Below are 143691 nucleotides of genomic sequence, written 5' to 3'. Positions count from 1 at the left end.
GTCCAACCCCCGCTCAAAGCAGGATGAACTTCAAAGTGAAATCCAACCTCAAGTTAGATGAGGTAGTGCAGGGTCATAACCATCTGAGGTGTGAGTATCTCCACAGACTGAGATGCTCTTGGGTTTAGACACCAGGGCATCCCCTGCCCAGCTGAGTACCCTACAAAAGTCATACTTTCTGTTCAGTTTCCTTCCAGCCCTGTGATTCCTGGCTGTGCAAAACTGCAGTTTCTACAGGGACCTACAGGCCAGAGAGAGATGAGGGTACTTGCTTGAAATGTGGGAATGTGGTTTAAAATCCCCTCAGGCAGAGGAAGCCTCAAACCCTTCCTTGAATGGTGGTCCATCTGCTGTGGCCAGAAATGCCGCCGACCACAGGCTTTCTTGTATTATTGATTCAAGTCCTTTATCTGCTGCTAAAAGCATATGGATGCTGCTTCATCCCCTTCCAGCAGCTGTACCCACTCAGGGGAGCACCCCAGCCCTGTCCCAATCCCTGTGTGGGGGCCTGGCAGGCCACTGCTTCCTCTCTCCATAGGCACTGCTTTGCTGGTGGGTCTCCGCAGCAGGCTTGGTCTCATGCAGGCAAGGCAAAAGGCACCCACTCAGATGGGACTGTTCTCCTCTGAGTCAAAAAGGTATTCCTCCTCCTGGTTTTAATCACTGAGAAGAGGGCTCAGCCAGCAGTGGGGATGCTTTGGGACAAAAGGGCTTTATCTGCTAGGTTTGACTTTGGATTTCCCTGCTCACAGCACATTCTGGAGGGAGTGCTACTCTTCAAACAGAGCAGATATCAGGGTTCTGTCATGGCCCTGAGGCAGCTCTGGGACAAGACCAGCAGTGTGAGCCTGGGGAGATCAGATACCTCCTTACAACCCCTTGTCACCATCTGCTTGGAGCAGACCCCACTCTGGGGATAAAACCAGCCAGCAGCTTCCACTGCTGCTCCAGCAGTGGAGTCGGAGCAGCACAGCCAGATCCTCAGCCTCGTGGATTCACACAGCAGCAGGGCTTTACATTAGAGGAGATGAAGCCAGAGTGAGTTTGGTCCTCTCAGCCATACTTCTAATAGGCAACACTTACTGGATCCCAACTTCAAGGGGTCTCTTACATTTGCACAAGTTTTATCATGCTCTGAGCTCTGCTCCCATTATTGCTATACAGTTTGGCTTTCAGCAACTGGTGAGCCCAAATTGTCCCCATCACCCTTGCAGCTAAGCCTAGAACAGCCTTAGCGCCACTGAACAGCCTCATAAGGTGGCCAAGGAGCCTCCCCATCCCTCTTGTCGTGGCTATGAGCAGAAGGTGCTGAACCTTGCACCAGACACTCACAAAAGATCATTATCCTTTGAAATGTTATTACACTGAAAAACACTGTTTAACTGCGAGCTCTTAGAAAGGCTAGCACATTATATCATCTTTACTATTACATGTTGCTTTTCTTAATTTACTACTTGGTTTAGAGAACGAGCCTTTAAAAATAATAATCACAGTAATAACTTTCAAACGGCCCATGAGAAGATGTATCTGTTGCAATGGCACTCTTAAAATGCCTGTTCATATCTTTCACTTGTCACTCAGGATCTCAGGGTCACACTTTTGGTATGAAAACTATTTAGAAACCAGTCGAATTACCACTCATGCATTTTAAAAAGAGTTAGAGGACAGTCAATAGAGAGAACAAATTCACTAAGAGACTTGCAGAATGGGCAGAAAGCAAAATACTTATAATGCACAGCCTTGAACACCTTCAATCCTGTGCCTTACCCAGTTCCCTGATGCTGGTGGCAGCATTTGCTGGACTGACCTTCCCTCTGCAGGCCTGGCAGCAGCTAAGGCTGGAGCACCAACACAAGTCTTTTTTCTCCTACATTTTACCCACATTTTTCACAAGGAGTGGTGGGACCACAGCTGCCCCCACAATGTCTCATATATGCTCAACTGGTATGGACCTCCTCACCTTCATAGCTCCAGCCTCCAAGATGCAAAAGTCAGGCCGTGGCTTGGTCAACCTGACACCTTCCCTTGCAGCTCAGGTTTTGACCTGAGGCATTTAATCAGTGCCCAAGCACAGAGCTCCTCAAAGGCACATCTGGGGCCAGGCCCATGTCCTCCTCGTGTGCAGTCATCCACTTTGGTTGTCAGTATTACTGTGATTGTGGTAGAGAACAAGACTTCAGGTAGGAAGAAACAAAGTAGGTGTTTCCCACAGCTGCTCCCAAGGTCAACAAGCATGACTGAACACCCAGTATGCTCCCTCCAGGGAGAGGGTGGCAAGAGTAATGTTATGGAGGTGTTTTACAAGTGTTAGGTAGTGTTATAGGGGTATACACCATAATATATATTATAATATATGATAATTTGATATGTTATTTCTACGTAAACATGCATTTATATGAATATATGCTTGTATGCATATAAGCTATAATTGTTAAATGGCTAACACTGTGTGGGTATATAATATCATATATATTATTGTGGAGGTGACAGGGACTGAGCCAGGTCTCTCTGAACCTGGCCCATATTCTTATGTCTCAGCCCAGCAGAGCTGTTCAGGCCATGATCCTGCTGTTAGGAGTTGAACTACAGGGTTCACTGTGTAAAGAAAGCACAGCCTTAGCAGAAAGAAACTCTCCTTAGGCATCAAGGAAGCCTTAGTGTGGAGGTGTTGGGATTCCCATGGGAAAGAAATCAGTGAAACAGACTGAGGGGTCTTTTTGTGTATAACTTGTTTTATTTATGCTCTAGCTTCAGCCAGTGGTGGCTGAAATGGCATTGAGGTGGTCCCCACCTTGGGAGTCATGGCTGTGCGAAGCAGTGCTCAGCCCTGGGAAGGCTTGGCTCTGGGGTCTACATTGGAGCACGTAGGGATGAAGGGAGAGAGCAAACCACCCCAGTGCCCTCATCCCACAGAGAAACCCCACAATGACCCTTCAAAATGTGTGCAATGGTCACACGCACACACAAATAGTGTGCACAATAGCACCATCTGGTGACTTTGGCCATCAGATTGTATTTCCATGGCACCATATTACCCAGGGGACAGCTTCCTCTCCAGCACCTGGGCTGCTGTTCTCCATACTCTTTTCAGCCACAAAATCAATGGCTCCGGTTCTTCTGCAGAATGAAAAACAGTAGACATGACAGAATCTTTCAAAACCACTCGTGCCAAACTCCACATTGTTGCTGGTGTGGTCCTGTCTTTTAACACACCTTGAGTTTCAGCAAATTTGGGGTCACATTCCTTTTCTCAGGTATTCATTAGGTATTTGTCTCATAAGGCTTCCCCTACCAAAAGCTAGGAAAGCTCTCACAGCCCAGATATTAAATGAATCATTTTTCTGGCTTTCTTGGAGGTTTGTTTCCTATTCCTTCGAGGTAATTTGTCTCTGCACTAACACACATTTCTTCAGGTCAATGATCACACCCAGCTTCTTCCACTGCCGGTAACAGAGTGTGTCCAAAGAAAATCTCCCACTCAAGAGTAGCCTTTGTGGGAAGTCAACCACATTGCCACCCTTCTTGGCTGGCACCTATGAATGGTTTGAAACAAGCCCAGAGAAAGCAGAAACTCAGAGCAGCATTACCATGAAGCACAGGTGCCCAAAGCGTGTCTTGTTTCCTCTGCCTCACCTTTCTTTTCCTTGTTGCATGAGGAAACAAGCAGTGACAAGAAAGCAGTTTTTCATACTTCTGAGAGGATACCCAGGCTCTTGGTTGGTTTGAGTCAGTGCTGAGGTAAATCATTAACATATGAGCCCAGAAAATCTCCCTTGCTCCATGCATTTCACTGTGACCAAAGAACAAGAGATTGTATCTATGGACTCCTCTTCCAGCTCAGAGAGATGCTTGCTCACAGCTCTCCCCAGGATACCTGCCTCTTCTCAGCTCCCTGCCCATGCCTGCACATCACATCACACCACAACCACAATGGTAATGGAGGTGCCCCATGTGTTCCTTCCACCGTGCACTGCAAACACCTTCTGATGTTTTGTCCTGAAACTGCATGTGGCCACAGAGTTTCAGGAGTCTATGTCAAAATGCACTTTTTCCCCAGCAGTTTAAAGGCAGGACAGCTCCAGATTTCATGCAACCTTGTGGGCTTGGCCAGCTGTCTCTGTGCAGTTGGTCTGTGCCATAGCAGCGAATTCATGGGCACTTCCACTGTGTATTCACTCTGGACAGACCGTGCAAATTTGTTTTACAAGGATGTCAAACATCACAAAGTCATCATTATGATTAAATATATTACTGAGTACTTGCTAGGCTATTCTGAAACACCATCAGGCACAACTGAAATTGCACTGGTTCCTTTATAGATGAATGAAGCACATTTTGAGATCTGTCTTCTCTGATGTTTTTACCATTTCCTTAGTCTGATTCCTAGAGCAGAAGAATTGCAAGGAATCACACAATAATTAATAACCAGGTGCAGAGTTTCCCATCTGATTATACATGTGAGATGCAGTCAAAGAGCAGGGGCATTCGTCATGACCAGTTTGTTGTCTGTGTTTTTGGGATCCCCTGAAGACCTAACTTGCTGTACTCACAGTGCAGATCAGTGCCACTGAGTCAGGGCTACTCTGGCCTCTTGCTGGGAGAAATCCTCAGATATAAATCTGTGGCTTCTTCCCAAAACTGTGATATTGTCCCATTCTGAATCACTCTTGGATGAGCAAACCAAACAACAGCAGAGCTCCAGCAGGGGCACATGGTGGTCTGAATTGGCTGTTGTCAGCACAAGGGCCAGCTGAGGCCCTCACCCTGCCCCAGTCTGGCAGCCTTTCCATGCTGTGACTGTGCTGTGAACAAGGGTAGAATTCACGCAATTTAATGGGTATTTTTAAACTGTGGTGATCTCCATTTTTTAGAGATTCAATTTTGAAACAGTAAGATCTTCACTGGACTTCTTATGGGTAAGAAATATGGACTGCTGAGAGGGCCGAGAAGGAAAACCTGGCTGTGAAATACTATCTTAATATTATCTTTCTACACCTGGAGGACCTCTACAAGCAGACTGCCAATCCCACTCTTACTGTTTGAGTCCTCCATGGCAGGAAGGGAGGGATCTGACACCCCTTCCAGCCCGTGCTGAAGCTCAAGTCCAAGGGCCTCACTAGAAGAGGTCAGTGACCACATAGATGCCTCTGGTAGCAATGGATGAACTACCATATGGCAAATTTCACTGCATGCTGTCATTACCATTGTGCTGGTGCTATGGAAATCAAGACACAGCATGTGCCTGCTAGGGCCACCCATTCACTAGCACTGGAGTTAGTAAAACATTGGTCTAAGGAAGCTAATTCATGACACGATTCAAATAAGAGCTAAACAATCCCTTAAATCTTCTTTGTCAGTATAATGACTCTAAAAGGGTGTTTTTTTCTGTGTATTGTCAGCCCTATTTTGGTCTGCCAGCTTTGCTAGGACTTTGCAGCACTGAGGGGGATGACAGAGGGGTGACACTAATGCCTTGGCCAGGCTAAAGCCCATCCCTGTGCTCACCAGGACTCACTTTGACCATTTCCCAGTTCCCAGCACACCACTGTCCTCCTTTCCAGCCTCCCTTCTCCATGCTGCTTCCTTCCTTTAGTCAGGCCCTGCTTCTCTGTTCTGCCCTTGGGCAACAAACAAAATCGACTGCTGAACATGAATGAGCTGGTGAACCTGTGTCTCACAGAGATGCTGTGATCCTGTTTCGGAGGAAATACAATTTTTGGAGAGTTTTTTTCGCGTATTTGGTGGCATGGCTGTTTCAGAGGAAAGGTCACAGAAGAGTCCATATTTGGCTTCGTGCTCTCTGGTCTGTTTTGTGAGTCTGTGAGAAGGATGATGAACATGTGGCCAACTGGTTCAACATGAGATATGCAACTCTGGAAATACATTCACCTTCATGCATTGCTTTGACCTCTTCCAAGGATTTTGAAAGCCAATAATTTTCTCCCCCCATCCCTGCATGCCAAGAGAGCTGTGGCTCACCTAAAAGCCCAGATGGCAGCTCAGCAGATTCAATCTTGTCTTTACACTTTGCTTTTAAACAAATGAATAAGCACAAGCTTGTTTCACAACAGGAAGCAGCTTCCAGCTCATTTGCTCTTGCTTGCTGTATTGATGTGGGTAAAGTGTTTCAGCCTAATTCCATCTTCTCTCTACCATGCCATACGGGACTGCTGTTCCAAGCACAACCAGAATCCAGGCAGGTCCAAAAAGAGCCCTGGTGGGGTTCTCATCTGATTTAAATGCACACCTCCTCTGGAGCCAAAACGGGCAGATACACAGCCCTTGGGATTTGGACAAGGAGGACATGCTGTGGGTGCTGGGGTAGTGCCATGCAGTGGGCTGGGCTTTGAGGGCAGCCCGATATGCCTGTGGCCTGGGCTGGAGCAAGGGGCTGTCTGCTGCTCTTCAGGTTTGGTTCTGGGTGTGTTCCTGCTGATACCTTGTGGCTGCATTTTTGACATGTTCTAAGGGCTCTGCATAGCTCTGCTTCCTCTTTTTTTTTCTTTTTTTTCTTTTCTTCTCTTTTCTTTCTTTTCCTTTTCTTTCCTTTCCTTTCCTTTTTTCTGTTTTCTTTTTCTTTTCTATTTTCTTTTTTTCTTTTTTCCTTTTCATTTGGAGGGTTCAGAGTACAATTTTTTTCCTTCCCTTCCTCTCCTTTCCCCTTCCTTCCCTTCCCCTCCCCTCCTGACCCCTTCCTTCCCGACCCGTCTTGTCCCTGCGATTCCTGTCCTTTCTTCCCATTCCTTTACTTTCCTTTCCTTTCCTTTCCTTTCCTTTCCTTTCCTTTCCTTTCCTTTCCTTTCCTTTCCTTTCCTTTCCTTTCCTTTCCTTTCCTTTCCTTTCCTTTCCTTTCCTTTCCTTTCCTTTCCTTTCCTTTCCTTTCCTTTCCTTTCCTTTCCTTTCCTTTCCTTTCCTTTCCTTTCCCTTCCCTTCCCTTCCCTTCCCTTCCCTTCCCTTCCCTTCCCTTTTTTGTCTTTTTCATGTATCTAAATATAGGGGGGAAAAAATCCTTTCTTTCAAAAGAAGCTGAAAACTGAAGCAAAGTAATGATGGAAAGGAGAAAGTCTTTTTCATGTATCTAAATATGGGGGGGGAAATCCTGTCTTTCAAAGAAGCTGAAAACTGAAGCAAAGAAATGATGGAAAGGAGAAAGTCCAAAGAAAAATCAAGGCAATAATGTAGACTTGATTGAGTGAGAAACCATGACCACATAAAGGATATTATATTCAAGTTACACCAGTTGCAGACCTGAGTTACCTCCTCAAGAGCACAGGTTTGTCTCAGGGAAGGGGGAAGCGTGGTTTCCCGAGGCAGAAGGCAGTGGCAGTGTGGCTGGGGCAATTCCCTAGTGACAGCAGTTGCAGCAGAGGCAGAGTCACCTCTCCTGGCACTGGATGTCTCCAAAGCCCAGCTTGTGCACCTCAGCAGAACCTCGGGAGACCAGCGAGATGAGAGGTGCCTTTCCCAGGAGCAGAAATACCAGACACAGCCACCCAGGAGGGGCAAAGGGGCAGAGGAGAAAGGCTTGTCCATGAGGAGATAGAGGACACTTTTCCTTACGCTTCTGCCCCTGCAGGAGCACCTAGTGAAAAAAACTGGGTTACACCAAGCACTCACCTTTTCTGTAATAACAACAGAAAAAGAAAATTCCTGGAGTTTGCTTGTAAAACAAAGTGAGCTTTTTTACACTGCACTTCTTTGACAAGTCAGGAAAATGCAGCTTTTATCTGCTGAACGGCCTCTGCCCCCCTTACCCCATGCACTGCACATACTTTCTGAATCCCAGACAGCTCACAGATATCTGTACAAAGATGAAGGTAAAATAGTCATTACCTACATGGCTAGGGGGCATCTGATGTAAAGTGCATTCCCTGAGGTTTGGCTTATGGTTTGTAAAGGAGTGCAGAACACTTTCATCTCCCCTTTCAGCCCATCTGTGGCTTCGTCTGACAGGACAAAATGTGGCACAACAGAGACAGACAATAAACTATTGTACAGTGGAACAGGAAGCAACAGGTAATGTTTAGAGGAATTAAATTATTCTTGGATCTGATACTGATAATCAGTTTAGGCAGGGAGTATCCAGTGCAAATTTATCCAACATTTTTAAAAGACCGGGAGCACTCAAGAAGCAGATAATTTAAAGTGCAGTATAAATGAACCATTCATGAACTCTGAGACTTCCTTGCCCGCATACAAAGCGCATGAGAGCAGACCTTATTGCCTATTATCCTGGATTTTTTTCTATTAACAGTTGTGAGCCATTCTTGTGCAGTATGTGTGATACTGGGGAGAGAGATTTTTGCCTCTCACAGAGGAACAGAGAACATATTAACATGAAATTCCTGGAAATACAGAAAAGTACTGGATATCATTCCATCTTCAAATATCTGAATTTTATCAAATGATAATGTGAAACCTTCACATGAAATTCATCTATTAAAAACTGAAGCACTGGAAGTCAGGCTCATGTGCAGCTATTTAAAACAGCTGCTCCAGCAGTGCTTATTTAATTAATCTAAGCTTTGTGACATCCTAGATGTCTGTGGACTGGTTCTCATCCAAAGTCATGCCACTTTTCAAGAGTGGCCACTGCAGTGATCCAAACAAATATGGGCCAGAGCTCCCATCACCTGTTCTATGCAAAAAATGTTGGGATAACAGCGGTGTCAGTCAGTACAGCTCTCTGCTCTCATGGTGTATGTTTATTTAGGAAATACCCATGTCTGCTGCCCTCTCTGCGGAGCTGCTTGGTAGGACCCCTCCTCTGCAAGGCTGTGCTGGGCACTGTCACCGGCCAGCCAGAGGGGAAGCAGCATTGACACTTCCTTTCCAAGAGGGCAGAGGAGAAGAAAGAAAGCAGGCTCCCCCCGTTATCTGGTAGAAGCAATAAAGTGCTTTCTACAGCTGTCAGGACGACCCAAGGAGATCTACCAGACAGCATCAACTCACCCCTGTTTTCTATCCCAAAGCCAAACAGTTGACACGTCAAAACCTTGCTGCCAATGCCTGCATCAGTCTGGGTCTCCACGGGGGCTGATCCTACAAGGTGCTGAGCTGAAGCTTAGAAACCTTTTTGCCCTGAGAGCAAAATGCATTAGAAAGTATAGTTTGCAGTCAGTCGGACACAAAATGAGCCATTGTTTCATTGCCCCTGTTTTCCGTGTCACTCTGTGGTGTTTGCATTTCATATATGTATATTTTCAAGGGGGGAGTAGGGGGTGGATTAAAAAACATTAACCTGGAACTATGTAACAAGACATTAACTGAATGAGGAGTTACTCCAGCATCTATTCCTTGCATAGCTCCGAACAGCTATTGCAACTAAGGGGAATATTTGTTTGTGTGTTGTTTTCAGCTGATCTGGCTCTAAGATATTATCAGTATATGTATGTAGAGGAAGTTGGCCAGAGCTGAGCTTGTGCTGTTAGGGAACCTGAGAAATGAGGGGAAATCAAGGAGAATTCTTAACAGATGCAGCCTGAAAACAAGGAGTGTGGGGTTTTAAAAGAATGCAGAAAAAAAAGAAATATTTTGTGAGGAGACATTGTGCCATGTCTGGAGACATCCAGATGTAAAACAAAGAGGTTTCATTCTACTTCAAGTAAAAATCTTGACTCAAGCTTTAACATGGAGCTGCTACCAACATCTTCATTTTATAACATGTAAAGCACACATGCAACCACAGAGCTATTAATTTCTATGCACAGAAACTTTTGAAGGCACAACACCAGCTGCTTAAATATGTCTATAATTATTCACGCATTAACACCTACTGAATTAGCAGCATTAGCACCTACTGAATCATCTTGTACACATTTAAATACATTAAGGCTGGGATTTGGTGGCACTGGCCCAGAAGGCTGCTGCTGGGGTTATGGATGCAGTGCTGCTCAACCTGCAAAACAGGTGAAAGATGGTGCAAATGTCCTTTTAAACAGCCCTCTCTAAACGGCAGCAATGGTGCAACCCCACAGATGATGGTGGCTGGCACAGGAATTTATTCTCTCCTGTTCCTTGGGTTTGATTCAAGTGAAGAAGATTCTTGTTGCATTTCCTTTTTTTTTCTGCTGCACTCTTCTCACTAGGCCCCATTAGGAAACTCACATTTCTCCATCTGCCTCAGAGCTTATTTTATGTGGAAATATTTCAAAACTCACGCAGCTCTTGTTCAGCCCCATGCAATTGAAAGAAGTTCAAAGTTGGGCAGGGCACCAAGTCAGCAGACATTAATAACATTACTTGCAACCATTCAAAACCTGTCATTTGTTAAGTCTGTCCCTCTCTCATTCCAGCAGACATAAATCATGTATATAAATGAGCTCCTACCCACAAAGGAGAGCTGATTTTAACATCTAAGGCTGCGCTGTCATCATCAGGAATTCTTTTCTCTTTTTTTTTTTTTTTTTTGTTTCCCTCACTGTTTTTATTTTGGACTCCAAAACCAGAAGGCAGGAGAATCAATGCAAATACACCCCAGGAACATTTCGGGAAAAGGAGATAAGCAACTTCTGGATGAAAACCTCAGCCTTTCCCAACCCATCTGTCTCAGATCCCACATATACATCCAGCGTAGCAGCAGCATTCTCCACATCCCACCATCAGCACCTGCATCAGTTGGGTGGGAAGACAGGCTGCCCAAGGGAGGGCAGCACAAGCGGGTTGTAGATGATCTTACGAGTGCTGTCCTAATCACAGGCTACCTGCCATAAGAAATCACAGTGATTAGGAAATGGTAGCTTTCTGGGACAAACCATTGCAAAGCAGTTCTTTAGAGCCTACAAGCCTTCTATACACCAGTAGGTCTGAATCACTCTGGGTGGCCACTTGAAAGCCACTTCAAACTGCCCTTTTTGTTCCCACACTCAACCATGCATGTGGGGATTTACATTGGATCTCATCTGCAAAAACACCTAAGGAAGATTTTTGCTTCAGCAAGTGTTCTAGACTCTCCTTCCTTAGAGATACTCTTATTTATATCACTGGAGCTAGGCAAGCTGATTCCTCGGGGCTCTAGGTTATGAGTAATTTAAGAAAGTGCTAAAAAACATGTTATCACAGTAAAATCCAGGTGTGACTTTACTATATGACCACTGTGACCTTCAGCATCCTTCTCAGAGCCATAATGTATCTACTGTGGAGTCCTCACTTCTGCTTACAAGTTTCAAACCAGTTATAAGTTTCATTTGGTTACAAGTTGCTTGGGCTCCTTCCTTTTAGTGGAAAATCTCCTGAGGGATATAACAATCAGGTTACCAAGAACCTCAGCAAAGCTTTTGCAGACTAAAAATTATGAACCCGGGCGGCTTACCAAAACAGTGGAGGGGTGTGGGGTGGGAATAATGCTCTGTAGATGCTTCCTTCAACAATTTCCTATCTAAGGCTTGTCCCTTTGTCTTTATGGAAGACTTCCAGACACTGCTTTTGTTTTTTTGTAGAGCCTCCAGCTCATGTTTTATGCCCTCTTAATTCCTCCTTTGACATCGCCATCTGCTTCAAGTCTTAATTCCAACTTCAAAGTTCATAGATCTTGTTGTAGACCTTGTCTGTGATTTCTTCAAGTCTTTTTCTAACTCCAATCAAACCATTTTAATATCTCCATCTTTTTTTTCTTCTCAGTTCCTTGAGATGATCCACTCACAATCCCTTTGCCAGGATTGTTTTTCTGCCTGATTCCAGTGTAGTTCTTCCCAACCCAAGCAGCACTGGGAGTTCTTCTGCTTGCTTGTGTTAAGAAAAGTAGATGGCAGAATCAAGGATTTCACTGATGTGATCACACTCCATAAAAAGAAAACTTGTTCTACAAATACATTTGGACTCAAAGTAGCAAGATACGATTTCTTAGCTATTTCTATCCCCCATGCCCAGGCAGTACTCTACTCCAGCCTCTCTCAGGATCACATTACAAATGTTTCCCTCCGGCTGTCTTTAGCTCAACGCTGCCCTTTTTGCCTACTTTTCTGGTGATCTGGCTTCATTTTTCATGTCATGGTTCTACCACAGGTAACACCCGGTCACTGGTTACCTGCTCCCAGTGAAACCTCTCTGCCTGCACAGCTTCCCTCCCACCTGCCCTGTTTGCTGTCCACTGTTTCATCAATGGATTGTTTTGTTTCACTTGTTCTATAAGTACAACAAGCTTCACCATTTCTTAGATGATTCACATTGGTTTGTGTTATGAGTAAGCTAGGAAGTGTCCATGGGTGAGCATAACCTTGCCATCAAATAGCTGCTACCCAATACACCCTCTTTCCTACCTCATCAAAAAGGGAGAACTGGGGTGGATACTCTTACCCAAAGGTAGCAGTGGTCTCATTGCCTTTTCTCAGATGTCCTGGCAGAGTTTCTACCCCTACTTCCTTTCTGAAGTTTTCAGGTCTCTGAAATGGAAATAAACTGTATCCAGAAGTAACTGAGATGAGGGATGGAGATACAGCAGAGAGGAGGTGTGAAGATGAATTCATGAATCATTGTTTGTGATGTCCATGCCAGCTTTTAAGGAAATCTTGTATCCTGCCATTTGTGGTCACAGGCTGTATTTGGACAGTCTGGGTCCAGTCTATTAGGGGGCACAGCTGGTGGGGAGTGTAATGGGGAGGACACTCACTTCTCAGGGGCAGACTGCCAGGCTACAGGATAACATGGGCACCTTCCATGACAAGCCACTTCTGCCGGGCCACCCTGTACCCACCACGCTCAAGGGTCAGCTAAGGCTTCTCCTCCTGACCTGCAGCAGAGTTTGGGCTTGTTTGGATCTTGCAACCCCTAAGCAAACTCTATCCCTTACCTTGGGCAACAGCACCAGCTCGCAGCTCTTCCCCAAGGCTATGTGCATGCAATTCTGGAGTCTCAAATCAGCCACTGTCCTCCTGATCCTCCTACTACCTTCCACCAAGGTGGGACCCCAAATCCATGTCCTACATTTGTCCCCCTCACTACTCCTAGGCAGAAGCACATCTTCTCACACCATCCTCACTCCTCACCTTCTGACGATTATACTTCTTGCTTTAGCTTCTGAACTCAACCTGTCCTTCTCCTCCACCTGGCACATAAATACCTGCAAATGTCAAGGCGGCAGCACCAGCTCTGGACTCTATTAAGGCACCAGCTTTCACTGGAGATAAAAGGCACCTGCCTCACAGCATCTGTAAGAGCCTGTATCAGAGCCAGCAGCATCCATTGTCCCTAGATTTAGATATACTGCTTTGAAGTGTTCTGGGATCCACTGGGGACCAGTTTCGGACCTGCTGATTCCCAGCAACATATTTGCAAGTCTTTCAAAGACAAACATATTCACATAACCCATGTAAATAGTTGTTACAATGTCTGCATTTTTGTTTTACTCAATACCCTTTTCCTACTATCCCAAAAGATTAAAAGTTAAATGCTACTGTCCTGGGAAACCAGAAGCTGACTTCACACCAGTTAGAACTCAGTTTTTATTTTCTTCTGAGCTGTCAGCAGCAAAGCGTTGAGTTTTGCATGGCTGCAAGAGTACCAGAAAAACAGTATCAGATGCATAAAAATCTTAAACACAGAGGTAGTTCTTTACTGTAAGGGTGGTGAGGCACTGGAATGGGTTGCCCAAGGAAATTGTGAATACTCCATCCCTGGGAGTGTTCAAGGCCAGGTTGGACAAAGCCTTGGGTGACATGGTTTAGTGTGAGGTGTCCCTGCCCATGACAGGGGGGTTGGAACTTGATGATCTTAAGGTCCTTTCCAACCCTAACTATTCTATGATTCTATCATTCTTCCATCCACATAGGCACACACATGCACATCCAGAGCAGAGACCAGGTGGAACAATAAAAAGCTCTGTAGAAATATTTATTTTTAAATAGAAGCTATAGCTCAGCTCTGTACTCACTCATGGGACAGTCGCCTGTGCTGCCTCTCTGCAGGGGCCTGTGAAACTTTGCCTGTAGCGGCCAAGCAGGCTGATAAAACCCTGGCGGCTCCTGCAGGGTTGGAAGGACACAGCACAGTGCTTCTCACAGCCAGCCAACATCACTGCTCTGTATTGACATTGGCAGGGCTGCTCGGGTCTGTCAGAAGGAAACTGGTGACATCATTCAAGCCTTCATCCTTCCACGGTGACCCACATCAAAGGCAATTTAATCACTGCCCAGAGGAATGGACTTTCTGTAACACACAATGAATCACGTTCTGAAGTCCTTGGAGGTCAGACACAGCTCCTGGCAAACCCAGAGGAGGAAGGTGATGTGGATGACAACCCTTTACAGCAGATCCCAGAGAGACTGTAACTTTGATGACGAACTAGCCCCCTCTAAGGTTTAGCCCTTACATACTGTAGTGGCTAGCTAATGCAGGGTTACCAGTAGCTCCGATACACACATCATGGTTATCCCAAGTGTTAACACAGCTCAAGAAGGAAAATCTTTTTGTAAAGATTCTTAGCAAAAAATTATTAGGACAGTTAAATCAGGTGGAGACCCAGGTTGTCTGATTTAGCTGAGCACAGCTTGGTACCACAACAGTGCTCTATGGTACCTTTCCACTTCTATGAATCCAGGTCTCCTGAGCAAAACTGTGCTCCTTCAGACACACTTTCCACCAGCAGCTACGACCCGTTGCTCTCCTTCCTTCACCAGTACTTCTGCACCAGAAAAGGGTGATGGAGGACAGCTACTTGCCCAGCATAATCACACTGCTAAGACGAGACTCTGAATGTTGTATGCTGAAGTTAGTGTATATCTACACTGTTTATCAGCATTTTGTATCAAGCTCACTTGGCAAGACCAGAAGAGTTGGCCTAGTAGCTTTAAAAGAGGTAAGGAGACCAGTGAGTTTGGCCAGATACAGCCACAGAAGAGCTCTAGAACTGTATATTTAATTGTATCTCAAGCCTAACTTGAAGTTATACACAACCATTTAAATACTGTTCATTGTTGACCACTTTACACATATTGATTTTTACTAAAATGTTTACACACATACCTATACAAATAATGTATTATTTATGATTGGATAGCAAAAAACCTACACATTGAAATGTTATGATATTCCCTTGTCTGTCTGGATCCTTAAAGTACTGATTAAAAAACCCTGTAAAATCTCAAAAAGATGCATGGAAATATAGTATCCCTAAAGTTAAGTCTTATTACTCACTGCTAGATAGGCCTGTTCAGAAAACCAGGAGTCTATTTCGTGTGAAACATGAAGGTCGCAAATTTCATTTCTCTGTAGAATGAAATCAAAATACAACCTTCTCCATGAAAGTTGCCATGAGAAAACAGATTCACAAGACATCTGGTGGCCCCACAGAGTGACCTGGACTCTCTAGTTTGGCCAAGGGACTTGATTCTGTGTCTCTGGTATCCCAAGCTCTCTCCAAGGAAAGGTGAAATTCTTTCTGGATGTGATAAATTTACTCAGCAGCTTCATTTAGGTACTGCTGTGTTTTAGCAGAATGTTCCACAATGGTATTTTTTGATGACTCTGTGATTCTGTGAAGCATTTCACATTAAAAGCCTGGTTCAGATGGTTCAGAAAATGCTTTATTCTGGCTAGTTCTTTAGATTAACTCATTGGAGTAATACCTTTTCTATCCATGGGTCCACCACCACTTCAGTACATCTCTTGGAGGAAAGATCATAAATACAGGAGAGATACAATGAGAGTTTCTGGATGTCTGAAATAAACTGGATGTGTGTGGGAACCTCTCAGGATCCAAGCTGATCTGTCTGCCAGTGCAGCTACCCCTCTCAAGTCCAGCCTCTCTAAGGCCAAGGAGATGGTTCATGGCCATGTACTGCCACTGTGGGCCTCCAAGCCCCACCAGCTGAAGGCATTCTGGGTTCTCAGCATCTGACAAAATGCTAACTTGCAGGTACTTCAATGTATTGAACATAGTAAAGAGCGGGACTTTTGTGAACAGCTGCCTGGGGAACAGAGGTGAGTGGAGACCTTTGCTTTTGGGGGGCTTTTTTATGAGTGTATTGCAGCTGCTGGCAGGTCTCTGTCCACAGTTGACAAAGGAGCAGAGGAAAACAGAGATTGTTGCTTACAGAGGGGAGGAGGTGTGTGTCTGCATCTGCAAGGGATTGGGAATCCAGAGATTATTCACCACAGCTGCAAGCTTCATCACGGGCAACTTCAGCAGGAAGAGTTTTCCTACTTGCCAAAAAGATCATCTCAGAGTGTTTAGTTGTCCCTTGCTGTACTGACCGAAGCAGAAATGTCATAATTTCTTTGATCAATGGTTCAAAGGAGTACTCAAAATGCTGAGGTTGTTTGCAGACTCATTTTCAGCTGAACTTAAAGAAGGTAAGGGCAGAGCTTGTTCAGAACTGATAGTTACCATGTGGTGATTCGCTCTCCTAACAAGCTTCCAGACAGAAAAGTGAGGATTTTCTCTAAAACCCTGCCAAGTCACAACTCCTCTAAGTCAAGTGAAAGAGCTGTCATCTGCATAAACCTCTTTGGAAGTCCTTCTATGTGTGAAGAGGGGTTTTTTTTTTGGTGTGAATCTGACCAAATCAGAGCATTGCAACTGCTCAGCAGACTCACTCAAATTCCTCTGGCCATCTTGAAGGCAAAGCTGTTGGTTTGAGAGGGGCTAGGGACAGATTTCCCATTGACATTACTTTCCCGGCTGTGAGAGGAAACCACGATGTCTTTATTGTTCAGGTGTTTAATGCAGTCTGAGCAGTCAGTAATAAAAAATAATGACTCTGTGTATGTATTGCAGACCAAAATCCAGTGATATGCAATTCTGCGCAGCCCTCAGGCTCCCTCCATGTGCTGCTGTCAAAATCGTGCACCTCTGCTGTGCAATTCTTTTTTCTATGAACTATAATTGCCTGTTGCTTTTCCTGAAGCTTGTGAAAAGATTTCTCCTATTTACTGAAGGGTTCACCTCTCTAAGGACCTCCACAGAAAGTGAACGCTGCAAAACAAGAATCCAGGATTATGCTGCCTCCAGGTACTTCAAATCACACCTACCTGCTGCCTTCACTGAAATACGTTCTCAGAGCTCATGTCTTTTACTGCCACTGATAGCAGGAATCCTTCCAGCCTTTCTTCTTTGCTGTGTGATTTAGCCAGCTTTCTTAGAAAGGCAGGTTTGCAAAATGAGGTACTTCTGAGGGACATGCCCACGCCCCTGGTTAGACCTGGACCCAGACCCTAAGACCTGCAGATAGGACTATCCATACTGAATGACTGGATCTACTGTGAGGCTGGTCCCACAGTGTATCTATCACTAACCGTGTTGGCTGTGTGCTAGGCAGCGACCAGTACTGTGCCAGAAAGCCCTCTGCAGTCCTGAAAAACAACCTCAGCTCCCTTTTGGAGATACACTGAGTAGGATATATGCCCACTTTTTGACACAGTAAGTAGGATTTAATTATCTCAGCACTGGTGTTTAAGGCTATTTAAGATGCCCAGCCAGTCTCACCTGGCCCTGAGTAGCTAGAGAGCAGAGACTCCTCTAAACCCTCTCCCCATCAACTACCAGCAGATGTCTTGGTGTGTCAGCACCTCTCAAATGGCACTAGACACCTGAGGCTGGGAAAGTGCACTGAGCTGGTTGGTGCCTTCCCTAGGAGACTCCCAAGGGGGGGTTAGATCACACGTCTAAACACTTAAATAGAGACTTGTGGTTTAAGGCTGGGCTACTCATTTTCTAAAAGGGTTTGGAAGTGATTTTGTTGTCTGACTTAATTTGTAACTGCAGAAAGTAGTGAGTGCATTGGCCTATGTATGTGAATGTATATTTTGTTCTCTGCATGTGTCTCTGTCAGTGAGTGTATTCATAGTGGTCCCAGCACAGATGACACTCAACAAGCATCAAAAGCAGGTGGAGATAGCGCAGGTCTGGCTTGGCTCTAGACCTAGATTTTAATTCCTTCAAAGTCAGGAGGTGTTAGGATCTGGGGTTTTGAAGCAGATAGAGCCCTGCAAACCTCACTTTCACCTGCTCCCTCCTGCTGCCTCCCACTGTGGAGCAGCAGACAAAGGCAGGCAAAGATGACTTTGCCAATTGGGCACAACCATTCATGAGGGGAAAATTCCACTCTGGTCCCTGCAGGGGACTTGGTGCATATGCTGGTGCAAGAGGTCTGCTTCCCTCAATCTATGCTTACCCAGCTCAAAATGTAATTAATTGATATAAAATTATCCAGCCATTTTTCAAGTCCCAACCCATTGTTTGCATCAGTGACCTCCTGTAGTACCAAATTCCACAGGTTGACTACATACTGTGTGAAGTAATATTTTTATCCATTTACTAGCCATTAATTTCTGGCCGTTGGGAAATCTGAAATATGTACGATCATGTGAAGGATTTTGAGCCATTCATAGTTGTGTGTTGTGTGAAACACATTTGCTCCTTTAACCAACTCCCAAGCTCATTTGGCCCTGACTTGAGCACCATGCAAGACAAATCAGCCCAGAAAGCAAGAGGAATAGCAAGAAGCAAGCTGCCAGCTGTTAGATGAGCAAATGGGGAGCTACAGTGATTCCCAGAACCAAATTCTTATCTTATTTATGCTAGCATAAATCTAAAGTAACTGCATTGAATTATTCTGGATTTACCCTTCTGTAAAAGAGATCAGAACCTGACACTCACTTTGGAAACTTTCTTCCTCCAATTTCCATTCTTCCTAGAAGCAGAATGAGACACCATTGTGTCACAGCTTTTTCAAATATTTCTTCACAGAAAAGGATCAAATAACCAACAGTTCTCGGGGGGGGGAAGATCTCTTGCAAAACTTTCAATAATCAAATCTCACAGTTTTACAAACCCAGAGGTCGCAATGCCAAGAGACCTAGCCAGAATTAGAGTTTTAAGTGTCTTTTGTTTCTTCAGCCCCTACAACTATCTGCTGTAAAGTCCAGTTGTGGGTCTCAGTTGATCCTCACTGTGGAGCTGCATTTGACCAGTGGGAAGCACAAAGTGAGAGCAGGAACAGAGATGCTGCAGATGAAAGGAGAAGAGTTGCAGGCAGGTTTGAATGTGCACTATAAATTCAAGTGCTCACTTGTTCTTTGCTTTTTCCCCTCTTTTCATTGTCCCTTACAATCACATCCCAGGGCTGCTACAAGAGAGAGAGAAGTGAAGCGCAAATGTTGCAGCAGAAACACAGAGCAGGCTGTACTGCTGAGTTATGTAATTACATGTTGTTACAAACCAGATTGTCCTGAAAAGAGTATTACTGCTTCCCTCACTTCTAGTAAAGCCTCCAGTTCCATTTTTCTAACACATACTATTTTATTGCCAAGACGGTTTATGCAAGACATACCTGACTTGCAAAAGTAGTTCTGAAAAGTTTCTTAAACGATTACCTTGCAAAACATTCTGGGGCGTTTAATTGAAATGGCATCACCCTGTTTTAAAACATTGTAGTGTTAAATAAACTTGACCTGTAGCACCAAAGCACTCATTTTTCTCCAGCTATGTCATACCCTTGAAATGCACATATACATATATAACACCCTGACTTCTCCAGATGAAAGACAAATGCAAGGACCCAGTTAAAAATAATGACACCCCCATCTTTGCTCTTGCCACGGAGACTAATGGAGGAAGAGACTAAGAAAGAAGTGGCTTGATCTTAATTACCCATGGAAAATGAGACTGAATGAGGCAGTTATCTTATGCATGCACTCGTGCTGTGAGTCCAGATCCCAGCTCTGCAGTTACAGAACTTGCCTGCATGTCAGCTCCACAGTGGGAAGAGGGAGGGCAGGAGTGGAGCAGGCGAGGCGTGCTGACAGCATCCCTGTGCAACAGGGCCATGGGCAGCATGGGTGATGTCTCCTGGCAAGACACCAGGCAAACCAGAAGCACTCACCATTGCGCAGCAAACATGCATGTGGCTTCCACCTCACCCTGTCTCTGACTGGGGCTGCAGAGGTCTCAAGCTGCCTGCCAAGAGCCCTGTTACAGCTATCAAAAAGCTTGGTAGGGCATAGTCCCTCAATCCTCCCCCCTCTCCAGACCCTGCCAGCCATCCCTGCTTTGGCTGCGCTTTTCTGGGGTCAGAATTAAAGAAAAGGAAAGCACGGCTCAGAGCAGTTATCCAAATCGCATAACCGTGTTGTGAAGACCAATAAAACTATTAGCTGCTGGCATCAAGCCAAGAATCCATTAATGACAGACTGGTATCTCTCCAGGAATGTAAAATGTTCTACTAAATAAACATTAAAAGCAGGAAGCATTCAACTTCTGTCACTAGGTAAAACCCCATTGTGATTCTATCCCAAGGAGGGATAGCCAGAGGTGAGCAAGAAAATTTTGCTTCACTGATAAAAAAACTACTTAGTACCAGGAGGAGCTGGTGAGATGTGTTTTATAGTGCCTTACAAAGCATGATGAATGAAGCGTGATGCTTTCATGGGATCAACACACTGGTGATACGAAGGGAGAGGAAAGCAGTGGTCTGTGAAGGCAGAAGGTTCCATCATGCAAGATGATACTCAGAAATAAGCTCACCCAGTTTTGTACCTTTTTCTGGGTATATAAGCAGAACTTAGAATGAATGCAAGTAGAAAGTTTGCTAAAAGCCTGTTAGGTTGTTTTCCCATTTTATCTTCTGGGGATGACTGTAGCGTGCTTGCAATGTTACACCTGGAGATCACAAGGAACAAAATATACAAGTTAACACTCCCTTTCCCCAGCACATGAAATGTCTGGTGCTGGATGGCCCAGGAGATTTCCCACAGAAGCTGAAGTCTGTGATGGCAACACGGATACAGTCTTAGTGCTGGCCCAGGGAGACTCAGCTCCAGGAGTCCCACCAGGTGCTTCATAGCAGGGAGCCTACAGAGCAAAGCTTCTCTTGCCCTGCAGCCTGGGAGACAAGCTGTCTGTTTGACAGCTGGCATCCCAACTGCATGTAGCCTCTTCCGTCCAGGTCTGTCTGGAGAAGAGACTTCTTTAGTGAGTTCAGCACCCCAAACTCTTAGATTCTCAGCCCAAATCTGAAACTACTCCTGTAGCCTCAATAAAGTTTCTCAGGTTTCTGATTCTCATCCTCTGCAGAAGAAACATCTTCTAAATCATCTTTTTACACCAGTCAGGGTCTTGGTCTTCCCATGCAAACCTGGAAATAGAGACTGCACAGAAATTGGTCTGAGGTTGAAACAGGTGGATGTGGTCTTACCAACAGGCTGTGTATGAGAGTCACCTGTGCCACACTGACATACAGCCTCCAAAGCCAGCACAAGACCCTATCTGAGGAGAGTGCTGAAGGCACAAGAAGGCAGACGGAGCTACTCACGTAAAGGGGAATGCAGACTGCCATCCCCAAAGGTAGCTTGCTGCCTTGAGGGTGAAGGGAGCAGCTGCTCTTTGAGCAGAGGTCGAGGAGCAGTGGTTTGGGAGGCGATATGCAAGGGGATGGGGGGGAAAGGACTCAAAAGGGAGAAGCACAAAGACTAGATAAAGTCTTGTGGCTATTGAGGTGGAACCATCCAGAGCTACAAGATGCAGATCACTCTGGTGTACTCTGGTCTAGAGGCAGGGGTTAGTTAGGTGAACACTGACATTCAGTGCTTGAAATTTTACTCCCCCGTTTGCTCTCTGCTGGATTTTACACAGGATGCTCATCTGCACAGACATGTACCAATTGGCTTGGCTACAGCTACATGCAGGAAGAAAATGGTTTCTAGCCAGATCCTCAGCTGCAGTAAATCAAGCAGCTGTGGACTCGGGCCAACAGAGACCATGCGGGAGATCTCCCAGTTTCTCCTCTCAAACTGTTATATTAAACTAAACATAAGATTCAGAAGCTCCCTATCTCTGCCCTGTTTTTGCACTATGGCATTTTGTCTGACTTCACAAGCCAGCCTGAATATAGGAAAGGTGATCACACCAGGGTTGCCTCTAAATCATCAAAGGCTCACCTGCTCAGACAGCTATCTCTGTAAAGGAAATACAGGGATTGTTTTCAACTCTCACTATTTTAGGAAAGCAGAAGCAGAATCCATGCAGTCTTGCATAGAATCACCTCTGGAAGATCTTTGTAATTCTAATCCCAGTGTAAAAGACCTAAGAGCCAGCCCTGCAGGTACAAGGAATCTGCACAGCCCTGTCCATCTCTGTTGAAGAGGTGCTGCTACCCCACAGGACATTGCTCACATGGGACCTCCTGATGCTGAGATGGGAAAACCAAGACCCAGCAGTCGTTCCCATTCTTGGGCTTCTGCAGGACACCACTGCTCTCCATGTCACCTCAAGCCATGTGAAGGCTGCTGTCAGTGGTAATCTTTGCAGAGCTTGGTGGGATCTGTGAGTTGTTGGTAGGAGGCATGTTGCTGCCCTTTCCATGAGCACAATGAAGTGGAAGCGGCTGCTATGTAACTGATTCCAGCAACACAAAAGGATCCCCTGCCAGCACAGGCACCTTCCAACACTCAGGCAAGTCAAATAACAGGTTGCTTTCCATAAGCAGACACAAGTGCCAAGTAGCCTTTGCAGCACTGGAGGTCTCATACCTGGGTATCAGAAAGGAGCCATGAGTGCTCCAGCCCACATCCACAGCCACCCAGTGTGGAAAGCCTCCATCACTTGCTGAGCCCAGGAGGTCACCCCACACCCCAGCCCCTTCCTTTGGGACTAGTTAAACTGGCTTTTATGTCCTTTTGAGAGCTTCTCTGGTATGATCCATGAAAAACACCACCTATATATTAAGCCAGCATCAGATCCCTTGGCTCAGATTCCTTCTGAACTCCTCTTTCAGTGAGGAAAAGGTTGTAGATGAAAAAGAAAATATCTTGGTTTTCTCCCCCAACGGCTTACAAATGGTACAGAAGCATATATTGGCCTTGACTTCCTGGATCCATAGAGGTAAGTCCTGCATACAGCCCATCTAACAAACAGATGAGCAATGGCTCTGGCATCCAAAGGTGATGGGTGGCTTGCTGCTCTGCAGCACTCAGGGGAAGCTCTTTGGTTTTCATATCTGGGCCAAACTATTACTTTTGTGTGACCTTTCAAAATCAGGGGAACTTACTGTGAAATACCCAGGCAGCCACATATTTAGGTCTGCAGAGTTACCATGGGCCATTATTTATTTATCACAAACATGTAGCTCAGGAGAGACAGAGCTGTCCAAATTTCGGCTTGTGTGTCAACTCTTCACATTAATGTACTTTATCTGTCATTAAAAAGCAATACTGTTTTTCTCCAAGAGCTTAGTCAGAGCCCATTTTTTGTAGGAATACCTATCCAGCTCCATCATCCTAAGGTATTGAACAGGGCTTTCCTACAGGATCTACATGCTCTAATTCCACATAGTCTTCTCCCTCTAAAAGCAGCGATTCCCTCTGTTACAACACTACTGAGCACTGTTCTACCATAAGAGTTATGGAAATGAAAGCTTGTGTTTGCTCATTGAGTCAGTAACAGCACATTTTCTCCATGAACAACACTTACTTCCCCACCCAACACAGGTGACATGACCCCCCCACAGAGGGCCATAGAAAGGCTTGCCACCAATTGAGCCTAGCACAGGCCTTCAGACAAGCTTTGTCTGCTGGCCCTCACCACAACCATACGTTTTACCTCCCAGGAGCCATCCTCCAGGTGGAAGGTTTCATCCTTGGTCTTAAAAGGTTAAAATTGTACAAGATGTCTTAACTTCATTAACTCTAAGGAGCAAATCTAATGTCAGTTGTCACTAGCTCATTTCTGGGATGCCAGATGTTCTGAGCATCTGAGCTGCTAAAAAACAACTACTTTTTAAAGTGTATTTCAAGCTGGGAAGTCAGAAGCAGAAGACCCTAAAACTGCTTTTGTTCCTGGCTTCAGTTGCTCAGGGTTGTGCATAGCTGCAAGTGCTCAGAGTTAACCTTTGCTGTGTAGTATACTTTGGACAGCTTCCAGAAGCCATTTTATTCACAGGGTCACTTCATTGCCATGCCAGTGTTAGATGCATACACCACACTTTTGAAAGAGGATTGTTCTTCCTCAGCAGCTGCTTTCCTCACTTTCAAGCAGATGCTGTTTGCAGAGCTCAGACCTACTTTATTCCTCTGGTGCATGAGCCAACATCTCCACATGGTACATCTGCCATCTCAGAGAAGTGGCATTCTTGCTCCCTTGCAGCTTCTCCCTGTCTTGAATGGGCAGCAGAGGTACCCTCTGTAGGGCCAGGAGAGCCACAACCACCTCCTCCAGCTATCCCAAGGCCCCTGTGGAGACAACTGGTGTCCCAATGGCATTGCCCAGGGGCGTATCTGAGCCAAAACACGGAGCAGAGTGCTCATTAATGACAAAAACCCGGTGCCTTTTCTGCTCAGTCAGCATTCATGAGCAGCTCCGTCCCTCACGCACCTCTGAGCACCATCACTGTTTCTTCATTCTGATTTGATCACAAATATCCAGAACCAGGGCTGTGCTGCTGACCCGCTGCTGCCCATATGGTCTTTGACATCTCTCCTCCCAGCACGTATAATAGCAAATCGAAAGAACTCTGCAATTTCCTTTCTACCTGCTTTTTTTAATATTCTTTTAATTTTACATTTAATATTGTTAATAAAATTAACCTTTAAAAGTCCAGTGGGTCTGCCATCTGTGGAAAACTAACTTTGCAGTGCTTGTGCGCAAAGGGGATCAGAATGTAACTGCGCTGAATCTGCTACAAATTGCAACATGAATTGACAGAAAACGTGTTGCAATTTCTATGCTCTCCACACAGGACAATGTCTTTGTTTTGTTGTTTTCATCCCTTATTGCAGCGTGAAAAACCTTTTAGACATATACAGTAAAATTACAGCATTTGTCAGATCTAGATACATTGCAAGCTATCTGCAAGAAGAAAATACTGGGCTGCTCCAGAGGCCTCTGCCACAAGAGCCACCTATGGTTGCTCTCAGGTCACATATATATCCCTCTGCTTCCACCAGCTTTCTAGGAGGAATCTCTCTGAATCTGTGAAAACAAGGGACGGGTTGCACCATGCAAGTTGTGTCAGGTTAGGTCAAGCAGGAGCCATCAGTGCACTTGGAAAAAGCCAGTGTGTGGCCACACATAGCGCTGGGGTTTATTGCTCAGCTGTGCCAGGAAAGTGTGTGCCCAGCATGAGAAGGCACTGTCCCTGCTCCTGGGGCCACCATCACATCCCAGGGTGTCCCACAGTGCACCAGGAACCAGCACATTTACCTGCACCTGGTTGCACCTGTTGAGACCACTGGGTCTCAAAGCATCCCCCCTGCCTCAAGCAGCTCCTGCCGCAGAGAAGAACAACCACTGATTTAAAACCCCTAAAACCAGTCTGGGATGAGGAAGGTTGCCATGCGGCTGAAAATGTCACTTGGTTTATAAAAGCTAACTTGAAGTCTTCATATCTTTGCCTTTTCTTATTTTGTTTGGTGTTTGGTTTTTGAAAAAATGGAGAAGGCAGAGATGAAAAGCCAGAGAAAGTGGTAATTTACCTCCATCCTTGCAAAAGCTTCTTTAATACCAACAAATGAATTCTGTTTTGACTGATATTTTTCCCACATAAGGACCCCTTTCATTCTCCTTAGAAATCTGTCTTTTCCAACTGGAGGGAAGAGCTTTACAGCATAAAAATTGTAGCCAGTAAAAATGAGAAAGCAAAAAAAATGCAAGGGGGAAACCAGATTTTTTTGCACAGTAGAGACAGCCTCTACCTTCACTATTAGCGTTTTGCCAGGCTAGTCTTGGGCTGGGGGGTAAATTGATCTAACAGAATTTCAAGGGTGCAGTGCTCCTGAAGAAAATGCAATATTCTATAGTTATGACAGTGGTGAGGGATGGGATCTGGGAGTAGCATGGGTCACTAATGTGGATAAAGCCACAAGTGGGAGAGGGAGAGACAAGAGGAACAAGCTGATCTCTGAAGGCTGAAGGACTGTGCCCTGAGAAACCACAACATCCAGACTGGTAAGCGGCTGCACAAGGTCTTGAAGGTAAAACTAAGTGCAAAACAAACAGTCTGCAAATGAAAAAGCAGAGGAAAGGGTGTGAGAGGGGAGCGTTGTTAGCCTGAGCAAAGGAGAAGGATGGTTATTTACTAGATGTGCTTGGCTGGCATGGAGCAGGGCGATGTCAGAGCCTGGATGGGTGCAGGGGAGCAGAGTGTATGATCATCAGAGAGGGAACACAGCATTGAAAAGGATGGATCACTCCAGGGCAATGGCCTACACTTGCTTCATTATTTAAAAGTAGGCTGAAGCAAGTAATTACTCATGATTCTGACCACGAGGTATTTAGCAGTTGAACCACAGAAGAAACTGCACGCACAAGCTACCTCTGCCTGGCAGGAGGCATAAGTTGATGATTAATATAGCTTAAGTCATTTACAGCTCACCTCTCCATGGGCCTGTTTTCCTTAAGGAATAGATCTGCCACATACAGCTTAGCTCCTGCCAGCTTAGGGATGCTGTAAAATGATGCCCACACCTCGCAAGGCCACACAGGGGCCAAGCAGAATGGCAGTCCTTCACCCAAAGACATCAATCACTCTCATCCAGCCACTCATTCTGGTGTCCCAGTGAGGCTGAACAAGAGGGTGGGTACTGCACCCTTGGGGATCCCCAGAACCCATGAGTCAGTGGCTGTTGCCTAGAAGAAGTGCTGCACCCTGAGGTAGTGTGGGCTTTGCTTCCCTTAGGGATGGGAAAGGAGAAGGCATGGCCATGCCAGCCCAGAGTCTCAACTCTGCAAAATGGTGCAGCCTATTTGTACGTGTTGGCTTCTCGGCATGCACCTGGGGGTGCAGAGATCAGCAATAACTTCTTTTTCAGATGTACTTTGCCTGTTGTGACAACAAGAGGCTTAGTTTTGAACAACACTATGAAAACAGTGAGATAGATGGAAGTATTAGCTCATACTCAATACCATGAATAACCTGTCTTTCATGTCCTCTCACTGTTCTGGTAAAAGCCTACCAGAATGCAGGACACATGTTTTCCAACTCAATAGCAGGTATACAGCTGGAGAAATGTGTTTCCCTGAGTTATGGCCATATGCTATATATCCCACTTCAACATATCATATCATGTTCCATCTGCACAGAATTTGACACTGCATAAAACAATCTGCTTTGAATTTGAATGCATATACTTCCTTGCACAAAACAAAACTCTCTTGCTAAGCTATGAGCCTAAATGCCCTGGAGTTTCTGGTGAAACTTGTGCCACAAGCAGGAAAGACCTGAACCAAAGTTATAGGAGGAGGAGACATCACTACTGGGCTGTGTCACCTGAAATAAATTCCACATTTGCACCAAAGAGTTTGTCCTTGGTTGCTAAGAGTGGACAGAGCAGAACCTGGAACAAGAGATATAAGCAGACATGCTAGGACTACAAAGCTGTACAAAGCATGATATGTATTAGTACATCATTTGGGCTTTCTCTAGGCTGCCATAGCCCTTTCACATCTTTGATGGTGAAAACACTGAAACAGCTAGAGTAGATGTCTCAGCAATTTCTAATACTATAGCACTGAGAAGTATAGTAAAATACAGAACATTTTCATGCATGTTGAAGACAGCTTCCCCTTGCACAGGACAACTGCTATGACAAGTCAACCAGGCAACACAAAGTGTTTCTTCTGTTTTTTCAAGAAAATGTGAATGCTTTTGAATTGTTTGCCACACTTCTAATGGCCCCAGGGTGAGCCCATCTGCCTCACCCCCTCAGTCATACATCCTCTCCTAAGGAGGCCCATTCCTCCTTAGAAAGAAAGGTGAAGTCAGAAATACTTGTGAATTCCTTAAATGATGAACACTTCTTCTTTATTTCCTCTTTCTCTCTCAAACTTTCTTTCGGACTTGCTGTAGCTGCTTTTCATTTGATGGCTCTGCTGCCTGTTTCATCAATGATGAGTTTGTTTGCACTGCCACCAAGCAGACTAGCCTTTGGCAGAGGTACATCCCAGGTTAAACAGGTTTTTAGACTCTAGTCTAAATGAAACAGAAGGAACCAGCAACTGGCCAGTAGTGAAGGGTATGTACAACCTCAACACCATTAATGAAAAGAGTTTGCTCTTAGGGTATTGACAAAAAGGACCTGAGTACGTTTTACAGAATTCCAGTTCTGGATGGTGGTAGTCATTTATTTGAATTTAACTTAACAGAATAGAGCAACTAGTATTTGGGAGCCTGTGTCATACTGGATGCTGATCTTCTCTGCTAACAAAAGACACATGTGAAGGGGCTGATTACCAGATACACTGTATTTAGTTCACTAAGTACGTGGGCCTGCAGACACATCCCAGAATGATTTTCTCTCAGATTTGCAAGGTTTCTGGTTCAAGATGGAACAGAGCTTTCTATTGCTTGTATCTGGTTGATCACAATAAGAACCAAAACTCCTCTCCAGAGATCCTCATCTGAACCAAAATGAGTAGTAAATGACAAACAGAACAGCAATGGCAGAGTAAAACTCTTGAGGACACAAAACCCAGTCATTGAAAAGTATCTGGGAATCAGCTGCAGGACACAGCAATGCTGGCTGCAGAATATCTGCTGGGAAGTGGTTCAGACAGATTGAGGTTTGGGACTTTGCTGGCCAGCACTGGCATCTACAGATCATGCCTGGTGAATTCACAGAAGCCCATCAAAACTGCACATTGTTGTCATGCCATGAGCCATTGTCTGGTTTATGATGGCAACAAGAGAATCTCATCCAGCACAGGACTCCACTGGAGTGAGAGCAAACAAAGAGTCTCTCTCATTCTGAAGCATTCAGCTGACTGCATTAAACTGAATGCCTTACATAAAGCCTTACATAAAGTTATGGGAGACATTTATTCCACTCTGCTCAGTACTAATGACATCCCAGCAGGATTACTGCCCAGTTTAGGTGCCACAATAGGCATTGCAATAAATCCCCCTTTTCTTATTTTAAGAGCAAAATTCAGGCTTGCATTTCTCAAGGGAGTTAATTGCAGATGAGTGCATAACAGTTTTTAGGAGTACCATGGCATCCAGTTCTTCTCAGTCTCAGGCAGTTTGTGCTGAAAATAACTCATTCACTGTGTGCACCCCATGCAGAGTCTCTGGGAGCTCCACTTCTTCCTCTTTTGATAGCAAGGAAGCAAGCAAGGCCCATCCTGGTAGATGTATTTGAAAATATTTCTCAGATAATAGAGATAAAGAAAACATAGAAGGCCTGGTCTGTGGACCACGAGCTTTCCAGTCTTACATACCTGTCATGCCTAGATATATTTAGGTCTCAGGTCTTGTTAGTCAGTCTGTGATCAGCAGACCACCAATGGTCCAGAAGACATCAGAAAATGATCTGCAAAAATATAATCCCTAAAACCAGACACAGAACTTTGCCTGAGCCCTCATTAAACCAAAGCACCATGGAGTATTTCTGGCATCTAATATCCCACTTGTTATATTCTGAAATATCCTGGGCAACAGCATCATTTATTAAGTCATATTCAGAAATCATTCCAATTTCTTTCTTGCAGAACCATTAATGTAGCCAGATTTACATCTTATGCTTGAGGTTATCCTTCCTCAGGTGTAGTATTTTGCATTTGTTGCTATTACATTTCACTGTACTTATGTCAAGCTGCTCCTTTAAAGTAGCAAGATCATTTGGAAACCCATTTTCTTAAGTGCTTGAGTTACATTTCACTCTTATCAAAGCAGAACATTAGACCATTTGGATATGATTTGTTTTGGATAAATTCACACTGGATCATTTTATCACCTTATCATTCCGCAGTAGCCATTATATGAAGTACTTGAATTTTCTGGAGTAGTTCTCAAAGTATTTAAGATATCTGAGACAGGCTGGCTGAAACATAATTTTGGTGCCTCTTAATTCTTCTGTGTGTTCTTAAATACACTCTTTAATATTTCATAAATAATTTTTCTTTATGTCAGAGCAAATGTCCCCCGGACTTCCTGCAGTATTCAAATGTTCCTTCTTTTCTGGGGCCTGCATTTCAGTTCCTTTGCTGGCTGTAAATGTGTTCAGCCTCTCACATCAGGTGTCCTCTACTTCCAAAGAAGCTGTTTCACACTTCAGCCTGCTCTGTTATTTGTCATTTGTTTACCATCTCTATGAAGTGATAATTCTTTTCTTTCTTCTTTCTCATTTTTCTGGTCCCTTTTGCCTTCTATATACTTCAGCCCTTCTCTTTTACTTTTTCTCATACAGTGTCTTTGTTCACTTTTTGTATGATGGGTTTTTGATAAAAAGTTTAACCAAGTGGCTCCTGACTCAGACCCCCTGATTTCTTCCGATGCTGTCCTCCTTGCCAGCAGGATAGCTTCCTATGGGACCTTTAAATAAGAACTTCTTCCAAACTGCCTATTTCCTTAAGCTCCTTTTGGTTCCTCCCTGCAAACCTTCCCTATTAATTCGCCAACATGAGGAAGTCTGCCTTACAAGAGTCATTTTGTCTTGCTCTCCTCCTCTCAAGCCTCCTTTTCCACAGATGCATGACTTCAAATTGTCTTCTAGCAAGTTTCTCTTTATTAGCTATATCTATCATAGATTATCCAGCCATGTCTCCTGTAACTGCCTCCACTCTTGAAAATAAAAAGTTGTTCCAACACATTCCAAAATCTCAAGGAAGTGTCTGTGCTGTGCTGTTGTTTTGGGGGGGGGGATGTTGGGTTTTGTTTGCTTGTTTGTTTTTCTTACAACAGATACCTGGTTAGATAAAGTCCTTTCACCACTACCTCACATCCTCAGGACACTCCCACTAGTTGCTCAAAAAACATGACATTGGCCTCCTCCTCCTCATTAAGTAATCTTTAGTAGAGCTTTAGAGTACCTCTCAATTTTACCTCAAACAGCTCTGTCTCTCCCCTTTCTGGCCTTCTACACATTCCCAATATACCAGATAATACTCTTCCTTTTTTCCTGCCTGTCCTTCCTACACAAATTATACTCTTTCTGCTAACATTAAAGTGCTGCAATTTATTCCACTGAGTCTTTGTGATACTGATTAAACCATAGCTTTTGTTGTGTCCCAAGACTTCCAATTCTTCCTGTTTATTCTCCATACTCTCAGCATTAGTGCAAAGACATCTCAGATGTTTGGCAGTGTGCCCTTACATTATCCCTTTTGCTCTTCTATGGCCCACCTGCAATTTCCCACTTCCACTGCAGAAATGAGTTGTCAACCAGTCCTTCAGTTTTCTTATTCACCTGAGGTCTTTCCTGCTCACCCAATCGAAAACTGGTGTCCTCGGAGTCTTCTCACTCATTCGTCTCTAGTAATAAAACACTCATGTTCTGAAAAACAATGTTTCTTCAGTGATTAGGCACTGCTTCATAGAAATGATCATAAAGGTCTTTTCCAACACAAATGGTTTGGTGATTCTATGGAGATTCTTCAAAGGGTCTTTATAAAAAATAGTGCAGAAAGTTGTTACTAGGAAAGTGGTCTTGTGGGATAAAAGTCCCCATTCCAATTTCAGGCTTCTTAGTTTCAGAGAGATGGCTGACAGCATTCATGGTTTAAACAAATGCTAGATTTGTCAAAATGCTAGCACATGGGCAAATATGGGATCCAATACTCTGTGTCAGGCTGATGTGCAAAATTAGCTCCGGTTAAAACCTTGGGAGCACCTTTTCTAATTTCCAGCAGTATGATACTCTGAATAGGAATGTATATTAACTACAACAGTGGTACTTTTCAAGGCTGCAGTCATCAAGGAATAGGGAGATGATGAGCACAGCAGGGACAGTATGTTGACTCTCCTCCCTCACAATTATGAACAGCTGGAACATCCTCAGTTTACAACAGGTCTGACACTGCAAAGAAACAAGAACAAATATTTGGAAATCTGATCGTATAATATAGCTCAATGCTGACAAAAGGACCCCACTCAAGGGGAGAATACTCCTTTATAGCACATGGCTCCTATGTGAAAGAACAAATTACATGCTATTGAAATCTGCTGTCCTGCTGCCCAGCATCTGAATGATTGACAAAGGTGAAATTCAGCCATTGGACTTCCTTAAAGCTTCAGATGTGCTTCTGAAGCAAAGAGGTTATGAAGGCAGATGTTTCACACAATGTGATCAACTCTGTCCCTCAGGTGATATTTGAGGTGTTAAAAATAAACATGATAAATTCATACATTTCAGCAAACAGACCAAACTCTCATCTGCATGCAGGTCATAAAGAAGATTGGGTCTACTCTTCATAGGGGAGGTTCCAGCATTTTACCACAAAATTCGTTTTCAGAAATACACCCCTCCCATAAATCAATCAATGTAAGAGGGAGTCTGTGATCCAAAAAGAAGCAGTATTTACAAAGCTAGGGCTTAAGCTCCACACTGTTTTTCCCACTTGCATATTTGGAATTTAATTGTTCCTATGTATATCTATACGTCAAAGAGGAGCCAGTGTTTTTCTTGCATTTGAGCAACACAGCCAATGCGATGGATGAACTGTGTCATGTCTTTTGGTACATACCACACCATGAGCTAGGCAGACTTCAGCTGCCTTCTATCTGTTGGTGTCTATTCCCACTACTTCATAGATTCTGCTCCCTCTTCTGGCCAGCAGCATAACGGAAGAAATCATTTCCCCTTTTAAAATATGATTTTGAGCATGGGGAGTTGAGAAATGGAAAAGAAAATTCATATTACTTTGGCAGGACAGGGAGATCTGAGCTGCGCATCCACAGATTTTCCATATTTGGGTTTCTCTGTAACAAAAGCTTGCAGTATTTGTGGTAAAAGCTGAAAAGAATAATTACTGCTATTTTTCATTCAGTTTACTAGTTAGCTTTTGGGGGCAGGGTGAGAGAAAGAAAAAGAGGTGCAAGAAAGGAAAGACCATCCATCAGTTTTGCTGTATCTTTTCACTTCTCCTTCTCAGCACCGTACCGCTCCTTCTCAGTTTTGTACAAAAGAATACTGCAGACCTAAAAAAGGAAATGAGCGGAGATCTCATCTTTAGGAAGAGCAGGCTTGCCAAAATGGGCTCAGATAATGTAATATTAGCTGTAGCATACAGAGCACACACTAAGAAAGCCAGTGTTCCCTCTCTTTCAGTAAGTAAAATCCAAAAGGTTTGCCTCCAAAGCAGGTAATGCAGATCCTGACTATTTTTGCCTTCTTCAGCTCTCTCACTGCCCTTAAAAAATCAACAAGTACAGATCAAATATTTAGGACAAAGGGCTTTCAAACCTTTTCTGGCTATTAAAAAGGTCACCAAAAAATCAACTAATGTAGGACAAGATACAAACTGCTCTATACTGTACAGCCAAAACAGCAATTTCTTCTCTGATGCCTCTTTGAGGACTTCCTTTTAGGAGAGATTTCTTAGGCCTCCCACAGTTGAACTTTGTCTGATAAAGTTCCCCAAAGCCACATCTGAGTCAGAGCAGAACAAATGGCTCAATGACAGACCAGCTTGCTACCAAGCGTGCAATGTACAGTCGTCTTGCAATAGAAGGGATGCTGGTTTTTACATGGAAAGGAAATTGCATTGAAAATCTCAGTGCATGGTTTTAGCCAAAGCATTTTCTGTACATGTGATAATTCATTTGCTCATCAGGCAGCAAAATAAAAAGATGATTCACTCAATGTTCATTTCCAGTGGATGGTGTCTTATGGATCCTGATTACCATTCCTCAGACAGCATACTGCAGCCTGTTGGGCATCATTTGCCCACTGCTTTCCTTCGTAAAGAGAGAGGGAGCTTCATCCATAGCAGAAGACTGAACCAGTGTGGTCAGAGCAGCAATCAAAGTTCACACCACTCCAAACAGTAAACCCAGCTTTAAAACTAAATCTGTTTTTAAAGCTGTGGTTTCCGAACCTACTATTAGTCATGAACTTGAAACACTAGTAAGTATTAAAAAGAAATATTCCTCTGGCAATTGTACCAGCTCTAAATCTGAAGTCTTCTACAGGTCTCTCAGCTGCTGCTATTCAAACACTCGGACATGATTCTGCAATCCTTTGTTCAAGCACCAGTCCAAGGGGGTGAAAGCTGGCCAGGGAAAAATGTGAACAGATCTTGTGATAAGGTTAAAAAAATGCCACTTTCTATGAAAAGAACCTTGTTTTCAACGCATTCCACAAGGTGAGCATCTCTTTCAGCCCTTCTGCATATAGGATGAGGCACTTTTTTTTCCAAGAGCCCCCACACTGCCTACACCACCTTCTCCACACACATCTCTGCGAGAGGAGGGGAATCCTTCTCTTACTGAAACAGCTACTTATTTAATAGTTCTTCATTATCTAAGAGATAGCCAAGAAATATTTAATAAATATATTACCCATTGCATCAAAATAAATATAATTTATAAAACATTCATTGTCTTTTGCTCATCAACATCATACAGTGTATATAAATGTACCCGGTACAGATGAGATTTACAAAGGTTTGTCTGAATTTTTCCCCTTAATGCATTCTCCCACTTACAGTAATCATTGCATGATATGCAGATAAACATAATGCAGCTCTGAGCCACCAGCATATACCAAAGACGAAACTAAAGATCTTGTGAGAGTACAAAAAGTCTTCAGATAGGTGGAATGGTTTCAGGTATGTCTCAAAGTGGCACTTGCTCCAACTCAACTCTGCAGCATTTGTAGAACTGGAGCTAATGTTTACTTGAGAACTCAGCGTTACTTAACCAAATAATAAAACATATAAAAGCAAGCTGACTTTTTGGAAAAAAAAATGTTTAATAATACAGTAATAGTTGTAGTACCGTCCAGTAAAGGTGTATTGTAAAAATGTTCTGAATATTAATTTACCTCAGATAACTTTAGAATTGTAAATACTTGCATTATAGTGAGGTAGACAGTAAAAAAAAAGTTCTTTCTCCATTATTAGCACAGAATTTAAATCTTGTAATAATATCTTAAGGAAATGATAATGTTAAGTAAGGATGAAATATTTGATTAATGCTTAATTCTGTACAACTCAAATATAAACTTTTAAAAATATTAGAAATTATAACATTTCGAGTGCATATAATGTTTTGTACATTTACAAAAAAGAAATGCATGTTGTTCATCTCCATTTTGCACTTTTCAGTCTGTTTAAATAAACAAATATTTACAACTTTTATATGAACAACAGTGCATCCAAAGCAAAATGTGCATTTTAAATTATTGCTCCTGGTCGAGTCTTTTTATTAGCATTTTATATTATTATTCTCTTCTCTTTTTTTAATTTTTTTTTTCCCACCAGCTCTGCAAAACCAGATAAGACGACTCTAAAACTCAGTGGGGGAAAGCCTGAAACTACGAACATAACAGTTACATTAAGAAAGGGCTAGGCATGCTTCGAAGTGCACTTTCCTCAGGTGAAGCCTCAGCTAAGACCAAGGCGGGAAAGAAACAGGAATCTTACTTAGAACGCCTTTTCCAGCACAACATTCGCGTATAATACTGCTGCAGGTTGCGACGGCTGCCGAGCTAGAGCTACTTAGAGACCGGGCAATGGCATCCTTGCGCTGTTCCTGAAATCCGAGGGAGTTTCCTTTCCATTCACCCAGGTTGTGCTTTCTGTAACACTTCGCTCTTCACAGTTTTTCATTGCTGTCTTAAAATAAAACCTAACTGGTAATTACAATCTTGAGCTTTCTTTCTTTTTTTTTTTAACATTTCTCTTTCTTTTTTTTTCCTTTGGGGGTGGGGGCCGGAGGCTATTTCTGGCTGGTAAGCTTGCAGGAATGTGAAAGAGAGAGGGCAGAAATGAAGCAGCCCTCTTCAGAGCAACTTCAGAGAGAGGGCTCGGTCTGCTCCCTCTCCCTCCCCCGACTCTTTTTGTACTTGTTAAATTGCCTTCACCTTTAGAGGGAAGAGGACAGATCGCCAGATAAACCCCGGGAGAGGGAGGGAGGGAGGGAGGAAGAGAGGGGGGAAGAGGGGAAGGGACCCGGCGGGGCCTGGCCGCCTGCCCTGCCCTCTCTCCCTTCCCCGCACGATAGTCAAGGGCAGGCGCTGCCCGACGCTCGCCGCCACCGCGGGACCCGGCGCCCGCCCCTCCCCTACGCGCCGAGCCCGCTCCGGGCGGGCGCGGGCCGTCCCCGCTCGCCACCGCCGGCGCTTCTCCGCCAGACGCAGCCCCGAGGGGTGTCCCGCCAGCTACCTGCAGCCGCAGGACTCCACCACCATGTCCTCGTACTGCTTGTACACCACGTTGTTGCCCGCGTCGATGTAGAGGATGCTGATGGGAGTCAATTTAGTGGGGACGCAGCAGCTGGGCGGTGTGGAGCTGGGGTCCATGGAGTTCATGAGGGTCTGAATGATGGCGTGGTTCGTGGGCTCCAGGTGGGAGCGCAGTGGGAAGTCGCAGACCCCCTCGCAGTGGTGGGCCTCGTACTCCAGCGGGGCGATAATCCAGTCGTCCCAGCCCAGCTCCTTGAAGTTGACGTGCAGCGGCTTCTTGCTGCAGCGCAGGCGGGACTTCTTGCCGTGCCGCTTCCCGTGCCGGCTGGCGAAGGCGGTGCGCCGCTGGCGCCGGGGCGGCGGCCGGCGGGCAGCAGGCGGCGGCGGCGGCGGTGAGCCCAGCTCGGCTCGCAGCTCCCCAAGCAGGCTCCGCCGCCGGGCGCGGGTGAAGACCACCAGCAGCGCCCGCTCCTGCGGCGGTCGCGGCCGGCGCCCGAAGCCCAGGGCCCGCAGGTCCAGCCAGCGCGGCGGCCCGCGGCCCGCTGAGGCCCGCAGCTCCAGGCACAGCCGCTTCGACGGCCGCTGCTCCCGCAGGCCCTGCCGCACGTCGAAGACCTCCCAGTCGGCTTCCGCGGCCGCCCGCGGGTCCAGGACGCGTGAGTCCAGAGGCCGCGGAGACAGGCAGGGGAAGAGCTGCATGAGTAACGGGGCGGCGGGCGGCGGGCGGGCGCGGGAGGCCCGGCGGAAGAGCCGCAGCTCGGCCCCCACCAGCTCCTCCGTCTCCGAGAGGGTCGATACATCAAACACATACTGCTGCCGCCTCAAGGGAGCGGGCGAGAGATCGTCTGCGAGATAAAAAATAATTACAGTCAGTTGCGCTCAGGGGGGATCTGCCGAGAGGTCTCCGAGGGCAGCTCCTGCCCGCCAACCCCCCGGCCACCCGCCGGGCCCGCTGCAGCCCGGGACCCGGGCCTCCACCGGGAGCCGGGGCTGAGTCGATCCTGGGGGAGGGAGGGGAAAAGGAGAAAGAAGGAAGAGAAGGAGGAATTCGGAAAAAAAGAAGAAGGAGATGGAAGAGTCAAGAGAAAAAAAAATGAGAAGAAGAAAGGAGGAAGAAGAAACTGGAAGAAGGAAGGAGAACAAGAGCACTGAGAACAAGAAGAAAGAAAAAGAGGAAGGAGGGAGGAGAAAAATGAGAAGAGGAATAATGAAGGAGAAGACGAAAAGGAAGATGGAAGAGAGAGGAGATATAGAAGGACCCGCATCAGATGTAAGACCATTCACCCACACCAGAGGCAGCTCCTGCTCCACGCACATCTGCCCATCAGCCCCACCACCAGTGTGGGACCGTCAGTATTTGTATGCTTGTTTACATTACTCACATACACACACATATATATACAGATATATATTCTTGTCCAAGATAAAAACCTGGACTTCTTTTTTGACACATTGGTGTACGCAGTGCAGCGCAGAATGCAAACCAGATTACCCTGAGCTGCTTTCCAATAAAATGTTTACAACCCAGCAAATACAAGAATTCCCAAAGCCCCTGGGTTTCCCCAGAAGCTAGTAAAGCTTGTGTAGATCTCAATAGTAAAAGTGTCACTGGAGCCTCTGTTCAGCAGTCTATGGCCGCTTTTCCAAGCTCAGCCCGCTCCAGGGGTAGAAACGGAGACTAAAACCCTCTGTTATTTATTGATATCAATGGTCATTGCGATTTTAATCACTGTATTGCACAATTTCGTTTCTACCTGACATATCTGGGGGAACCTTCTGCGGGGCAGGAGGAACAGGGGGATGATTTATGCAAACAAAGACCTTCAGACGCGCCACGGCAATGTAAAAATCAGTGCAGATTAATGTGCTTCAGAGCAGATTAGCATGCTCGAAAATCCGCTGCGTTCCCCCACACGCCAAGAGGGAGATGGAGCGTGGAGTGCAGCAGGGCAGGGGGAATTGCTGGGCAAAAGACCTGCCCTGCAGCCAGGCCACAGGACCCAAGGGAGAGCCCGTCCGCCGGCCGAGCACAACCCCCTGCCCGCGCAGCTCCCCCGGACCCTGCCACACCGGGCACCCCCGGCCCGTCGGGTCCCGCACCCTTGCTCTGTCCGCGGGGCGAGGAGGCCGGAGCATGATCGTGGCCCCCGCATCGCCCCGGAGCGTCGGTTCGGAAGAGGAGCCGGAGCCTTTCGGAGGGACCCGGAGTGGTCGGAGCACCCCCTCCGACACCCGGTCCTGAAAATGGGTTAGACCCTCCAGGCATCCCGGGCCTGCATCATCCCGGCCCCCGCCTCCCACCTCTGGATCGGCGATTTCCTTCCCCGGAGAAAAGCGCAGAGCCGGGAGAGAGAGGCAGCCCGCCGGCCGTTCATCCCTGCCGCGGGCGTGCGGAGGGAGTCTGTAAGAAACATACAACCCGAAAGATGTCGTCACAGCCGCAGGTGACGACAGCAGCTGCTCTATCGAGCTGCTGGAAAGAAAAATGAAATCCAGCGAGAGCTGCCCAAAAGAGCTTGACGGTCTCGGCAGCGCTGCAAGGATGAAGCAGGGCTTGGCCCATGGGTCGCTTGTGGATTTGAGGGTGTTTTCCCCCTTGCACATGCTTGGGCCAGTAGGCCGGGGAGCTGGGTTGCAAGAGGTGGATCCGAGAGTTCAGAAGAGCTCTGGAGCCATTGCCTCCTTCGAGGGGGTCCGGGGCAGGACTGAGGGATTCAGAAAGAGGGGATGTGCATCCCTCGGGCAAGAACGTTCGGGTCACCTTCTTCCTTCTCCTCGCCTTTTTTTTTTCTTTGTGCCCAGCGTCTGTAAGATGCCCGGGCATCCGACATGGTGCAGACGGGTCTCTTGGACCCTCGAGTTGCATCCCGCCTTCCTCCAACGGCTCCAGCGACCGTCGAAGAAACAAGATCAGAGTCTATACCCGGCTTTGTAGTGTGGGCAGAGCCGAGCCTGCGCACAGCTCCACTTTTAAGTCATCTCTTTTCTGGAGAGAGACGGGGGGTGTCAGGCTTGGTTTCAAAGAACGATGCTCGCCCGCTTTGGTTCTTTCTGTCGCGATGCGGTGGAGGTGGGCTAGCGCTGCCTCCAGCCCACTGTCCCTCCGGGGCAGACACCACTCCTCCTCTCCTCTCCTCTCCATCCTACTCCCTGCCTGTGCCCCGGCCGTGGGGACCCTGCATTCCTGCCAGGGTGCAGGAGCAGGGTCACTGTCCTGCCGCCCAAGCTTTCGGGGAAAGAAAGGACAGCCCTTTCCGGGGGACAGGGGGACACAGAGGTAGCAGCAAGCTCCCCACCCCCGGGGAACCCCCACACAGGCGGGTGGCTGTGAGGCGGCCCCTTCGGGAGTGACATCTTGGCGTGAGGGTTAGAAGTGAGGGAGGCGGGGAGACGCTGAACTCCCCTGGGTCCCCGCTGCTGAAGCGGTTTATAAAGGATCTGCAGCCCCCTGTCATGCGTCGGAAAGGAAGGCTGGGAGAGGGGGGACGGAAAGAACCAGCTCCAGTCCTGCGGGTGCCAAGGGCTTGCTCAGGGGTTGCGCCTACAACGCGCTCTCGAGCAGCATCCTACGAATCTCCAGCTTGGCGAAGGTTGAAAGATTCGCACGACGACTCCGGCTGGCTCGGTGGCATGGCACGCTGGGGACACAGCAGAATGGCAGAGAAATGTGACCCCGGGCAAGCGGGTCCCCAGGCTGGGTTCAGGCAGCTCGACTCTGCGCTGGAAAACTCCCACTGCAGCTGCCGGCTCCCTCTCCTCTCTCCGAAAAAGGGGCAGGGCTGCCGGTTGTTTCAAATAAGCAGCTTTGAATCCGATCAGATAAAAGCTATTTATTCACTCTTGTAACTTAATAATTCCAGATGAATACATAATCCTAAACCAGTACTGGCTCGCTCCCAGCGCGGTCGAGAGGGTGGGAAAAGCAGCGGAGGGCGGGGAAGGAAAACGGTACCTCCGGAGCTCCGCAAGCCGGAGAAAGCCCGGTCTGGTTTGGGAACCCTTTGTTCCAGCCAAACTGCCGCTCTCCCGGCATACAAAGAACGGCAGCGGCGGCAGCGTGGTGATATCCGGGCTGTTCCCTCCTCTCCGTGAGACGAGCACACATGCATGGGGGCTTGTCCTCTTCAGTTTTGCTTTAGATCCAAGGAGCGGCTGGGGTGAAACCCGGGGCTTATCACAGCCAGTTCGAGATCTGCCTTTCTGTCGGGCCGATTGATGCTGTCATTACAGTTATTTCCGTTACCGAAATACTCAGAGAGCAGCAAAATCATGTCACATCCATCCTGGCTGAGGAAAGGCATATTGCGGGAAATGCACCAGTGAGGTGTGCTTATATTTGTAACGTTAATTTAGATGAACGTTAGTTTCATTTCGACTCTCCGTTGTTTATTTTTTTTCGGGAGAAGCTAAAATACTGGGAGTTGGACGGAGCGGGAGAAGGAGGGGGTATATCTATCTGGAATTTCAGCGTGTGTCAGCGGTGGATGACGAGGGCAGCCCTGCTCCGCTCTGCCCTTCCAAAAGCGTCCGGGTAGCCAGCGAGCCCTGCGCAACCCGGGCAGAGCCGGGCCAAGCCGAGCAGAGGCTCCCCCTTCCTCCGCCTCTCGCCTTCTCCCCCCCGCTTCCCTCCGCTGCGCGGTGGCGGCGGGTTTATCATCTCCACGGTAAATGAATGGCTTGGCTGGTACGTTTCCCTGTGCGAAGCCTCTCCCGCTGCCCGGGCTCGGTTTCTCGCTGGCAGCCGGGGCTTTGAGGCGAGGGGGAGTTAACGAAGGCTACACGAAGTTTCCCTTTTCATGGCAGATCAGGTACTGGGCTCCCTGCCAATTCATCAGGGCTCAGATCTTAACTTTACATCACTGCAAATTATACCCAACCACATTGAAGAAGAATTTTCCCATTCCCAAATTCTTTTTCAAGCCATATTTAAACTCGCAAACCAAAAACACATTTTCAGTTTAAAGACCCTTCGCAGGCGCTCGCTCAACAATAATCTGGAAATTAAAACATATATCCCCGCTAACTGCGAGGGGCTGCCCACACGTTGTCTGCAGAGTCGCAGGGTTGGCAGGTATCTATTTCGGAGCATTACCCGAGCTGTGGAAGCGGGGGACAGACTCTTCATGTGTGGCATTTATCCTTGTTTCAGTTCCGCATCTCCCAGCGCCTGCCTCGCCGCGGTTTTTTATTACACAGAGTGATTAGATTTAAATGTTTCGTTCGCCTCCCTATCGAGTAACCGGGAAAGACCACACCTTCCTCGGACGCCTTCCCAACCCTGCCAAAACCCCAGCGGGCTGGTGGAGGGCTGCTTCCATCATTATTTTCTTTTGCTCTAAATTCTTTTTCCCGACGGAGCGGAGAGGCACCTGACTGCGATACACCTTTGATCACCGCTTCCCCGTCCCTGCGCCGAAGGCTGCCTGCCTTTGTCCCTGTCCCATTGCCTCCTACGGCCGCTTCTTCCCGCCTCTTCCCCGGTACCCCCAAACGACGCTCTGTCCTCGGGTGCAGAGGAACCGTGGCAACACCCCCGGGGAATTCCGTGGGGCTCCGGGCCCCTCATCTGTCCTTATCCCTTCGAGGGGTACGCCGAGGCGGAGAGGGGCTTCCCTAGAGATATTCTACCTGCTTTAGCAGGTATTAACCGAGTCGTCTTCTCTTTCCCCGTTTGCGCGGTTTCACTATCCGAAATATTTCGATACAGGAGAAATCATACCTCCAAAATTATTCTTATTGAGAAAATCGGACTGGATATTCCCAGCCCTCGGAGCTAAGAAATGGAGTGAGGGGACGCTTTGGAGGATATTTCTGAGCGACGTGTGTGGAATACAGCAACATAACACGCAGATCTAGCCACAACTACCAAGGACTGAAACGTCCCCTTTGGCTCATAAACAAGATTTCGTGCACGGAAGAACGCTCAACCTCAGTTCCCACCTGAACCGAAATCGCAAGGAAAGAAGCATTTCTGTGATTAGCTGCTTTTCTTTTTCTATAGGACTAAGAAGCAAGGAGGAGAACACGGACGGAGGAGAATGTCCAGGGCCGGGCTGGCTCAGGGCAGCTGCTTGGCTCCCGGTCGGTATCAGCACAGGCTGCTGCACAGCATCGCCCCAGGGGCGGCTGAAGCTAAACAACTGCTAAGGGGAAAGCTCGGTCCTACCGTCCCAAAACCAAACAACCAAAACCAAAATTAAATACTGCTAATAAAAAATCAAACGCGATATTTCAGCAAGCCCTTCAGAGGGGCTTCTGGATTTAAAAAGTCAAATTAAAAAATCAGGATCGGCTCCCAAAAGAGCCACCGCAATAGCTTAAGAGGCTTTAATGAGTCCTTCCCGTTAGCAGATCGGCTCCGCGCCCGCGCACAGCTCTGCCGAGCTCCGCGGGCTGCGTCTCCCAGCGCTCTGCCTGTTCCTGACCGCCCTCCCCGCTGTGCAACCCCCGCACAAAAGAACCCAAACAAAATAATAACCACACCCCACCCCCTTCCGAAAACCCGGGTATTGAAAGGGGAGAGACGAGGTGCCGCGGCTCCCGTTTCTTCCGCGCTTCTCCGCTCCCTCCCGCAGCTCCCGCAGCGCGGGGAATGAAACCCCAAAGACTCTCAAGGTCCTCCCGGCGCAGCAGCGCGGAGCCACAGCCCACTCTCCCCGCCGCCTGCCCCGCGCTGCCGGCTCCGCGGGCGCGGAAGCTCCGCTGGGCCGGGGAGGGCCACTAGGTCTTTCCCCGGGCGCCTGGCGGGGATGAGAAGCTGCTGCTCGCCGCCGCGCTTCGGCCGTCTGGTCTGCATTAGTGTTTTTATAAGAGGCTCAAACAAATCGAATACAAGGTCACCAAATAATTAACAGTTGTGAATTCCCTCCTTCCCCATTAAAATACTTCCCTGCTTATATTTCATTTTCCTTCTGCCAACGACAACACTGCCTGGGCAAAGGCGCTGCGCAGATTATACTGCATTGCAGCTTTCGGTCCACCCAGAAACTCGCTGTTTTGCATAAATATGTTGTACTAGATGAACTTCAAATGGGATTTACTCTCTTTTCCTCTGACACATGCACAGCCGGGCAGTTCCCAGCTTCTGCACACAGGATCCCTCTTTCGTCCTGCCCTCCTGTCCTCAATCCCTCCAGACCCTAATGGCAAGAGGGAAATAACAGCGGCCGGACCCTTGCCCGTCTGAACCAGCTGCCTCTCGACTGCAACACGAAACGACACAAAGAAAACGGGGAAGGAAAAAGGAGACGGTCTAGACCCATTTCGAATTCCTCATCCCTTGGGTGCGGAGCTTAAAGCTCTGCACACAGGAGCCGGGTGCGGTACCGCGGCGGCGGGCAGCTCCGCAGATGCGGAGGGCAAAGGGCCTTGACGCATCCGCTTCCCACGGGAGATCCTTTTGAAAATCGCGCTCCTCGCACCCAGGCTATTTCTTTTTTAGGTTTTGGTTTGTCACGAGTCGTGCCGTGTTTCTTGTTAGCTGTGGATTTGCTTGTTTATAGGTCCCTTCTCCCGCTCTCTATTTTCTCCCCCCCTGCCTGGTGGAGTCCTTGCAGCTCCTAATTGTCCTGCCTTACTGTGGAGCTCCAATGCTGGGGGTCCTGAGGCCAGCGAGAGCACCATCTGCGTTTTAATGAGTTACTTCATGTGCCAACAGTAATTTTCCTACATTCAGCTAGGTCCTGTCTGATCTTGCGACCGTAACAAGGGGAAGCGAGTGGGGGGCGGGAGGGGGTGCAGAAGTGGGAATCACAAATCCTTTCCCCCTTTCTGCTCCCTTTTTCTACCCATGGGGGGTGTGGGGAAATATATATATATATATATATAACGCGGTAGTGAGGCTTTTCTCCCCCTCGAGCTGCCCTGAAAGCGATCTTCCTAGCTTTAAGCGTGAAGGAAAGCAAGGAGCGGCGGGGAGGAGGGGTGCCTGGCTGGTGCTGGTGCCGGTGCCCGCACGCTCCGCCGCCGAGGGCACTGGGCCAGGCTGTCCCGGGGACATTACGGACAGAAGGCTACACCGCGTTACCTGTCCCGCGGGATGCTCCCACAGACACGCACAGCAGCCCATGCCCTGCGGGAAGGGTATTTCTCGTCAGGCAGGACTAAAAGCTGCTCCGTGCTTCTTTCCCCGAAATCCTGCTCTGAAGGATGCCGTGCGGACAGGGCAGGAGAGAAGTCCACCGCCGCCTCCCCCGGTCCTGCCGCTTAGGTAAAGAGCAGCCCATCTAATTGGGTTAATTTGGTCGGCTATATTGTCTGCAAATTAATTGACAGAAACTCCCCCTCCCCTTTCCCGCTTTCCCTGAGCAAAGACTGTTCATCATCAGCACTACTCCAGCTCGCCAATTAACTGGGCTAGGAGCCCACGGGGAGGTGGGCAGTAAAATAGCTACCACTTCAGAGGAACGGAAGCTCTCTTGAAGTTTTTTGGTGATGTGCCATTGGCTGGTCCGCTTCATTATGGGAGACTAGACAATATTTGATATGTTATGACATGAACACTCAATTAGATCACTGAGTTGAAATACTCCAATCAGTGGCTCGATGCTAAGCAACACTCAGAAGGTCCAGCAGAAGGTCACAGCCTGTGACACATCAAATCAAAATCAATGGGGAAAAGTGAGGCTTTTCCTTAATCAAACCAGGACTTCTGTTAGCAAATCACTTCCCCCGGAGTAGAATCTCCCATGCAGCGAGATGAGCTAAATTTGTTAAATTAACTGTCTTTCTTCTCGTTATCAAGAATAAGATGATCTTGAGCACGGCTCTAGTTCCCCGCGGCTCGCAGAATTAGCACCCCGTTTCCTTTCCGGCGGAGAACGCGGGCCAGCTCCTTCTGACCGCTGAACTTTGCAAACCCTGTTTCTAGAAAGCGAGACCTCTTACCCCACCCCTTCGTTTAACAGCGACGACAAACAACCTCCACACGGCCACAGCGGAAAGCGAACCCCCGTGTCCCCTCTGCTCCCGGGGAGCTCCCGACCGTGAGCACCCACTGCGGGCGCTTCCGCGCATCCTCCCGAGCCCCTAGGGGCGCGACGGGCACCGGGGTGGGGGGGAAGAGAGCCCAGCAGCGCTCCCTCCTCGGCGAGGAGCGGCCCGGGCCGGGAATGGCCGTGGGGCAGTGGGTCCGAAGAGGAGAAAGAAAGCTCTGGATGGGGGGGGGAAGGCGGACGGGGGGGGGTTAGGGTTCGGTTAGGGTAGCGAGCGGCTCCTGGAGTTAGGGGGAGCCGTGAGGTTTTCCCGGCCCTGCGTTTTGCTCTAAAACTGCTGGAAGAGGGGAGGTCGGCGTGCCCAACTCTCTGGGTCCCGGGGGGAAGTCGCTGCTAGCCGCCGGCAGGTACACGTGCAGGGTCTCGCGGGGGGCGGGAGGGGGGGGGGGGGGGCTGGCGGAGGGGTGGGTCTTCAGATTCGGGAGAGGGGGAGAAGAATGCACAGCACGCATTGGGAACCTGTTAATTAGTCTGTCCTTAATGGCTCACAAACCAGGGTAATGAAAAAGAAATAAGAGAAAAACAGGGGAAGGGAAATGTTCCTCTGGATCGCAGAGAAACCTGCACCCGTCACCCCGGTACTAGCGATAAAACAACGAGAGAAAAACAAAGCAGGACTCCGGCAGGGGCTGCAGGTCGCCAGGGGAGTCCCGGGAGCCCCGCGGTACCAGTGCTGCCCGGCGAGAGTGGGGGCAAGGCCTGGGGCCCGGCCTGTCCCGGGCTCCGCCGCCCCCCCTGTCCTCTGCCCCCCTCCGCGGGCCCGGGAGAGCGGCCTCACTGCCGGTCATGGACAGGACTGTTGCGGACCAGCCTCCCCCTGCTCAGCGGATGCAGGATGCAGCCCCCAAGCAGACGGCGGGTCCGGGCTGCCCACAGGAGCCCGAGTCCGGCGTTTACCTGGGCTCCGGGCTGCCTCCCAGCCCCAGTGCTTCCAAAAGGGCTAGTGCTCTTCCAGGTAAACCCGATAAAGCGACCCTAGGCGAGAGCAGCTTTAGGCAGCAAATGTTTGCCCTCGGTCAGTTTGAACTTTCTATTTGCCTTACAGCCGCAGCGATAAGAGCGATCCTTTCTCCGACAGACTCAAAGAAACCAGAAGAGCGATTTTTTTCTTTTCTCCCCCGAGGTTGCATTTACACCCAAAACGCGTCTGCAAAGCTGGGGAGGGTTTCCCACCATCCTGTGACGACTCGGGGAGGAACACGCGTGTTTCTCGCATGCAGCATTTACGGCCGCCGAGGTGCGGGTGTAGCTCTGCGGAACAGTTCGCGGCGCTACACCCGCACCGCGGGTTCGCCCTCAACTAAAACAACGCGATGCTGTGATTTACCGAAAGATCCACTTTTCTGCGATACCGAGGGGGCAGAAAACACCAGTGACCGGTGCAGCACGTTCCCCACCTCCCCAGCGCCAGACTCCGCGGGACGGCAGCCTCGTACTGCAGAACGCTGCGGAAAGGGGCGCACGTAGCCCCGGAGGGACGGTGAGGGGCATGAGGGAGGATAAGGGACAGAACTTACCTAGTCCCTTGTCTACAAAACTAGTGATGGTGTTGGCGGATTTGGACGACTGAAAAAAGCTGGCGTTGATGCCCAGTTTCTCTGCAATGGAGTAAGTCCTGAACAGAGACAGCATGTACTCATGGGGTTCCGCCCGTGGGAATGCCCGGCCCACGGCGTGTCCGCCTTGCCGAGGGCGGTTCTCCCGTGGGGACCGCGGCACCCTGCGGCCCCGTCCGCCTTTGGAAGAGGCGGCGAGCTCCGAGGCGGTGGGGAGGGAAGCCGGGAGGCAGAAAGGTAAATCCCAGAGGAGGCTGGCGAGCAAGGCGGCGGAGAGCAGGGCCCGGCGTGCATTCATAGCGAGAGGCGGCGGCGGTGGGGAGGAAGAGGAGGGCGGCCCGACGTGCGGCTCCGGCGGCCCACGGAGCGGCGCGGGGACTGCGCGGCGGCGCGGCACGGAGCGGGGACTGCACCCGGGCGGGCTCGGCCCGGAGCAGCCCGCCCCGCCCCGTGGGTACCGCCCCGCCGCGGACCGCCCTGTGGGGGCACCCAGCCCGCCCCGCGGGGCGGGACACCCCGCTGACGGGTGCTCGGGGGTCCCTTTACTCCCTCCTCTCTGTGTACTCCGCGTGGGAAGTGGACATGAGGGCCGGGGGCAGATGCTGCGCGTCTTGCTGCAACCCTTCGGGTACCGCTCCTAGTCAACTGGCCGATGCTCTGGCGTGTTCAGGTGTCCCTTGGGTGCTGCAGTGTCTGGTGAGGGTAGACTCACACAATGCTTGAGTCTTGCTGGAGATTTTTCATGTTCCCTCAGCTATGTGAGCAAGAACTTGCCACAAAGCAGGGGTCTTGCAAGAAGGAGAATCTGGTGGAAAGCAGAGGTCTCACCTTGGAATGCGCTAGGACCCAGTTAGTAGGCAGCCTTGGGACAGAGGTGGAGACCATTCTAATTCTCTCAAAATCTGCAAAGCCATCAGGAAGGGACCATTCTGAGAGGAGCACATTCCAGGCTAGGGCCTGGGAAAATGCAGCCCTAGGCAGGCAGTGCTGGCAAGATAAGCAAGATGGGACAGGCAGAAAAGGTCCTCAGAGTGGGGCACATATTTCTTGCATTGGTCATGCAGAAGGCAGCAGTGGAGCAGAAGGATTCACCCACCCCTTTTCATACGGCTTTTCAGAGGTGCATCCTCTCATATAAGACTGGTGTCATAACTCCAAACTGTTTCATCCAACCATCTATCTAGGCTTCACAGCCTAGAGTCCAGAGCATGGTAACAATCTTGCATTACCCTACCTGTCCTGTTCCCTCCGTGCTTCTTCCAGACCTCCTCATCCTCCTTCTCCACTTTCTTCCTTCTGGTCTGTGCTGTTTCCCTCCTCTCCTCATCATCCATTCTCCATATCTTCCTACCTTTCCACTGGTGGATTTTCCTCTCATTCTACCAAGAGATGCTACAGCCTGAGGGTTATGCAGTGAAAGCTCAGTCTGCAGCAAATAATGGGCATCTGGCTTTCAGTCCATGTTGAATTTGACATCTCCTCTATCAACAGCTGTTCTTCATGCATTCATACACTGGACTTTCTTGTCTTTTTCTTTCCCCTTCTCATTTTCCACCAAGAGAGGACAACTTATACCTGGGCTTTTGGCACAACTCCTGGTGCAACACACAAGTTGGTTGATGAGGCAGACACAGCTAGGGCATATGGAGCCAGCATCTAGCCTGGTAGGTCCCAGTTTGCTTATTGGGATCTCAGTCCCACCCTGCTCCCCAGCTCTTGGTGAAAGATGCTGGGGGAGATGAGGAGCACATTCAAAGTAAGTGAGAGACCCAGGTTCCAAGTGACCAAGTCTGCATTGCCACTGCTGTAAGGCGCTTCCCCACAACCCTCCACATATGGCTGTGTTGTGGTTTTGGCCCACATCAGCTAGCACTTTCCCAAACAGTGCCCAGGCCTGTTACAAGTTATGGCTTGTGCCAGGGGCTGTCCCTAGACAGCCATTTGGATGTGACCATGTGGATGTGGGACACATGGTATAGCTTGGATTAGAGAAGAGGCCTACCATTGCCTTAGTTTCTTTTTAGCAGGATAGATGTGCTGTGAGGTGCTGGCAGATGAACTGTGAAGAAACAGGGCTCCAAAAGAGTATCAGTGACGGTGCAGAAATGAGGCAAGTGTTCTGCAAAACCATTCCTATGTTGTTCTATGCTGGTTTTTCACTCTTTTATTTATTGTCCCCTTGGCTTCACAGCTGCCCCCCCCCCCCCCGACCATTCCCTTCCCTTTTCATCATTGTTTTTCACTCTGGGACCTTCCCCCCTTCTCCTGTCCCTTCGGTTTCACTTTTCTGATGCCTCACCTTTGTTACTTCTGCTCCCCTTTCCCACTCCCATCCTTTCTGCTCTGTACTTAGCATTCTGGCTATTTTTTTCTTGCCATGACCCAGTTCCTTCTGGAGCCTTATCATCACTTTTTTTGTTTCCTTCTGCCCCTTTCGTACATTCTTCCCTTATTCCACGCTCCTGTTTGCTATCTCTAATCAGCTGCCCAGCTCCAGTTTCTTCTCCGGCAACTTCTCTGCCAACCCTAGTCCCCCAGGCTCTTTCTTTTCTCCCCTGCTGCATTTCATTGTCCTATTTTCCTTTTCTGATATTGTTTTCACTTGCCACATCCCCTCCTTGTGGTCTTCAGTGCTGCTGCTGCACGGCTGCCCTTTCCCACTCCCACCCTGCTGATTTCCAGGGTCCCCCCACTGCTCCTGGAGTGTCTGTTCCCTTCCTGCCTTTGTCTCTCAGTCTGTCTCTCCTCTTCCCTCTTTGTTCTCAGCTTTTTCCTCCCTTGGCCTCCTCCTCTCCCAAGGGAAGGTGGCTTCATACTAATGCAAAGCTGCAGGGGTCGAGTGGTCTCAAGAGCAACTTCCATCAGCCCGATTTCATTTCTACCTGCTGCTTTTGCACATTTTAACTCATTCTCTGAAAATGACTCAGATGGCTGCTTTCCACTCTTGATTCTCTATTGGGAGCCTGACTTGAAGCCTTCTGCAGTCAACAGGGCTTTCCCCTGGCTCCAATGACCTTTCAGGCAGCACAGAGGCTCGGGAGGCACATACCCAGTTATCACCCTCAAACAGTGATGCGCACCAGATGATAGCTTACACAGGCAGTAGCAACAGCCATAAAATAGGCAGTGCTACTCTCCTGCCTGTCCCTCACAGTGTTAGGCTCCATTGCTCAGGGTGTCCCTTGTCATTTCAGAAGACAATGCCATTGTTCAATACGGATAATTGCCAGGATCATCACTTAAGGGAACAACGAAGTGTAGAGAACTGAGAAGATGTAGCAGTCATGGTGTCTTATGCAGCTACACAGTCACATCACTGCAAGGGACTTGAATACATCAAACCATGTTCAGAAGTTTTGTTTTTGATGGACATTGGGAAAACTGTGTGGAAGCAGACCTGGGAACCACAGGCAGGAGAGGGCACCTCACTAGGCAGCAGGACAAAGAATCAGCGTCTGTGAAACATTTGTGATCCTGGCTTCAGAGCTCAGCAAAGAGCGTAATAATGGCAGCAACAATAAGTAGAGTAAAATAATAGGAGCCACCAGAAAGAGAAGAATAGCATTTTTTAAAATAATTTCCTTTCTGGTTTTCTTAACAATAAAAGCTGGCCAGATTTGTGGTCAGAATTGCATTATGAATATTTTGTAACTTTTTTTTTTTTATTTCAAATGTGTTTCTCCAAACTAAAGCAATTTGGAGGCTGAAAATCTGCAGTTTTAAAACCAGATTAATTCATTTTCTTGCACTAGCACACACAATTTTCACATCCTATGAATTCTTTCCTTTCTGTGAATTTTTTATTCTGGGGAAAAGAAAAATCATCAGAGGCAAGTTTGAAAGCCAAGAGACAACCCAAATCAAATGGATTTCCCCCTCTCTTAGCCCAGAAATTTAACAGAAATTTATCTTTTCATAACCATAAAATGAGCAGCAATCTTGAGGACTAGTGTCAGAGGTTAAAATTCATTCCTGCACAAGTGGTCAAGCCAAGGCCTAAGCACCACTCGTTTCACCTCTGGTTTGTGGAAGACTTACTCTTGTGCATAAGTGGTATTAGTAAAGAGCTGACCAGTTTGTAGACAATCCTTAATATCTTTAATATTTTTACAGCTACGTTGCAGCTTATTTCAACATGAGTGATCAATTGTAGGGTTTTTATTTCTGTGAAACAAAATCGTTCTTTATTAAGTTGAGCAAAAAATGTACCCGCTCAAAATATGAGCTTCTTCCCCTTTTACCACAAAAAGCTGCAAAAAAGGCTGTGGTCACACCATATAATTAGGGGGTAGGAAATCCTACTGGCAGAGCAGTTAGCACAACATTTTCTGAGATGCCCATGCAATCCATATGTGCTGGTTTTCAGCAGAACACCAGCCTCCACAAGCCTTAGATTTGAAAATGTTACTTATCTTTCAAAGGCCCCAGATCTGATGCATTAAACTCCAATCACTTTTAGCTTCAATGGTTTTAACACCTTTGCTTCATTGCTGCAGTACTCCTGAAAAGGTTGGGTTTTGATCCTCCATATGAGCAGGAATATTTGTTTTCAGAAGAGAGTTTTTGACCCAGAAGCTGCTTCCCTTTCCCCAGATGAACTTCCCATGTGGATAATGTTCTAGCCCATCTCCTTGCCTCCTTCCTGGCCGGGATGCCCTGCTCTCAGCTGAGAGCATCCTCAGGAACAAAGCACCAAGATCTCTTCTCTGCTGTCTGCATCCTGGACCATCACCGTGGCCAAATACAGATTTTTTTGTGCTTAATAGAGCAAAACATCATTTCTCAGCATATGTGTTTCATCCTGCCTACTCTCCAAACTGTTAACAGAAACCTCAAAAGCCTAAGAAGACAAAGAATTTTAACTGTTGAAACTGTGGTATGTGAACTAACAGAAGGTGAAGAAGCACACCCAAATAAATAGGGTTGTTCGAGAAGAATCTGAACCAGCTCCCACATTGTGGTCCTCCAAGGAAAGTTCTATTTTGCTTTCCAAGCATCCTGCAAGGGATCTGTGCCTCTCCCCATGCCCCATGGCCCGGGGGGCTCTTCCAGGCGAGTCCCCCTTGCTCCAGCTTGGCTGGGGCTTGTGCAGCCCTACAGCATGGGGACAGGCTTTCCCATTTCTCTTCCTTTTGCTCCTGCTTTTGGCAGCTGGTCTTCTCACAAGAAAAGGCAGGAGAAGTAGCTGGGCTAACTCTACACACCACTGTTGCTTTTACAGTGTTTCATTTCATGACGAACCAGTGGCGATGCTGCTTTTCTGCAAGCTCTCTGCATTTTTGTCACTGTCTTAGATTAGAACCATATTGTCCCTCACTCACAGTTAAAAACTTAATATATGGGCATGAAGAGTGAAGCCACTCCTGCATTCTTGGTGCGTCAAAACACATCCTGACATCAGGGAAAAAGAGTGTGGCATATAGAGCAGGAGAAAGGGAAGGGGTTTGCATGAGCAGTTCTGCTTTCATTCGCTCTGGAGTACAAAATTAAAATGATGTAGGAAATCGTCCTTCCTGTTTAGGATAGATTTGGTTTTGAAAAATTACTGCGAACTTTGTAAACATTAAAATAGAAGCAATAAGGATGTGAAATTTCACACAGGGGATCTACAATGTTTGTATAATTATAAGCATATGGTTACTTTACATGAGGTCTCTGTTATACTTTTATTTACTAGTGCTTGGGGAAAACAGAGGTTCTCAAGTTCAGTGTTTATTTACATGTATAGGGAATGTCACAGTACCCATTAACCTGTCATAATCTGCATTTCTGTCTCAGAGCTCCAGCTAGATAAACTGATCCCCCAGTTATACTATCATTTCTAATTTGTTCAGCTACATTGCTAACTCACACAATTTCTGTCGTTCCTGAATAATGCATATCCTGCTGCCAGCGGCAGGATGGAAACAGCTTACCATCTCGGTGCCGCTCATATCAGCTCCTGGGGGCTGAAAGTGAAAGGCTGTTGCTTCGATGCAGTTTTCTCTCTTCCGAGGAGTCTGGTGGCGTACGAATTTATTGTTTTCTTTTTAGCCTGACTTTTAGTCTGTGAACTCAGGCTCGGAGGGTATCAGCATTTCTGCTTCTTCTATGCATAGTATCCACAATTCCTAATTTCGTAGGACACAAAAGGACCTCAGCCCCAGCCCTCTACACTTGTGGGCTGAATAATACCATTTGTTGTTGTTAATACTTAGTGGCCATATGTTTATGGCTGCTCTTTGCTTCAGCGCAGTGAGTGCAGGAGCCCATATATGCATGGTAACTTCTGATCTTAGAAAAAAATTGTGGAAAAATTTCCAGACCTTTATTGCACTTTTATGTTCTACAGAAGCACACTTACAGTTTTCCTAAGCTTGATATAACTGTAGGGGCTTGGGGGATTTTTTGAGGGGTGAGTACCTCAGCTCAGGTTTTCAGCTTTGGCTTTGCTCAGGCTGGGGCTATGGAACAATGCTCACTGTCATGAATGATCACAAACACAAGTTCTGCTTGGAGATGAGCAGGGACATAGAGCAAATTCCTATTTAAAAAAGATGAGTCTCTACAAAGTGCTGCATCATCACAGTTTGGCCTAACACCACAAAGGAATTTATTTGCATCCTTTTATTTTACAATACCTTTCTCTCTCCCCTCATTTCCCTTGCTTCCCTTTCATCATCCTGCATGGGCATGTTGAGCACAGCAGGTGGGTTTTCTCACAGACCCTGAGATGACTTTAAGGCATCTCAGTTACTGACCTGCTACCTGTGTCAGGATGCAGGTGAATAGCTTACCTGAGACCCCAAAGGTGTGGGTACCAATCTTATCTGTATTCACACTACCCCAGGAATGTCACTCCATCTCTCCTTGATGCTGTCTCTACCTCATTCCTTGTTTCAACTGCAAACACCTCAGGACAGGGGCTGCTTCCCACCATCCCACTGATATTTAACATTTTTCTTAGTAGGGAAAATCTATTTTTTCCTTGTATTTATTAATTTCAAAGCAGACTGCCAGTGCCAGCCCTGCTGAGCCCATGGGTGTTGTTTACTGCCTTCCTAGGCAAGGACCTACAGCTTTTTCCACTAAAGAAACCCCTTTAGGAGTCTTGTTGCATACAGACCCAAACCAGGGGGTACCAATTGAGCAGCCTCTGGCAAAGGAAATCAAATCCTGGGAAGTCCAAAATTCATGTTGGCTCTTGTCAACACTTTGGTGTTGGAAGAAGCCATGCTGCAACATTCCTCAGGCTGGAGACATTCTTTAGTTTATGGAGGTTGTGCCTGAAGACAGTGGTAGGGAAAGAGGAGGCACAGACTGAACTGTGTGATGGTCACAGCTGTTATGTTAGTTTTATTTTTTCCCCCCTGTTCTTTTTTGTTGTTGTTGCTGGATTCATGAAGGAGGGAGTGAAATGCATAGACAGAAAGGGGAGGCAATCAAGGAAGGAGAGGAAAAGGCAAGCTGGCAGTGTTTTCATATCAGAATGTTAGCTGTCAGCTGGACCTTCCTTACTAAACAGAGGGGCACCCTCAGTGTGAATTCAGGTCCATCTCAGAAAACATCCCCACACATTGCCAGTGATCCTTCTCCTTTGCATTCTATTTTTGCATTTTAAAATCTCTGCAGTTCTAAAAAGCCAGTTTCCTACCCCTGGTCCAGCATGAGAGACAAGCACAGCGAGGGGAAGACGCTTCACTTTGCCTGGGGAAACAGTGCAAGTGTTTGTCCCAGGGGCCAGTGCTGCGGCTCACAGCCCCAGACCACAGACAGCTTCCCTGGCACACAGAGCTGTGGTGCCCAGCCCAAGCCAGCCGCGGTGTCCACATCCTTTCTCGGACCCAAATTAACTCCGTTATTTTGCTGAGCAAAAGATGATTAAACAAGCAATAAGATGTTATCGTTAGAGGCTTCCTAGTAAACTGTGACTGTAAATACTGGCACAGGGAGGATAAAGCTTCCTCAAGCTAAGCATGTTAGCAGCTAATGTTTCCTTAAACATTGTCCACAAAATGCATTGGCTGACCAAAATGTTTATCACTGCTACCTCTTAGGAAACCAAACCAGTTTATTTTCAGTTCCTCTGACTGCTTTATATTTAGTTCAGTAATGTGGTTACCTTTTACATAAAACTGCATCATTAAATAGATTTCCCAAACGATTTTCAATACCACAAAGGCAAGAGAGTAACACAAAGGAATGCCAAAGCTGAAAAAGGATTTCACCAGTCAGAGCACAGCAAAGACCTCTCATCCATAGCATATTTTGGGTTGGTTTTCTTTTTTTTTGGGGGGGGGGGGGTGTTGTTTTGTTTCTTTTTTTTTTTACCAGCTTAATCATAATTCTGGATCTCCCTATTTTAAATACCTGTTCTGAGATTAATTAAACCAGCTGGTTTGATCCTAGAGCTACTGATGTGTACACTTATTCTTTCTTAATGTGGGATGTTTTTTTTCTATGTGTGGGAGTTGTGGTAGCGAGCTAGAGCAATGCGAGTGTGCAGTAGCAAACAAAGAGCTCTGCAGCAGAAGTAGATGTCAGCATCACTCCTCCTTGCCAATGCCAACACTGTCCTGGCACAGGGAATCTCACCCCTGTCCCTCCCACCACCACATGTGCAGGGCAGCTGGTGTGGGCAAATGCCAGCAAGGCAGGAGCTAACCATGATCAACAGCAGACTAAATGTGTTGGTGCATTTAGAAGCAGAAAATGTGAGCACTGATTTTGTCCCGGGTATTTTATCTATGCCAATCAAGCAACAGAAAAGTCCTTTAGGAAAGCCAAACTGAAAGTGTACAAACAGTGTAGATAACAACCCCCATGCTCACTGCAGATGAAACAGAGAATGAATGTGCAATATTTCAGGAGGTGCTGGTTTGCCTCTGAATTTCCAAAGTCCAGAGAGATTTATTCATCTTGGGCCTGAGCCCAAAGCCATCTGCAGGCAAGGGGAGTCTTGGCTGGGGCAGAGGGTCGACTTTTTTATGGAAGGGCTGGTCTGTGGTGATCAGAAAAAAAGCTGCTTCCACTCAGCCCATGTTTCCTTTGCACAGGGAAAGATGCAAATGGTGCTCTCACTGATGTTAATGGGAATTATGGTTGCAGTTTCACTTCTGCATGTGTGAAGGTATCCCACAGGTGACAGCCCGGGTGTGTGTATACAAATTAGTTCTTAAAGCTGCACACATTTCTCCTCTTTATAAAAGAAGACCAGGCACTTTGTAACTGCTAAGAACAGGCTGTCTGAAAGGTGTTTTATTAACTGAAGCTGCGGAAGAAAATGAAACTGAAAAGAATACGACTGCATATTAAACTACATGAAGTGCTCGTGACAACTGGGGATCTCAGTATCATAAAATTGTAACAGCTGAATGCAGTCAGCGGGGATTTTACATTTTTCTTTTTTGTTAAGAAAGGAAGAGAGAGAAGGTGGTGCTGGTGATGGGGAGAAGCTTCATTTTCCTTGAGCAAGCTCTTTATCCAGCTCAGTTTTCTTTGTTTAGTATCAGAAGTTGTCTTTACTTCTCTATAAATCTCAGCACTGCCTGTGCTCTGCTGACACCATCCCTTTCTCAGGGCAGGGATTCCACAGCAGGAGGTGTTCAGAATCCCCAAACAGCAGCATGACAAGGAATGGAAACCAGAGAAATGCATATTACAGGGAGACTTCCCCAGCGTGTATACTTATGTACTTATGAAATAATGAATTGACATCAAATGTTGGCTCAAAATTCATCAAGATTCATTAAAATCCCACTGTAGTTCTTCAGCAAAAGGACCAGTTTCCCTGGTAAGTCAATAGGAACACTATTGTTTGGTTGGGCATCTTGTGTTTCACCACATCTAATCAAAGTCCCAACTTTCCTTTATATACATTTCTTTTTCTTTATTCTTGGTAACATCAATGCTTGCTGAAGAAATATTTTACAGAGTAAGCTTTATCAGAGCTATAGAAAATGAGATCATTGGCCAAAAATAACATAATGGGCTTTTTTAAAAACAAAACTCACAAATTAATACATATGTTTAGAAAACAAGTCCAGAATTGTACGTGACTTACTGGAATCATGTTCCTCGATAGCTCCATCAAGGACCACCTTTCTCATTCAGGGAGTAATAGGATATTATTCAGCCTGAGCAAGTTTGATGTCTCTCAGTCTGACTTACATGGCTTTACTCAGGCAGTCTTACAGGAGTGTAGGTTTCCTCCATTTGTTTTTACTTCTGTTTCTGTTTGCATTTTATGCAAACCAGCTCCAAACTTGTGACTTCACCTTCCAGTGCTTACATATGAATGTTTGTTTACTAAATAACTCAATTTTTCATTTACTGATGCCTCATGAAACCTACAACAGCATCCACACATCCAAAGGAAATGCTGCTCTTGCTGCATTTTCAGCCTGTCCAAACCCTACTTATCTCTGAAGTCACAGGTTTCCCAGAGCAGAGGCTGGGTTTTGGATAAACTCCCAAGCAGTTCTGAGAACTGTGGATGGGCTTTGCCTCTCCCACAGGACTTGGTGCTGCACCTTTGTACTGGGGCTCAGAGCAAGGCAGGATGGAGCGCCAAAGCTGCAAAAAGCAGAAGTCACCCTGGGGAATTTTCACCTTCAGTCTTCCAGTTCCTTCAGCAGGTTGCCCTGAATCTTGTTTTCCATGTTTCTCCCACAAAAGTCATTTGGAAACAGCTGTAGGAAGGCCAAAACAAACAGCAGATGCTGACTGTAAAATGTCATGGGCTGCCCTTTGCCCAGGTGCCTGGAAAGAGAGCAGAGCACCCCGCGGGGAGACCTGGCAATGCCCAAAGCAATGAGCTGTGGAGACAAACACTGGTGGGCACTGAAACACTGGCTGGACTCAGAGACTATAGAGAGCTGGGACAGGGATCTGATCTCTGAATTTGGGGGAACTTGTCTGGACTGTGATAGACTTCTGAATTGTGTGCTGGCTGCAGTACCAAATGCCTCTGGACTCAAGTGAGATGTTACTAAATGGTGCTGTGAAGGTGCTGCAATTATCTTGGGCAGAGATGGGAGCTCAGAGCCAACAGCACAGGATGAAATGATCAGGAGGAAAAACCAAGAAGCATGCTGTCTGTAGAAGACCAGTCCATAGTAGGAGCAAACCACAGGGGTTGAACTATGTGATGTATTTTAGAGTCTAGTACGGGGCATGGGCCAGTGAGAAGGCTTTTACTTCCATTCCCAATTGGTACCCCAGGGGGTCCTTGGGAAAATCGCTGTGTTCCTCCATGCATCTCTCAAAAGGAACTCACAGAACCCAAGTGATAAACCCATGCAGGCCCATGTCAATACATCCTCCTGGGGGATGTGCTCTGTTGTAAACAAGGACCATCCACTGTGAGGGTGGTGAGGCACTGGCACAGGGTGCCCGGAGAAGCTGTGGCTGCCCCATCCCTGGCAGTGTTCAGGTCCTGGTTGGATGGGGCTTGGCCCAACCTGGTCTAGTGGAAGGTGTCCCTGCCCATGGTATGGCAGTTGGAACTGGATGAGCTTTAAGGTCCTTTCCAACTCAGACCAGTCTGTGATTCCCTTCCCCTTCCCCTTCCCCTTCCCCTTCCCCTTCCCCTTCCCCTTCCCCTTTCCCAGCCGCCGAGCTCCCGCTCCCTGGCTCCGCATCATTCACACTCCCCAGCTCCCGGGCAGTGGCCTGGGCGATGGCGCCACCTGGCGACAAGAGAGAGCCGCGCCACCACCCAGCTCCTAGTGTGCGGGGGACCAGCGGGAGCCCCGGCCACAGCCCTGCGGATGCTGTGAGCCCGCTTCTGATGCACAGAGACACACACGCTATTCTGAGTGTCTCCTGAATGCCCTGTGGCAGTCACACAGGTCTTTTAGAGGACGGCTTGCTTAGTCTTCATAGAATCACAGAATGGTTTGGGTTGGAAGGGGCCTTAAAGCTCATCCGGTTCCACCCTCCCTGGTACAGGCACGGACACCTACTAGACCAAGTTGCTTAGAGGCACCGTCCAACCTGGCCTTCAGCACTGCCAGGGATGGGGCAGCCACAGCTTCTCAGGGCAACCTGTTCCAGTGTCTCACCACTCTCACAGTGAAGAATTTCTTCATAATATCTAATCTCAATCTTTCCTCTTTCAGTTTAAACCCATTCTCCCTTGTCCTGTCACTACATGCCCTTGTAAAAATTCTCGTTTGTACCTCCTTGGATAGGGCTGTACATGGAGCTGAACTGTTGAAGTGCCCCAACTTCATGAAAATCTCTGACCTCATTTCTGTGTTCATTTGCTCTGTGTGCTCAGAGACTGTTTTTTTCCGTGTGACACTTGCCTTGCATGTTGCAGGGATCAAGCAGGGATGACAGCAGAGATATGAAGCAGCTACTGAGAGCTTCCAAGGTGAGGAAACAAGAAAGTAAATGTTGAAGGCATCCAACCTGGAAATCATGCAAGTCATTCACAGTGCAGGGGAATGCAGGGAGCTCTTCTCTCAACAATGAAGATGAGATATGTAGGGCTATGAAAATTGGAGTTATTTTCCTACACTTGGCATAAATCCTGAAATAGTGAAAAGTCTGGGGAACAGCAGCTCAGTATGTTCTGGTCAATGGGCATCATCAGCCTGATGGGTGCAACAGCTACCCAAGGGGCTTTCTGTGACCTGTCCTGCAGATACTTTTGCAGAGAACACAAACTTTCTGAGTACTCAGCTTATAAACCCTGCAAGAACTCTGCCACATTACAGCCTCACAAAGGTACGCTGCAAAATGATAAAGCCTGCTTCAGGAGCAGCTCTGTAGCACGTACAGACCTGAAACCTATGAGCAATGCTCTCATGAGGCTGTGCTAGAGCCAAAACCTTGTTGTGTGTGTAACTCACCAGTGTCAGAAACACCACCTGTGCTTCCAGATTACTCTTTGTTGAGGGTGTAAAGTGCTAAACACTAAATTGTGGTAGATAGAGTCACTTATATTCAGTTTTGCCATCCCTGCTTAGTAGTAATGACTTTCACCAAACCACCAAGAGGCTTAACATGTCAAACAGGCGTGGTGATGTCTAGTGGAGCCTGTCTGTCCCCAGGAACCATGAGATACACAGGCTTAGCATCTTAACAGTCTGTGGAGCGACACATATGGCCCTGCACCTCTGCTCACATGGCCAGGACTGAGGTGCAGGGGAGGTTCCCCTGTGAAACCCAAGCTCTGCAGGTTCCTGTTTTCCACTCCATGGAAAGATTTCTTCTTGATGTAGAATGGCCTTTTAATGATATTTATTTTCTAATATTCACATGGATTTTCTCCCTGCAGTTCACTGATCAATGTAACAGCCTGCTTTCCACTTCCATAATGTGTTTGCCCATGAACTTAATCTTCTATCAGATGCTGAGAGCTGCAGAGGCACTTGGAAAGCTCTCAGCCCACATTCACTGCCCCAGACCACACCTTCTCCTCGAGGAATTCCCAGGCTTTCAACAGGAGACTGTGATCTCTGTAAACCCTGTCTGTGATGTCTGAATATTTGCAATGCCTCTCATTGTTCAGGGTTTAGCACCGCCCAAGTGCACGGGCGGCTTGCCATTCACTGGCAGAGATGTGCTGGGCTTCCTCCAGCAAACCTTCCTCACCTCCCCCAGCACACACCCGCAGGTTGTCAGGGAGGGCTGGGGGCAGGAAATCATGATCCCCTCAGTGGTCAATGGAAAACTTTCCACCAGCCTTTGCTGAGTCCACGCCATGTTTCCCATGCAAGCACTTCTGCCCCCTGCATTGCTTGGGCAGTATCCCAGCCTGGCACCGGACCTGGACTTTGGCTTCTCCTTATTGTAAGCTGCATCCCGATGTGGCGGATGCTGTGGCCGGGAGGCAAGAGCCAAACTTGGTGCTAGTGTCCTGCTGTGGACCCTGAAGGAGTTTGTGAGGTGGAGCAGAAAGGCATCATGGCTCTGAAACACCCATGAGAAAGATCACTATGAAGTCTTCAAATTGTGTATGGACCACTTGGTGCTCTGTGAGCTTTGGCACAAGAAAGGGGAGAGCCTGGGAGTTCCAGTGAAAGAAAAAAGCCCACAGTACGTAAATAAGATTTAAGACTAATGGAGCTGTAAGAACAGTAATTGCAGAGCTACATGCTGGTAAATTTTTATCACACAATAATACATATGGTACCAGCAGAAAGAGTCTCTGATTTCTTTGCTTAAGCATATAAAGTACCACACATTTATAAAAGCAACCATTCCTATTCTGTTATGCTGTTTGGAATAGTTTTGAAAAGCACATTAAAGTGTGGGGAAGTGTCCAAAAAAGTTGGATTGGTCTGGTTTATGACTGACAGGAAAGGCCAAGCAATTATCTGAACTCCTGATGGGACAATTTTGTTCAGATGTATTTTGGGGTCAGGAGGCAAGGATTTCATCAGAGAGAGTTCTCCAGCTTATGAAACATACAATGTGTCCAAAACAAGGTCTGAAGTTGATTAGACATAAGTATTCAAAAGGAAATGATTTACATGACAGCCCTGGATGTATCGTCCTCTCAGTAAGATCTGACCCAGCAAGGCTGAGATAACTTACTTATGAAATAGGGCTTGTGGACCCAGCTAGGCAATTCTTTTTTTTTTTTCATTATAATGCTTTGCAGAGAATTAGTACATAAATCTTCATGAGCCAGGTGAAAATACAGGAACAGTTCCTCAGCTGGTGTAAATCAGCATAACTACACCAACTGTGCTGGTTTACATTAGCACAAAACCAGGGCCATGGTTTCTAAACGGGCTGAAAGGCTTTGCTGTGTTTGGATGCTATTTGTCAGGTTCCTTGAAAGAGACATTTTGGAGCATTTTTACTCCATTGTTAAATATCTACCATGAACAAATGACAGGTTCATGGATTTTAGGGGAGCTCCTGTAAAATGATGCCAGTGTGACTGTGTTCAGCATTGAGGTTGCTTCCCTGCTGTGCCACATGTGTGCAGCTCTGTCACAGGCTGGATCTGCTCAGGCACAGATGCCAAAGGCAAAAGAGATGGCTCACTTGAAACATGAGGCTTTGCCATGATGAACACACTGGGGTACTTGCACTTTGTACTAGTGGGCAGCAAGAGAAGGAGGTTTTTGTCTGGTGCAGCACTTCTCTATCACCTGAAGCCATACAGTCTGAGTGCATTCATAGGGAAAGGTCACAGAGAGGGTATTAAAAAAGAATTTTCCTGCATTTTCTTCTTTTCTTTTTCCTATTACTTTTTTGTTTTATTTTGTTGGTTGTGGTTTGGTTTTTTTTTGTTTTTTTTTTTTTTTCCTTTCACTAGAAAAAGCATCTGATTTGCAAGTGTTTTGTCCTTGGTGTGCTTGAACGTTGTTGTTTACTTTTGCACCTTTTGCATTCTTGCCTTCAGACTCTCCATGCACATGGCTTGCTGTGAAAGATGGAGAATAGATATTTTAAAACTCAAATAGATTCACTTTTGCAAGCTTTCTTCTTCCAGGTGAGATCCCTTTCTCACACCTTCTTAGAGGGCTTTGCAAAGGTCCCTCATGCTTTTAGCCAGACAGGCTTGATGTCTCTGGAAGATTTATTATGAGTCACAACTTAATCAAGGAACTGGGAAAGATTCATTTTTCATGCAACTTGTACAGCATCATCACCTGGGAGACTCAGCACTAGTAAATCTTGCTGGCATACATTGAAGGGTGATCCCAAATTTTCAGAGACGCCCCAAATGCAAACTGAAGGGATACACTGCTTTATGTCTCCTTCCAAGCCGAAAAGAAATATGTTTGGGAAATAAGCCCTTTAGATGGTAATTTAATTTGGGGCAGATGTGCCCAACAGCTATGACATCATGCTAAAGCAGGTCTTTTCTCCTCCTCCACCTCTCCACCCCCAGCTTTACGGGAAAGATACAGAATGTAAAGGGATTTATCAGGTGTCTTATCATAAATGTGCTTTATATCCTGAAGTGCATCTGTGAGCTGGTTCTCATAGGTAAAACGAGCTGTTAGCTCTGAATCAGGACAAATAAACAGAAAAAAAAAACCCAAACCAGAAAGATTGTGCACAGGAAAGAAAGAATTTCCACCACTGATCATGCATGCTGTGGGAAAGAAGAATAAAATGAAATATATGTATCCTTTGTCTTTAAGCATGTGATTTCTTTTGGTGTCAGAACTGTAGGTGAATTTGCTTTCATCTGAAAGTGAATCCAGCTCTGGACTACACAGGAGGCAGTGCTATTTGCAGGGAACCTGCAGAGACCATCTTCAACTGGTAAAACAGTCTCCATCTGTTTAGTCACTGGCAGATCTGCCCAGCCAGCCAACACAAATGTGAAGTTTCGGATCTCTGAAAACCTCCACCCATCACCAAATTAACATCAAATAACGGTTACCATCATGCCTGGGGAGTGCATGGATGGCAGACGTTAGGTGCCAGGGACCTGGGAAGTGCCCAAAGAATGTAGGTATTTCTCCCAGGAGGAGAAAACACTAAAGACTACATCACAGCCTAGCATCTAGGTGGATTTTGGAGCTTCAAGTCCCAGTTCAGTTGAGTACTAGGTAGCCTAGGTCTTGCCCTCTTTCATACCAGAAGGATTAGAAGGAAGACACATGGGGCTTCAAGATGTAGCAGGCATAAAGGGATTTTGTAGCACGTACATCCTTCTGACAAAAATAAAGAGATCTCATAGCATAGGGTAGCTTGTAAGGAGGAATATGTAAGACACCTCATCACTTCAGGCAGTATTTGTGCCCCACTACACTGAACATGGTCGAATCACATGATGGAACCCCTCTGTTCTTTCACCATTCAAAAGCCACATGTTTTGTTGGGTAAGGGGGAAATGTGTCTAACCCAAAGAGAAGGGCTGCTGGGACAGGAAGTGTTGCTGTGATGCTTGCTGGGAGAACAGAATGGCCATGCTGGTGTTGAGAGGGACAGAGGAAGCTCTTCATGTCCATAAATAATAAATATCTGTTTAAATGAACAAAGAGGAAGGAAAAATGCTAAATGAAATAAATAAATAAATCCGCAAACTGCAGCACTTGGTCTTTTTGCTCTTTAGACATCTGCAGCCAGCAATGCTCACAATGAGGGCCAGGAACACAAAAAGGTTGACAAAGGGTGAGCACCAGCAGCAACAGTCTTTTCACACTTGTTGGTGCTGAATCATACATAACTCCACATAACTCCATATAGTCCCATTTGGGGCTGTATGAGTCATTGCCAAGATAGTGACACCTTTGGGCCAGCATAGACCTATGGAGTATGGAGAGCTGCATTGACCATTCTGAGAGAACTGGAGAGACAGGATTTATCCAAACATGATGGAAATATGCGTATCTGAAAAAAAAAAAGGAAGGGAAAAAAATCCCACCCAGGATAAAATTAATTCTTAGTGCATCCATTCAGATCTTGGCTTTGTGAAAACTGTTTCAAGCCATTGCCTTTCCTCAGATGGGTCAGCAGGGCAAATACAATGATAAATACAAAACTCTGAGATCATTATTCCCTTCTTGGATTTTAACTGATGAAAAGCTCCATTCTGTTTGGCTGGGCTGTGGTCCAAAGCACAGTGACCACCCTGCTGCAGCAAAATGCTGAATTCTTGAAAAACTAAAACATCACTTATGCTTTTCCTGATCAGAAACAGACAAAAGTCCACTGTGTCTCTATCTTTAATTGTTCATGCCCTTGCAATTGTCTTCCTCTAGGCTTGATGAAACCCTCTTGCAGTTGATGGGTGTAGCAGCTGTGGCACTTGGTGCCAGCAGAGATTTTGTGCTGGGATTTCACTGCTTGAAGGTAGAGGAGGAATGGCTGCCAGCTAGGTAGCAGATGGGCAAAGCTGCCCAAAGCCCCTTGGTGGGCTGGGGTTGTGCTGCTGGATGAGCAGCAGCTGGGACACATACCTCTGTGCTTTTTGAACCCAAAATCAGGGTTGAGAGCATCATTTTCACTGGTGTTAGCAACATTGACTGGATCCTAGTTAAAGTAGTGTTTTGCTTCTGCAGGTTTTATTCTGGGTCATGAGTTAGTACACTTCCTAAACTGCCTTAAACACTGATTTCCAGTGGTTCTGTATGCTTAAGCTGAAATATTTTAACATTAAACCCCACCTTACTTCTGATTTTAAGTGAGGATGAGCACTTCAGGACAAAAAGAAACTCAAACCCCTTAAACCTATCCACCTCCACTGCAGTAGGTGAAACTTGCTTTCCACAAGAATTCCCAAGCATATTATGGCAAATTTCCCCAGCCTCTCTGCAGCTGTGCTGGCAGGGGTCCAGCAGACTAAAGGCAGTATCAAATTGAATGTAAAGGTGCAATATACATAGCCCAGAGCTACCAGCACAAAAGGCTCTGCCCTGGATCCTGTGACTGCAGAGGCTGCTGTGGCATCCAGTGCAGACCCAACTGTGGGCAACCAAAATGTGTATTAAAACCTATTTTTAATAGTTTATTAAAAATAGTTTATGATGAATAACAAGTTCCTGTCACTCCTGGAGCAACTCCTTCAACCTTGTCCCTGAGGAGCACAGGCAGCCTTCTCCCATGCTTCCCAAGAGGATGGTTCTCCTCCCTCTGGGGAATGCTCCACTGAAAGAGGCTTCCCTAAGCCTTCCTTCCCTCTAACAGTCAAGTTCTTGGTCTGGGTAAAACAATGTGTTGCCATTTCCCAAACTCACTGTAAGGTCTGCATGGAAATATTAATCCTGTCTTGAATAAAGGAGTGTGCTTTTTAGGTTGAAATGACAACAGGGTGACATCCCTCAGCCTTTCCAGGGCTGTGGTGCTGCTGCTCTCACTGCTGGCTACCAGAGGTTTGGTTTTTGGTTTGGAAGAGACCATGGATGAACCCAGGTGCAGACACACGATGAGAGAAGCAGCCTTCGGACAGGCTGCTGCATGTGTGGGATGCTGTCTTGCTCTCTTCCTTCCCTTCTTAGCTGTTTCCTTGGGTGCTTAGCAGTAGCATTACGTGCTCATGATCACTACAAATTCCAGCATTTATCAGCAGTAAGAAACACCAAATTTAACGATGTTTTTTTTTTTTACAGTTTCAAAATAGCAATTGCCAAAAGCTTTCCTGATCCCAGATAACGCTTTGCAACTGCTTGGGCAGGAGTCCTCCTCTTCCTTGTGGCCTGGCATGGCATCATCAAGGCAAATCTAATTCAGAAGAACAAAGATGTTTCCTCTCTTTTGGTGACAGGCAAGGAGCAACAATATGTACCTTGACTACAGTGGAGCATTTGAATGCATCCCGCATGACGGTCTTACATGGCCAGTTAAGGAAATACAGGCCAGACAAAATCATTCGATGAAATGGTTGAAAAATATGCAGAACTTACCAGTTTGACATCAAACTGAAAATTCATTTCTAATGGGGTCACCCAGGGTCTGTTATGGACCTGTTTCTGTTTGATATTTTCATTAGCAACTCGGATAATGGAGTAAAGTATGCTTATAAAATCAGCCCACGACACTAAGCCAGGAGGATTGCAGGGATTTCGGGGCCCAGGATTAAAATTCAAAATAGCTAAGAAAAATCAGAGAGGTTTTCCAGAATAAACAAATGGAACTGAAGTGAGATGTGCATAGTGCAAGGAGGTCAAAAGGACTTGTGGGTGACCAACCAGACGGCAGAAGGGAGCTGAGAGTAAGCACAGACTGGCCACAGTGACACCTATCAGTGCATGCATGGGGACAGGAAAGACAAAGGCTGGAATTTCTCAGCTCACATGCTGTGTCCAGCACTGGGCATTGTCTTGAATGCAACCATACTGCTTTGTACATCAAACCAATTGTACACCAGTAAATTGTCTTCCTATTTCCTTACCTTTTTTCAGGGTGATACCAAGAGCTGTGTGAATGAAACAGAAAACCTTGAGAGACTGACAAGGGTGTTAAGAGGTTTATAAACCCTGACCTGTGAGGAAAGTTTGAGAGCTTGGGGTTGTTTAGTCTAGTGAAGAGAAGATGGATAGGTCTAGAGGGAGCAGCCTTCAAAGATTACTGTAAAGAGAATGAAAATCTATTGCCTTGATGTCCACAGAGACTGAGACAAGGAATAATAGGTTTAACTGGAAGCAAGGAAGATTTAGATTAGATATTAGGATAAACTTCCAAATTATAGCCAAGAATAAGCTCAGGAGCAACCTACTTTTGTGGGCTGGGCAAGTGCAGTCATTAGAGGTTTTTAAGAACAGATTAGATGAACATCTGTCAGAGACAGTTTATTACAGCTTGTCTCACCTCAGCACCACAGCATAAACCACATGGCCTACCTTGCAGTGATGCTTTATCTTTCCCTGCAGCAATTTGCTGGAGTTTTGCAGGAGCTGAGGGAGTTGTGTCAATAGCTCTTGGTCTGCTGCTTGGGAAACAGAGCAACTCTGGCAGAAGGAAAACGCAAACATTTACCTGGGACGTGAGCAACATGAGCATGTGGTGGCTGGTGCTTACATAGGCATTAGCCACAGCGGCATGTCTTTGCTTATAGAACAAGACATTGCAGCGCTCCACTTAAATTCAAGCTGTCCTTGAGCTTCCTCACTCAGTTGGATCCTTCTTTTACACATCTCCTAAAGCACCTGAAAGCAGCTATGAATTTCTTCTCTGAAACCTCATTCCTGTGTGTTCAAGCAGGCTTGGTACTCAGAGGTGGCTCTTACAAGAACCATGTAACACCACAGTATTGAGGTTATAAACTGAGTCTTTCTGCAAGACACAGTTCCTAACTAAAGAGCTCAAATGTAAAACATCAAAGCTACAAATGGCAAAGGCAAGTGTACTGCTTTGTACATTAAACCAATTGTAGATCAGTAACTCATTGTCTTCCTGTTTCACTACCTTTTTCAATGTGATACAATCTGTGATAAAACATGCTTTAAAAAGCAGATAGTTAAACAAGATGTGCAATCTGCTTACTATTATATCTTCTGCCCCAGGCTGTGAATCAGTGCCTCTGCACTGCGACAGCCCAAGATTATTTGAGCATATAGGTTTGTGTTCTAGGAATCAGTAAGAATTGTCTACTCAATGATAAATAATTGCTTCTTCTTTAGAAAGCACTTGTTATCACCTCTTTGTACTGAATATTTTTAGTACTAGCAAAGTATCTTCTTTTTCGCTCCCTTGAGACATCTGCTCTCCATATGGTGCACTTGCCTCTGCTTCCACAGCCTTTTCTGGGAAGAAGACTCCTGATATGACAAATTGGAATTATTTCCAGGTCTTCAAACACTTCACTAGCTCCTGACTCATGTAATTGAACCTAAAATGTTCTGCACAACTGTACATGTTTTAATCTCTCTTGCCTACCTGATTTTTGTCATATTGCTTCCGCTGTCAGCAAGCTGCCTTTGCAGCATCAGCATGAGGCTGTTAGCAGCAGAGAGCCACTTAGGAGCCAGCACTGGTGCTGAGCTCACCTATGGGACAGCAACCCACTGAGCCACCCTGCTCCTCTGCTCCTCAAAGGAAACCCACTGGAAATCACCTCATCCTGGTTGTGACTGTGGGAATGCTGGCACAGGAATATAGCCCCTTTGAGCACCCGTGCCAGCTCCTTAGCTCTCTGACTCATGCCAGAAAAATGGGGCTATCCTATTGCCATGGACCATCCTGTTTGCTTTCCTTGGTTTCTAAACCTTGTTATGTAGTCACACAGAAAGGGAACAGCATTTTTTCTTCCTCCAGTTTGGCAGCAAATGCCAGAGAATGGATCAAGAGCTAAAAAAATAAGCAGTCATGCTTGTGTGTTGTGTGCATATCTATAGTTACCCTCTTATTCCCCACTGTAGCCTGTGATATGTGTGTACTCTCTGACCTTGCACTATAAAACACATGGACTATTCACATATATTTCCTCATGCCTTACTATAGGAACTGTCAGTCTGAATTCTTCTAGAAGTGTTACAGTACAAAGAGACGTAAAGCTCTGTCAAGTAATTCATCCCACAATAGCGTGATATTGCAAGTAACAGAGAAGGAAAACCACACAGCTGACATTTTAAGGGAAAGAGAGAATAGGTAGACAGCACTGAATACTGGTACCTCTGACTTGCACTTTTTGCTTATTTTAATAACACTCAAAGCACCCATTCTCCTTCTGCACTTACAGAAATTGGGGAAATGCAATACCAACTGTTCTGAAGAAAGCTGCATGCATGGGGAGGAGCAGTAACAGCACCCTGATGAGCTGCAGGGAAGTGGGCAGCACTCCACATCAATGGACCCCCATCATGCTGACCCCCAGCACATTGCTGGTCTTATGTTATACTGAATGAGCTCTGATTTCATCTTGAAAATCTAATGCTTTAAACTATCCACATAGTATTTTTTCCCAAGACCTATAGCTAAAACTCCACAGATATAATATGTGGACATGAGAAATGCATCTATCCATACTATCTTTTCTATGGTAATTAAATCCTTCTTAATGACAAATAAGAGAAGTCACTTGTTTTGGCAGCTGAGTGCCACATACAAGTGAAAGAGACAAAAGTACAAGAGAAAAGAAAAACACTCCAGATCCTACTGAAAATACTGTGGACAAAGTAAAACAGGGTAACCCTGTTGAAAAATAAAACCTGAAAAATAAGCCCCAGTGTTTTTCTTGAATTTTTGGTTACTGAGAAACTAACCTACCAGTCTTTATCCTTTAAGTAAGATATATGGAGCAAAGATTTTGTTTCTTGCAGATCAAAATAATATGTGGACTTGCTCTTTTGAGGTAGCTCAGAAATCTGTGTTTTATGAATATGCAAATAAAGTTTGCATATGAAGAAGCAGATAGGGCACACTCAGCCAGCACATTATCAGTTAGTTTCTGTGTATAAGACAGTTTCCGCAGCTAAACAATATGAAATGTTTTAGTAATTCATTGCATCATTAAGGACCTAAAGGGCAAATACGTGTCAAACTGAGTATGCTGCTTTGTCTCAACTCTTCCTACATCCACAGTTACAGCAGGACGGTTCAGCGGCATGTTCCCAAACACAGAACCACTGCCAACATTTTCTTAATGGGATTAAATTGTGCCTTGTTACTGTACAAAGACACTTTTTAAGTATGCTTGGCTGTTTATTTGATGTATGGTTCTCTTTGGCTGAATTATTATCCTAGATTTGTGAATAGCAAAGTCTTTATTTTATTTCTTGCTGTAATTCTTCTCCTAAAATTTATCTAATTAGTGATAGAGATATTAATAGACTGGAGAAGCAAGATGAGTCACTGCTGTTAGTATCTCTATCAATAATTTAATAAATACTAGAACTACAGCAACTTTATATACATACAATTAAAAAATAATACTATTGACTTGACAAAGAGCTGTCCAGAGGGACTGTGCTGCAATGACACCGTGCCTTGTGGAACCAGGAGGAGCGGTTTACAGATAGCAGCAATACTAACCACAGCTTAAATGAGGCACAGGCTGATTAGGAACAGGGCTTGGAGGCTGGGATGGGGAAGGTACTTGTGCCAAACTGCCTTCTATCTTTCTGCTGCAAGCAAGAGAGCAGCAGGGATCATCACTCCAAACAAAGTCATACTTGGGCCATGATACAGGCGGTAGCCACAGTCAAGGCAGACTAAATATGCTGGAAATATTTCTGGTTGCTGCAAACTCTAAATTAAATTGTAACGAGAAGGCAGTTGTCCCTCCTCTGAAGCTGGCCAGAGAAATGTCTACATGCTCAGGTCTACCAGGTCCTTTCCTGCCAGCTCACCCCTCTCATATGGATGCAGCAGCTCAGCCACCCAGCCTAGTGCACCACAGGCTGGTTTCACAGTGAGCCCAGCACCAGAGTGCTGCACTTGTCTGAGCACAGCAGAAACACATACTCTGCTGCTAAAACTGTTTCCAAGATCTCATATGGAACAGTCTGCTACTTAATCCCCCGTAACAACAGTTTGCAGGCAGAGGGGACTGTTTCCTGCTCTATCACTTTGCTGCAGTAGCTTTGCAATGGTATCTTGTCCTCGGGTCAGGACCAGTGCCTGTCCCAGGCAGAAGTACCCAGCCTGATGCAGGAGAGAGAGAGTCCCTGCTACAGGGCGGTGGGCACTTCAGTCAGGTTGAACAAATCATGGGAGTGCTGCCTGTTACAGAGGTGGGGAGGAAATAACAAAACTGTAATTAGATGCGTTATATGTAGATGACATCTCCAGGCAGCTGACACCAATGAAGGACCCAACCTGCAGTGCTGGAGATCGCTGCGTGCCCACAGCAGGTGGCTTACTAGATAGCAGCAGCATGCTTAAATCTTGCAATAGCTGCAGTCTGTATTAATGTGGACACAAGCTCTTGATGCAGAGTTGTTAATCATTGTAGAGAGTGTTCTACAGTAATTTTTGAGAACTCAGTACTCAGTACAAACATATCATGGCTGGGATCCGAAACTACTTGGTTCCTGCAGTTGTTCAGCAGTTGAAGTCTTTCACTCGCTCACACACTGATTTATTAAAGACTTGATCCTGATCTTATTTTACAACCATGCAATTTTACTGCTATGACGTTATCCCAAATGACTTTCAAATACAATGCATAAATGTGGAAAAAATAGGATTGCCAAAAGGTGCATGGGCAGAACATTCATATATTTGATTTTGATGCTGAAGACCATAAACCTGATTCTCCCCTTATGATGACTGGTGGAAAACAGAACAAGCATATTCATAGAATCATAGAATGGGTAGAGTTGGAAGGGACCTTAAAGATAATACAGCTCCAACTCCCCTGCCATGGGCAGAAACACCTTCCACTAGTTCAGGTTGCTCAAAGCCCCATCCAGCATGGCCTTAAACACTTCCAGTTTACTGCAGTTATGTTGGTAAATATTAAGACAACTACATTTCACAGATCAATGTCTTCTGTCTTTCATTTTCTTCTAAAAACATTTCCATTTGTGTGTATAATCACCAGTGGTGAGCACTGGTGACTAACTGTATTTTTTAATGAAACGTGTTGCTCAGCTCCTTTCTGCAAAGGATCCAAGACAGCACTACCAAGGCCTGCACTGCTAACAAGGACTGAACCACTTCCAGTGCAAAAGCCACCAATGGTAGAATTAGAGCAAATTTATGGCAAAAATTAAAACATTTATATTTTAACATCTCCAGACTTTATTAGGTGTTTTTTATACAGTCATCTGGTATGTTTAAAGAGTGAGCAATCATATAAAAGGAAATATGGTCATAACTGATTGAAGTAATAAAACCCTGAAACTAAATAACATCTCATAACTCATTACACAGCATATATTAGATTTCATTACATCAGTATATGACTTAGTAGTAAAATCTCCTGTTGGTCATAAACCTCTAAAGTGTTGTCATCTTGAAAAATGAAATTAAAAAAGAGAAGAAGACAATACCAGGAGGCTCCGGTTGTGCTCGTACTGCTACAGCACAGCCCCCCCTTGTGTCAGGGTGCGCTGGCCTTTGCGGCGATGCTGGGGTGTGTGACAGGCTTCTCTCTGTTGTTGCCATCATGTCCAGATGAAACCACCCCTTGACATGGGGAACTGGCATTGCCAGGGGCTCAGTTTTGTGTAGCCCACCTGCTGCTGATCTCATTATCTGTGTGTGCTGATGAAGCCACATCTGTTTCCAGCACTGGGTAGCTCCCACCAGGGCAATGGGTGAGCACACCCTCCCAGTGTGCATCCCGCTCCACACTGGGGGTCAGCAGCCCCTCTGGGCTGGTGCTGGGGAGGCAGTTATGTGCCAGTAATAGGAGCCAGAGCCCTGGGCCTGGAGCCGTGTTCCCTCTGCTGCACCACCTGGGAACATTGACTGCTAGAGCTGTCACATGGAGGGGTCACTGCCTAGCCCCATGCCAGAGGCTGTTACTGCAGCAGCATGGCACTGCCTCCAGTTTTCACCTGTGACCATTCACAGCCTGGCACACTGCTGCAAGCTGATGAACATGAGCTGGTAGCTCTGCTGCATGCTGTGGGGAGCTGGATGGACACCACTACTCAGCACCTGGGGAGGCATGGCATGGCTGAAGTCCAGTGGGACTGTAAGTGTTGGAAAGGACCTTGGAGAGGCAGCTCACCAGCCCATGTGACCCCATGGGGGCTTTCCAAAATCCCCTCTCTTTCTGAGGCTGAAGCATCTCTTAGCTCCTTGAGTCCCAACAGCTCTTCAGTGTACTGATGCCTTCCAGTGTCTTTCAAAGGGCTGAGCAGGGGATTGCTGGCCTTCTGAGCACACCCCACAAGGCCAATACCTTGTTCATGCAGGCATAGCACCCACCCTTGCGGAGGAGACACAAGCTCACCAGGACTCTTTCTCCCTGTGTTCACAGCTTCTCTATGCTGTGAGCTGCACAAACCACACCTTTGAGCTGGGGACAGACTCTGGGAAGTGTTTGAGCCACCAGGATGGGCTTGCTCCCTAACTTCTTGTAGCTCCCAAAGTCTTGAACTCCTGTTGTGCTACAGCACAGCACTGACACATAATCTGGAGCTCCCTCCTCCAGCTGCACAGCCCAGATCCAAGCAGGGGATCAGCCATGGGGCCAGGTAAGTTGTTTCCTCCCAGGGCCAGCAAAGCTGCAGCTTTTCCCCAGGTCCCCCTCCCCATTTGAACGTCAGGGCTGTCACCCCCTGTCTCAGGAGCAGACAGGACCTGCTAGTGAGGTGGGCAGCAGATCCCTCGCCACAGGCTGGGAGAGGCTGACAACATGATTTCTCAGCTACTTCTTACTGAGGGGACTTGCCCCATCTACAAAGCATGACCAATCTCAGGCATAAGGTAGGGTCTGAATCATGTCCATCACACCAGCCTGGCAAAGCCAGGCAGCAGTGGAGGCTGTCATGGCTCTGTATGTCAGCTGAGAACAGCAAACCCTCCAAAAGATTTCCTTTTTCAAATGTTTTTTTCCTGTGAGAATTAACCTCTCCTCCTTCATTTGACAGTTTATAATTACCCAGAGCAACCGATCAGCAACTGTGCCATTTTCAACATCTGGGAGATCTTAAAGCAGATCCCAGTCCAAGCTGCACTGATGTAATTGTTTTGCTGGGTGAAGGATGATAACTCCCCACGTGTGTTTATACTCCTTCAAAATAATCCAATGGCTTTTTTTTGAAGCTCACTTATGTCAACACGTGCTTTATTGTGTCTTATGCGTTTTTAAAGTGCTGGCTGGAGAAGTCCTCTTTCAAAGCATACCTCCTCATGCTCTTTTTGAAGAAGGTTGTTGAATCATCATGAAATATCACGGCCTTAATGGCTGTTTTGGAGCTGTTCAGCCACTCCACTGGGTTTGACACACATGTGACAAGCTAAGTACAAGAACTTATACAAGAGATCTCCCAAAGCTCCAGGGGTGCAGGTGACTACATCTCTGCTCTCTATTAGAAACAGCAGGAGCCTGTGATCAGGTGAGAACAAGGCTACATAAAGTCCAGCACCCTGCACTCCAAGCTCTGCACCAAGAACCAGCTCTGGTGAACATCTACACACTTACAAGTTGTTCAGCAGAAGATGCTGCTCCCAGCAGAATTTGCTCTCAAGACCAAAAAAAGATTGGGTGGACAATGATGTTCTTTGGTGTAAGCCAGATGAACCTAGGCTACATGTGCAAAAATTAAACTACAGATCTAAACATCTAACCTGTCATAATTACATCATCTGTTTTAGAATGGGAATATCAGCCTCTCCATAAGACACTTCTGAAGGGAAAAGTGCTTTCTAACACTTTCCCTGGAATGTCTTTTATTCTGTTTGGGTTGGTTTTTGGGTTATTTTTGGTTGGTTGGTTGCAGGGTTTTTTTTTTGTTGTTGTTTTTTAAACTAAAGCATCTCTGGCTACTCCCAGGCAGCCCTAGGTCCTGACTGCTCTGCTACAGCCTAAGTGCTCCTAGGCAGGGACGCCGGTCTTCATGAAAGCTCTGAAATGCTGGTCTCACCCTTTCTCAGTCTTGCAGTGTGCAGAGCAGAGCAGAGCAGAGCTGAGCTGAGCCAAACCTCACCTGGCAGCAGAATACATTTTGCTTTTTCTCAGAGCCACCTCCATGCTGCCGTGACAGCCTTGTGAGCTCCAGCAAGGCAGGCTGGGAGCCGAGCATTGCTGGAGGCAAGCTTATACACCCATGCAAAACTAAAGCAGTTTTCTTCCATCTTCTTCAGGGTGAGAGCCTGTAGCTGAGGAACATGTAGGATTTGGATAGTTTTTGGTTAATTGAAGTAAACCAAACACATCTAGCTGCTTTTATGACTATTTCATAATAGTGTCTTTTTAAGCTAATACTCCACCAGGGAGCACAACTTGCAGACAAAAAAGGCCTCTGAAGTGCCTTGAAGAGATCTGAGCTTTGGATTCTGAACTCAGCTGCTTATAAACAATAATTTCAATCTGCTAGGCCGCAGCGGGAGTATGAGACTTCATAAAAGGGCTAAGGTGTTGTAATACTGAGTGCAGCAGTGCTTAACTCCATGTCTCGCTATCCAGCATTCCCATGCAACCCAGAAGATTTAGACACAAAGAACCAGATCCGCACAGGCCAGTAGGGAACCACTTTAGGAACTGCTGAGGAGAGCACAGCCCAGCTGCACTGAGGTACCTCTTTCTGATCAAGTTTCAAGCCCCAGATCCCTTCCCAGCGCAGGAACTGAAGCAGCACACTCTCATAAAACAGCAATAGCAATTCCAGCACTTGTTCAGGGTTTGGAAGAGAAAGATGCAGCGCTCCTCTTTTGCTGCAGAGATACAAGTACCCCAAACCCAGATCTGCTCTGTAGTTGTCAGTACATCCTCTTGAATTCATGCTGGTTTTCATAGAAAGCACAGATGAGGATGAGCCAGAAGACATGAGCACTCTGGAGGCAGGACAAGGGCAGCTTGGATTCCACTCATGATTCAGTTCAATGAATGATATCTAAAACTTCTTTAGGAAAAACCTAATCCTCAGTGAGTGCCATGAACGTGGGGTTTCCAAGGTTAGGACATACAGGTGTCACCCTCTGCAGTGGCCTGCAAAGCACCTTGGCCTTTGCCAAACCACCACATACCTCTCTTTCCACACCATCCTACTCAGTGGCCCCATTTACCCAAAATGCATTTAACCACTTTTTCTTTTCCCCCACCTTTCTAGTGGCCATCTTTGGTCTGCACATAAATGCCCCAACCTCACCTCATCCTCACTGCACCACACAGCCCCAAAAGCAGGCAAAGGGGACTGAGGTCAACTTATTTTCCCTCTACTTCTTCCAAATCTCTGCACATGGTTTCCTAACCTTGGGTTCACCATAATCCCTCACTCAGTTTGTGTTTCTCCCTCCAGCCCTTAGCTTATTTCCTTGGTCTGGGTGCCAGGGCTTGCTCAGGACTCAGACACTGCAGGAGAAAGCTGAGCATGGAAGAACCCACGACTGAAGGCAGCTGGTGGGCAGTCATTTCCAAAGCAGGCAAGCAGCTCTATGCAGGAGGAGTTAGGCATTGCCCTTATTCTGAAGCAGCCTAGAAAACAGCTCTAACCACCTACTCAAGTCAGTCTCTCCTGGTGCAGTTAATTACATCTTTCAAAAGCAGAACAGAATTAGCCAAAGGGACTAACAGCCCCACTTGCACTCCAGAAAAGACTCCAGAAAAATTAGTTAGAACTAAAGCATTCACAGAGCAAGGAACTGTGAATCCACACCTTTTTGCAAAGAAAAAGAAATTGAGCCCACAGCTTGTTGGCACTAGCTAGCATTAAGTCACCAGTGAGCAGAAGGCATTGAGGGCTACACCTACAGAGATGCCGTAACACCCACCATGCAAGGGAAGCAGAAGTAAGTGCCATTTCTGGTACCCTGGGGCACCAAACCAGCCTGTCACCTAGCTCCAGCACAGGCAGCACTCAGGTTCTGGGCAAGCCAGGAACTGTTTGACACTGAAGGATTTACAAAACTGCCCCAAAGGAGGCTTGCAGCTCTGCATAGCCTGCAAAGGAGTTTGAGGAAACTGAGTTTGGTGATCACAGTTCTTCGAGGATACTTTGATGCTAAACCCAAGTTATTTACAATGGAAAGAGTTGCCTACAGATTCCTCAGGATCTTAAGATTGTGCTGAAAGAGGCTAAGAGGAGTGCAGTCACTTGAGGCATTCAGGTCAGCTGCATAACAGACAGGACACTGAGCTCCAGCCTCAGTCTTCACCCAGGAGCAGCAGTGGCTCAGGTTGCCTCTGCCTGTTCCACACTGCAAAGGAACTTTATTTGGCCTTATCCTGGCCAAAGTTTCAGTCATCAAAAGTGACCGCAAGGGCACAGCAGCACTGTGGGGAAATCCTGAAGATAATCTTTGACCTGTGCTATCTAGAGAGAAAAAAAGCTTCAAGTAGGAATGTGTTTATCATATTAATGCTAAAACAGTTCCATTATAATGACAAGCATGACATTTAATCAAAATTCTTATGAGATTTGTATCTGCTGCAGCTCTCCGTTGGATGGAAGTTGGATTTAAAACAAGCATATGTTTCTTGTTACAGTGCTGCAAAAAAACCCATTGTTTCTGGGTTGACCGATTCAAACTTTAAAGAAATCAGTCTGCCATAACAAACATGATCTTCAGCAATCAAAATGTATTCTTATATTTCACTATGAATTTATTAAAAGAACTTCAAGTGACATGCAGGTTTGCTTATGTGATGAAAGTAGGTTCAACCTAAAACTGTCATCAAACTGCAGGATTAGCAATATCAACTCAGACTCTCTCTTAATTTGACACATGTAATTTAGATGTGCCAGATGTTGTGAACCCAAACCACAAAGAGCCCTCAGTAATTTATGGAATCTGCATAGAATTTATATCCAAAAACTACAGTAATGAAGGTTTCAAAGTCAAATTATTAACTGCAAGATGTACCATTGCCTTGTACATTATATGATATGACCTTAAATTGCAGGTTCACATTTTTCCCAGTAGGAACCCCTCCCTCATTCAGAGAATTATTTTCAATCCCCTTCAGTGCACAGCTCAACCTTGCTTTCTGCACTCTGCACAGGCCACAGATGTCTCAGCTTCTTTGCAAGTACTTACTGTCAGAGGAATAAAGATTGTGAGGTCTTTTTCAGATCTGTGAGATGTCCTGTGAGATTTGCTCCTGGTACCACCACCTGTAGTATCCAGTGTGTATGGATGAATATTGACACTTTCATCCACTATTTTCAGAACAGATCTACTGAACCTAGACATAGATGTGATTACTCCACACTTACGCAGATGTAGCCCCCAGCACCAGATTTTAAGCATTTAGCAAAATACACTGAGTTTCTGTGAACTCACAGTCTTGCACAGCGTTGGAGAAGAACCTGATGACAGCAGCAGAACGAAAACCCAGTCCTCCAAATCAGCATGCCTGGTCCTTCACTATCAGACTATCTTTTCACCTCTGTCAATTTAACCCCCTTTCACTGTTACCAAGCTTTTCCTTAAAGGAAATTTATTTTGTAGATCGCAAGCTCATGGCTGCACAGTCCTGGCTCACTGACAGAGGAGCACGCAGCCTGCACAGGGAATATGGCAGGATCCCATAAAGCACTGCACAAGTGGGATGGAAGCATTAGAAGAAACTGAAGATCTGAAAATACTTAACTTTTGCAAGGCCATTCCCTCCAATCCCAAATATTTTTATGGATAAAGGCAAGGATTAAAAAATGGGAGTAACACTAACTCTACAACTTTTCACTAAAAGGATTCAGATCTTTCACACAAGAAAACTTAATGTTTCTTCCAGATAGAGTGCAGAGGAGACCACCAGAGTATGAAACACAAAATGTCTTCCAAGTTACTCATCTATTAGCCAGTAGCACAAGCATTCAGATCTCACATCATATTCTAGATAAGAGTTTACAGTCTCTAACACTAAGCTGCTACAGCTCCTGGTTCCCAGGCAACAGATACCCTGCTTTTACACTCACCCCTTTCCTCCATGTTTTTCACTGTTTTTAGATTCTCAAAGAATATCACCATCTCTGCCAAAAAAAACCCCAACAAATACAATTTCCTGGCTAATATCATTCTAAGATACAACAGTACTCACTGAATTTTTTCATATACTTCAACAGGAGACTACTGCACATTACACAAACTTAAAAATGATCACTCCAAGTCAGAAGTGTCTGAAAACACGTGTAAATGAAAGCTGCTAAACAACCTCAGCCTTGGTGAGCAGGCAAGCTCTTAACATGGCTTCCTTTTCCTTCCTTCCACTGAACTGCTATAAGGATCACTTGAAAAGACTGTTATTAACTACTTCTACTTGCAACTGACTCTAAAAATGCTAAATTTGAGCGTAAGAAAGGTCAGTGATTTCAGGTTATGTTAAGCCAGGTGTAGTATGGCTGCTTTGCACTCCCCTCAAAGGTAATTTATAAGTATTTATAAGTGCCTGTTGCCAACAAAACCCTTTACTCTAAACCAAGTAATTTTTTACATACTTTTGAACCACACTAATCTTAATTCAAACTTACAGCCTAATAAGCAAATGCTGCATTTCTATAAAATCACAGCTTTTGTAGAATTTTGACCATATATGCCTTTCAAATGCCATTTCCATTAGATAGTTAGGTCTTCTAATATTATTCTAACAGATTAAATAGTTCTAATTCCATTTAAAAAAATCAAGTATTCTAATAATTCCATAATTATTATATAAAATAAGTGTGAAAATTAAGGCCTCTTTTGCCTCTCATAAGAAAATCAGAAAGTTCTCAAAACAAACAAATTACATATGCTTCCATAGTAAGATTTTACTGCAGGAGGTGAAAAAACCCTCACATTCTTAGTAGAATCTCCCCACTGACTTTTAAGGCATATTGGTGATGCACATATTTCGGCAGCATTTTGGTTTACTGCATCATACTGTGATGTTCTGTAATAAATATTTCATACAAGGATCACTGAATTCATCCTACAGATGGGAGCAACTGAAGCAAGAAGATGAAAGTTAGTAATAGAGTGATGAACACAGCTAAAAGACTGTTCCATTCTAACTTCTAACCCAGTATTGTATCATCTGGGCACACCAATTCAAAACTACAGATACAGTTTACTCCATATTATGTAATTTTGCTTTTTCTAAATTGCTGTACCTTTTGGTCACTGGGTTCTTGCATTTGGCAGACAAGCATGCATAACAAAGAAAAAGAAACGCTGGGACTATCACACAAGACATTTCACACAGAGGGCTATATGACAAGCTTTGAATTTTACATATAATTCCAAAAATCTGTTTCAAGTTAACACTGCCATTAAACTGTGGAAGACTAAACTCAAGGTCTTCAGCCAGCAAGAGCCAGCATTTTCTGGATACAATTGAAATCCTTCTGGTTTTTAAGCAGAGCCCAAATTCCATGTGTATCTCTAATGTCATTAAAATGACCACTTAAAATAATTGATACCAATCACTGTGAACAACAGCATGGCTTAAGTGATGAAGAAAATACACGGGAAGTTAATTATGCTGTTGAAAGTACATCAGCATACCACTTTTGCCCTATAAAAGGATAAAAAAATCTCAAGAAACCAAAGTGAGATGATCATTATGATTTATGTGAAAACAGCCTTTTAAGGATTAACAAAGTATCTGGTACAAAAAGCTAATGAAACACTTCCTGATTTTGTGATTAAGGAATCACCTGTATTTTCCATTACTGTGCATCTAAACACATGCATATTACAGAATATTGCATTCTGTTGTCTCATAATGCACTATAACATCCAGCACTGGGCCAGTATTGTCTTCAGGGAGAAGTGATGATGGAAATAAGCAACTCCTTTTTAATTTAGCTGGGCAACTAGCACCAACAGCTTTGTGTGTTTCTTACCTACCCCTACAACTGCAGAGAACAGCTGTACTATGAAAAGAGCAAGAATCAAAAAGCTGGAATGAAGACTGCATACCACTAAGCTAGTATGTAATGTATATGCTCATAGGAAAGATCCGAACATTAGCCTGTTAACATTTGCAAAGAACTCTTCCAAGTAGGTTTTATACTTTGACATGTTTATTTTACTTGGATGAATAGATTCAATGAACAAGCTGAAACAGTACTCCTCAGCCTCATATTTGCCTCCCTGTAGACTTCTATATCCAAATGTTTAAAAATATCAGAAATATGTGGATATTCACATGAAGTAGTTCAACAGTTACTTCTTGTTCCATTCTTCTCTTTCAAGTCGTTCACGGATTACTTCTTTTAGGTATGGTTCAAGATAATGATGATCCTGAAAAAGAAGAAAATACATTTAGACTTACCAGAAGGTCCAGAAACATCTCAAGCCATTCCTATAGACTACTTGTCTCTCATTTGTCCTCTGATTTGACTAAAACCTAACCTAAAAATTAAAATCAAACATTACTTACTCTGATATGGTAAATGTTGTATCTCCCAAGTCTGCTGTGACAAATTCCTTACCACAGCAACCACTAATTCCTAATGTCTCGCCAACATGAACAAGCAATGCATGCTTCCAGCTGTGTCTTTAGAAATGATGTTCTTTTGGCAGATAACAAAATGTACAATATCCATTTTAGTTCGAAGTCCAACCATAATATACTCAAGGAACTAATTCTGAACTTAACTTCAAACAGCACTGTGTGCTTGGATTTGACAGAACATTTCAACAGTGTTTAACACTCACAAAGAAAATGCTGCTACATAACCAGTTATTCAATGCAGCAGTTACCTAAACACCACCAATAGGACCACAAGAAACAGCCCCTGCTTATATAGAGAAACATAATGCCCTTAGGCTATCCTATAGTAAAACATCTAGTGATAAGATTCCTCTCTGCCAGGTAATTTGGAGATGGACAACAATACAAAGTCTCTAAATCACTACAAATCAAAATTTAGTTACATCTGAAAAGGAAAGTGTAGATTGTTTTTCAAATTACAAGATGATGCTTATTTTAATGCAACGTTTCTTTTCAAATTATCATTCCTTGGCATCTTCATGAATAAAAGTTTTGGCTGAGGATTTTCTTAAATTCAGAAATTAATCAGAAAAGCAAGAGATCTTTCATAAGACTTTCCAAGCTAGTTACAGTGTATTCCTCTATCTGGTAGCTTAGAAGAAATGTTTTGTCTGAATACAAACAATGTTCTATGGCTCTGAGCTACAGCTTCAGCTTTTTTACAGAAAAAATCTGTAAAGTTCTGTACACATACCTCTTCATACTTCACCCACTGGTCTTTTGGAAGGATCTGATGTTTCAGGCTTAGATCAAGTGCTCGCTTTATACGAAACATTCTTTCATTGTAAAGATGTTCTGGGAGTCTCCTCACTGCTTCTTTGACATCATCATCTTCATACCATGTGTCATCTCTCATTAATCCTGTACCAAGAAGATTTTAGGGTATCACTGAAAAAATATTCTTACATAGGATTTAGGATTGACACAGATGTTTCCACTTAAGATGGGAAAAATGCTTCCAATGCATGAAACCCAAACCAATGCAGAAGAGAACCACTAGTCACTCCCAGAGAACAAACTCTAAACACTGGCTTTCACATACTTTATTTATTTGTTCTTAATCCTTTTCTGAAGGAGGAATAGGGAAAATGGGTATTTAATTCAATATGTTTCATAAGAGTATATATGCAGAACATATATAGAAACTTATGGGTGAACTTATGCTCATCTAATTTTATATCTGTATTTAAGGTGACTGTCTAGGAAAAGGCTTTAAGAGCTCTCAATCCATTACAGTCAGTCAGCCGCAGATGTGACTAAAGAATAATTCTTCAGCACTGAAGTAAACCTCACTATGTATTAACGACTAGATCTCCATTGACTATATTAAGTTACGGAAACCTGAAGCTAGATGTTTGTGCATGAGTTGGTTCCCTCCCACATTTTCCCAAATCAGAAGCTAAATCAGGGAGAACCACCTAGTTTTCTAAACCGAGAACACCTCCAGTGTCTGTGGAACAAATGATTCCTGAAATTCAACCAACCGTGTTTTAAGTTTCAGTATTAACAACATACAACAAAATGTTACTTCTGTAACATCCCAAGACTGATGCAGATTAAGGGAGTACACCCACTGACTTGTGATTAACAGCTTTGATCTCATGTGACCAAGTTGCAATAGTCTCCCACTAAACCAGAAATTTCTTTTAAGCTACATATTCTTGAATTCAGGTTTGTAATTTATTTCAAAGGCACAGGGAGCATGGCTAATTTAATCACTACACTAAATGTGGTGTTTCTCCTCAGCTTCTAGTCACATTCCTAGAAAAGCAGCAAACAGTATTAACACCATAAAGAACTTTGGGCTTTGAGCAACCTAGTCTAATGGAAGGTGTCCCTGTCCGTAGGGAGCTGGAACCAGATGATCTTTAAGGCCTCTTCCAACCCAAACCATTCCATGATTCTATGAAGAATTTCAGCAGACAGATATAAAAGGAGGGGCTATGCACTGCATCTCCAGAGGAAAGACCTAAGCTTATTCTTCTACAATTTCCTTGCATTTTTTTTTCCTAACTTCCTCAGGGCAGGTATGTGACATTTCTTTAAAATATTTGCTCATATTGTGGTCAGTAGTAAATTAAGGCCTCTGACTATTCAGATCCTCTTGTCACCCAAGGACAGTTCTACCACATAAACAGCTGAAACAAGCTTCGTAACTCTGAACAAACTGAAGTCAGTACTATCAAGGTAACCTCCTCTATTTAAGGGAACACTATTTTTACACCTACTTCACAACTGTGCAGGCCAGAGAGACACCAAGTGAATTTATGGTGATGCAAAGGGCAGAACTAACTAAATCCTTTTTTGCACTTTGGATACGTAGTATAAGTATTGCACACAGACTGACTGTTATCAGTGGGAAAATGTCCACTTTCAAGGGCAGACTTTGGGTTAGAAGATACTGGCCAGTGAAAGTGACTTGGTGGGAAGAGATAATAAAGCTCTCAGGACCACTCTGTGAAAGCTTTTTCAACTGTTCTAGTTTAACCTTAGCTGTTTCTAGTTATTTCACTGAAAAGAAGGGTAAACACACAAATAACAGAAGTCAATGATTCACTACCAGGCACAATCATGATGACTAAAGCTATTACTAACTTCATCCCCACAGAAGTAGCAGCTAAAAGACTTATGTAAGCTGCATGCACATACACCAGTTATGAACCATAACTTGTTTGAAGACTGTCACACTTGCAGAATTTTTAAAGCTCAGTGAAACACTTACCTAGTTTGTTGAATCCAGCTGCATTGTAATACCACTTGCGAAATTTGTCCATGAGGCGACCACCTCCTGCGACTGAAAAGGACCATCATCAGTTGCAGAGCAAGATAAAAATCAACACTTAAACACTACTATGACAGCATACAAGCAGTTGTTGGCCTCCTTCCCATGCATTAATACAACACTGCATCAAGTTTGACTTAGCCTCTCTACTTTTCAGCATCCATTGACTGACCCTGAACAGGTAGAATGAGTGCTTGTTACATACAGTAATTTGACCTCTATTTCACTAAATTTGAATATCATACTACTTTAAAATTTGGATTAATGCTAAAAGTTCAGTGTCAAAGACAGCACCAACACTTTCAGAGTGCGTAACTTTTACTTGAACAAAAAACATGAGGTTCTACATACAGCAAAACCATCATGCTTTCCAAACAGTTTATTAAAGTTCCACATCTCTCACTACAGATTAGTGCAGTTTCAAAGCCAGTGTATTATTATGTTGTTAACCTTCTGCTCTCCTCTCCAGTTACTTAAATACTATTCCAGAGCTTTCTTTTTCAAAAAGCTGATAAAGTCAACTGGAAAGTCAACACTGAACCCTCAAAAACTGCTTTAACACTAAAAAAAATAAAGCACACCACATGCAGAATTTTCACCCCTCCTTAATGGTGATTTTGGATAGTAAAGATGTTTTTACCTATGATCAAACACAATGCAGTACCAAATACCATTCAAGTAACTAAACAAGAGATCTAGAAACTCTGAACTGATGTATCATGGGCCATGAAACTAGGGCAAGCTGTTCTTCATGTCATCTCACTGTGACATCCCATAAAACCAATGCCATGTGTGATACTAGTACATCATTTACACACCCCCTCATTAGGCCTTATTCTTTCGGTTTCTAGGGCTTGAAAAGGAACAACATTAGACCATCTAACCCTGATGCCAGTATCCAGGTAAGACAGCGCTGCCCCCGAACATCTTCTGCCCCCTGATTTCAAAAACTCTCGGTTTCGGATCCAGGCTCCTCCGCTGAGGCCCAGGCCGAGAGGCCACCCCTCGGAAGGGACGACAAGGAAACCCGCCCGCCAGAGCCCTGCCGGCGATACATCAGCTGCGGCGCTGCCCCTGTCAAGGGCACACAGTGCACACCGTCCCTGTGTCCCAGTGCTCACCTCCCTGTCACTGCCCGCCCCACCTCCCACCGCGGGACGGGACGGAACACAGCGAGCCCCACACCACAAACGCAGCAAGCACGGCCCCACACCACCACTCCCCCCCCCCGGAGCCCTCCGCCGCCTCACCCGACGCCCTCGCCGCCATGTTGACCTCGGAGCAGCCTGCTGCCTTCTGGGTAATCCGCAGCGTTCCCGGAGGCGCGTCAGCCCCGCCAATGCCTCCCCGGCTCTGGCGCATGCGCCCCGACAGGGCGGAGGTAACGGGCTGGCCTGTGTCGGGAGGGGGGAGGATTGCAGCCGCGTCTTTACCCGGGCAGGCGGAGCACCCCCAGAGATGGAGGTTCCCTGTCAATCTCCGCCGTGCGGCCCCCCCCAGGCTGGGGAGTCTTGCGAGGCCGTCTGCTGCCGCAGGGCACCGGGCTGCTCTGGGGCACCACCCGCGGGTGCAAAAAGCGGGAGAGAGGAGGCCCTGGTGGACACGGTGAAGCGAATGATTCCTACAGTGGGTTTAAATAGCTGTTTCGATATTGGAGGATCGGTAATTTAAGACAAGATTAGGCAACGCTTGCTCAGAACGAGTGACACAGTCGTCTCCTTACAGTGTGTTTGCACCGCAGTGCCTCTGCAAACGGGTAGCAATGCAAAAACCGACGTGTTATGGCACTAGGCCGAGCGTTGCCTTTGCTAGTGGTGCCTGGTACTCACCTGCATGGCCACTGCTGTAGTGCGTGGAGAGGTGGTGAGAACAAGCACTTGCTTTGGCGTAAGGTAACCCAGCTGTCAATCAGGGCAGCAGAACCGGGTGCTGTGAAGATTCTTTAGACCAACCGTTGTGAAGGTGAGTATCGGCTAAAAATTAGTTCAGAGCACAGTCAGCACAAAGTCAATCACAAAGATGCAGAAACCTCTCTCAGGTATCGCAGCTGCCAGGTGAGGCACTGTTCCTGAGGCACCAATCGCTGCCTCTCCCCAGCAATTCCTTCATAAGCAGACCGCTGCACTCGTAAAGAAATCAGTATATGAAACTATACTAGCACTACTGCTACAGTAGATATTTCACTCAAAAGCACGTAGCTGAATGTGATAGACAAGCAAACGGCACAGCTCAGACCGTGTGTCAGCAGAGCTCAAGCAGCCTTTGCCGTGTTGTACCCATCAAGCCTCAACATGCTCAGTCAAAAGCTGCTAGCCCTTATCAAGAACAGCAGAGTACAGTAAGTTCTGGGCCAAATATTTCTTCTAAACCTCCCCCCCCCTTTTTTTTTTTCTTCTTCATCTTAAAGCCAAGAAGTATGTTGCATGATCCTCAGAAAGTTCTCCTATACTCTTTCCCCTTTCCTTTTAGCACTCCCATAAAATCTTTTGCTTTGTTTCTTCGTGGTATTTCTGGGAAGCAATTTTGGCATAAGCTCATGCATTTAACATTTCAAAAAGCCTGGTTTAGCTCTGGCAGCAATTATTTTTACATTTAAAAATATTAAAGGAATTAAAAACCCAAAGTTGGAGACATTCAAAATATATGCATTATGTAATACAATTTTGTATTATAACAGTTTGCCACATAGTAATACAGATCATGATAAGGACAGCAGAAGATCATGATAAGGACCTGCAAAAGCAAATTCTTTGGCATTATGGATCCACTTTTAATCAATACTTTTAATACAGTCAAAATCTAAATAAGCATATTGAATTAGATATAAAGTGCTCAGCCATCACATTTCAGCCACCAGCTTAGATTAAATTTGTTATGCATCTTTATCAAGAACAATCTACTTAATAGAGGATTTTGAGTGATCTTCCCAGGCCAGTGGGGTGGGAAACAAGAACAGAAGATAAAAGAGGACATCTCAGATACTTTTACAGAAAATAAACTAAGCTTTTTACTGTGCTTAAGTGATGGCCCAGTAAATCATTTTGCACTCTGCTTGTTCTGACAACACTTCTTTACTTGGGTATACTAATTCAAATTATTTTTTTATTTTGGATAAAAGACCCAAGTAATAATCCAGATATCATTACTGTACTCATTCTCTAAATGTCTCTTCTCTTTAACTTTATTTCCCACCTATTAGGGGAATTTAACCTTTTGAAATTTATACTGCTGTCTGCATACAAATTGGTATTTTAAGGTCCAACACTGAGCTTTTAAGACATTGAGGATTATTCATTAAATAAGCTTAAATCCAAATGAAAACATCTGGATTTCAGTTTTCTGAACTGTTTCAACTGAAAGAATGGAAATTTCTGAACAAGGAACTATCAGACATTTTGCATTCGGGTTTACTCCATTTCTTCACTTTACCACAACAAACTGTGAAGCATCTGATAATTTCATATTAACATGACTTGTTTCCTGGTAGGATTAAATACTTTAAATGCTCCTGCAGTTATTAATGTTAGCATTTACTTCACTTGTTAACACTGAACAAGACAATTCTGCCAAGTATATACTACAGCTTCTTTTCATATGGTTACTTGTTTACTAGTCATGCAGATCTCACAAGAATGGGAAAAAAAACTGTTCCCCCTAAACAAGAAGAGACAAGTGACTTAAAATTAGCTCTTCTTAGATTTCAGGGACATTTACAGCTTTATTTTCTTTCTGTAATTTGCCTAGATTCAGTTTGCTGATTTTCTTTGCTATCTCAGATGAAATTTCACTGCACAGCTTTTAGGATATTAACGTCAGCAGCCAGCTTCACAAAGAAGCACCTTTGTAACCTGTTGAAAATGTTTTTTTTTTTATATGAGGGGCTCCACATAATGTAACAGTGTACTTCTTGCTTCCATACAAGGAAAAGAATAACATTGCTAGCTCTTAAGATAATAGCAGGTAAACACGTCACTTCTCTACTGCATTAGCTTGTTATAGTAACTTTTGGGAGGAGGGGGGTGAAGGGGAGAAGACAAAGCGTGAGAGAGGGAATAAGTCACTAGCCAGCTTTTCCATCTCCCAGACCTCTGGAAGTACTGAAAAGAAAAAAAAAAAGAAAAAGAAAGAATCCACTTTAATTTACTTTTCTGTTAGTGTGCTGCATCATTCACTCTGAAGTTAGACATTAATTACAAGGATTGCATCAGTAGCAATCAACATATTCACTCAATCCTTCTGAAAAACATTCTGAAGAATCTTACTGTGAGCCTTTAAATCCTACAAATGTTTCAAAAGTAACAACTCCTTAAATCAGTAATTAAGAAGGGAACAGTTTTATAAAACATGTTTATTTCATAACTTTATTCCTTTTTACATGTGCTACTAATCAAAGTGTTTTTAAGAATTTTTCAAAGTCCTGTATAGAAGCTTTGGCAATCTCTGTACAAAACACCTCATCAGGCAAGGATACTAGCTGGTCCAGAGAGATGTAGCTGGGTTGTGCTGGGTCATACTGGGCTCTTCCCAAGAATGTAAGAAACATATGTCTCTCTTTGATTCGTAATAGTCTTGAGTTGAAAACCTAAGAAACAAAGAAAGGGAAGAATCTTTTAGGTTGTCTAAATTTCAGACTCTGGTATTTCAGAATCTAAAATAAGACCATTATTTTTAACAAACTGAAGATCTAGGAAGCAAAATAATTTGTATCTTCTCATTTATGTCAAACATCAGGTAGGTTACATTCATATATAAATTATTTAAATTCTAAATAAATGCTTCAATACAATACACTGACGTACACACACAAGGGAAATCAGGGAGTGATACAGCTCTCAAGCCAGTTAGGTTTTTTGTTTATATAGGTTAGCTATGTTATTTTTGTGTAATATCAACCAAGCAAATGGAGAGGAGACATTCAGAAACGGGGAGCAGGAACACATAAGTATTTTCCCTATATAATCAGAAGCATTTATTTATACAGACAGATTTGGGTTGCCCAGGGAGGTAGTGAATGCTCCATCCCTGGCAGTATTCAAGACCAGGTTGGATGAAGCCTTGGGTGATATGGTTTAGTGTGAGGTGTCCCTGCCCATGGCAGGGGGGTTGGAACTAGATGATCTTGAGGTCCTTTCCAATCCTAACTATTCTATGATTCTATGATTCAGATAAGCATTATCATAAGGAAGAAATGAGTAGGTGACCACAAAAGAGTGAACCTGCACAGTGGCAACAGAAAAGGAGTGTCTGTGTCACCTGTCATAATGCAACCAAGAGGCACAGCAGTGCCTACCTTTGAAGACACTTGTCACAAAAAGAATTCTAGACAAAGGCAAAAGCAATGGTAAGGGAAACATGAAATAAATCAGTGGGACATCTAGAAGTAGGGAAGACAAGGATACAGTTAAGAAGTCTTAAAAGCAGAGATCTAACTACATTTCTGAGAAGTACAACCGAAGAGAGATGCTGCTTCAGAGAAGATAACGGTGAAAACATGAACAGTAAAGCAATTAAAGCAAGTAGTTTTTACTAAAAAGGAGACACTGCTGAAGGAAGGATGCATGACAATGCAAACTAATTTGAACTAGGACAGAAAGCAAAACTGTCCTCTGCCTTCACTGAATTTTAAGAGGGAGTCAGAAAAAAAAGGAAAAAAATCCTTCATCACCATTTATAGAGCTGGGTGACAGGAAGGATGGTTACAACTACTGCTGAAACATCAGCAAGCATGTGACAAAAAAAATCCTGTATGCCTCTATTTTCAGCATTACTGCTACTCAGGATAGAAGCAATAACAGATGGAAACAAGTATGTGAATTTGTGAATGCACAAATTAACGGCCAGACCATATACAGTTTCATTAGCCATATCCTGAAACTCAGTTTTAGAGGATGGAAGGCAAGAACAGGGAAAAGAAAGGGTGACTGCATCAAGAACAAGGAATAGAGGATACTCTCCCCTTGCTCTTCCAAATAATAGGAAAAAAATGAGGTGAACCACCACAAAAACCAACAATAAGACAACTGAGAAGGAAGTAAGCAAAACTTGGGGTCATTTAGACATCAAGGAAGGCAAAAGTGACACTCTAGTTATAACAAGGATCCTTGTTAAGCAAAAATACATTAAATATCAAGTACTGAAAATCCTGGGGGGTAGTTTGATTTCATCATCTAATTTCAGCTTTTTAGCCAGCTAGATTAGACAGTGAGATTCCCTATGAGTTTTGCTTTAGAAAAAAATTACTGCAGTTCTGAAGATGTAATTTGTGCTTTTTTTTCCTAGCAAGAAGCCAGTGTGACTGCATGTCAGCACTGGGTGAAATGACTAATGCTTTCAACTTTTAATTTGTGAGGAAATAACAGGAAGAGGAGATAGATTAAAACAAAATAGTCATCAAGAAACTAATCTATTCTCACTCCTGTGATTTCTTTTAGCTACTGACACAGCACTAGGAAGGTCAGTAAGTTTCTGGTTGCCTAACAGACAGGACTTCTCTTACCTTAGACTATATTTTCAGAACCTAGGATGTGTAAATTTTTTTTTAAGTAGATAAATCTGAAATAAGTGTAATATATGCATGTTCTGTGTGATCTGTCTTCCCTTGTGATTCTCAGGTGGGATTTCAGGATAAGGAATCCTTAAGCAGGCAGTATGTACTGATCTTGAATGAATCCAGAAAAGATGAGCATGACTGAAGTTTTCTGCTGAAAACTTAAAAATTCACAAGACCAAGGGTGGTGGTGGTGGGGTCACTTGTGCCAGGGGAAGCAGAAGGGCACTTCCACACTGGAATTCTCAATGGTTGCCAAATTGCTAATAAAACTTACCCCAATTAGAGTAAATGCCACAGACATGTGGAATTCGTGTGTGTCCTACATACAGTGAGGCTCCACGTTCAGCACCAAACTAGTGAAGCAGCTGTGCAAAGAGTACCTACAGTTTATTTCCAGATAAACAGCTCACCTGAGGAAAGCGAGTAAGCATATGGTGGGGAATGCCCATTATGTTGTGTAAGTAGTCAAATGTCTGTTTGAGTTTGTTTCTACTTGCAGTTAAAATCTTGGGGGTTTTAAACACAATCTCTTGAATTTCATTCCGTTGAAAACCAAGTTCAAGCTGACAAACCTGAAAAAGAACACAATTTTATCTTCTAAAGTCAGCTACAGCTAACTTAGCTTAATTTAATGTGCCACTGAAATAAACTGATGCAAAATTCTTCTACCCTTTGTCACACAGCAACAAGATGCGACCCACAATAGTATCTGCCACTCATTCCTCTCAAGTCAGTGCAAATTATTTATCACTCAGGATTAAAGTGTAATTTGTTTATGAAGTATCCCTGGAATAAAGATTACTTCTGTGAATGTTATGTATTTTTCACCTTGTCTGAGAGATGAACAAAAAAAGCTGTGTCTCAGTATGCGCAGCCATTAGAAGCATAAGAATTTTCCCCTAAGCATTTTTTATCAGATTCAATACCAAGCTGTCAAAAGAGACTGACTTTCTAGTTGTGGAGCTCTTGAGCTTTGTAAAACACAGCAATCAAGTAGCTAGTGTCTACTTTGGTTAATGTGTTAGTTATTTCACTAATGTATCTGTATCCAAATTATATTTTTATATTAGGGAGCATAATTTCAGTCCTGTCCATCTTCAGCTGAAGTCTGTTGAACCTGAAAGAGATGTGCTGAATCACAGAATCCCAAGGGTTGGAATATACAGTGCATTCAATTTATTTTACAGTTGGTGAATGTCTAAAGTAAGATTTCTTTTTCAGAGACTGCCTTGACTTCAATTATGGTTTCCCAAAAGGAAAACAAAGCACATTTTTTCAATAAAATAATGAGCACTCCTCCCAAAGTGCAGAATGGCAAGCAGTTCATTGAGTTGTTGAGAAAGGAATTCAGTATACAAGGGTGTCTGGTAACTGAGCCATTTCTTCTATCCTCCAGTGACATTTACAAGCAGCTTGTTTTCAGTCACAAAGTGGGTGTGCTTGCCAGTCAACATAACCAGACTTTTAAATCCAACTTAGGTACTTCTTCAGTTGGCAAAAAGGTGGTGCTTTTTGTTTTTCCAGTTTGATGTGACAAGACTGCAGCTCTTTGCCAAAACTGCCTGGCAAATACAAAGGGATGGGTTTAGGATCTGTGTTTTGAAGCTACCTTAGGACTTCCAAATCATTACAGGAATTTTTTTCTAGAGGCAAATAACCAGGTCTTTCAACTCCTCATTCTTCCTTATCTGCTTTATAAATACTTGTGTATCACATGAAATATTACTCAGCTAAGACAGGCATTCACGGATGAAAAGATGTGTTTGCACTTTAGTGATGTCTTCCATAGATCTGAGCTGGAAGGGGTAATTTACTGCATAAACATACAAGAGTTAAGACCTGATGTTAAATAGCTGGCCCCACTGTAGAGGTAATTGTGGCAAGAATCTTAGGTTTTTCTTTTCTACTTTATGAAATGGAACAGCTCTCCTGACATGAGCAGTGAGCTAAAGTGTAAGCGTGAGCTCAAAGTTGCTTTGACTGCACTCAGTTTGACAGCAGACCTTTAAATTCACTAATATTCTAGATCAGATATGCTAATACTTTTACTGTGTGAGCCCCAGCAATATTCAACATACTCTGTATGATTCCCACAACAGGCAGTGGTAATGCAAACTTTCCAGTTTCACACACCAGTGAATCTAATTGTGCTTGATGAAACCTTCAGAGGCTGGGATAAGCCATCTTCCAGTTCATTTAGTCCATGATTGGTATCTTCTGACAACCATGTCAGCTGCAGCAGTTGTTCTAAGTAACAGCAGACTTGAAACAAGGGATACCACCAGATCTCTTCTGAATTATTTATCTGTGATTTCACTTTGAGTACTGCCTGCCCACCACCAGCTTAGGACATACAGGTCTGGACACAGATTCTGAATCTGAGACATCCAACCTCCTGAAAGGCTGGAGCTGCTAAGTATCAGTAGGTTCGAATAGTGGGTGTCTAAAAATCTTTCCTCCCTCTCTAGAATACATTAAAAAAGGATGCTACACCATACACTTTTTGGTAGATAGAGAAGACAGTTGCATAGAACTGAGGATCTTAAAAAAACATTCATTATAATATACTGAATCCCTAGCCTGTGGAAACAATGTTCATTAAAAAGAAAGCACTTTTAATTGGAACAGTCTGCTACTTTCTAGTCTCCTCCCTTACCACACACACACATTTCATATTGCAAGATTTCCAGTGCTTAATAGTTTCAGAGCTGTGAGTCTGGCCAAAAATTATACATTTTAATCCATAGTTATGCATTACAGGATAATGGGATTTCTGAAATCGTTACACTACATCATGCTGCTTGGCCTAGATGGCTTTACAGCCCAATAATCAATACATAGTTACATTTCAAAAGGGAAAGGAGTCCCTATGGTTTGAAGTTATTTACCCAACAGTTGTTAATAACGACCATCTGCTATCAGACAATAAGTGTCAAATGCACGTTTTGGCAGACTAGCTACCTGCCAAGAGGAAAATAATCAACTGCACATTTCTTACTTCTAAAGCTTCATGGACAATCCAAGTTAGCAAAAAACTATAATTAAGGTGAGAGAAGGAAAAAAAAAAAAAAGAGGAAGCAGGCCCTATTTTTCCCACTTATTGCAAAGAAATAGGTAATGATTTGTTTCATCAGATAGCAATTTTGGCAGGAAGAGACTCTAACCTACATCAGAGTAGAGAACAGAATAAGATTCTGCTCCATGTATGCTGTAAGCTCACAAGCTATAAAGGAAAACACATTGTTTAACAAAACCCTCAGTTATTTTATATCCCCACTAAAATGATTTCATTTAATTATTTCTGCACAGGATTCTACAGGAATTTTACCTTCTGACAACCCTTAAACTACATGGATACACAATACACTTCTAATATCTATTAATAAGCTCACCTGAAGATTTTCTTTTACAGGCTCTAGTTTGCCAGTCAGAAGCCTTGGAAGACGGATTACCAAATTCTTTGTCTACAGTCAGGGAAAATTAAAGATTATTACTGAAAGCTTGCTTGTGAATCTGCGAATGAAAGGTAGAGATCTCATACACACCTCCCTCCTGCTCCTCCCAGCTGGAAGAGGATTCACTTTCACATACATTTAATTTTATTTCTACCCCAAAGATGAGTTTGCATTAAGCAGCAGTATATTAAGATGTAAAAATATGTGGGTTTTGGAAACAAAAACTAATACAACTGTTATAAAAGAGTCAGGAAAAGGGAGTAAAAGCATAATAACCCAAAAGCAGAAAGTACACTCAACTGCCCAACCTCTCTCAGTGCTCAAGTTGTTCTTCCCACCTTTATTTTTACTTTTTTTTTTTAAGTAAACAAAACACTACCTAATAGAGGCTATAAAAGAATTTTTTCATCTGCAGTGGAATTTGTTTGTCTCAGGATCAGGTTTAACCTCAGTATTATGGCAACACAAGAAATTACTTCACAAGCCCTAAAATGTGTGATTATTTGTAATCCACCCTGAGTACAAGGCAGTTACTAAACCTGTTTCCAGAGAGATCTCTTACCTCAAGCACATAAAGGCTAGCAACAGGCACTGACAGCTATGTGACTGTTCAGCTAATAGAAGCCAATAGAAGAATACCAGATTCCACTTGGAATTTGACATTCATTGCAATCCCCAGTTAGTGAAGGAAACAACTAATAGTGCCCACTTATTCCCAGAAGATCCCAAAGCATGGTGCTAAACACCTGCTAAGCATGCGATGTGGTAAGCAAAAGTGAACCCAGGGGCTACCCTTGGTGAGATGAGCATGTGATATTTACAGATTAGACTATTTTTTCCACCAATGAGTTAATATGTTACAGTATCTTAAAGAGATAAGAGAACCAATTACTTTTCTAGAAGTTAAAAATGCGGCTTCCTGTTTCTGTAATGGATTTGGTACACCTCAGATAACAAAACTGGACACACACATACTTGGTTGACAATAACGGCAGCAGATCATCTTCAAGAACCTTTGAATGTTAGATACCCATATTGCTTCTTCAGACAGTTAATATGTTATCCTCCCATAACCCTCTGTGTTACCATTGGTAATGTCACCAGTGTTTGTGGATAACCTCCAAACACTTGAAGTATTCATGTTCTAAGGCTTTACAGTTGTCACTGACAAAATATCTGAGGACTTCAGTGTACAGTCTTTACCTTTTTTACACTGAAACCAAGTTCATTTTTGAAGAAACCCAGTCTGTTATCCAGTCTTTCCACTGAAAACAACAGCAAATATGGAGCTCTTGAGACCATCTGAGCAATTTCTGCCTTACCAAATTTTTTTGATTTTAGGTAAGCCACTCTAGAAAGAGAACAAAAACAAAATAAAATCCAGTGATGAAAATTTTATTGCCTACATTTATTCAGTACTTGCTTAAATTCCTCAGCGATATCTTATAAACGGACAGATGTTCTAGCATTAACATGCAACCCTGCCAAAAATAATTAGGGAGAAATCTGCAGTTATCGTAAAAGCAAAATACCATCCCTTCCAATTAATTAGAAGTAAAATAAACCTCAGAGCACCAGAATGTCAATACTGAAGACAGATTTTAATTCCTTCCAGCTGTACTTAAGCAGATAACTATGTTAACCTATGTTTAACTACCAGCCTGTCTTCTGGATTGAAAACACATTAATGGATCATCATAGGGTATGGACAAGAAGATATATACAACCTTTTGCTATTTTAATGAATTCCATTTCTACTTTTGAAAGAACAGAGTACTGTACTCATACACATCCCTGTTTTGCCAATAGAACTAGAGTAGAAATATACAAAAATGCTATCTGTAGAGACATTGTCCAAAAAGACATTTCTAAATCAGCTGAAGTTACTTTTGTTACAATAGGTTCTACTTTCAGTCACTGGTCCAAGGATTTAGTTACAAAACATCTGGTTATCAGAAAGGAAAAGGAGCTGACTAAGGGTTTTATAAAAAACTTCCAAACTTTGTTGAATTCAGTGAAAGTGAAATCCTATTTCAAGTACTACTTGCAGTATATTATTACCATAGCTCCCAGAAAAAGGAAGGGGGGGGGGGGCAGAAGTGCACCACACACAATAAAGAGACTTATTGACCCACATGCCACCTTCTACAAAAAACAAAAGCCAACCAAACTACAATTTGAAGTTTCCTTTGGTTACAGATGAGCATATACAGGAGTATTTGCTGCCAGATGAACTTAGAGCATACAAGGACCAATTTTATCTGGCAGTAATTAAAATACTAAATAGACTGCAGAATATTCTGCAGAAGCAGATATTTGGCAAAAAATGGGCTGCGTGTTAAATCAAGTCTTGTGGAGAGAAAGAAAATAAAAATACCTTCCAGTCACGACAACCTCCCTCTCTCTTCACAAACCCTCAAAAATGAGGTAATTGCAAGCCAAAAACCTCTAGACATAAAATCGAAGAACAAGCTCTGGAGGATCAGTTCCTAACTGAGCAGGCACCCAACACAGAAGGTAGCAGCGTAGGCTCCAGACAGTGCTGATGAACTGGCTGCAGGAACCACAGACAAAATGAGTTTAAGAAGGGGAGAAAGGCAGAACACAACAATAAATAACTGGCCCTTCAAAAATTATCCCATTATGTTTTGAATGCTGCAGCTTGGCTGCACTGTATTTCTTCCATTCATTTTTTCAAGGGCAAAAGTGCCAAGCACTCTAGAAATACAGCGAAGTGAGCAAATTAAAAATAAAACCTTTTGGTTGTCCTATCCCTTTACTTGTTAACAAGTCATGAAGATTCACATCTGAAGCATTTCTTTGCATCCTGGAGAAGCAGGAAGCTTCAAAGAGGGATGGCAAGACTGTAATAACCTGACTCTAGACACTAGTATAGTAAAACAGCACAGTTATCCAACCTGACCAAAGTCTTGAGATAAATTTGCGAGTGTTGGCACCAAGGTTAGCCCTAGTTCTAATTACAAGGGTCAGCAGTTCTATGCAGCACATTAACAGTTTCAAGTCATCATTAACAATACCATAAAACAAAGAATCTGGTGCAGCTGCAGTACAGACACTGATTTGCAACTGTCAGAATTGTTATGAATTATGGAATGTTTTGACTTTTACAGTGTTTATCTGAAGTCAAATGCCAAGTCTATTGAAATTTGTGTTTTGTTTCCTGGCAACATGGAATCCATAGCAATAAAACATTACAGAGTGATGTAACCAATACCATGTCCATCTGCACCAAAGTGTTTATGCAAAGGTGATACTGTCAAAAGCCAGCTATCTGAGACGCATTCAATCCACAGCCTGCCACACACTCTCCACAGCACACTTACTTTGTCGGAAAGCATTCACCAGTGCCAGAGATGAACTTACTGAAAAAATAGGCTGCAGAAAACAAAGAAATTGGAATTACCCTGTTCAGCCTCTACTTCACTAATTAGGCAATGCCACAGGACAATCATCAAAAAGCAGCTGACTTCTGACTTCACAGGAGAGTTAGGATATTTATCATGCCAAAAGTATTCTCTTCAGAAGAGCATTAGCAATCCCTGACATTTAGACTCAAAACTATTCCTGGGAAGATGACACAGATTCTTTTGGGATATTTTTCTGAAAGGAGGACAGAAGAACAGAGGAGAATGAAAGAAAAGTTGGGTCTGTTAGACATGAGTCTGCTAACGTGCCCATTTCCAAAAAAGCCGTATTTTCAGATTTCTGTCTTGGACAGCTACTAAGTGCAAAGATAAGCAGAAAGACATTCTTTTCTGGAATTTTTAAATACCAAGATGTTTTGAGTTCATTACAAAGTGTGTATTATTGCAAGCCAGTCTGGAGTAATTTCAAGAATAAAAGTCCATTTTTATGGCCTGAGAAACACTGTAGGTCCATACAAGTGTGAACACACACACAAGTTAGTTCATTGTAGCCTTGTGCTCAGTTTGAGCTCAATGATGAAAAAAAGGTTACCAAAACCACCTGCTGTAGATGTAAACACAGAAGAGATCTGGTCTGCTTCTTTTATAGCAGAACTTGGAAGGTATGGGTAGACATGTTGTCTAGAAGAGTAGTCTCAATGCATGACTGAAGAAGTCAATACTGTTCCACAACTTCAGATAAAGCGTCAGGGACTGTTTTGGAATCTAAACTGGCACAGGTAAAGCAAATGCCTCAGGATGGCAAGCTGCTTCCTCTGTGCCAGAGAAACAGGGATGAGCAATAAAATTTGTTAAAGGTCCATTTACAGGTGGATCAGGGTGTTGACTCGACTTAAAATATCATCACATGTTAATGCTGACTGATGAGAAGGCACAGGAACATAGCTGGGGATCAAGGGAGAAAGGAAAAGCTGCAATGCAAGTTCAGGCAAGGTTAAGCCAACTGGGAAATCAGATCTTCAAGCCAAAACGCTTAGCACCTTGCTGCTGTTTGAAAGGCTTACCTGGTTTCTAAAGCTTCCAGATCTTCAGCAAGGATGTATGGATTTTTGGTCAGGAATGTTCCCAGCTGATTGTCTTCTACACCCACATCCTTAAGAAACAGAAGTATTTTTTTTATGTCTTTTTCAAAGTCCAAGGTCAGTAAGAGCTGACCTGCTTTTTGACGTTTCTCCACTTGTGATAAGTCAACTCCTACAACAAACAAAATTAGAAATTGTTTTAATTGTATAAAGACCCTACTTCCTATAAATGTTTCATGAAGGCACATTCGAATTCATAGGACTACTCCTTTTATGCTTTAATATAATATACTGAAACTGCTTAACACAGCAAGGTCACAACACCTTGTATACCATGGAAAGATTCCAGGTAAAACAAGCAGTCATTTTAGACACTTTTGCTGAGTTCATATTTTTGAAAGAAGGCATTTGCAGTGAATCCTGCATGTCAGGAATCAAGTACACTAGCTCATGCCCCATGTAGGTACCTACTCATGTTGCACAGAAGCGTATGTACAATGAATTCTCAACTCCTTTATACAAGCGAAAGGGACAATTCTGCAGTGAAATGCCTTTGGATACTGGTTCATGTGTAGAAATGTGTTACTACATGGGCATAGATCTCCCCCTCAAATACCTATTTCTCCAACCTCTTTCTAGTTCTCCTTGCACTTCTGGGGAACAAGGAGGTGGCCAGCAACCTTGAGCTCATCTATCCCTTCACACTCTAAGAGCTTTTAATGAGAAGTACGGTTACTTTCCTTCGTTCTTGCCTCCCCAGTTTACTGTGCCCCACTGGTAAGGTTCTGCACAGAAATTACTCTTCCTTCCTCCCATGGATGGTAAACTGCAATTTCTTTTGCAGCAAATTAAAACATCCTTAATGAATCCAAAAAAAGGACCAATCAAATTACACAAAGTGCTCCACACCTCTGGAAGCTGTGGAATAGTGAGAAATAGCAAGATTTGTCTTCAAGTCATATAGCATTGCTAGGGAGTCATGCAATCCCCTCTCTTTTCTTTCATTTACCCTGGAAACTGCTGCTTTTAGCCATTGGTCACTGCTCCTGTTTTCAAGTTTACAAGGCAACCAGTAAGATCAGAACACAAATTACAGAATCTCCAAAGCTCCAGATGTAGGCAAACCACGCAAACAAAATCATACATACCTAGGTGGACAAGTTTTGCCAAGGTTTCTGAGTGATCAACATAATCTTGGAGCGTGGAAGACTGGAGGGGAAGAAGTGGTTCTGCAATGATCTGCACAGCTTCTTCCTCAGAAATCTCCTCCAAAGCAGATGAAGGTGGGACATCATCCCAGTCTAAGAAACAAATATAGAGGACTCAAATGCATTTTGTGAAAGACAATGCTGCTCCTACTGGATGCTATACAGATCTCTTAATCTATTTCAAAATGCAAGAACACTGTGGATGAGATGAACAGCCAACCTATTATTATTTACCAACATAAGAAAACAGACTCTGCTCCCAAAATCTCAGACAGTTTTGGTCTCCATTCCATGTCCTTGCCAGTGCCCATCAACTCTCGCTCATGTGGTCAAATCTGAGTGTGGCACCCAGCAAGCCTCCCTTCAGTCTGCAGCTTTGATCATTGCAGATGACAAATCACATCACCTTCTTGAAAAAGAATTTCTTTCATGGCTTCATAAACGCATTCTTGCCCTTTTATATCCAGATCAAACGCTACTGCAAAGACCATTTCTCATAATCTGACAAGCCCATTACTTTTGTCCCTCTTCTGAATCTGATGCCTGAACTGCAGTTGTTTTAACTTTCAAGGTATTTCACAGCCAACTGCAACCAAGCTATCATGTCTTATCCATCACAGAATAGTTGCTGACTTCACCACCTCTAATAGCCAAAGAAATAAAGCTCTATTTCCTACTTATCAAGACTTTCCAAGTGAACATCATTATGCTTCTTTCCCCTTCAGTGTTCCATGTCACAGAGCTCTTAAAAAAATAAAAATAATTCTCTAAACTGAAGTATTTTTCCATTGACAGGAGCTCACAGCAGCTGGATCAAGATTACTGTTTGCAGGCTGGCTGCTAGTGTCCACCTCAATTACCAAACCAATTACTGACCAGCAGCCCTAATTGTAAACTCTTCAGGATAAGGATCTTCTGTGTCCTGTGCCTTTGTACAATGACTTCGTAGAAACTAGGGTAACGTTCTTCCATGTCAAGAAAACAATGCCACACCAGAACTACCAAGACAGATTTTAAAGCAAGACGATCCTAATGTTCCAGGAAGAGCTGCATAGACTAGCTCAATAGCTGTTGAAGGTCTTGTTATTTATCTTTCTTAAAGCCTCAGGAACAAAAGCACAGTAAAATATTTTTAGCAAGGTTTACACCTCAAATGGTAATAAGAACTTGCTAGGAGTCTATATGGATACCAAATATTTTCTTTAACTTATTGAGGACTGAACCAATATACACCAAGATCTACTCTGGAAGTACAGATCCCCTTTTTGCCGCTTTAATTTCTTTGGGCCTCCTATGAGAAAACATACCTCAAGTTACCAACAAGAACATAAAAATCAGCAATTATGTTTATTCCATTATACACACTGCCAAATGGGCAAAATGCTCCTCACACACATACACAACAGCAAGCCTGTTGGCAGATAAAAATCTGGCATGCAGATAAACTGCACCACAGGTGCAGACCCATATTAGCTAGCTGACCTGTCAGTTCTGGTGCAGCACTGTTTCCAGAACCAGCTGCACAAACACACAGATCTCAGTTGCGGCTCTGAGCCACCCCGAAAATAAGCTCTACAGGATCCAAGCTGGCAGGGCTCAAAGCAGAATCTGAACATACAAGACTGCTTAGTAATCCAGAGCAAGCTTCCTCAGTGTACCAGAATTATTTTCAGAGGGGGGTATTTTTTGTATCCTCACTTAGATATAAAAATAGAGAAAAGTGAGGCAATTTCCTCGGGGCAACAACACCACAAGGCGACTTTGTATGTAACTCCTTTCCTCAGGAGACAGCTGGACGAGACGGTCTCATCAGGGCAGTGCTTAAGCAGGCTTCACACTGCTGCCTCCTGTTGTTCATCCCTGATGATACAAACGGTTGTTGTGCGAGCTGCTTCAGGGATGGCTTCCCCTGCCCTTACTCAAAAAACACACCTAAACCAAACAAACCCCTTTATTTTGTACCAGCACATCCATGAAAGAAAGACAAATACTCAGCTGCTGCGAGTTATGAAAAGGCCTTCAAGCAGCAGCTCCAGACTGACATTTTTACCTAAATATTTATACTTTTATCTTGGTTTAAAGGTATTCTTTGTATGCTAGAGTGACCACAGGAATTCTGCATTAACTATGGGACTAACATCAAGTGAATGTCATGAACTTCAGATAAATATTTTAGATAAACAGACAGAAAAAAAAAGAACGAGAGCTAATACTGAAAGCATGATACAGAAATTCAGGAGAAATGCTATCCCTCAGGCCTCTTACCTTCATACGGTATTCCTGCATTCAGATCAGGTAATGGTTTTGCTTTTGCTTGTTCTTTTTCTACTGGTGAAGGCAAGTTACTTTCAGGAGAAGAAAAGGATCCATCCTTGGCACTATCAGGCGGAGAACAGCTTCCTACAAATACATGTCTGTACGCTTGCAATCTCCACAGAAGAGTATTATTTCTAGAGGGCCGCAGAGCCAGACATGCCTGAGCAGTAATGCTGCGGCTCCTCAGCCTCCGATTAAACTCAGCAGCACGGGCCGTTTTGAGCAGGCAACACCAGCGGGAGACCTGCCGGACCCCCACAGCCATCTTGCACCTCAGCACAGCACCCTGCTGGGAGAGAAACAGCGGAGGAGTAACGCAAGCGCTGTCTCACCTCGCCCGCAGGGCTGGGAGTGTAAGCGTTAAATCGCTGAGCATTAAAACCAGAAATCGCTCGCTACAAAGCGCTAAGTACCGCTTCGAGGCTTTGAGCGCGGGACAAACAGAGAAGACGTAACTGAGAAGAAGCGGCTCTAAACGCCACCGCCCAACTGCTGTGAATGACAGCAGTTCCGTTGGGAACACAGGGGAAACACAGCCAGGACCTACACGTCTGCAAAGGACGGGGCCCTCCGTGTCAGAGGGCCTCACACCCCGCCACAGGGCGAAGGAAAGGCGGGTGGAAGCCGGGCCGTGGTCGCCGCTCCTTGCAGGCCTCTGCAGGCCGGCAGCATTTGCTCACAGCCGGCACGAGGCCGTGCCGCTCTGCACGCACCGAGCCCAAGGGAGGAAGGGAGAAAAGGAGGAATGGTGAGCACAGCGCCGGCCGCTCGCAAGAACCCCCAAGCACCTCACCTGCCCCTCATACCGCTCCCGCGGGGCCTAGCCCACGTGTGTAGCGCCCAGCCCCACCCTCGACTCGGGTGAAACCATTCGGGAGCAGGGCTGAGGGGTGTAGGGGCGGGCAGAAAAGAGTCCTTCCCACAGTTTGTTCAAAGGGCGGTGTGGCGGGGCTTCGCTTCTCCCCACCTCTATTCCTTTCCTCTCTTTCCCTCCTTCGCCGCGTGGGCGCAGAGCGCCGCCGGAGCGGCAGTGCCAGCTCCGCCCTTCAGCGCTGCGGGAGCGGCGCTTTTCTTCTCGGCGGCGTCTCCTCAGAAGGAGGCGGTGCGGGCGCCCGGCCGGGCTGGTTCGGGTCGCGCCGCGCCGCCAAGGGTAGAGCCAGCGCTGCTCTGAGGCGAGGGGAAAGGGGCGAGATGGCGTCGTGTGTGGGGAGCCGGACCCTGAGCAAGGACGACGTGAACTACCGGCTGCACTTCCGCATGATCAACGAGCAGCAGGTGGAGGACATCACGCTGGAGTTCTTCTACCGGCCGCACACTATCACCCTCCTCAGCTTCACCATCCTCAGTCTCATGGCCTTCGCGTTCACCAGGTGCGCGGCCCACTGCTCCGCCGCCGCGGGGATTCCCCGCCCCGCCCCCGGGTGCCGGAGGCGCCACGGCCACGCGTACCCGGGCAAAGGGGGGTTCCTGGGGAGGGGGCTGGTGCCCGGGGCGAGAGCGGGCGGTGGGTCCTGTTAGGGGAGGGATAACGGAGAGCTGGTGTCGGGCCGTGACTCGCTGTGGGCTCTGCAGGGGTGTTGTGTCGGTGGGATGCTGGGGAACAACCTTCTCAGGAGGGAGGCCCCTCCGTTCAGAGAGCCATTATCCTTCTCTGCTGCGTTTCCTGGGAGCTTGTTGGTCATTTTCAGGGTCTCTATTAAAAGTCTTTACCAAAACGTGCACTTTAAGCACTTGCCCAAAATGGCTTTTATTGGAGTATCAAGAAGCCCAGCAATTATATCATTCAAGTAGATAATTTACCAAGAGTTGAGGGGGTGGAAGCAACTGTTCTGTGTCATTTTTATACACTATCTGTGGCTAGTCACACACTGACTTAAGACCTGGTACTGATATGGGTAGCCACATCCTTTCCCCACCGCAGAACAGCTCTGTGGACTTTGCCACTGCAGTCATTCATGGAAATAAAGCTAAGAATGGACACAGTTATTTCCATGAGCGCTATTTGTGAATGCAGTCTACATAGCAGTGCAGCCTGAAGGGTGTCTTGCAGTATTTCTGAGTTGTGCATACTTTTAATTGCCTCCTACTGAACGGGGCTGTGAAGATTATAACTTAATCCTCCTTTAGGCTAAATGGTACAGTCTATGGGCAAACAGTGATTCCTGAGAGATTTCAGCTGAGTTGTGTGTTGTGTTTAGTGCTCATTTACTTTTATGGCATTGTATGTGCACAATCGGATTTCAATGGCCTTGTTGATTAAACTCTGCATTTGACATAAGAATATCATTAGTCTCTAGGCCTGAATTCAGTGTGTGATCTTTCATCGTATTCTAAGAATCTAAATAGGTAGTTTTTATCAGCTATGAAAATAATGGTCAAGCCTGGGCTGAGCTGAAAAAGGAGCATATAGAAGTGTAAAATAGTGTAGCTGCAGATCGTCTGATGTGTGCTTTGTCTAGTTTCAACTTGTGCATGGCCCCAAGGAAGATATTCTTGGTGAACACATCCCTTGTTTAACTTAGATACTGTTACCTTAGCTAAGGTAAAATGTCCCAGGGGCTCTCCTCTTAGCTCTTAAGTCAGAAACAGGTTTCTGTGTTTTGGTACAATGTTTAATTAGAGGCCTTTGCTGTAAGCATTCATCTTTTCCAGTTTCCCTTCACCCTATCACTTTTCTCACTGTAGGGCTAAGTTAGGTCAGACTTGTGAATTAGTAACATACTCATCCAGACATCGTTCTGAAGGATTAATGGAATCAATCAGTCACCTTTGGGGAAGAAGGAAATTTTGCCATTAATTCGTTCAAGCAGAGGCTGAACCAAGCAACAGTTTCAGAGTCACGGAGTCCTTTAGGCACAAAGAATGGTGCTTCACTTCTGGGGATTTTGTTTGCAATTTCCCAAGAGGGGCTTTTCTTTCTGTTTGTCTTCCTAGCTTTATTACTTTGACTTCTCCAGTTTCATTTTCTTCTTTATCTGTCCCTGGTCTGCCCCACTTCCTGTGTTTAAATAACTGTTGACTTCTCTCTAACTCTTCTCTGTTTCTTCTCAGGTTGTGGAAGCCACTTTGATTTTTTTGTCTCCTTCCCCTATACTCTTGCTGTTTCCAGCTGTCGCAGCAGTTTCCTCAGTCTCCTGAGAGATAGGAGAGTGCTGTCTCCATTGCCTTATTTGGGACACTTCCCAAACCATATGTACTCTTTGAGAAACTGCAGGAGAGGACATAATCCCCCACATGCTTCCAGGTCTGGCCTTTCTATTCCCATGCACTGAGTCTCCAGTGGCTTGTATTTGTGATTCCACTTCCTGGGCGTAAGGCATTGTAGACTTCCCAGTAAAGTGTGACAAGTGATTCTTTGCTTCCTCTGCTGTCATAGCTCTCCTGATCAACTTATTATGCAGGGTATTTTCTATGTTGTTTCATACTGATGTTGTCAAGTAAAGTTTATTTTTTCAGGAACTTCAGCATAGATAGAGGAAATTCTTCCCTTAAAGTCTTTCTTGTCTCTTCTATAATTATTTTATGTCAGAAATATGTGGGGCTTCAGAAGATCATAGAAAAGGCTTTTCCCTTGGATATACCAAGCAGTAATGTAGGGTCTCCCTTGTGATCACTGGGAGCAGCTGATGCTGACTTTGAGTTGATAGATAAGGATGAAGCTGACTTCGGACAGCAGTAATTTCAGGTAGCAGTAATAATACAGAAAATGAAATGTGTGTTTGACTTTTCCACATTAAAGTGGGGAGTGGAGGGGTATTCTGGTTTTTAAAGCATGTTCTTCTCGTGCTTTTGGCAATGGCTGCAGATGTCTTGGTTATTTTCTGCTGAGTGATCCAGATGCTTTGGAGCGGAGGCAAGGGATGGCTCTAGCTTTCCCTGTGTTCTACCTCCCTAGAGAGAGGGATGTGGCCTTCTCTGAGCCCAAAGGCAACCAGCAGGAGGGCAACCAGTGGGTGCTGGAGGGGATATTTTGTGGAGCACAGCAACAGGACTGAGAAAGGTGACAAATCAGTAGCTTCCGTGTGAAATTTCAGGGGTTTATGGAAGCAGTAGTAAATAGTCTCTCCAGGCAAATACTGTAATTCTTACGTTAATTAGTGCACAAAAGTGAGTCTCTTCTGATTTTACCTGCTTCTGGCAGGAAGATTGGATGTCTGTCCCTTTTGAAAGGTATCTGCAAGATGTTTTAACACTGCATACATCATCTTTGTTGATTTTGGGGGGAAGTGGTGCCAACACGACTAGGACAGCTTTCCTGAAGCTGAATAGTACCCAGAACTCTGATATGCAAAGGCAAAGACCCTTCAGTGCAGTTGGTGTGACAACTAAGTGATACAATCACAGTGTCTGTCACTTCTGTCACTTTCACGCTGAATTGTGCAGTGATAAGACTCTAGTAATCTATTCTTTCTTAAAAAAAAAAAAAAGAAGTAATTCCTCCTCTTGGTGGCACCTGTGACAGCATGTACCTGTGTTATTTGTGTGTGTTAAAATAGGAATGTGGTTTTGCTATCCAATCCATTGGAGCCCAAGGCTCTGGCTAGGAAGCACACTGGATAGCATGAGGCTGTTGAGATTGCCAGGGTAGCCAGAATTAAGCTCTTGAACTTGGGGTTCATATCTGGTGTAATTAGTGTCAGCCTGTGCTGCATGGCTGCTGGAAAATGACTGTTAAATCTGGACTGAGCTGGTTTAAAGAAAAAACTGCTGTGGGGAGTCCCTAAGGCCTGCAGAGAAACCATTCATGTTTAATGTACTTTTTCCTGCCATACAGTTAAACTAACACAGTGCTTAAATGCCTCACAATGATGAAAGTCTGCTGTGGAGCTGTTAAGGTTCAATTTTGAGGAAAAGGGAAATAATTCTCCAAAGTGAGAAATATTTTGTAACTGTAGCAAATATCAAATGTGGAGCACATTTATACTGTCACATATTTTTTACTGAACCATTCAGAAATGTGATGGATGATCTGCCAGGTGGAACTTTATCCCACTGAAGGTTGCTGGGAATTTTTTGGTATCATTGGTTGGGAATAAATAAAGGAATATATTTAAATAGATAAACTGATCCTATGTACCTGAAAATTACCCAAATTTAAAACTTTTATTTCAGTTCTAGTTGGCAATGCATTATGAAATATTAGCTGTACGCATTTTGATAGTTTGAATATTGTTTCTATTGGTATTCCCAAGGTATCGTAGAACTTGTTTGTTATAAAACTTGGGTGGGCTTGTTTTTGTTAACCTCATTGCTGTTCACTATATTCTACCTGCCTGAAAAGAAAGAGAAGCTCAGTCAAGTTTGCCTTGGCATTCCAAACTGAATTGTTAGGTCTCTCTTCTGGCCACAGTGTGACAGTAGCACAAATAATACCTGGTATTTTATTCAGAACTTTGGCTTAATAGATCTAAAAGCAAGATGCTATTGTCTTCGGTTCTTTCGAGTTGTGCTATGTCTCCGTTATACATGAATTCTAAGATGTGCAGTTATTTCTAAAGTCTGATTGTAATTATTGTTTCTGCCCTGTCTGCACTCACCTCAGGCATTTGGCATTGGAAAGAGGCTGAGGAAAGTGAAAGGCATTGTGAGCAGCACCAGAATAGGAGAGGGAAACCTAGGAATTGCATCCAGGCTTACCCGGTAGTTTTGGTCTAGGTCTCTGTTTGCTGTGTAAATGTACTTTGGATGATGCTTCTGTCAACATTTCAGTGGAAAGAAGCAGGAAGATTTTTTTCACCTTGTGTTTAGTTGTTGCTTCTGCATTGACCTCTAACAATGCTTATGGCTAGCATGTGTTGATTATATGTGTAACTCTCTTGTGAGAAAGGGATACCCAGAAGTGCAGAGTGAAAATCATCCAGTGCAGTTACTGTCTTGATTTGTTATATAATCAGCATGCTTTTTTTTGTTATACTGAATTTCCATATAGTTTTTATTTAAATAATAAAACCTTTCAACTTCATCCTTATAATGTACTCTAACACTTTGTTGTCTGTCTCTTCAGGGATGATTCTGTCCCAGAGGATAATATTTGGAGGGGTATCCTCTCTGTGATTTTCTTCTTTCTAATCATCAGTGTTCTAGCTTTTCCTAATGGTGAGTAAGGTTTAAACTGTTTATATTTCACTTTTTTGTAGCATGTGGATTTCTCTTTATTGTCACTGAATTTATTTTGATTTTTATTAAAGTATAATTTTTTAATGTATTTTTTCTTTTTTGAGTTCCTTTATGTTAAGGAACAGTCTAAAAATGGGTTGCAGTCATACTGAGTGGAGATAACTGGAAAATGCAGTTTTATTTATAGTCTGTCTGTATCTAACAAGGAAGTGAGGTTCTCAAAATCAGTGCCTTTGTTTGCAGGTGTGTAGTCGCAGTTCAGATTGCTAAGTAATGATGCTGCAGATCCTTAAATAATGCTTAAAAGGAGTCTGCCTTAGTGTGTTTTAACAAAAGTGTCAATCTACAAATTTGCAGAAATATAACAGCTTATGTAAATGGCTTTACCAGAGGGTAGTGATAGTTAGAAATGGTCTTAAGTTGCATTACAATGTAAAACCATGGTTCGTCAGTAGAAAGTTGGGCAAAGGTTTTGGTAATAGTGTGAGGAGCAGGAAGTGCCAAAAGGTGAAAAAACCTTGTGTGACACTAAATTCTGTGGAGGAAATGCTCTTACTGCTTAGTTTTGGTTGGGGGGGGGGGGTGTTATTTTTATTATTACTTTAATTTTTACTTATTACTGTTAGCAAGAGCATAATTCTTGGGGTTAAATCTAAACTGTCTCATGATTAGCAGTGCTCAGAAAAAACAGTACTTGTGCTCAGGGCTGTTTTGTGCTTCAGAGCTGGGATGTGTTTTTCTCATTTTAAAAATCATGAATCCGTACTTTTCACAAAGTGATGCCTGGAAAACTGAATGCCACAGAAAAATGAGTTTTACGCATACAGTGATGAAAGAGCAGTCTGCAGAGTGTGCTGAAAATATTTGTTCAACTACTGCTTGCTACCTAAGTGTATGATTCACGTTTACAGGCTTTCTAGTTTCACCAGTCTTACCTTCTGTGCTCTTCACATTAACTGAGAGGTTTTTAATCTCATAAAGTCAGTTTAGTCAATGGTTCTTAAGTAAACAATGTTGACACTGGTAAAGAGCATAGGTATCTTCAGCTATATATACTCAGTTTGGAAGTTTTAGGAGGCCTATTTCATAACATTTCACGGTTGTCTGAAGTGTAAGCATCATGGCTCTTTGATAACACGCAGAAATTTATAATTGATAACTTCACGGGGAGCAAGCCATGTGTGAGGTGTGGTCTGGAAACCAGATCAAGAAGTCCTCAGGTACATCTGGGATATTGTGTCTCCTGAGCAAACAGACTACTACTGTTCTGGAAATAACTATGAAAATAATGGAGAATTTTGTCTATAACCTACTAATTGCCAGTCTCATTTTCCTCTCTGTAATCTGCTATTAACTTTTTTTAAGATAGAGCCACGATTTTTGGGCGTATTACATAGTTTGGTGGAGAACTGATTCATGCTCATGCCAAATCCTTGTGAGGTATTGAAAAATTGATTGTCTTCTAATAAGCTTTTTGTTTACTGTCCACAGGACCCTTTACACGTCCCCACCCTGCAATATGGAGGATGGTTTTTGGTAAGTTCGGGTTGTGTTTCTGACCTCTTCAGTGCTTCTACAGCACCATTTGCATTAACTTCCATATGAATGGAGTTGTTATGAAATGTAGTTGTGCATCAGACTTGTGTGAATGTCACTTTCACTTCTGAGCAAGTGCTTATAATCTCCTCTTAGTTATGTTTGGAATGTTGTAGTTATTTGGTGTTAGGATGGTGTAAATTAAATCACCAGAAAGGGATCATACATTCTGATACTCTGTTTTAATCCTGTTTTGTGTTTGTACTTCCTAATCTCTTTCTCTCACACCCTTCCTACTGCCATCTTTTCCCACCCCAAAAATGTTTGTTTGTTTTTAATAGCTACCACATATGCTATCTGACTTCTAACTAAATCCAGTTTAGCAAGGTGCTGCCTTTCATGATTTCACAATATGCTGTTACTTTGTATGTTAATTAGTGTCATTGTATAGCTTAACATACATGTATTAATATTCTTAAATTTATATATTCATATTCTTAACTTAAAATTTCAGTAGAAATACTTGTAAATATTTGTATTCATAGTTTGGAAAATAATTCTGTTAATTACAGAACTGACTGAGGACTCTTTAAATATCTGAATTACATGGAAAAACATGAGGAATTTTATTTTGAAATAATTCAGGTTTCACTCATCATATCCCAGACTTTTAAGCACATTTGCAGAGAATTAGGCACACTGGATTTAAAAGTTGATCCCTTTCTTTTTAAGGGGACCAAAAAAGTGGTCTCCTGCCACCTTACATATCTAAAAATGAGTAGTCTCCCAGAGTAGCTGATTATTCATCTGTTGACATTGAGAGGATACTGTTGATTACATAGTACCCATTAAAGAATCCTGCTGCTTGTGAAGTTTGGGGAGACAGAGGTCCTACTGCTCATTTCAGGTTTCAGCAAATGGAAAGTAAAAGGTCATTCTTAGTGTTGATCCTGTCTAAGCTTGACCCCCTGTACTTTCCGGAAAAGGCTGCATACAAAATCTAGAGCAGTGTTTTTACCTGTGTAATTCTCCTGCTTCTGGTATGGCTTATTTAGCCATGCTTGAGGTATTGGACCTGTTTGTGAAATGATGAAAGGCAGAAGTAGTGTGTCCTCAGTGTTTCAGGGTGCACTGTTGCCTCCAGGCTGTTTGTAGCAGTGTGGCCTCTGTTTACCTGATGTGTGTTTAGGATGTACTGCAGAGGACAATGCTTCAGTTCATGTGTGTACACTTGAATGGAAGTTGTTTTCTAGCATAGACTGGGGACATGTAGACTCTAACATGTAGAGTCTGGTTATACATTTTTTGTATATACATTTTTTTTAATTGCTGTAGTTTATTTTGGGTAGCAGATACTGAGTTTATTCACATTAATCTTTCTACTTTCCATGACATTGCTGCAGGATACAAGTAAGTTTGAGTGCTAGAATGTGAAAATGGTAGTAGTGTCTGTGTGCCTCTTCCAAATGTGGTCTTAGATATCTGTGAACTTGAATAATGTAAAGATATGCTCCCAACAGTGGCTTCATCTGCCCGCAGATCCACACCTCGGAGTCTTAACTTCTCAGAATTCTTTTGTTTTTTAAAAAATCCATATTGAGACACTGGGAGGAGAGAAGTAGTAGTCCCAAATGCAATAGTGTTTTGTAATTTATAACGGTGTGAAAACAAATAATAATAATCTTTACCTTTAAAAGCTTCAAGCAGCAAATTTTCTAGCTTACAAAAGTAACTCAAACTGCATTAGTTTATAAGTAATCTTTATTGCCAGCATAGGTCAGAATTGCCACATGGAATTATTACATTGATCTTTGTGTTGAACTCTGCATGTAGGCTTAGGGACCTGCATTAGTGAGACCAAGAATACTTAAAGGGACAGAGCTAATCTAAGTCCTGAGTCTTAATATGTCCCTTAATAAAGAGTTTCCTGATCATAGCCTTGTAGTGCTTGTGTTTTAACTAATTAGACTATGTTTGGATTGGGTTCATGCAGTTGAGCATATATTATGTCACTTGAAACAGGAGGTGATGTGAAGGGGCTGAGTGTTCAGAGATTACCATCTGACTTATGTTTCTTAAGCTTTTTTGCAACTAGCTGCCATACGTAGAAAACTCATCTGTGCAAACTGGGCACGTATAGAGCAACAGTTTGATAGCAGCTTTTCAGACTGCGTGTCCCAGGGGGGCCCTGTGAGTGAACATGATTTTAAAGCTGAGTCTTTTTTGCAGGTCTCAGTGTGCTCTATTTTCTGTTCCTGGTATTCGTGCTCTTCCTTAACTTTGAGCAGGTAAAAGCAGTGATGTACTGGCTGGATCCTAATCTTCGATATGCCACAAGGGAAGCAGATATTATGGTATGTACCCATGCCACCTTATTGAACATTTTGGCTATTTTAGGCATATTTTGAGTGACTGGGAAGGTATAAATATGAATTTGGTGGCATAAGCAGTACAAGTTTGTGCTTATACTTGACAGAGTCAATGAGCCTATTTATTTACATTATAATCAATTTGTGTGAAAAATGGTCTTCTCTGTATTTTTTTTCTAATACAGGTGAGTGTACAGTTGGGAGTGTGAGATGCGTTTGAACTGGGGTGGCTTTGGATTCCTTTAAACAATAAACATGAGCCTGGATACTGAAAATAGACTTAGCAAGGTAGTATCTAAATAAGGCCAGTATGGTGTGTGTGTGTCCCAGATCAGTTGGGGTTTTTTTTGATGCCTCAGTGCTGCACTTAAAGAACTTTGATCTTTCCTTATTGCTCTGACCTTAGTACATTATTGTCATGCTACTGAGAACAGGGAAATCCAGGCAGAGCAACTGCAGGGCTCTCCTGCCTTCCTTCCAGTCACTAGCTAAGCACTGGTGCTGTTACCATTGGGGGAACTACTTCCACAGACCATGATCTGGAGTGGCATGGAAAGCCAGGCTTGTTCTTCTGCCTGCTGAGCAGCTTGCAAGGAGTTTTTAATACAGAGAACGTTGTTTTTCAGGTGAGGACACTAGCACAGGGATTTGAGGCAGTAAAAGGAGACCTGGGAAGAGCATGTGAGGTATTTGGGGAGACAGGCAGAAGAGGGTGTGAGCAGTTGAGCACCAAGCAGGAGAGGATTACTGCATGAAGAGATGAGAGTGCTGTTATCAGACTCATGCCTCAAGAGTAAGGAAATACACTGATTGTTTTTCTTTGGCAAATAACAATTTTCTGCATATGCAAACTACTGCACAGCACCTAGTCAGCAGTGGCTGCAAACTCCCGCTCTAGCAGGAATGGAAAACTTTACAGTGCAGCAAGCTTATATAAGTTGATTGATAGGGCTACATTCAGGCTCCTCACCTGGAAAACTTTGGATACTTCAAGGGTTGTACCTCAGCAGTACATTTTGTACAACTCCAGCATCCAGAATAGGGCTGTGAATTTCTGTCCTGCAGGAGATGTGTGGTGGTGAGGTGTGGGCAGCCTGCTCTTAAGGTTGTGGGAGGACACATTGCGAAATGGAGCTTGAGTGTGGTGTTTGGTGATGTTGCTGAGCAACAAAAGGGAGCTGAGCTGAGGAGTCTTGGTAGGTCAGATTCACCTGGCTCTCCTGTCATTTAAGTTAGAAATAAATAGATTCAAGTCAGGGGAGGACTAATATTACTACTGGCACACAACCACAGTACTGTTGTAGTCAGCAGAAACTTGCTCTGTAGTACTTTGCAATCCTGATACTGTCCTTAAGTTTGAGCAAATTTTTAAAGCGTACCTACAGTGAAGGCTGCAGCTTGGTTTCTTGTACAGGGCTGGCAAAGTTGCTTGAGTATAGGAGAAAGTTCAGTGCATTTCACTGTCTGGCAGAGCCACAGCTGGAAAGATGAGATAGAGAGGGTAAAAGCACCAGTAAAAATAAGAACAAAAAAGCAAAAGCCTTGAAGAAAAGCTTACTTTTATAGTAACCTTGCTGTTACTCACTCATTAGAGTTTCAGATATCATGGTGTAGCTAAGAGCCTGTGCCTTCCTTCGTGAATTCTGTGCTTCTCATGCTGGGAAATGAGCCAGGTTTAGACATTTTGGGGTACATGTACTAAAGTGGCAGCTTTGCTGTCCTCAGGACAGGTGACACAGCTTTCTCTGAACGACCAGCAGCACTGGCATGTATGAGAAGCAATACCATGATTTCACTTCAGAGAGCACAAGCACAGTGGGACTAAAGTAGTATTTGTGTAAAATTGTGCATTTTTCTCTTTAGGGAGACCAGGATTTAAGCCTTACTCTGCCATGCCTTTTTCAACTTGGTCGTGGTTCATTTGTGAACGATTAGCAATAGTTCTGGTCTGAAAGAGTATCTGTTAACAACACTAAGTAAGCAGTGCTTTGTTGTCACCTGCAGGTGGCAATGTACATTTTAGGAATGTTGGAGAGCAGAGGCATTTTTGGGTTTGTTGTTTGTGTTTTTTTTGGGGGGGGGGGGGTTGGTTGTTTTTTTTTGGTTTTGTTTTGTTTTTTTTTAAATTTTTATTTCCAGTTGGTAATAGTTCAGTTTGTGCCCAGTGACAAGACAGAACCTCACAGATGCAGTCTCCTGTTGGCATAGAGATTTTTTTGTTGTTTGGCAGTGGTTTCTAGCACTTGCTGTACAACATGGCAAGAGAAAGCATTTCCTTTGTTGTGGATGGCCAAAATATTTATATTCTTAAGGAATTTGCCTCTCATCTGTGACAAAACAGTTGCAAGTTCTCTATAATTTTATATATTTAATTAACTAATTCAGCCATGTAACTGAACTTTCTCTCAGAATGTGGTCTGGGAAATTGCTTTCGTGAGGAAAATAGAACACAAAAGATACTCAAGTGAACAATGAGATGAGTAACATAGCATTCCAAACTGGTGAGGATTAGCCACTTGTGAGCCACCTCTGAACACCAGACAGCATGAAAATGGAGGAAGGTGGTTGTGTCAAATCAAGACCCACAAAGCAAATAACTGTTTCTGGAAAGTTGTTTGCTGGTTTTAGAATCATAGAATAGCTAGGCTTGGAAAGGACCTTATGATCATCTGCATCCAACCTCCCTGCCGTGGACAGGAACACCTCACACTAAGCTGTGCCACGTAAGGCCTCGTCCAACGTGGCTTTGAACACTGCCAGGGATGGAGCATTCACTACCTCCCTGGGCAACCCATTCCAGTACCTCACCACCCTAACAGTAAAGAATTTCTTCCTTATATCCAATCTAAACCTTCCCTGTTTAAGTTTGAGCCCGTTACCCCTTGTCCTTTCACTACAGTCCCTAATGAAGAGTCCCTCCCCAGCATCCCTGTAGCCCCCCTTCAGATACTGGAAGGCTGCTACGAGGTCTCTACGCAGCCTTCTCTTCTTCAGGCTGAACATCCCCATCTTTCTCAGCCTGTCTTCATATGGGAGGTGTTCCAGTCCCCTGATCATCCTCATGGCCCTCCTCTGGACCTGTTCCAACAGTTCCATGTCCTTTTTATGTTGAGGACACCAGAACTGCACACAGTACTCCAAGTGAGGTCTCACGAGAGCAGGGTAGAGGGGCAGAATCACCTCCTTCGACCTGCTGGTCACGCTGCTTTTGATGCAGCCCAGGATATGGTTGGCTTTCTAGGCTGCAAATGCACATACTGAAGCCGGCTCATGTTCATTTTCTCACCAACCAACACCCCCAAATCCTTCTCCACAGAGCTGCTCTGAATTTCCTTTTTGCCCAACCTGTAGCTGTTCCTGGGATTGCTCCGACCCAGGTGTAGGACCTTGCACTTGTCATGGTTAAACTTCATGAGGTTGGCATCAGCCCACCTCACAAGCCTGTCAAGGTCCCTCTGGATGGCATTCCTTCCCTCCAGCATATCAACCAAACCACACAGCTTGGTGTCATCAGAACTTGCTGAGGGTGCACTCAGTCCCAGTGTCTATGTCACTGACAAAGATGTTGAACAAGACCGGTCCCAACACCGATCCTTGAGGAACACCACTCGTTATTTAGCATTACCACTAAGTGTTACCGTTATTTAGTGTTATGAGTGACACTACTCGTTTTATTAGTGTTAATTTTATTGCTTCTGCTGCTCTTCTGTCACATTAGAAATGCATGTTCCTTCAGGCACCAAGGTCTATCTTTAAATTAGAGCTGTAACTGTGGTGATACTGAGTCTTGATACTGAAAGTTTTCCTTTCCCTCTGAGGAGAGTTTAAACTCTCTCCTCTAGAAAATTTAGAAGGACAAGAAAGCAGAATAATGCTAATTTTAATACTCTTATAATTTCAGGCTTGTTGCACTGGATGGAAAGAATTTTCTTAATTCTAGTGCTTATGAACCTGCCAGCTGATTGAGGTGATTTTTAGTTGGTTTTTTTTTCCATTAACAGGAGTATGCTGTGAACTGTCATGTCATCACCTGGGAGAGAATTCTCAGCCACTTTGATATATTTGCTTTTGGGCATTTCTGGGGCTGGGCTATGAAGGCTTTGCTGATCCGCAGCTATGGGCTGTGCTGGACTATTAGCATCACCTGGGAGCTCACTGAGGTAGGCCACACATTTATCTTAATTGGAAGTAAATGTGTGAGACTTGTTCTTGGCAAAGTGTGAATGTTACTGGAAGGACAAATTGCTAGTTCTTGGTCACAGATTTACATTTTAAGCCTTATAAACCAGATGCTGGGCAGTTGATGCAGTTGTGTTATTGGACAACAGCAAACTGAGGTTTAGGTGATTTACTACTACTTGAATAGGAGGGAAGTCTAGGGCAGCCTATTAGTGTCACCCATAATATGGTTTTCTGTTGTTCTGGGAGTCAACAGATTCGATACCCATGGTACTTAAGATGTTGATTAATATTCCCTGACTCAGAGCAATTGTTCTCCTTTTTCACGTTCAGTATCTGTGATCTACTGTTATGATCTCCTTATCTCAAATACAACAGTGTTAACTGCTGTGTGTAGACATGCATACTGTCAAGTACAGGGCAGTTGAGAGATCACCAAGGAAGGTGTGAGGACCTATGAGCAGAAGTCTACGTGGAATGGCAAGACATCATTCAGTGTGTTGTTTTCTGTCATGAGGCCTGAGCTTATAGCCCTTCTTTTGTTAAATTGTACCCCCCAAGACTAGTTAAGTCGTGTTCATTGACATAAAAATGTGAGTTTTTTACTAGACCTAGATCTAAGCTAGTTCACACATAGTGTAGCCTATTGTACCATGGTTTGGAGAACCACTATCAAGCTTTACTGCAGTTCTCCTAAGCAGCTGTGTGAGTAATTTGACTGTTGGCACTTTCAAATCCTATTTTGGATTTAAAAAACCCCAAAGAAGAAATACTTGACTTGCTTCAGTCAATTAACTGTTACTTGGACTAGTGGTTCCTATTGTTAGACCTTGTTTTCAGAATTCAAGCTGATTAATTATTACTCTGATTATTTTTGTTTGCGTGTAACCTAGAGCTTGATTAGTAGAATATGTGTCATGTCAGACCAGATGATACATTTCTATAAAAAAGTTTAATTTCAGTGAATTTTTTGATTGGGCAATTCAGAGGAAAAAAATTACAAATCCAATTTAGACTCTGCTTTTGGGACAGCATGGTCTAACCTGTCACAATAAGCGTAGGTGTAAATGAATTTGATCTTTAAAATCATAGTTTTCTATAGAGCCTGCTGTCTTGAGAATGCTTGGCTCATCTGACAAGGCATTTATCAGTCAGAAGCACAGGTAAGGATTTAGTTGTATAAAGTCTTCTGAGTTTGCAAATACTGGTGCGATGAGTTCCTTTTCAAAACACATTTTTATTCTGTGATATTGAAGGTTATGCTGTTTTCTGAGCTATTTTGAAACTGCTTAAGGTTGGAATTTCACAAGTACCCATCCACAAAAAACAACTTTGCTGGTTATTGTACTTATTTTTTCCCTCTGGAAAAGAATAAATTTGTATTTGTTTCACATGCAGTCTTACCATTCAGTTGATCATCACACAACCATCATCTTCAATTTGACACCGCATGGGGTGTCTAGTATTCCCTGTTGTTGAAAATCAGCTTATTGGAACAGACAGTGTGTTGGGTAAGGTTCAACATATAGAGAGGTTATCACTACTCAGATGGATTTTTAATGAATTAGTTAATTCAGGAGAGTCATTGGAAACCTGCAGAAGTTATCAGGGCAGTTACGCAGGGATTTAGCTATGCATCTCCTGTTAACATTAATGGATTTCAGCTGACCACCTGTTCTGAAATGGGACACTTGGCTCATGCTCCATGCTATCAGATTGAATTTGGGATACAGGCAGACCTTGGTGTCTCATTCTGAGAAAACAGCACCTTAGAGATGGTCTGGCTAACACCTCAGTGCTGGTATTTGCTGCCTTATTATCTATAATTTTTGATGGGTTTGTCTGGATTATTGCAGATTGAGATTTGTAGCCTACTGACCCTTTCAGATAAAATTAGTTTTAAATATGAAAGGGAAACTGTAGCAAGATAATCAGCAACATTGTGTAGCTTGGGGCATGAAGAGAAAGTCAGATTTTCTTTTCTACAGGCTGAAATTTCCATTGCTTTGTCAAAGAAAACTGAGTTGCTTTGATAAACTTGCAAGAGTTTTCACAGAAACTGTCATGGCCTATATCAGTCCATGGTCCAGTATTCATTCCTGTTTACAGAAAACCTTGTTCCTTTTCCTGGATCTGGGTTGTTTGTTTGGGGTTTTTTTTAGTATCTTTATACATCTGTTAACAAAAGATACTTTATTACAAAGTCATAACAATAATGTCCCACAGACATGGTGTATGTACGTTAAATGACAAAAATGGTACTGTTTTTCTGGAAGTAAGTGTATTCATTATTTTGCTCTGTGTTTTGTTAAGCATCTCCTTGAGGATTCCAAGGGGACTGCTTTAATATATGGCTGTCTTGATATCCAGTCCACAGCTAATTTTTTCAATTTTTTGGTTGTTGTGATTTTCCCTGTAGAATAGAGAATATTATTTTCTCTTCAAGGATAATGAGAGGTGCTGAATCCATTGCTACCTCTCAGTAGATCATGTTTACATCTTGCCTTAACTCTGGCCACTTGTTCTTCGTGCTATAGAAGTGTGAAGTCATCAAATGTATCTATAAATACATTTAATTGCCTTACTAATGCCTCATAGCGGTATTCAGAAAGAAACAGATTTCTTCAAAGGTAAATGATTTGTGAACTTTCCAGGGAAACACTTAAGAAACTGAATGTCCGATTGGTGTCAGCTTTAAAATCTGATGTTGGTTAATTTCTAGCTTATTTTCCAGTATCTTAATCATGTGAGTACCTTCATCATTAGTGCTTAACATAGACCAAGCAGGAATATCTCCTTAAACTCTAGCCATTCTGAATCAAGTATAGCAGCAAAGCTTGTAGTATCTGAAATATTGGTGATGTCTCAATTTGTATACAGTCACTCAATTTCCTAAAAATAGTAAATGAAAGAATTTTGAAATAAAACAAGTCTTAAGCGCCCTGAACTCCAATATGCTTAATACTGACAGTTGTTACAAATGCATTCATTTTACTTATTGCATCTTGTTGCTGGTTTAGAAAACATCCTTAAAACTATTTAGCTAGAATAAACCAAAGATGCTCTTCAATTCAGCACAGAACACCTTCTTCCCCAGGGAATGTAGTAGTTTTGCTTGTTTCATGCATTTCTATGAATGTTTTTTGTATCATCTTTTGAGAGGCCAAGTGCTGCCTGATATCCTTATGTACACATAGCCCCAACAGGGAACAGTGAGAAGGAAGCCTCTAATGTCTTTTGTGGTTCAATTCAAGGCCTTCTGAAGTTAATGGAAGGGTGCCCATCAAATTTCAGTGATTGTGGGTCATGTCCTTGAAGTATGACATGTACTGAAAAGCTGATTTTTGAATGTGTACTAAAAAAGTGAATTTGTATGAATTCTGTACTGTTCCTCACCTAGAATCTTTTTGCTGTATTCTGTAGCTCTTCTTCATGCACCTTCTGCCTAATTTTGCTGAATGCTGGTGGGATCAAGTCATTTTGGACATCCTGCTTTGTAACGGGGGTGGCATCTGGTTGGGCATGGTAGTTTGTCGTTTCTTGGAGATGAGGACCTATCACTGGGCAAGCTTCAAGTAGGTCTAAATTAAAATAAACATTATGTTTAATGTTATAATATTAAATTAATTTCCTTGGGAAATAGACCTCCTTCTTTGCATATCTACAGTGCTCTGTGGTGTAGAGGGGGCATGCATCCACATGTGCTGGCAGTGCTGTAGATTTATTTTATATTTAAAAAAATCTATCTCATAGTAATGCTACTGTGCAGCATATATTTGTAAATATGGTTATGTATATATAATTTTGCATTGCAATTTGAGTTACAAGCATGAATGCCAAATGAAAATATGAAGTAATAAAACTATTTGCATTTTCAGCTCATTTTGTACAAGTAAAACTTTGAAGAAGGCAGTGAACAAAAACTTTGTTTTCTCATTATATGATATTTTAAAACTAGATTTGGGCTCACCTTGATGAGGCATTAGGGTGGCAGTCTTGTCAGCACTAGCTGTTATTGCAGAAGAATAATCAGGCTGATTGTACCTTTGCTGTGAATTGTCCTACTCCATTGCTGACTCTAAAACAAATGGAGTAATTGCGAAATAAACCAGCATTTGTTGTGTAAAAGGGCCACAGCTTGTGGCCTACTAAATGTAGTTCCTAGCTGTCCAGTTTCATGTGTAGTTTTTCGCGTCCCTCTCCTGCCTTCCCTGCAGGTTGGTGGCAGGGATAGTTATCTGCATGTTACCAATGGTATGGATGAAACAGATCAAGTACAAAGCCAAAGGATATTGCTTTGGGGGATGGAAAAGGAGCTCAAGTCTTGGCTTCCAAATTTGTATCCTACATGAACTTCTGTACTGCTTGCTTTTCTCACAAGTTTGTTAATTGTTCTGAGAACCATTCAGCCTTTAGTCTCAATTCAATTTTCCTGCATTTTCATCAGAGTTGTTGATCCCTCTTCAGTGAAAAATTAAAGCAGCAGAATATGGCAGGACTAGTCTTTACTGTCTTTGTGAAATAATTTTTCCTGCCATTCTTTTACATGCATGTGTGTATTTTTTGATCTTTAATACGAACAGGAGCTGTACAGAATAAGAAGCTTTTGCTGGTGCCCTTTTGGTGTTTTTTCTTTTTTTTTCACCGAATAAACACAGATCTTAAGGATGAGAAGGTTCCCCATTATCTGAGATCCTACTAGCCTAAAGGAGCACAAGTATAATATCAAATCCAAATATATATATATATATATATATATTTTTTTTTTTTGTCCAGAAGAGCCAGGGAAATAACAGGGTGAAAACTGACTTTTGTTGCCCTGCTAATCTTCCTTCAGAAAAGGAAACTTGAGGTTTTTTTTAGATTCCCTATCCTATGGATGCTGCTGCTCATCTGAATTAATGTTACCAAAACCGAAAACTAGTAACACTTCTGCCAGATGAACTTCCATTCACATCCCTTTTCAAAAGGGAATTTAAAGGCCTTCTAGCTTTTAACAGTGCTATCAGATCTCCTCAGAAGATTTGCATGCCTCTAATGTCAGAGCATCAGGGGTTGTATGTGCTGAAAGTGCACTGTTTTCAGACTTGTGGAGCCAGCCCCTCCTACAATTAATGAATAATGAATCTGACAGATTTTTGAAGGGTTCATGTCGGTGAGCTCTAGAACAAAGATCCTTTGGTATACCAGCAATGACAGCATAGATTAGGAAGACATACCCTTTAATTTTTTCCAAAGGAGTTGCAGAATTGCAATCCTCGTTTCTTCCCTTAATGGGGAGAATGATAGGTGTTTTGTAGTCAGTTACTGACTGAGGGTAGAGGAGGGTGGACTTCAGGGTGGAGTGTACCCTTACTGAAATGCCTAATAGTTTATATTTCTTAATTCACCCTTGTCTGGTACACTGTGGTGTCTATGAACATCTCTGCTGTCCAGCAGAACAGTGTGATTGTTCCAAAACCATGATTATTGCCTTCCCTCCCCCGCATATTCCTCATATTTACTCCAGCCATTGTCTTTTTTTAGGGACATTCACACAACCACAGGGAAAATCAAAAGAGCTGTATTACAGTTCACACCAGCCAGCTGGACCTATGTCCGCTGGTTTGACCCTAAGTCTTCATTTCAAAGAGTGGCTGGAATCTACCTTTTCATGATCATTTGGCAGGTAAGAAATTCTGTGAAATCAAAGCTGCTATCAGCTCAGTTACTTACTGGCTGTGTTTGGCCAGAAGACACTTTAATGCAGTGTATGTCTGTCATTGAAATACACAGATAAATGAATTGATAATACAGAATTGGTCAGAGGATTGTTCACAGGAGTTACACGATAGTTCAGAAGTGTAATTACAGAATCTGTGGGAGAAAAAATTCCAAATGTTACAGATTGCTGTCATGGTCATCAGATTGCTCTTTGCAATTGATGCAGTTTTAAGAACTGCTATACAGTGGGGTTTTAGGGTGGGCTAATTTTTTGTTTGGTTTGCTTGTGTGGGTTTTTATTTTGGTGTGTTTATGTTTCGGGTATTTTTTGGGTTGGTTGTTGTTTTTCTTTCCTGTTGACTGTTGGATGGATCACTGATATTTAGAACTCTGGCCTTGATCTAGTAAGACTACAAAATGTCTCAACTGTTTTGGCCATGCGAATACTAGCAGTCTTCACTAAAATGTATTTTTAGTTTGCTGAATTGGAAGTGTTTGATACACTTTTTTTTGTTGTGGTGGTGTTTTGTTTTGGGTTTTTTTTTAAATTATTGGGTTTTTTTGTTATTGTTGTAGGTTTTTTGTTTTTTTCCATTTAATGCTCTCTTCTCTACCAAATTTGCCTCAGTTATTTACCCTGATTTAGTGTCTGGTCCCTTAATGAGTTTCTGGAAAGAGAGTGAATACTTTCACAGAGGTGTCTAGGGGAAGATTCTTTATTTTACTGGTGTATTCCTTGCTAGTCCTAGAGCAGGAATCCTTGATCTAACCAGCAGGGCTATAGTAGACCATAAATAGTTTTCCTTCTGTATTTTAGTTTCCATATTAATATCTGCACGTAACTTGTATGCTATAGGCTAACTTTTTTTCTTTTCCCTAGCTGACTGAGTTGAACACATTCTTTCTGAAACATATCTTTGTGTTCCAAGCAAGCCACCCTTTAAGCTGGGGGAGAATTCTCTTCATAGGAATCATTACAGCACCCACTGTGAGGTAATTTTGTTGCCATGTTGTTTGTTCTTCAGCTTGAAGTAGCCTGACTTCTAGGCACCCAAGAACTGCATATAGTTTGTGGATAAGTACAGCACATTTCAAGAAATCTATGCTTTTGCTACCACAAAAAAGCAAAACAGTCATTGCTTTTCAGTAAAGTGTATTTTCTGACAAGTAAATTAATAAGGTATAATGTGTATAAACATATGTTTCCATAGGGATGCAGAATCATCCTGTTCTATCTTCTGTTTGTATATCATCTCCCTGTTTTGTGAGTTAGCTGCATATCTTATCCTTGAGATCTGCATGTGAAAATACCCAAGATGATGAATCAGGTGCTCACAAAAATGTAGATGAGGAAAAACAGGAGTTGTTGATTCTTCTGAGTTGCTTATTCTGTTTGTCTACTGAAAATATTGTCATGTAACAGAACATGTATATATGCAGTGTTAATAGTTTTATAAAAACATTAACCTGCTTTTAGTCATGCACAGTATTTCACATTGTTAGCAGAGTTGTCATTTTTTGTCTTTTGACGTAGCTGGAGGTAGATAGAATGCACACAGTGCTGAAGTTAGAGCCAGGGAATTTATCATTCATGAGTAAAGTGATGTTACTTCGAACAGTTAAATGACAATCATGCATTGGTGTATTCCCAAAATACAGCTGTTAATGTTAGGCTTAATGAAGTTGTGTGCAATGATTTCATACTGTTAATTAAATCACTTTAAACATCCTTAAAGCACCCTTATGGGTGAGCTTTTAAGTATTTAATGGCACTTGCCATTCTGTTGAAGTCTTTATTCTTAAACAATCCCTTTATTGTTGGATTAATAATACTTGTCTTTCTTATCTGTTGTTGGAAATCAGAGACTGAGAAGAGCAACTTTGGTTTCGCTTCTTTGAAATTCCCCCCTCTAAGATCCTAAAATTCAGGAGCATAAAGAACAGAGCAGAATGGTCTGCAGACTGATTTCAAATTAGTGAGAAATTCTTTTCTGTTACTGAGAGGAAAACATGACAGTGGTTTGACCACTCACCCAGGACATGGAATAGCTATATTCGGTTTCTTTCAAGATTCAAACTTGCAACTCAAGAAAATGCAATTGTTAATAAGTTAAAAACTAGAAGAAGTGGGGAATTCTCTTAATTCTTCCAAAGATGTTGCACTTTGTCCAGAAGAATTGGAGATTCAGTGGAGAGGCTGGAGACAAATATATAGCTTTGTTAGCTTACTAGTTTGGATGCTTTCCCAGTCCTTGCTCTCAGGATTTTGTGTTGTTTCGAGCTATTTGATCTATGCAATAATAGGTTCTACTAGAGTTGAAGCCATCTGGTAAACATCCAGCATGAGTGCATATGATTTTAACCATCAGCACTTCATTTTCAGTGTAGATACATTTGTAACATAAACCTGTTTTCCAAATGTAAATCCTCTGGGGACTTTCAACTTCACTGAAGAACTTTCTCGTTTCCTTTCTCAGGCAATACTATGCATACCTCACAGATACACAGTGCAAGAGGGTGGGAACTCAGTGCTGGGTGTTTGGGTAAGTGTTCTTGCTGCATTCTTAAAACATTTGGACAAATGTTAGGTGTGAGTCCAGCACAGGAACAGGCTTTGCATGAAGCCAGTCCTTGCCTTGTGTTGTTTTTAGTGTAAAGGAACAGTATGGAGAGATTTTTCTTTTTTTTTTTTTTTTTTATTTTTGCAAGTTCAGAGGAAAGGAAAATTCTGGATTTGGAGGTATAACATGGGAAATGATGGAATGAGTAAGGAGAAGAACAGAAGGAAGAACTAGAAACTGCTGGATAAAGCTAGGCTCTTTCAAAGTAGCATTGGCTTTGCTGCCCATATTCTCAGTCAGGTGAGAAGGATAAAGCTTTTGCTTCTACCACTTGCCTGTCATCAGAGCAGTGTTTACCTGGCTATCAAAGTGGGCATTGCCACTGTTAGTGGAATCACAACAGGAGACAGTGAAACAAACCATAGTTATCACCTATTTCTATTCTCAAAGAGAGAAAGGAATAATACTATTAACAACGTTTACCTACAGTATCTTTCAACATATCTCTTGGAGGAGACCTTTAAATGAAGAGTTTGCATAATTACTTCTGGTGAGATCTTCCTTTTCCAGATGGCTTGACTAAAACTTACTGTTCTGGAAACCTGAAGCATATGCTATTGCAGCATTATAAAAGCTTCTTGTAAATAAAGCTGCGTAGAAGTGTCCCTTTCGATTTAGGGCTTGGAAGCTTACAAAAGAGAAAACAACATACAAGATCCTAAATCACATCTTAAAGAAAAAGAAATATGTATTTTAAGAAACTATTCAAGAAGCTAATTTCTGATGGCAGTTATTCTAAATAAAACCAGCCATTTAATTCTTTGTCAAGATTAGCGTATATTTTATTTCCAGAATTGTCTGAACCATTTTCATGTTTAATAAAAGAATCTAGTACTGTTTTAGCTGGAATAGCATTTCGATGAGCCATTTAAATACTTCGATCTAGTTTAGAGACAGTGCTCTGGGCAAACTTACCTTACTGTTACTGATAGTCTTTGGAATGTTACAAAGTTTTTAGGAATGGTGCTGGGATGGAAGGCTTGTTTCCATGTGCACTGCACCATGGTAAAGTATATCCCTTTCTTAACATTCAGTTGAGATGAGAGCAGAGCATACTGCAGTGTAATTGAAGAGGTTTCTTCTCTTGCTTTAATGTACCCTGGCCAAGGCGACACGTCTTCTTGGGTTTGACTGGGCTTGTATATTCAACCTCTTTCATTGACTTACCACCTTCCTTACTGTATTAAACTCAGAACTGTAACATCCATTTACATACAAAAGGTAGTAACTCTGTTCTTGTCTAGTTTTACTGATGCTGTGTAGGAGTTGATAGTAGTTTCTGTAAGCCTAAAACTCCTTACTTAAGAAGGATCCCGCACCTCAAAACACGCATTATGATTCCTAAAGAGAGTCTGTAAAATACACACTCCTTAAAAAAAGGACTTTTTGAAGTGAGTATGGCAGAGTAGCCTGTCTTTCTGGGTTTGGTATGGATCGTGCTTTTAGTACTGAAGGTAACTAATTAATTGCACAGTAAATATTACTACTTAATTTACAATCGGAATCAAATAACCTTGCTCTGTTTGTGCAAAAACATCTTAGTAGTTGCAGATCAACTGTACTAATATTTTGGAGAGCGATGTTTGAATAGGCATGTTACTGAAATCTGTAAACAATTTAGGAATTGAGATGTTTATATGAAAAAGGAAATTTTCTCAACTATAGATGGTAATTTTAGAGTTTTATAGAAGATGTATTGTAAAAAATTTTTTAATTCTGGGGGAAGAATTTTCAAGTTCTGCATTAAGAAAGATACATTTCTCTTTCATCCAAAAGAGTGTACACGTATTCCTTTGGAAACCAAAGGGAAATAAATGATGAATGTTTACCTTATGGCTCTGAAACATATAAAGTATTGCAGAAACCCTTATCCTTGGTTCAAAGCTCTCGCTGAACATATTAATGCCACATATGTCAGTAAATAGATGCTGAAATATTTCTTCATAATCTCATAACAAGAACTTCAACAGAATATTCATCTATAGTCCCATCTAATTGTGGAAATGTGCATGGAGTATTATCCTTGATACTGCTTATTTCTTTAATCTGCAGAAAAAACAGAGTAACACCAGGAGTTCCTGTTGTCTGTTGGAAAAGTAGTGATTTCCCAGAAATTTAATTACCCAGAATATAATTTCTGAAGCAATTAAAAGCAGTTATATAGAATATTCATAGCTGTGTTAAGACACTTCTAAAGGCACAAACTGATTTGTAACAGCCTAACCGTGGAAATAATTAAAATTAGTGTCTTGCATTAGTATGAAACTGTGCTCTGTGCTGCTACTGTAGCAGCACTCTCAATAGATGGACAGTCAGTGATACAAGGCATGAACAAGGCCAGTGCAACAGCTCTGCTGGAAACTACGCCATTTTCATTAAGGTGAAGTCTTTCAAAAAGGAATATCTGTTAGGATGTTATAAGGCCATTTTGCCTGAATAAACACTTAGTGTCTTTAATTCTATGGAGTATTTTCATGACCCTTCATCAGTAGGACACTAATACCTTCCACTGTTAGCATTCTTCCGTCTTTTGATTTACCACCTCTCTAACTGTAAGAGCTGTCCTGTTGTACAATATGCTTAACCTAAGCATTCTTGACAAGAACAATTGAAAGAATGTATAAATGCAGCACAGTTGTATCATTTTTTGAGTCCTTGTTGAAAGTAGCCTATTGTTTTACACCTTCCAGTATATGGTGCCAGCGTATGTTTGTTTCCTCCTGATGGTGTTTATTACCACTTCTGGAGTTCAGTTCAACAATTTTCTGATCTGCAGCTTGATCAGTAAGAATAATATAAAGCCAAGAAAGAAGAATAATTGGTGACCCAGTAGAGTAACACTGCTCTCAAGTTTTACTAATATGCACCTCGTGTACTTGCAGTATTGGTCAATAAGGCATTAACTCTGTGATTCTTAATTTTGGCCCCACTCATTGTGCTGTAAGTCACATTAGATGATGCAGTATCACAGAATCCCAAGGGTTGGAAGCGACCTTGAAAGATCATCTAGTCCAACCCCCCTGCAAGAGCAGGGTAACCTAGAGTACATCACACAGGAACTTGTCCAGGCGGGCCTTGAGTATCTCCAACGTAGGAGACTCCACAATACAGAGAAAGCCATCATTTATTATTCACCAGGACCGTCTCTACAAAACCAGTGGTTAAGTCATGCACACATCACATTGTTCCTCCCTCTTTCATGGAAGGAGCTAGGTCCTATCTGCCAAGCAGGAGAGCCATTTTTGACAGCTCTCTGGTCATGGAGAGTGCTGGTAGAGAATGTGTCCTGTGGTGTTGTGTTTGGGTGACTGGAGGACTTGACCTGATGTTAAGTGTGCCTGCCTGTGTTTGAGGAGTAGTTTCATGCATGTGTTCGTATGTGCTACCTTGAAGGCATTTTTGAACAAGTATTAAACTTTTAGAAGATTAATACTTCATGATTTGCTTCAGCTTGAGAAGAGTCAATTTTCTACACTTTTGCTGCACCAGTCATATTTCTACACTTCCATTTGTTAAAAATATTTTTTTTTTGGTCCAGGACCTATACAAATTAAATATATATCCCATGGCAGGTGATAGATTCATAACCTATTGTATGAAGTGGTGAACAAGCCTCCGTAGCTTTGAGCATGAAAAGATGCACATATCTGGTAACAGGCAGAGAGCCAGAAATACTTGGTTTTATTCTTATAATGCCGAAGAGGAAAGTAAATACTGCAATATTTCCTCTCAGATTTTTCCTGAGAACCTCTGATTACTATAGTGTGGATCCTGAGTTTATACATAAACCAGAGCAAATGAGTGGATTCTCAGAGAATTTGAAATGCTTTTTCATGTTAATTTTCTCACTAAAATACATCTGAACTAAGCAAAGTAGCCTATTTAGAATTGTAGTAAATTTACATCCAGTAGTGAAATACTCAAAAGTACAATTCTAGTTCTCCCAACAGGGAGTCTGTTGGTTGTTTGGCATAGAAGAGAAATTTATGTCTGCTGAGGGCTGAAGCACAGTGGTAGGTATAAATAGAAATCCCTGCTGTTGGCTTGCACTCCTGTTTGTTCCCTGGACAAACAGAGGCTCATGGAATTGTGAACTGCCAGTTGGTCACTTTTTGTATGCTGTTCATGCTGATGAAAATTACAGAAAGAAAAATAAATTTCCCAAAGACTTTCTGTTAATGGTGGTGTTGGAGTGCTTGGTAGAGGGTAGTGCTTGTTTATTGTTGGTGGTCTGGGTTGTGAACATGTGAGTTAAATTCTCAGTGTTTGTAACCACTTTACCCCCTCCTCTGTCTTTCATTTACCCACAGGGTTATTGCTTTCCTTGAAGCTATTGTGTGCATAAAGTTTGGACAGGATCTTTTTTCCAAAACACAAATACTGTATGTTGTGTTTTGGCTTCTCTGTGTGGTAAGTGAGATTTCTCATGTGAAACATAAAGCATGGCAAAAGCATTGAAAGCATCTGAAGAGTTTCCTCTCTGGAACATTGCAGCAGGGGATCATTGTGGGGGGAATTCTGGTAAATTGTTCTGTGCATGTACTAGTAAAAGCAAATGCTAGATTGTTTAGAACACACTTTGAAGGGACTAGAATAACTTTTCTTATTTCTTCATATAGCAGAATATTAACAGTATTTAACGATTAAACAAACACTAGTTTTAGGGTGTTTTATGAAATAAAACGTGAGTTTGAATGAAGTTAACTTTGGTGGTACTTGCTGTAGTGTCCACTGGAAAGGAACAGGAGTTAATGAATAACATTAATAAGTAATGCATGTTGTTTCACACTGAAGTCTTACAATGACATAAAGAACCCTGTTTTATCAGGCAAATCATTCTCGCTCAGCCTGCAACTTCCTGTACTTTAGTGTAATTACTGCAAATGCAGCATGAAATACCCATTTTTGGGCATTAACAGTAAATGAATGTCTGTCTTGCCAGACTTGTAACTGATGCCAAACACATTTTTAATCATCAGTGAAAAATAAGGCATTTATAATAGGCTGTGACAGGTAAGTACTCCCTTCTAGTTGAGAACAGTTTGAACAGGTGATAGGGAGTCAGATTGTATGGTTCTCTTATTTAGCATGACAATTTTATTCCTGAAACTTCAGAAAAGTATTGCATTGCTTCCCAAGATCAGAGCACCACAAAACCAAGCATGTAACCCAGCCTGAAGGAGAATTAGTTTTTCCCAAACACTGGTTGTTCCTGATAATATATGTACAAGTGCCTTTGTATGATGACTGTACAGGGTGAAGACAGGAACCATAATGCATGTGTGTGGGTGGTGTATATGTATTCTCATGCTTTTGCTGAGACTTGGCCTGCACACCCCATGGTGGCAGAATGTAGGTGTACCTTGCAGTTGAAGCATGAGTGTTACTCATGCTGACAAAAGATGCAGAGAGAAAGAGCATGAGTCTCTAAATGTAGAATCTCCAGGGACTGTTGAGACCTTGAACCAGCAAAAAATTTGGAAAAAAGATTTACAGATTATTTGTTCTCTTTCCTTGTTTAGGCCTTTACAACTTTCCTGTGTTTATATGGCATGGTTTGGTATGCAGAGTACTATGGCCTCCGAGAAAAGGTACTTTATTAAGAAGCCCAGTTTTGTTTTATACCACAGTTAATACTGCTAAGCTCATAGATATTAGAATTCTTTACCAGAGCCAGTATAAATAAGGGTGAGGGCAGGATGGCCTAGAGTGTAGCTGAAGTCAATAGAAAGAACTCTGAATTCAGAGGGCCTTGGGTAGATCCCAAATTACACTGTGGTTTCTAAAGAATGCTGTCCTCTTAGTTACTCAAAATGAGGCTGTAATTTTAGCAAAGCTTTCAGGGATGCAGCATCAAAAGGAGGTGACCAGCAGGTCGAAGGAGGTGATCCTGCCCCTCTACCCTGCTCTCGTGAGACCTCACTTGGAGTATTGTGTGCAGTTCTGGTGTCCTCAACATAAAAAGGACATGGAACTGTTAGAACAAGTCCAGAGGAGGGCCACGAGGATGATCAGGGGACTGGAGCACCTCCCATATGAAGACAGGCTGAGAAAGTTGGGGCTGTTCAGCCTGGAGAAGAGAAAGCTGCTTGGAGACCTCATAGCAGCCTTCCAGTATCTGAAGGGGGCCTACAGGGATGCTGGGGAGGGACTCTTCATTAGGGACTGTAGTGACAGGACAAGGGGTAACGGGTTGAAACTTAAACAGCAGAGGTTTAGACTGGATATAAGGAAGAAATTCTTTACTGTGAGGGTGGTGAGGCACTGGAATGGGTTGCCCAGGGAGGTAGTGAATGCTCCGTCCCTGGCAGTGTTCAAGGCCAGGTTGGATGAAGCCTTGGGTGATATGGTTTAGTGTGAGGTGTCCCTGCCCATGGCAGGGGGGTTGGAACTAGATGATCTTAAGGTCCTTTCCAATCCTAACTGTTCTATGATTCTATGATGAATGGTTAGCTAATGTTCCCATTGTACAGGTGAAATGCTAGGGGAATATTAAGAATACTTGGTTACATAAGAAATCACATGGCAGGTGGTGAGTTCTTATTGTATCCTCTATGTTGTACCTTTCAACTAGAAAGCAAAAAGTCCTATGTACTGGCTGAATGTTTTATGAGGACTTCTGTCACCGTTTAAGTTTACAAGTCTAATTGCAAACAGGAGAAGTGCTGATCACAGGAGCCATCAGCATCCCGATGACGTGCGTCCTTGTTTTTGCAGACATTATCAGAAAGTGAAGACAGCCCATACAGTCCAGATGCTTCCTGGCTTCATTCTAAATTCAGTAAAGGTATTAACACTTTTGCTCCTATATTCTTGAAGTGGTAGTGTTAAGACTCAACACTAGGAAATGAGGCTTGAGAAACTTACCTTGCAGACAACTAGACCTATTTAAACATCCCTGCAGGAGCTATACAGATCTATCATCTGCAGAGCTATTCTGCTTTGCAGCTTTTTCTCTTCTAACTCTTAGAAATGTATTTATTTTTTAATGAAGCAGCTGAATTTTTCTGCTGTTATTCCAAGCCATTCTTGTTAGGCTATTATGCATTTCATAACTGTTGTGGACAGTTTTTTTTTCTCTGAACATTGTATGTTTGATTTGAAACATGAATATGAATTGTGCTTTTGTTCCTGCTTGTTAAGAAATGGTCAAGAATGTGCCCTGGAGATTGTGTTCTTAACTGACACTTGTCTAGTCAATGTACTGCTGATGGTCACAAACAGCAAAAGCAGCCTACTTTTCTGACTTAACTGACCTCTAGTGTAGGAAAGGTAAGTTATCTGCCTCCTCCATTAACTCTATAATGTGGTCTTAATTATTGAACAATTATCAGGATTCTCACATGGAAGTTATTTCTCAGAGTTTATGCTTCATGTGTTTGTATCATTACAAACAATTTCTTATTCATCATAGCCTTGAAAAGCACCTACAGCATAGCTGCTTTCTATTTCATACATGTTTTTTCTGGAGCCTGACATTTATTCTCAGTGTAGTAAATCTGTGGATTTTGTACTTTGGAGGAAAATTACTTGAACTTGATTTCCACACCCCCCTCCCCCCCCATGCCAGAGAACTTAGGCCAAGTAAATCTTTATGATTTTCTGTTACTTATTAACTACAAACTTCAGCCTCTTTCATCTTTTCCTCCTGAATTCTTGTTTCGGTCCCCATTGTCTCTCTCTTTTCTCAGAGTCAAACAGAAGAGTTGAGCTTGTTCAGGCTGGAGAAGAGAAAAATTAGGGGGGAGAACTTATAACAGTTTTCCAATACCTAAGGGGGCATACAAAAAATCTGGAGAGGGTGTTTTTACAAGCACATGTAATGATAGGGCAAGGGGAATAGTATTAAAGTGAAAGAGGGCAAATTTAGATTAGACATTAGGAAGCTCTACTATGAGGGTGGGTGAGACATTGGCACAGGTTGCCCAGAGAAGCTGTGATAGTGTTTAAGACCAGGTTGGATGAAACTGTGCAGCCTGGTCTAATGGAAGGAGTCCCTGTCCATGGCAGGGGGGTTGGAAACAGATGATCTTGAAGGTCCCTTCCAAACCACATGAAAAACTGAAAACAAGAAATGTAATCTTACAAGAATTTGTGACCTCGCTTCCATAGTTTTTAATTTCTGATAGTAGCACCTGCAAGTAATAAAAATATGGAGGCTTAATTACTGATGTCATTTAACATGGAGGGTGCTTCAGCACTGTATCCTGCTACAGCAAACTTCCACTTTTATTTTTATTTTGGAGGAAGAATTTTACAGAAGTCTAAAGAATTTTTGTAAAAAAATAGGCCACTAGATGGAGTGTGAGTATCAAGCAGTTTGCATTAGCTTGAAATCCATACTTGTAAACACTGTAGCTTTAGATGGCCTCACTGTGTTTTGGACAACAGCTCCACAGCGTAAAATATATAGTAAAAAAAATAATGTTTCTCTTTCAGCAGGTGCTGACAATTGTCTACCAAAACACTCAGTCAACAGTGAAAGCCATTCATCTAGAAGGAGAAATCGCCACTCCAAATCAAAAGTGACGAATGGAATTGGCAAGAAGTAAGAATGGTTTCTGAAGATACCCTACAGTGTGACCAGAAGTGACAAAGAAAATCAGACATGGCTCTGAATTTCCAAACCGAAGATTGATTTTTAAATTTAAAGATTAAAGGAAGGACGTGTTGGAGAAAAAGGATGATCAGGTTGGAGCCACCAGTGTAGTGGTGATCATTGCCTGCTGACACTTGCCATTCACTGATTTAAATCTAGTTTCTTCAGCATGTGGCACCAAAAGCTAATGAAGAGTGTGCTGGAAAGGAAAGTAATTTTGTCATAGCAGGTACACCCTGTTTTGTGTTCAGGTGTTGCAAGTGCATTTTTAATATCTTAGTTGAGGACTTAAAGGCTAGTAAACTGATAGTCAGTTGGCATAGTTGATTTGATTTGGTTTGGTTTACTATATTTCTGTTGTTTTCTAGAAGTGTATGCAATCCTTTAACTGAAAGCAACTCTGCCCTTCTTTCTCAGTCTCACAACTAAATTTTTCTATACAACAGTTAGTAAGTATTTAAAATTTCCATACTTCTCTCTGTCTGCTTGCTTTTATGTAAAGGCTCTTTAGACCTGGTGATGAGATTTTACCAATGAAGGAATGGGTACAGATTTCTTTCAAAGCATGTGAAATCTTTGAACACAGTTCTTTTGTTCTGCATTGTCCTTCTACTTGATTGTTACACATTTAATTTCTTTCAAGGTTTTAAAATACTTGCATAAAACCCTGTTGCAGAACAGAGGGCCATGCCTCCTGCCCTCAGAGATGGATCTGTCATGTCCTTCAGTTTTTTCCACCTTTACTTTACATCATTTTTTCAGCTGTGCCATATTAGATACAATGTTTCTTCCCATTCCCCTCTATTTGCCTTTGCCTTAACTGGAACCAGAAATCCCGATGTCCTTAGACTGGTGTCAGAAACTGCTTTGAAGGCTCTGATGTCTTACTGAGCCTGGTGATAAGGCAGTTTTTTGCTGAAGCTGATTTGCTTGCTACTTCCGTAAGCATAATTATTTGTGAAGGCTTGCTGTAGTCTTTGGTGTCTGAGAGGCAGCATGATATTACTGTGATATACCCCATTGCTTTGGTTTTTCCTATCATGCAGTCAGAAATCCAACAGCAAAGTCAGTCTTTCTTGCAGGGGTTTTTGTGTTTAGTTTTTTTGGGAGAGGTTTGTTGTTTTGGTTTGGGTTTTTTTTAATTATTTTTTAATGTATTAACTGTGACATGTTAGCAAAGTGGATAATTCTCCAGCAAGGAGCTTGATGATAAGTCGAGGTTAACAATCAAGAGCCATCAGTTCCTGTATTAAGTTATTCAAGGGTTTTTGTGCCAATTAGATTTTGGGATTTATGGGGTTCAGAGGGGTAGATAGCTTAAGCAAAGATAAGTAATACCCATTAATCACTTAGTCTTCATAAGAAAATGGGATTGCCTTTTTCTTTGAGTTAATATTATTGTTATTTGCCACAAGCTAAGTACTAAAAAAAATGAAACTGCAGCAGAGACTTTATGCAAGTGTATAATACTGTAAATACAAAAAAAGTATCCTGTGTAACCATTAATTCCTGTGTGCCACAGATTATCAGTGTTTTCAATGCACTTAAGGGTTGCTGCTGAACCCCTCAGAGACCCTTCATTTCCCACCCCCCTTTCCAATCAGGCATAAAGTGTACAACTTAAGAAGTAACACAGTAGAAGCTGCTATATCTTGTTGCTACAGTGACATTAAACATCTGTTACATGAGCAGATATCTTAGGAAGACTTTCAAGCTTTCCTACAGCTACTTGGTTTTCATTCATACTATAACAATTCCTTATTTGTAATGTACTGCATATTGATGAATGTATTTGTAGATTCCTTTGCATACTGAGACTTGTTACTTTTTAATTTTGTTGGTTAATAACTCAGTCTGTGTAAGACTGAAGAATGGCATTGTAAATTTTCTATTGATTCAATACCAAAGGAAGAGATTGGAAGTCTAATGGTTTAGGTATCTTAAATACTGTGGTTTTCAAAGGTGAGAGCCTGTTTTGTACTTGCAAGGTTATAAACACAAACTATGTATACAAAGCTTACATGTGTAAGCACATACTGAAGTACAATATCTACTTGCCTGAGGGGACAAGCACACGTTTTGTAAATGCAAACCTGGTGCTCACACTGCTGAACTGCACCCTAAAAATATTGGAAGGCAAATGTGAAGTGTCATCTTGTTGGAAGCTGACTTCTGTATACTGCTACAACAGCTTGGCCTTGAAGAAATGTTGTTTGACAACACCTTTAAAAATATTTCCCATGAAATCTTTTTACTTTAATTTTTTTATGTTTGGTTGGTTTCTTTTGGTTGATTTTTGGGGTTTGTTTTTTTTGGGGGGGGAGTTATTTTGTATTGGTTTGGGTTTTTTTGCTACTTTAAAAGAGATGGCCAGGGAGAGGGGAAACTCAAACTATTCAAGTGCTGCTTGGAAAATGGTCCTTTATGTCCTCTGTCAGCAGTTCTGGCTGGAATTCTCATGTGTTTTCACAAGTCCTCCACTGACTGAAAACTGTGTTTGCAGCCCCATCATTTTGGATGTGAGCTTTGCACTGCCAGGCATTGGAAAAGTGCTTTTGATCACTGCTGTAAAATTAGTGATCTCAATTTTATCATGTACTGCGCTATTGCTGAACTCTATGTGTGTGTAACACCTATAATGACAAATCACTTAGCAACAAGCATCCATGTATGGGTTCTACTGCGTGAACAGTGTTTTGTAATAGTCATGGATGCACTGTTGTGTTTTTAATTACTTGTTCTTTCACAGCCTCGCATTCCTGCTTTCCTTCTTCTGATGTTCTTCCCTTTCTCTGTCCTCTAGTGATCTCCCCGGCTGTTATGGAGAGATCTGAATTGGCCCTCCAGAGGCTGGCCATCAGTGATGTCAGTCATTGAAGGGGAGGCTAATTCAGGGCAGTGTGGTGTAAGCAGAGGTAGTGACAGGAACTTTAAATAGTGTATTAAATAAAAATGGAAAATTTAAAAATGCAGGTGTACAGTGAACCAGAGATAGGCTTGAGTGCTGGATTCCAGTATTAAAGTTGCTGCATAGATCATGAACCACATCAAAATAATATTTGGAGTGTGATTTCAACCAGTGCTTTTGTTACTCTTCTGTAAAGATTATAATTTGATGTTCCAGCTGCTAAAACTTTGATATTTTTTACTTTATCACAAGAGGACACAGATGTTACCATGTATTTAATAGTTTTTGAATAGACTTGCTCTGTATTGATTGCAAAGTATTGTATTTTGCAATGACTCAGTAAATCAACCCATGTGACCAGTGTGTGTGTTTGTCTGTACCTGCAACACATAGGAAATGATTATATCCTGCCTTTAGAAGCTATTACATTTTATTCTATGTAACTTCATGCTGACAGTTCAGCAGTTCCTGAACAGCCTACAGTGCACTCTAAGGTTTTGCTGTAATTTATTATTTTGGAGCAGCAGATCTGATCACATGAACAGTTACATTATGCCTTCTGAAGTTTCTCTACTGTACAGGATAAATCTTGTCTTCATTATTCTTTCTTGGTTTTACTGTTGGATGGGAGAGCAGAGTTGCAAGATGGTCTCATGATAGACTTTCTTATAGAAGAAATGAGACTTCCTGTAGAAGAACTGCAAGACTGGCTATTGGCAAGTAAACTTCTGCCAGTATAAAGGTGTCACTGCGTATCAGAAACACTTTGCTTTGGCTTCCAGTGCTGCCACAGTTTCCACATCAGCAGTTTCCAGTTGTTTTATATCCAAAACCTATTGTGAACTGTTGATTGCTCCTCTACTGTTGGCACTAGTCTGATGTCTCTATTTAGAGAAGCATGGCTTTCTCTTTCTTCCTTGGTTCCTTCTCTCTACAGGCCTTGAATACTGGAACTTTCTGCCTTGCTGAGAAGGGCTTTTCTTCGTTATCTTTTTTGAATCCTGATTTACATCATGGCACCAATCAGGCCAATAACCTTCCTGTACATGAGAGTTGTATGCATAAACTGCAAGGATGGCTCTAGAACCCTAGTCATGTCTGGCAGAAGTACTTGGGTTTTTTTCTGTTTTCTGGAGGATTTCAGACATGCTATTGCATTTGGCAATGTACAGTTTGCTATGCATCTCCAGAACATGAAAAGCAGATCCTGCCTAAGTCTTCCATAGTGTGTTTTTCACTCTCTGTTCACTCTGGACAGCTGCTCAGCAAAATTCATCAAGTTCCTTCATATTCTGAAGTTTATTCCAAGTCATGGTTATCTCAAAGGACTTTGGAAATGTTGAGGATCATTTTTATTTCCAGCTCCTTCCTATGTCTTTAATTTGGACTGTTGGAGGAGGTGCAGGTGATGGAGGTAGATAACCCATGATTCAGACCCATATAAAAGAGTAGACAGTACAATGGCTCTATAGACACTAATCTTTGTGCTTCAGGTGTTTATAGCACCAGACTCTTTTAGAGTTTTCCAAAAGCTCTGCTGCCATCACCTGTGACTCCTCAAATGTTTTCATCAGTGCTGCCTCCATACAATTCTAAACATCCATTGGACTGACTATGTGTCAAATGTTACTGTCCGTGAACAAGCAGGGGTCACCAGTATTGAGGCCATACTGATGAAATCACAGCTGCGCTGGGCAGGGCACATCTCTAGGATGAAGGATCACTGCCTCCCTAAGATTGTGTTTTACTGTGAACTTGCCACCAGTTGCCACAAGAGAAGTGCCCCAGAGAAGAGATATAAGGACTCCCTGAAAAAATACCTCAGTCTTGGCCACATTGACTACTATCAGTGGTCCACCTTGGCCTCCAATCAGGATACTTGGAGACACACCATACACAATGCTGTTGTCTCCTTTGAGAACACACACAAAATTAGTCTCAAGAAGAAAAAGCAACATAGAAAGAACTGCGCCCTGCCTATACCACCCAAGGAGACCTTTTGCTGTGTTTTTTTGCAGATAGATTTGCCTATCCCACATTGGCCTTTTTAGTCATCAGTGTGCTTGTAGTAAGTGTGGGTAAAGCCCTTCCTAAATCTTTGTTCATGAAGTCAGGCCATGATGATGAATTTGGACTGGATCTTCTTGTGTTTCCATCATCTCTTGGTTAAAGCTGGGATTGGTCTCTCATGCTTGGATTTTGCTTCTTTCACAAAGGAGCAGTCCTGCCCTCAACAGTCTAAATTATATTATGGTAAGACCAAATGACTTTTTCCTTCAATTCAGAAAAAAGAGTGTGGGAAAGAATGTGAATTGTAAACATTGAATTCCTATAATCAGCAACTATGTGAGTGCCAGACTATACTATGCATACACATGGGTTTAATTTTCATGGGTCTCAGTTTGCAGATGATCATGAAATAACTGGATGGTTTATTTAATGTTTTTTAGAGTAGTGGAATTTACAGCAGTAGCATTCCTATGGCATGATCCAAAGTGTGTTCTACAATGGCTATGCGCTCCAGTTCAGTATTTATAGAATCATAGAATAGTTAGGGTTGGAAAGGGCCTTAAGATGATCTAGTTCCAATCTCCAGCCATTTCAATGGTTCTTGCTTAAAAAAAAAAGCATAAATTACTTGTGCATATACATATAAATCTACCAGATGAGCTTTGTCATCAAAATGCTTAGGGCTTGGTTAAGTTTTGTCTCTGTGATGATGTCTGGTGTGGAAGCATCCAAGTCGGTATGTACCCCTATGATGTCAGGGACAATTCAGTACTCAGTTTCAGCCCCTAGGTGATGCTCTAACACAAACACACAGGGAACATGACCTGGGTATGAAAATGTTGCTTCTAATTTTGGGCTACTGGCTTTAGCCACTCTGGCTCAGTTTTAAAGACTTCATAACTCCTGTTGACTTTAATTACATGTGCTGTGTACACAGGCCTGCAAAGTGCCAGTCTCGTCAAACTTGCTGCAGAACAACCAAAGCAAAATAAAATCAAATGAGTAGCTTTGAGGAGGCTTTTAATTAAAACATTAAATGATAGCTCTAGTCTTTGGAGAACAAGAGTGAGAGACTTCTATTTCGGTTTCTACCAAACACACAGACTACCAATTTATTGTGTAAGTACCTTCTCCATTTTAAAGGAGCACTGCTTTCTCCACAGGATCCTTGGGCTGAACCTCTGGGCAGGGTTCTTCTGGCTTGCTTTCTGTTCCCACTGCCCTTTGTGTAGGGCACAGGGGTGGGACAGGGTGACAGCTGTTTGGAAAGGTTGTTTGCTTTTTGCTCCCAGGAACTCAGTGGGACCAGGCCACAGTCTCCAGTGCTGCCCACTCGCCTGAGTTTCTGGCTCTAGCGATGAAGCTGTGAGGTTATCTGGTTGCTCAGATGCGCCTGTCCTGCATCCCCCCCATCCTGCTTTGGAAAGGGAAGCCACCATGAGCAGGTTATTATTATTTCATGTATTTATGTGAGTTTGGGATGGCTCAGCATGTTTGAGCAAGCATTCAGAACTTCATACCGTCTGCAAAGAATTCCTATTTTTCTATTAAGAGCCGCTGAGAATTTAATCTGAAGATTTGGAAAATCCTGTTCGTTACAAACCTCAACAGGGTGACAGGGCAATGGACTTGTACCAATTACTATGAATTCTATCTTCCAACACTTAAATATTTTTATTAGCATGGGAAGAAGTCTCAATTTGTATATGGACAGCTGAAGAAATCACAGCCCTCATTCCTTACAGGAGGAAGCACAGCTTCCTTGCTCTTCTCAGTTGGGTTCTGTGCCACTAGTAGAAACCTCTATTAGTTTTGTGGTAGCCTGACTTTGGTACTTAATAGAAAGGAAAAAGAATGCAGTCAAAAATATCACTAAAGGACACACACTTTCATTAATCAAATAAGTAATCTGGAAGAAAACCAAGATCTTTTATTAAATAAGCTGAGACAGTTGCGTTTTTTTCCCCCCAGTGTATGTGCTGTGAGAGCTGTAGGTGATGCAGAATGATACTTACAACCTTTTAAGTATTCAGATTTCTGCCCATTTGCTGACTTTGTCATATTTGGATCCCAAGTCTGGATCTGTGCATTCTGTTTACCCACATTTAAAATGCATTTGGAATAGCAGGACAGAGGTTAGGGTGGAGAAACCAGAGAGAGCTGAATTGCAGTTTCCTGGTGACATGTTCTCTAAACATCCCAAAATATCTTTCTGGGTGAAGTGTTCCACTTGTTGACTTCAGGTTCCACAGTGCATGCCATTCATTCAGTCCTAGTGCCTCTCCTGTGGTGATGGTAACGTGATTACCAGTAATGATCTTTCATGCTGTATAGTTTTCTTCTTGCACCACTTCCATGTTGAAGGAATTTCTTTGAAACAATGCATAGGACATTGCAAACTTGATGGGGGGTGGCCAGTAAATTCATGTTAAAAGATTACAAAATGAGGACAAAGGGTGACTTGTTTACATTTCCTCAGGAAGCTGAAGACAAAGAGAAGAATAAGATCCCAGACCTTTGTTTCCCATGCTGTAACCAGAAAAGTATCATGGGACTTGCTAAAAAAGGGCTTCTGTAGGAAATCCAAGAATGTTATCTGCATGTCTTAATCCCCAAAAATGAAAACATACTGTGTTACACAAGGAGGGAACAGGAGTGAGGTGATAACTCCCCTCCATTCACATATTCTGATCTTACTTACCTTTTCCAATGAGCTTTCTTGACCAGTACCTTGGCTGTTGATTTGAAATTAGGGTTTGCTAAAGTAGGTCAACACATGTAGGGTGAAGTAGAAGATCTTTGCATCTCCAAGGTATGCTGGGACACCGTGGTTCTGAATCAGTCTAGCAGCACTCTGCTTTTCTTGTTAGCACCTGTAGTCCAGCACAGTTGTTTCCCAAGGGATGAAGCAGGCAGGCCGTTTTGCCTTCTTCAAGTTCATCAAGACCAGCAGTCCTGGTTGAACCAGGGCCACAGAAGGGACAGCAGCCAGAGGCCGGGAGTGGGGTTCTCCTGTGTTTGAATCAGAACTGATTTCAAAGGGAAATTTTAATTTTTTGGATGGCTGTTCCCCCACATACATGAAAGAATAGCAGCTGGAACTATTATAAATATTTTGGGAAACAGTGTTTTGTTTTCATGGGCTCCTTGCTGCTTTTTGGGGCACATTAGGGACTGTAGTGTTAGGACAAGGGGTGACGGGTTGAAACTTGAATAGCAGAGGTTTAGATTGGATATAAGGAAGAAATTCTTTACTGTTAGGGTGGTGAGGCACTGGAATGGGTTGTCCAGGGAAGCTGTGAATGCTCCATCCCTGGCAGTGTTCAAGGCCAGGCTGGACAGAGCCTTGGGTGACATGGTTTAGTGTGAGGTGTCCCTGCCCACGGCAGGGGGGTTGGAACTCGATGATCTTAAGGTCGTTTCCAACCCTAACTATTCTATGATTCTATGCAGGCGCTGTACCCATACCCCTGCAGAGCCACACTCTTCACTGAGATGCTCCACATCTGAATTGGTGTGTGATGCTATTTCAGACACTTTCCTTCCCTTGGGTGTGTTCATTTCTCAGGAGCTTGGATCAGTTTTGTCTCTCAGTTTGCTGCAAGATTGTCCTTACTGTGGGCCTCCACAATGTTCCACACTTCCTTCTTGCTTTGACCCCTAGCAAGTTTCCAGAGGACCTTTCTGAGAAAAGCTGCTGTCATTGCCTGGTAGCACTCTCCTGCATCTCTCCCCACAGCCAATTTATTATTAGCTTGGTTATAGAGATGGCTATGAATACTCTTATGTGCCACTGGCTGTTAAAACTGGCATGGGCTATGACTTCATGCCAAATAACCACGGTATTTCCAAGCAGCTGCTGACTTGGAAATACAAGCTGTAAATCACTTGGAACACAAAGCATTGAGGTATCAGTTCCCTCTTTGAAGATTTTGATGTCTGCAGATCCCAAAGCTGGGGTAAAGTAGTAGTCTGGCCATCACATCAATTTGAATTTTCATGGGTTTTTTTTATCAACAACTCCACATTGTTGCAGAGAAACCTGTTTGTCATGGGTTTATGTGCCCAGGCACGCATTGCCTTCCGGCACCAGCATGAGGAAACTGTAACTTGTAGAAGTGATTTGGCACAGTCCTGTCACTAATACCGGAACCTCAAGGCCCTCATGGTTTTGGTTTTGCATTTGTCAAAAATTCTGGATGATATCTTCTGCATTCTGTTTTCCCTGCTTTCTTACAGCAAGAGTAAAGGAGATGATGACCCGAGTGACTTTGTACCAGGCTAAAAAGTTTCAATTTCTGCTGTTTCAATGCTGTTCTTGAACCTGTCCAGGCTCTGGTATTTTTTTCCATCAGCCATGCTCTTCTGCCTTGACATGTCAGAGATCTTTCATCAAGGACTAATTACTCCTTGAACTCGATAGAAGGATGCCAACTATTTTAAAGTTAAAAGAAAAAGGAACCAAAATGCAGCTTTTGTTTCTGAGCTGGTTTCCTGGCTCATCTCTATCCTTCCAGCTGATGTGATCCCACAAGATGTCAGCCATTACCGGGTGACAGAGGTGTCCTGGTGATGGTGGTTCAGCCTCTATTCTGCTCCACTCATAATTACTTTTAGCTCCTCTCCCTCAGCAGCCATATTACTCTCCCTCATGCAGTGGCCAGCCTGGCCCCTTCCTGCAGCAGACAGCCTTGCCCCTTCCTGCAGCAGTTCAGGAAACCTGGATTCATCTCCACTTGAGACAGTTGATGGAAAAACCTAAATTAGGTGCAAGGTCTCAGCAGGCTTGCTCACCGGTCAGTAATAGTCAGTAGGCACCTTCAGTAGCAAGGGAGGTTGTAGATGGTTTAATCACCCTCTGCAGTTCCAGGTGACCTCTGAAGGTGCCTCCGCTGCCGGCAGCAGGCACCAGCCCCTCAGTGCAGCACCTCCTGGAAGCACCTAAATTACAAGGAATGAGTCCAGCCTCTTGTCCTCTGTTGCTCCCCTGGTTTGAGGCATCCATCTTTTTCCCTATTGGTCCTCACAGTGTGATGCTGTTTACCAAATGCAGAAATACTGTACTCCAGCAATGGATCATTTCCATCTGATGGGATGCGAATTACTTGTCAGCCCTTTTCCCAGTGGTGTACTTTTAGAATGCTGGTGATACTCAGACTGTTACAGCACCAAAAAGAAAACAAAGGGATCTGTGCTGGAACAAACATGTCATTCCTTTGCTTTCTTACAGGACCTGCTAAATTTGAGGCTGTTTTCCTATTGGTATGATAAGCGATATTAGCATGGGAAAAGATGAGAGACAAAATCCTGCTTTATTCTTTCAGCTCTGCCAGATTGTATTTCATCTTGCCCAGCTTCTTTCTACAAGAGCTAGCTGCAGCTGTTAGGAGAGGGTTAAACAATCTGACTAGGAAGCAGAGAACTTTATCATAGCTAAGGAGGATTAGTGCACGCATAATCCCCTCACAAAGCCACTTGCCTTCCAACTCCAGTGAGTAAAAATAAAAAAGGATTGGATCAATGTTATTTTTCTCATATCTAAATGGAGAACAATAGAGCACATTAAGTAATTAAAATGTTCACCTGTAAGGTGCTTAAAAGCAAGGCTGCTGGCCGATACATAATTAGCTCCAGTTAGCTGCTTGCTTGTTTACTGCAGTTAATTTACCTAGTGTGGGGTCTTTGGGCTCAGAGCCTTATTTAGAAAGCATTTTGTGGTTGCATAAGGTAATGTTAGGGATAGTCAGGGAGCAAAGGTAGAAAAATAAAGATAATTTACTTAGCTGATATATGTGCTAATATAGGCCATTTCAGGTCTTCTTTGTTATGTCATCT

General features: G+C 43.5%; 4 protein-coding genes across 5 annotated transcripts; 1 reads left to right on the top strand and 3 right to left on the bottom strand.

The window, feature by feature from the left end:
- Positions 1-35928: 35928 nt before the first annotated feature.
- On the bottom strand, positions 35929-46924 carry GDF6 (growth differentiation factor 6). Its single transcript, XM_034070038.1, has 2 exons — positions 46559-46924; positions 35929-36893 (listed from the first exon to the last, which is right to left on the bottom strand). The coding sequence occupies exons 1-2, from the start codon at positions 46893-46895 to the stop codon at positions 36025-36027; spliced, it is 1206 nt and encodes a 401-aa protein (XP_033925929.1). The 5' UTR covers positions 46896-46924; the 3' UTR covers positions 35929-36024.
- A 33162-nt stretch (positions 46925-80086) lies between these two features.
- On the bottom strand, positions 80087-85176 carry UQCRB (ubiquinol-cytochrome c reductase binding protein). Its single transcript, XM_005150875.4, has 4 exons — positions 85068-85176; positions 83758-83829; positions 81730-81896; positions 80087-80782 (listed from the first exon to the last, which is right to left on the bottom strand). Exons 1-4 carry the CDS (start codon positions 85084-85086, stop codon positions 80705-80707), a joined length of 336 nt encoding a protein of 111 aa, XP_005150932.3. The 5' UTR covers positions 85087-85176; the 3' UTR covers positions 80087-80704.
- Positions 85177-88135: 2959 nt separating this feature from the next.
- Positions 88136-102707, bottom strand: MTERF3 (mitochondrial transcription termination factor 3). The gene is made up of 8 exons (XM_034073531.1): positions 102608-102707; positions 101764-102103; positions 99439-99591; positions 98273-98462; positions 95026-95173; positions 93760-93831; positions 90778-90939; positions 88136-88399 (listed from the first exon to the last, which is right to left on the bottom strand). The coding sequence occupies exons 2-8, from the start codon at positions 102077-102079 to the stop codon at positions 88205-88207; spliced, it is 1236 nt and encodes a 411-aa protein (XP_033929422.1). The 5' UTR covers positions 102080-102103; positions 102608-102707; the 3' UTR covers positions 88136-88204.
- A 135-nt stretch (positions 102708-102842) lies between these two features.
- On the top strand, positions 102843-136209 carry PTDSS1 (phosphatidylserine synthase 1). Of its 2 annotated transcripts, none has more exons than XM_005150877.3 (13): positions 102843-103184; positions 107819-107910; positions 109423-109467; positions 111697-111821; positions 115838-115996; positions 119439-119590; positions 121542-121683; positions 122599-122711; positions 124196-124261; positions 128650-128749; positions 129862-129930; positions 131057-131126; positions 132782-136209. In XM_005150877.3, the coding sequence occupies exons 1-13, from the start codon at positions 103006-103008 to the stop codon at positions 132889-132891; spliced, it is 1422 nt and encodes a 473-aa protein (XP_005150934.1). In that variant the 5' UTR covers positions 102843-103005; the 3' UTR covers positions 132892-136209. The 2 variants fall into 2 exon arrangements, with proteins under 2 accessions (XP_005150934.1, XP_005150933.1); XM_005150876.3 differs by having other exon boundaries at positions 132779-136209.
- The last annotated feature ends 7482 nt before the right edge of the window (positions 136210-143691 follow it).

This window comes from Melopsittacus undulatus, chromosome 1 (genome assembly GCF_012275295.1).
Source record: "Melopsittacus undulatus isolate bMelUnd1 chromosome 1, bMelUnd1.mat.Z, whole genome shotgun sequence".
In the NCBI taxonomy this organism is placed as follows: Eukaryota; Metazoa; Chordata; class Aves; order Psittaciformes; family Psittaculidae; genus Melopsittacus; species Melopsittacus undulatus.
The sequence above is the reverse complement of the archived record's forward strand: the minus strand, read 5'-3'. Positions and strand labels throughout refer to the sequence as shown.

Coding starts and splice junctions, on each gene's coding strand:
- GDF6 (XM_034070038.1), bottom strand. CDS start 46,895: ATGAATGCACGCCGGGCCCTGCTCTCCGCCGCCTTGCTCGCCAGCCTC. Junction 36,894..46,558: donor TTTTGTAGACAAGGGACTAG/GTAAGTTCTGTC, acceptor TTTATCTCGCAG/ACGATCTCTCGCCCGCTCCC.
- UQCRB (XM_005150875.4), bottom strand. Junction 81,897..83,757: donor AGCTGGATTCAACAAACTAG/GTAAGTGTTTCA, acceptor TTCTTGGTACAG/GATTAATGAGAGATGACACA. Junction 80,783..81,729: donor AGTGGGTGAAGTATGAAGAG/GTATGTGTACAG, acceptor CTTCTTTTTCAG/GATCATCATTATCTTGAACC.
- MTERF3 (XM_034073531.1), bottom strand. CDS start 102,079: ATGGCTGTGGGGGTCCGGCAGGTCTCCCGCTGGTGTTGCCTGCTCAAA. Junction 95,174..98,272: donor CTGGAAGCTTTAGAAACCAG/GTAAGCCTTTCA, acceptor TTCTCTTTCTAG/AGTGGCTTACCTAAAATCAA. Junction 93,832..95,025: donor TTGGTTTCAGTGTAAAAAAG/GTAAAGACTGTA, acceptor CCCTGACTGTAG/ACAAAGAATTTGGTAATCCG.
- PTDSS1 (XM_005150876.3), top strand. CDS start 103,006: ATGGCGTCGTGTGTGGGGAGCCGGACCCTGAGCAAGGACGACGTGAAC. Junction 109,468..111,696: donor AATATGGAGGATGGTTTTTG/GTAAGTTCGGGT, acceptor TCTTTTTTGCAG/GTCTCAGTGTGCTCTATTTT. Junction 121,684..122,598: donor TTTTCATGATCATTTGGCAG/GTAAGAAATTCT, acceptor TCTTTTCCCTAG/CTGACTGAGTTGAACACATT.